Source organism: Patiria miniata, unplaced genomic scaffold (assembly GCF_015706575.1).
Source record: "Patiria miniata isolate m_02_andy unplaced genomic scaffold, ASM1570657v1 HiC_scaffold_13, whole genome shotgun sequence".
Lineage (NCBI taxonomy): Eukaryota > Metazoa > Echinodermata > Asteroidea > Valvatida > Asterinidae > Patiria > Patiria miniata.
The window spans coordinates 4140841-4285019 of NW_024037051.1; the positions used below are offsets into that span (position 1 = coordinate 4140841).

At 41.5% G+C, this 144179-nt stretch overlaps 4 protein-coding genes across 6 annotated transcripts; 1 reads left to right on the forward strand and 3 right to left on the reverse strand.

Moving 5' to 3' along the window:
• Positions 1-10254: 10254 nt before the first annotated feature.
• On the reverse strand, positions 10255-40410 carry LOC119720352. The gene is made up of 9 exons (XM_038190011.1): positions 40099-40410; positions 38559-38680; positions 37153-37297; positions 35773-35894; positions 29338-29448; positions 28516-28561; positions 27623-27683; positions 22900-22990; positions 10255-10847 (listed from the first exon to the last, which is right to left on the reverse strand). Exons 1-9 carry the CDS (start codon positions 40283-40285, stop codon positions 10728-10730), a joined length of 1005 nt encoding a protein of 334 aa, XP_038045939.1. The 5' UTR covers positions 40286-40410; the 3' UTR covers positions 10255-10727.
• Positions 40411-40475: 65 nt separating this feature from the next.
• LOC119720338 (tyrosyl-DNA phosphodiesterase 1-like) lies at positions 40476-73629 on the forward strand. Of its 3 annotated transcripts, none has more exons than XM_038189981.1 (16): positions 40476-40555; positions 42249-42291; positions 48615-48977; positions 50082-50219; positions 51280-51483; positions 52479-52578; positions 54123-54254; positions 55724-55816; positions 57124-57285; positions 58072-58150; positions 59714-59905; positions 61592-61707; positions 63364-63471; positions 64770-64872; positions 70174-70276; positions 72324-73372. In XM_038189981.1, exons 3-16 carry the CDS (start codon positions 48758-48760, stop codon positions 72398-72400), a joined length of 1827 nt encoding a protein of 608 aa, XP_038045909.1. In that variant the 5' UTR covers positions 40476-40555; positions 42249-42291; positions 48615-48757; the 3' UTR covers positions 72401-73372. The 3 variants fall into 3 exon arrangements, with proteins under 3 accessions (XP_038045909.1, XP_038045927.1, XP_038045919.1); XM_038189991.1 differs by lacking the exon at positions 40476-40555 and adding an exon at positions 40575-40759 and having other exon boundaries at positions 72324-73629; XM_038189999.1 differs by lacking the exon at positions 42249-42291.
• A 9758-nt stretch (positions 73630-83387) lies between these two features.
• On the reverse strand, positions 83388-113538 carry LOC119720363 (visual system homeobox 2-like). Its single transcript, XM_038190022.1, has 5 exons — positions 111844-113538; positions 97714-97849; positions 93956-94079; positions 86371-86551; positions 83388-84904 (listed from the first exon to the last, which is right to left on the reverse strand). Exons 1-5 carry the CDS (start codon positions 112094-112096, stop codon positions 84447-84449), a joined length of 1152 nt encoding a protein of 383 aa, XP_038045950.1. The 5' UTR covers positions 112097-113538; the 3' UTR covers positions 83388-84446.
• Positions 113539-129889: 16351 nt separating this feature from the next.
• LOC119720374 (polyamine oxidase 7-like) lies at positions 129890-133435 on the reverse strand. Its single transcript, XM_038190034.1, has 2 exons — positions 131967-133435; positions 129890-131561 (listed from the first exon to the last, which is right to left on the reverse strand). The coding sequence occupies exons 1-2, from the start codon at positions 133030-133032 to the stop codon at positions 131098-131100; spliced, it is 1530 nt and encodes a 509-aa protein (XP_038045962.1). The 5' UTR covers positions 133033-133435; the 3' UTR covers positions 129890-131097.
• Between the last annotated feature and the right edge of the window lie 10744 nt (positions 133436-144179).

The following is a 144179-nucleotide window of genomic DNA, read 5'->3' on the forward strand; positions in this document are numbered from 1 at the left end:
AAACTACTAATATGTACTCTATCTGTTCCCTGTTCGGTGAAGGTATATTCTCTACATATATGCTGTACGTTGTTCTTTTCGTGCGCTCCATTTGTTTTCCTACTTTCCTCAATAGCTTTGTATAACTTTTCCAGTTTGTTCTCTCTTCCTATAGCTTAGGGGGAGGTACCTCTAAATTGCCCTACCCTGAATTGCTCCAAGTATCTTGCTGTTCTTTTCTGTTTACGCTCTGTTTATTTCCGAGTGCTCATCTGTTTAGTTTTTAGCTCTCTCTCTCTGTCTTGGTCTTACCCTTCCCCTTTCTACCCGTCCCTCTTCCACTTTTTCTTTACCCTCCGCCGAGTTGCTTCGTTTATCATGCATCTTTCTGTTTTACGATTAACTGACGTATCTTTCTTTTGTAATTGGTCAGTGTAGGCCTACTCTAGTTGCTTAGTTTCCTTCATTTTCATTCCAATTTTCCAACAGGTTGATGTTTTCTTCTCTGCCTCGCTCCATTCCTTGCAATATAATCAGCTCGATGAGTACTTGAGGAAAAAGGTTAGCTATATATAAAACACAGAGGAAACACTCGACTTGAATTGATTAGAACATGAACAGCGGACATGCGCAGATAGGAAGTTTGACCTATATCACAAAGCCGAAAGCATCTTGTCAAGAAGATAATTGCAAGTGTTTATTATGTGACCAACTGACATTAAGCGATAATGCATGCCCAAACGAGATTAACTTTCCGACAAAACATGAGAGACACCATGTAAAGACTTCGGAAGATGTCGGTAAAGGTTGTTTCACGCAGCGCAGCATTGTCTGAAAGGATATTTGAGTTAATTTCTTACTTGTGGTTAACTATCTTGTATAAAAGGAGGATACACAAAGGCCAGTATTCGTACATAACGGCAATAAAAATTCTGGATTCGGGCGAAGAATTGCGGACGGAGCGTACAATTTGACATTACTGCGTCTATTATGAGAAAATGAGTACATAGTACTAGGCAAATTCCCGCTCGCCAAAAATATCGAAAATATCAAAGAAAATATTTTGATCTTTTGTAAATTATAATTTTTGCGGTGGGAGATGAAGTTATGTAGTTTTCTTTGAGATGTAGCCAAGGAAAGTCGCAATGTTGATAAGGAAATTCATGATGTAATTATGGAAATCTATGGTCGTACTACACTCAGCTTCGGGGCTACTATATACCACAAACCTTAGCTTCAGCAGCACGTCATCTTTCTGCATACCTTCACTCGCGATTGGCACGTGTAGGGGCACGCGACTGTCGTGCCAATGACGTCACACAGCTAAGGTCAAACACGGGGCAAGACTGTGCAATCGAGCCCTCATGGGATACTAACAGCTAAGGCCAAAAAAAAAAGTCTCCGGTTTCTGGTATGCGCGCGCGTCGCCGTAGCCATGCGCGTCGGCAAAATGAAAAAGTTTTTTTTTCAATGAAAGATGATGTCTCAAACCGCCAAACTCACAGGTTTGACTGGAATTCTGCTGCTGCACAATTTTAACGTGTTTTTAGATGGGGTTATGATCGAGAATAAGCTTTATGTGGCCTCTCTGGACTCCCATATATTTGCACTAAGTTTAGTCAGGCACCATTTCCAGTCATCAACCGACATTTGAAGCAAAAAAGTCGGGTAAAAAAAAAAAAAAGCCGCGTCGCCGCACCACTTTTTGGACAAGCTTCATACCAGAAACCGGAGACTTTTTTGGGGGGCCTAATTAACGCCTTATTGGTTTCATTGTCACAGAAGACCTTCCCCTCTGTCTGAAAAAAAACCTTGGGCACTAATTACTTGCAAAAAACAACACTCATTTTAGCAGGTTCAAACGTTTATTTTAGGGGGCCGATATAAACTCCTTCTGGTCTCATTATGAGCACGCACTCATCTTGGCCGACTCAAACAAACTGATTTAAGTTCACAGGAACAAACTCGTATTGGTTGACACAAACTCGTGGCACGTACAAAATCGTTTTGGCAGACTGCCCCAGACCCAGAAGTTCATTTTCGACAGGTTAGATTTACGGGATGGTGCCGGTGTCTCAATTATTATTTGACAATGAAACAGTTTCTTTTGGTCGGGACATATCTGTCTTCTTGAGGGCAATTTCAGATTTACTGGCATAAATTCCGACTGTAGCCAAGTACCCCGGTGAAGTCTGAAATCAGGCGGAGCAGCTTGTCGGATTTGAATGATAACAATGTCGGTGTGCATGTGATGTTCGGGATACTCTCGGTTTGACCGGTGGTTCAGGACAAATTTTGCCGGTACATTGAAGAGACCAAGACGGTGCCACTATTTAGGGATATAAAATTAACGTGTGCCTGGGGAGGTTTTTCATAAACACTCTTTTTAAGAATGGCTGGAGTCTTGATGCTGATAATTTCCCGAACCGAAGAATCCAATGGTGCACGGAAGTTAACAAAACGGGATAAATTTGCCAATGGTAACGTTTCCATGTAATAAACAAAACAGAGAAGACTTTATCTCCCCTGATATTTATAGCTGATATATACATCTACGACCCTGGTATAGATCTTTGGCGTGGCAATTCGACAATAATTACAGGTATACACATCGCCATCAACATTGATTGGGTATGGCGAAGTCAATTTCACTGGGCCGATAATGATCAGTCCCGCAGAAAAATAACATTCCAAACCAACATCTAAACTTTCTGCGACAAGTTATCAGCTACGTTAACTTAAAAAGCACGTACAAGTACGGATTATTGGTATTAAAATCCATGAAACAATTCGGGCCTTAGGTGTACATGTATTTTTGAATCATTTGTTTATGATTGGTACCGGATATGTGTTTGACATGTCCTTTAAGAACTAGGACGACAACCAAACCCAAGTACATAATTTCAGCATGAAGTGGTTCGGCCCGTCGGCCGTCTCCTGAAACCTCAAAAAGGCTGAGTATGCACAACTGTTCCCAGCAGATTGCATTCATTGAGTAATTTCAGAATAAATATTTGCAGAAAAATATGACTCATGGTTCCACACTGTTTCTGTTCCTTTATACTTGTCTTCCGTTTACCCCCAAAAGGGTGGATTAATACATGGAAACCGAACAATACAAATCAAACATATTCAAATACAAGATGTAAAACTGAACAACCTATTTTCTGTTGGTTTCGTTTCTTGGATACCGCGTGCCAGTAAGAATTTGATGAATTTGGATCCAATGGAACTCTCGTAATCGAGCATAACTCCAGTGTGCTATTTGTGTAACCGCATTGAAAACCGCTATTGTTGCCATTATTCAATGGACCGTGTTGTCCACTCGGTGCATTCACCGCCTCGTGTTGACGTCAGAATTCCTCCCATAAGTTGGTTGCTCATAATCCTTTAATCCCAATCCTTTTTTTTTTCATTCCTGGGGGGGGGGGGAGGGTTAAAAGTTAACTCTGCAAGTTTCTGTTTCACTTTGACATTTTGCAAGGATGTTGGTACAACTTGGGAAAACGTTTGCAGAAACATCATCATACGAAGATACATATCTCAAAAAAGAGAACTGAGACTCTGGCTGAGAAAATCAAAATGTATTCTCGATTTCTTTAACCCTAACCTTCCCAAATCCTCCAAAACCCTCTTTGTAAAATGGAGATTATGCAAGATGAAGACTATAAGACAAAAGTGTGTGGCTGATTTTGGCAGATGCACTGTGTCAAGGTCTTAGGCCAGACTTTGTGTTGTTCATGCTCAGCCGTGCAAAACTTAGGCCTATTATACTTGAAATCCTCCGCACTGCTCAAGGATGTCACTGGTTGTGCCTCAACACATTGACAGTGATTGCCGGAGGATTTTGCAGGATTGAGGCAGTGGTCACCCCTCCAAGGACCACATTCAAGAAATAACCGAGGATTTTGGAGGATTGAGGCTGTATGCTATTTTTACATGGAGGCAGTTGAAGGATTTTGCAGGATTGAGGTTACATCCTACTTCTGAAGACAAATGACAATCTCAGAAAAGAGACCTAAGGCCAAAAAAAAAAGTCTCCGGTTTCTGGTATGCGCGCGCGTCGCCGTAGCCATGCGCGTCGGCAAAATGAAAAAGTTTTTTTTTCAATGAAAGATGATGTCTCAAAACCGCCAAACACACTGGTTTTACTGGAATCATGCTGCTGCACAATTTTAACGTGTTGTTAGATTGGATTATGGTCGAGAATAAGCTTTATGTGGCCTCTCTGGACTCCCATCTATTTGCACAAAGTTTAGTCGGGCACCATTTGCAGTCATCAGCCGACATTTCAATGATTTAAAGCAAAAAAAATCAGGTAAAAAAAAAAAAAAAGCCGCGTCGCCGCACCACTTTTTGGGGAAGCTCCATACCAGAAACCGGAGACTTTTTTTTTTGGCCTAACAGGTTGCTAGCTTGTAAGTGTGCGAGTCCACATAAGCCTTACACAGCTGTCAGCCTTACACAGCTGAACACACAAGTCCTCAGTCCTGTGCACCCTGTGAGCATGGAGCTGTGAGGGGGTATTTCATTGGCCCCGCACTCCCAACTTAACACTTCATCTCTGGTCACAGGAAAAAAATGAACTGAGCCAAAAAGACCACATTAATTGATTTCAAAGACTGTCCCACCCCACTCCATATTTCGGGGGAGCTAGTCGGCGTAGTGGGCGTTTCAAGTTGCCAATGAGTTTGGCGGGATTTTCTTCTATCTCAGTCGGAAAGACTTAAATCTTTGACTGTGAGTCTATAGTAGGCGGTGCCCGATGTCAAGTTCCCGGGATAATTTGCTGATGGTTTAAGTGACGGTTGGCACTGCAGTGGTGGCTAGTGGAGTATCCACGGGGGCAGGGACACCCCCCCCACCTATCCCCCGCCCGTCGTCATTTGGCCACTTTTTAAGGAAAGAGCCAGCACCTCTCGACGTACCGCTACTAGTAGCATGGAGGAAGAAAATCCTTCATGCTAGTAGTGATACCCTTCCCTGCTTTTTACCGTTTCTACGATGAACGAAAATGGGGCCACTTTTTTCATCATTTCTGCCCCGGGCCAAAACCTGGATACGCTACTTGGTGGCGACGAGTAAAATCGGGCAATTGTTTGGAAGGGACGGGACTTGGGATGCTGTGGGTAAAAGGTTGAGGATGGGGTGGGTTCGGAAAACACATCTCCGTTTGCCTCAATAAACGGTTGGGATCATGCACGTGCCACGGTCTACGTTTGCAGATTTGAACCCATTAAATAAAAATGCTGCACAGATTCCACACTAAGGCAGTGACTTACCGTTGGCAAACATTCCACAATGTAACTTGGGTCCAATAGACTTTATTCACGAGTCGGCCATATTAAATTAAAAGCGAGGCGAACTGTTCATTCTTGGACTTGCTATAGTAGAAATGAATGCAATAACTTAAAGTTCATTACAGAGTAATACCCGTCTGATCTGATGAATAATTTGAAATTTGTGATTAAACATGACTTAAAAGTCACATTAAACAAAAAAATTAAAGCGAGACTTGGAACGCACTCCAATCATAAAATAGTCTGGCACAATCCCATTCAAGAGTTTACAATTTATAAAACAGATTCAGGGAACGCGTTGACTTCCTCGTAAATATAACGTCTATTTTCTGGAGGGGCACTAAAATGGGTTGGTCATAGCACAGGCATCGAGTGAGGGCAGAGTCGAACTTTGACTCCCCTTTTCTCTTCTCAAGAGAAATCAAATCATTGTCAAATCAAATCATTCAATTCACACCCAAAATTATTTGACCTTTTATCGATTAATTAGCTTTCAGACTGCGGAAATGGCTCCCTTGATATCTTCCGAGGAAGTTGTTTGTTGGGGCCAAATGTTATCAAGGCGAGTGGGGCACTGCAACGCATCCTGCCCGACCCATGGCTCGGAAAGTATGCTGCTGCTGTACCAGAGAAAAATATTAAGAGTGCTATGCGCTGGACCAATCCAACATCTTTTAATCTGGTTTTTTAGACCCAGTAAAGATTCTTAGTCAACTAACTAATCTGAGGTCAAGTAGGCGCCAACATCACTTGACCAAAACGGGCGGGATTCCTACCGTTTCCTAACATTTTCGAAGCTATCTGGACACGTCTTCGTTGACCTTTGGTGATTTTTTTTTCAGCTAAAGGAAAATCAAACCTACAATGTATTTAGCCTATGCACAAATTCTCGGCGCGAGAGCACAACCTTATTTAGAAAAATAAATATACTCTTAACATTTATATACGTTAAATTTGTGTAACCAGTACGGGCTTTAATTTGATATTTTGTGGAGAATAGAATTATAAATATAGAACTAGCCTACATCAAAGTCGCGAAAAGGAATATTTAATAGCCTTTGAAATTAATATTTCATTGACTATACGATGGTAAAATAGTCTGAAATAGTTTAACGCATGACCTGTTTTGGCACGTTCTCCCAGATGGGGCGATACAACCACCATTCATATTGAGACGTCACCGTCAGAGGACGCGTTAATATTCCAATACGGCTGTGTGTATGAATTGACAACCTCGCAGGTGTAGTAGCCGAGTGAAGATCCATCCAAGTATTCGCTCTGCCCACCGCTGAATTTCAGCCGCGAATGTTGGCCCTGGGGAGGGGGTTAGGGTACTCAAAATTCTCGCTTTCTCGTTTGGATTGCAAGGGTGGATCAAAGGGGTGGTTGAGGTAGGTCCTCTGGCTGACCATTGTTAATTATTCGCATAACAAAAACAATATCTAATTTCCTTGCGTTCCCTGAATAACATAATGCATTGCCTAATTATCGCCTGATCCCCCCCCCCCCCCCCCCATCATCATCATCATCCACTCATGCTCGTCATCATAAACAATTATCAGGTAAGGTCTATGCGCACAAAATTAGCCTACAGCCTTTTTGTATCATGGCTAAACACTTTTGGTTGTAGAAATAAAAGCCGACAGGAGGAACGGATAGAAATGTAGACAAAGTGCTGCTAGCGCTAACACTGGGATAAAGAAATAATTGCCCAAATATCGTGGTCTTTGGTGTTAATGATGCTATAATGTCGTGCTCCTTTCTGGATGTTGAGCGCCTTGGGATGTAATTAACATTTTGAGAGTATTTTTTTAGGAGTATACATTTTTTTAATAAAAAATAAAAAGGAGGTCACTTGTATGCTACTGATGAGCACACTAGTTCATTTCTCCTTTTCGTGGAAAAACTGAATTTCCGCAGAACTTCACGCGATCAATAATCATTCTATATTCGATAGCCCGGACTTGAAACACCCATGGCCTGGAAATATGTTACATCTTACCCACGAGAGTGGGGTTGAGGCTGCAAGTTGGACTGGTTGATGGTGGATCAGGCTTATACTTTAGTCAACGGGTCTAAACTCTCACGACCCATGAATTTTGAATACCTGAAAATTGAAAATAACTGTAGGCCCCTTACCTATAATTTTGGCATTCCAAGACCCTTTACTGCACATATTTGTGAGTTATCCAGTGGGCTGTCGGGGATTCATATTCCCCGATAAATGGCTAAATTACTGCGGAACTAGAAATGACGTGCACTGCTTTACCACAGACAAGTGCCTATCAACTATCTATTTTCACCAAAACATTGCGTACGGTTGAACTTGAAGACCACAGTAATTAAATCACGATTCTCATGGCCTTAACTGAGAAATGACGCCCATGTGCTCGAGGGTTAGTAAAAAAAGAAAGTAAAGGGGCTTATTTCCAGTGACGTAATTAAGGGAGGGTGGAGGAACGCCCATCGCTCATGGCCTCCTCCTGCACCCCTTGTGCACAGCTCAGAAATTTGAGAAGACAAAATAAGCTTCGTACTGTTTGAAACTATGACCGAACCCTTTGTGTTCCCCCACCCTCCAGAATAGGAGGCCCCTGACGTGCCCTCCTGCAAATGGGACCACAGATACGGTACTCTCCATTTCTTAACAGAAATGTGAGATGTATTAAAAATGACGAAATTGGTCCCAAATGTCGCCATTTAAGCTATGCAGTCCATGACGCGATTTTCCCACTAAAGTTGAGCAGAAAGCGAAATCTGGTAAATTAAGCTGTCTTTAACACCTTTGAAAGCAGAATTTTCCTGATTCTTGGAACCGAGATTATCATTGTTATCCATGGCAATTAATGTACTGATCAAAACTCCTCGGAGAAAACGAGTTGGACACTGTTAACAAGCACTGGGCTGCAACTTTTAGAATTGCATTAGGACTTTATTTAGTCATTCCTGGCAGTTACTGTCATTTGCTCTACAGTTATAAAGCATTGTGTTAATCTTTTAAAATTCATGTTCAGCCACCAAACAGCTTAAAGCCACAACTTATATGATATCTAAGAAAATCCGAAACAATGACACATTTTTGTTTCGGCAGAATGAGCTGAATTCAAGGAGGCAAACAAGTTTAGTCATGTTGTGCACTGGTCTTCATCGGCATTCACCATTGTTTTGTTAGGTACAACACCATGGTACAAATTCCATGTCTCAATTTAAACTCACTGCATGCATGTTCTGGATTATTTTAGAAACACTGGGGCAGGTAGTTACAACAGTTGTCTACATGTGTCATATTATTCATCTATAATGGGTTTTCAGGTTTTTCATAGTCATATTATTTCAACCACAGCGTTTTTATGTTTGTTAAATTCAGCTATGAGCTTAAAACAGAGCTCAACTTGTATAGAATTCGAGGCTGTTACTGAAAGTCTGTTCACTTTGGGAGCTAGAGGTCATCGGGTTAACTGTACTTTTGTTCGGTTGGGATAAATCCGAAACCTATTGTCATCATAAACTAGAAGCGGTCCTTGTTATTATAACTCTTCTCTTCCAATACTGACATCACAATTACTTGGATTGGCCTTGTATTGTGAACGTGCAATGGGGAGGATGTCATCCTAGACATGAGCTCATACCCAGACCTCGCAGTGTCCTTGATAACTATGCATACTTAGTTCAGACAAGCATGTACAGCAACATGGTCATCAGCAACAGGGTAATGCTGAAAAGGTTGTGATTGTTTAGCTATTATTCACACACAGATACCGAGCTCAATTCTTGAGATTATTTGGTCTAAGGATGATTTTTTTTGGGGGGGGGGGTGATGCTGCTTGAGTCTTAAATGCATGTATATATTCAACAAAAATTCTGCAATCTTCAGTGATATCAGTTAAATTATAAATTTTCTCAGGAAAGTTTGTCCAAAGGTTACAATTATTTTCTTGCATTATGAGTTTTCTGAGCTGGACTTTATTCTCAACAATCATTTCAATGAGTGGTTTACAGAACACTTTAAGCACCAGAACACAAAAGCTTGGGTGGGACACCAAATACACCACTTTACCTAATAACGCCAAATGAGACAGACATGGGTTGTAATAAGCCAAGAATCCTCAAGGTTTGCGCTCATAATAATTCGGTTGTCAAGCATATATATTTGGTGAAACAATTCAAGTTTTATTGGCTCTTTTGGCTGATCAAGTTTCAATTCAGGCAATCATTTTGAAAATGAGCATGTGTTATTGCAATCATTCATTGTTTTTGAATGAAATGATATTTTTAATGGCAAGCTTCATTTACTTTGTAACTATATGTGCTTTTTCCAGCACAGTCATAGCACCATGCATGTACATGTGTTTGGCAAGCATCAATGAAGAAGCATATTGCCAAATCGAAGTCCATGCATTCAGGTCTAAATTAAGGCATTGCTGGCAAGATTTTCAAGCATTTACATTTGAGGTTGTTGGTAACTTTGTGCTTTGGGCAAAACATGCAGCAGCCACTATAATAATCACATGCAAGCAAATAGTTGGCATCAGACATGTATATCCCTCACTAGCGATTTCAATCCCTCATTTTTGAGTCTGAACCCAAAACTAAGATGAAACTTATCTGGGCATCTAGCTTTTCACACTATTGTCTCACCCTTCCTGATTGAAATCAATATGGATCCACTGTTAGCAGAATGGGGTCCAATCGAACACGGGTAGGCAAGGCATACCGTTCACACTCCTGTCGATATTGGATTTTCTATCTGGGTAGAGCCTCTCAACCCTGGGCCAGACCAGGGTTGGATTTTACCCGTGCAGAGCACCAAACCCGTGCAGAAGCCATGTTGGATTCTTGCTAGTGTGAAAGGGGTTCCTGAAATCTCTGTGAGATCCAGCATGGAGATTTTGGATAGTGTGATAGGCCCTTATATGCCACGGTTCTGTTGCAGTACCAACTACGCTTAAGAAAAGAGTTTACAAATGACCACAGAATCGGTAAATGGAGTTCTGTAAATTATTTCTCTAAATAGGGGGACAAAACAAATTACAGGGCTCATTTCATCTTCACTGTGATGTTGACTGGGTTTCAACTGCATGGTGGTTTCAACCAGAACAGAACGTCTAGGTTTTTTTTCATCCACTCAACCCATAAATGACAATAAATTAGCTAATCTAATTTGCTGAATGATTTGCAGCTTATGTTATCTTCGTATCTTTAATATTGTGATGTACATACATACAGACTGGGTTACAACTGGCTGCGAACTCTGGCCATATATTACAACTTCTAATGATTAGCAGCAGGCGATGGCTCAGAGGCGACATGGAAAAGCCCAAATTATTAATACAATGATGTCGCTCTATATATTTAGCTCTTCTTGCCCGGGGTCAGAGGCAAAGGTAAAAACTGGGCTCAAGGTTGTTTACTGGTGGGAAGACATCCTTTGGTGTACCGGCCTCCTTCTCAGAGTATTTGGTAGAGGTTAATTAGTCGCACTTCTTCCCGAGCTTCCTCCTCCTGCATCCACATGGAGAGATGGTCTAGAGGAAGATGCTTGACCCAGGAGGGCAGATCCAGTGACAGCTGATAACAAAGAGAGAATAGGCATTCAGTCCCATGTGAAGAAAAACATTAAAACAGATTGGTACCCAAGTCATCACAAGTCAATCACAAATCATCTGGTGTTAAGTCAAGTCGTGAACCACACACTCCTTGTAATAATTTTATTTGTGACCTGAATTTCATGAGACTGACTTGTGTCTCACTTGTGTCAACTTGAGAATACTGTGCAATGTTTGTAATGTTTTTGATGTTCACACAACCCAGTTTTTACAATTTTGTCAGACAAAGCTTACTGACCATCTAAACAACAAACTGTACACAAAAGACCATGCGTTTGTTTATGGTGAATATCAAGGACACACACGTGCAACATCATCGATGAATCGAGGACAGGAACCAAATCGAGGACTCCTCGGCTGGAAAATGTGTACAAAACCAATGAGAGCTGTTGCGAAAAAGGATAAACAAAGGAAAGGGGAAGAGGAACAATAGAAAATCCTTGATTAACACCATAAACAAACGTGTCTGTACATGTAATTGTACACTGTTGTACACTTAATTATTCCATTCAGTTTCTAGGTCAAGTCGGAGGACTCTAATACTTTAGGGATATAAAGCCTGAAATTGTCCAGGTCTGAGTAAACCAAGATGCTGATTGTTTGATCAATTCCCCCCCCCTTATTTTGTTTCCCCTGTCCTCATTTTACATTCAAAACAGGCAGCTGTTTCTCTTCTAATTGTGACACTAGATTGAAGTCAAATTTCCTCATTTGGCCTGGTCAAGCGTCGGTGTTAAATCCTTCCAACTACGTTCGGCCAAACTGGTTAGCAAACGGAACTTTTTCAGGGGTAATTAATAACCGACCAAAATCTATTTTGTTATATGGTGTGCTTGGATACTGTAATTCATTGGTCTAGAATGGCCATGTGTCTGGACAATAAAAATGCATGTCACATACTGAGGGTGATATCCCAGCTGCATTCATTGCATGCGTTGCGCGCGTGTGGAACCTGCCGGCCGGCATGCTAGCTTTGCGCAATGAGAACTGCAATGACAACGCTCAGTCTCATGTCCGGCAGGACACTAAAACCTTCAGTTATCCAAGGTAAAGGTTACATTGCAGTGATTTAATTTATTTCTCACACAGTAAGTAACACCCAATTATCTGTTCGAGTTATGGGCACGATATAACAAAACAATTGTTTACTGCTGTGATGTGGGATATGCCATTTTGAACCCCCTCTGGGCACATAGCACTTAAGGCGAATCGCCCCTTTGGTGTTAAAAATGTCATATCCCACATCACAGCAGTCAATAATTGTTAAATGGATGATGGATGATGGATTTTCTTTTCTCTCTCTATGTTGCTCAGAGTTCTAAGGACCAATATTCATGACCCAAAGAGTAGACAATCTGTTATGCGTTTGTTATGTTTGATATTTAAGTCAAAAGTCTCATTGTATACACTTGCACAAATCTGTCACTTTTTTATTGATTGGCCTCCATCTGGTAACATTATAGATTTGGAGAAAATTAACTATAAATGTCAACCCCTCCACCAACAAAAACCATGAACAAGCCAACCAAACTATGCCAAACAATCAAACCTTATTTATAAGCCTTTAGCTTTTTCGATGGACACATGAAAGGCAAGGGGGAGGGGGGGGGGAGGTGGGCGAGAGGTTGGGTTGGATGATTTTGTATCCTGTTGACGTGTTTGAAGGAGAAAACTGATACTTTGCCAAATTTGATTCAATTTTCTTCTTCCTGCTTTCCCAAAAAAAGTTCCATTGAAACTGTAGGTAACAATGATTGGATGGGATGGGGGACTTGTGGGTTGGTTTTTTTTTTAGAAGGGGGGAGTTCTCAATGTTAGTAGTTTGCTAATGTACATTACTCCCTTGCAAAAATTTTAGTCTCAGAAAAAAACATTTTTAAGGTATATGTACAATATGAGATCAATAGATGTCTCAAAAAGCAGGGATGTGTATAATGACAGGTAAGTACTGTACATTGGGATAACTGCCAATGTAGGGCTGGATAGCTAATTTGGTAAATGATATGTATGGTACTCCAAATGGGGCAGATTTAAATCCTGTACGTATGTATATGGACCCAGGACCTTGTCAGTTTCACTTTGTGGTGTATTTGTTTTGGTGTAATGCAAACTTGTGTTTGTAGCTTTAGGGTTTTCACTTGGATTTACTCATCCGATAGATTCAAACTACTTCAGACACAGGCTTGGGCACACATTACAAATCGTTACTTTATCAGGGATTTAAACTTTGCAATTAAGTCTCATTTATTTGTGACCTGCTCAGAGAAAGTTGCAATAATATTTTTAAGCTCTGACCAGCTGGGCCCAATTTCACAGCGCTGCTTAACAGCCGATTCTGTGGTTACCTAGCCTCAATCTATTTCATAGGGACTGTTAAGCAGTAAGCACAGGAATAGCTCGCTTAACCCCAGAAGAAAACTTTGCTTAAATCAGTGACGGAACAATAGAAATCTCCATGCACGCGCAACCGTTAGCATGAAATAGTGCTTAAGCAGCAGCATGATTTTCTGCTATAGTAAGCACAACTTTTCTGCTACCTGTTAAGCAGTGCTATGAAATAGGGCCCTGGAATGAAACAGAAAAGTCAGCTTAATTTGACAGCAAGCCAAACAAGGACACTTGTTTGGTTTCAAAGTTACAGTTTTTATAGTTTTATGAACAAGATAATGTTTGAATAAATAAAAAAAAAAAAAAAGAATTGGTTGATCAATCACAGTTGCACAGAATGTTGAGTTGAGAATAGATACTGACGACTTGAAGGTCCAGTTATCAACTGACCTGTCCTTGTTCATGGACAATAGCCAATCAATTTGACCACAAGAATAGGAAATGTGCAACAATGAAAAGTGATTCATATGTTTCCTCTCTGATGAACTTTGAATACTTGGAAACACAGGCCAAGGGAGTTAGGTATCCACACCCCAAGTTTGCTCTGTTTGGGGTTATGACATCTAACCAATTGCAACACCTCACCTTGGCTGTGTCCCCATAAAGTGTCAATCACAGTTCAGAAAGTCAAACTACACATGTGAGTCAATGAACTTCAACAGTCAACAGAGACAGTTTTCAATTCTGTACCCGGACTTCTTGAAACTCATTTTCATGGCAGTTAACGGTGAGTAAAGGGGAATTAAAATGAGTTCAAGGCATGATGCCTACACAAAGGAGCCAAAAAAAACCCACCCTAACAAACAAATAAACAGACAATGATTATAACTGAATTAATCTTGTGTATTTTCAGTTCCATAAGGATCCTAATAATTCAGACGTCTCTAGAACACATGAACCTAATTTCTAGGCTCTTCCCTTTTTCCTCTGATACCGAAATTGTAATGGGTACAAGTGTCATGGTACTTATAGAAACATGCACCTTGTACAAGTTACATACAGAATCACTTTTTGTTTGGATGCTTTACATCTTAGTACTATTCCTCAACTTCTGGGGTACATGTACAGGGTGAGTAAAAAAAAAACGAAACCCAAATGTCAGGACCATTGTTTTTGTGAAGTTCTGCATGTAGCACTTTCAAAATCTAGGATATGAAAACCCAACTCATAAGCTTTCTTTTGATACAAGAATCATTTGAATCGCTCATTTAATTTTCAAGTTACGGAATTTTAAAAGCAACCACCGTTTTAAAGTTCTGTCCACGGATCACAAAAAGGTTAGTGTTCTTTCAGCAAAACGAAAACAAATCACATAGGGATGTGTGTGAATTGTTTTTGTTTTGCTGAAAGAACGCACACCTGTTTTTGTGAACCGTGGACAGAAATTTAAAACGGTGGTTGTGTTTAAAATACCGTAACTTGAAAAGTACATGAGTGATTTGCATGATTCTTGTACTAAAAGTAAGTCTATGAATTGGGCTTTCATATCCTAGATTTTGAAAGTGCTACATGTAGAACTTCACTAAAACAATAGTCCCAACATTTGGGCTTTGGGTTTTGGGTTTTTTGACTCGCCCTGTACATTCCTAAAAATGGCAGTTGCATTATACCTATCACCAATAAACTGGAGGGGAAAAAAGATGACAGTAAACAATAATGTCTCCTGTCTCTCTTCTAGTACTATGTCAAGCTTTTTGGTAAATTCAAAGTCCAACTGAGGATTGATCTTTTTGGAGCTGAAATGCAAACTTAGAACATCAGCCTTTTCGGTTCAAATTAGTCTTTTTTTGGATCCCATCCCTGCAGATTGGAGGCCCCAGGGCCTCCCCATCCCAAGTTCACCTCCAGTGTTCATCTCAGAAAGAAAATGTTGGTCAACAATTTCAGTCCTATCTGAATCTGGTAAATCTTATGTCCTGTTCCAGCATTGAAAATCTACAAACCACACAAAGGACAAAACGGAAAGCAAAAATAAATACTATGATAAACAAATACTAAGACAAAAACCAAAACCATGACCACATTTCCTGTGACCATCCTGGTACATGTAGCATGAAAGTCATGGATACATTTTTGGCAGCTGATCTACTTGTGACATGTAAGCACAAGCACTATGAATCCAAAATGCATAGATGAGTTAGATAACTGCACAATATAAATAATGAATATAAAAACAAGAGGATGCAGCAAAGGGAAGCTTTGGAGAGCGTTTTCCATCTGGCCTAACATCCTTTTCCTGATATAGGGGGTCAACCACAGAGGTCATAAAGGGAGGTCATCCGGTGAAGTTGTTCCAAGATTGGCCACGAAAAATGGACATTAAAGGTACTGACATATTGTGTCCAAAATATATTTTAACACATTTAGTAACTTTTACATATTGTAGGATTATGTGCAAACATTTCTATAATTATGAACAGTGGAACCGTCACTGTCATTTTCCCTTAATTACATGAATTAAGTTGCTGACAAAACACAGGGCAGCTGAATTGATTTCTAATTAAATTTCAAATGGAAAAGACAGTTTTGATCAACATTTGGCACATATGTACGCTTATACCATGGTTTTAATCCCCCAATTCATAAATTCAATATCCTGCTACATGTAATTGAAGGGCAATTGCAAGCCATACATCAAACATATAACTCCTGCGCAACATCAAGTGTCATGTACATATACCAATTTTAAATTTCTTTCAGATGTGAATTAGGAACTTTAGGTGGCTGTTTGGTATCTTGCCCAACTGGTAGGAAGCTACCAGTTTGCCCAGTTAATTACTGGATTTACTTCCAACACTGGTACACTGGCAAGATCAAAAATGATATCTTCCAATTCTAAAAAAAAAGTTGGTTCAATACAGCAAATACCATAAAAAGATTCAAATAGAGCCAGACGGAGACCCTAAGTTAAGAAGAAAGACAACTTCAGGCACACTTCAGCATCAAAGTTTCAGGAATTTCACCAAGAGAAATACGAGGTCCTCGGTATTTGACAGTTATAAAAAGACTTTTTTCATCCAGTTCTGGAATTTTCACGTGTAATATCTTAACTTGGGTGTATACCTATGTTCCCCAATACCGATGTTTCCCAATACCTTTGTTCCCCAACCGGCAACCCTAACCCTAACCCTAAGGACAGGTGAACATCGGTATTGGGGAACTTCGGTACATGGGGAACAGGTATTAGGGAACATCGGTATCGGGGAACATCACATTGGGGAACAGCAGTATTGGGGAACATCGGGTGGACCCCCTTAACATAATGCGGTTTATTTTTAAATTTTAAACAAACTGTCTTTCAATATACACATAAGGCAAAAAAGACAAACAGAAAGAAACTACAAAAGCATTCCATGAATTCCGGAAGAATGCAGAATTTGGATTTCATTTTCATTTTCATTTGGCACAGAAATGCCCGTTAATCATTTACCATCCAGGGACGTGAGCAATTACGAGGGCAAACACAAAAATATCCATGATTTCATCCAACCAGTCAGTGATTGTTGTTTTAAACTCAGTTGTTTTGTTGCGGATGTGGAACTGTCTACTCTACGCTGACCTTTTGACGACATCCTTCCCTTTAACTACTCTAACAGTCTCTTGACAATGCAACACGGCCAGGCCTTCAGTGTTTACATAAAAACGTAAAGGACTGTAGAAGGTCTGACAATGGTAAAACAGCAGGCAGATGTGAGAAAGGGGAACATATAAAGGGTATAGATATCACGACTGACATTCTCTGTCATGCAGGATATTGGAGTGTGCACTTTTCCACAATAGAGCCTGAAATTTGACCCCTGGTCACCAGTTATTTTTGGTATAAAAATCTAAAATACATGTTGACTAGTGCAACTCGTTGGAGCACCCGTACAAAGATGACAATTTATGAAATAATTTTGTGGCGGTCATTGGGTAAAAACTGAAACTTAAATCGGAGACTAAAATGTCTTTGGGGACACACGTTTTTTTTTTAATAACTTGAAGGGCTAATTCTCATTTACAAACAAATCTAAAATCATAATGACCGTTGATAAGAACTGTATTCAAGCAAGCTCGACTAAATCTAGAATCCATTGGATGTAGGTAGGTAAATCTAACAAGGAGACCTAGGTATGAAAAGCCAGATGTGAAAGGAAGTAAAGTTCGTTTTTACCCATTACCAACTGATTACTCATCAGGTTTAATTGTGGGATGCCAAGATAAAATTCCAACATGAATGTTTCTTTGGGTGAATACAGTTATAAAATCATTCTGTGAAAAATTAAAGCAAGAGAAAGGGCAACCCTGTGTGAAATGCCCATAGATATGTCGTGGAGGAGTCCAGAAGCTCAAAGACAAAATGGCGTACTTTCAGGCTCTATAGCATGTTCAAAACAAGATGCCAAGTGCAGCCTCGACTCCATGGGTGCGTGCGCGCGTTCCTTCACTAACCATGGCCGTGAGGAATACGTACATGATGCTGACCGGCTATTCAGGGCATACTGCGCGCGTATTTGGAGACTGCACGCCCTGAATGAGCTCACGCGTTATACACTGCGCGTCACGTCATGTACACATTTTTTTTTCTTCAAAACTGCGCGATGACTGAACGATATGGATTCTGAATGCATCGCTTTTCAAAAAAAAAACCTGTATGTTATGTTTTAAAGGGACGACAGAGGTACGTACATTTAATATAAATCCTTGCTTAAATAATGCATCATCGGAATATTATCTTTGAAAGGATTGATTCTACCAACACAAACATTTCAAAATTTTAAGTACTGCGTCGCGCCTTAGATACATTGACTGCAGTCTAATTCAAATGTGCCATTATTTGGCACACTGAAATTACACAATACCAGGGGTTAAGATCGCGCAAAACATGATGGGCAACAACATAGCGCAGCAAGATCGTATCAACGGAAACTAGGTTGTGCCAAGTGGTACCCCTGATTTAGTGAAGATGTGTCTTTAAATTCAGCAAACATGCTCAAATTGTTGCCTTTACAGAATGTGTATCCCAATGAGATCTTGAAACTTAATACCTACATCGCATAGGTACTGCTATACAGGGCCTATTTATAAAAGCAAATTCATTGACTATTCCATTTTATATTTTAAATACCTGTTCCTTTTTTTCGTCCATTTTAACACTGCTTGGTGTTTTAAGTTTATGGTAGAGCAAAATGATTGAAGTTTGACAACTTTTCAAAATTTAAATAATTTTTTTAAAGAAAAGTTATTTATAAACGGGGAGAACAGTGTGATCGAGCAGTTATAAATGTGTGGTTTTAAATTGGTTAGGGGCCTCTGCTGCTGATAATGGATAATGGCCGGTGATGATGGTGACCAAGCCCCTAATCTGCTTCAAACCATACGTTTATAACTGCTCATTCATGCTGGAAAGCAAACACACTAGAGCTGATTCAATCATATCTGTAGCCTAGTTTATGTAATGAGATTAGTTAACCCTAAAGGGGCCGGGGGGGGCGGAATCCGCCCCCCCCTCAACATTTTCCGTGATAGCTTCTAAAAAAAATTGTTTCGCGACCCGAGCTGTTATGACTTTTTAGCCTCGAGCTTTGCGCATCTTTCGATACCAAAAACATAAAAAATCGGACCACGGGTTGCCGCGTAGCGAAAAATTTTTTGGCGCTACGCGCCGTGAAAACTGAATTTTCGCATATACGTCTTGTACACAGAGCAGAATTGCCATTCGTACATATGAATAATTAATTAGCCATAATTTCAAAACCCTTTGACCTATAGTCATGAAATTTCTTGGGTATGTTTAGGAAGAGTTGCTCTATGCATGTGCCGAGTTTCAAAATTTTTCGTCACTCGATGGCCGAGATCTTAGGGGGGGGCAGAATCCGCCCCCCCCCCCCCCCCCCCCCCCCCCCCCCCCCCCCCCCCCCCCCCCCCCCCCCCCCCCCCCCCCCCCCGGCTGAGAGATGGTCAAAATAACCCGGCCCCTTTAGGGTTAAGGTGGCAATTTAGGCTGTTAGATGGTCACTGCTTCAATAATACATGTAAGTCATTTCAACACCTCAGGACAGAACATGATTGCTGACTCATTAAGGTCACACAGAGGGCATCCAAACCCAATGAACTTGTCTATCTGCTGGTCACAGCTGGATGACTGATATGCAGAGACTAGCAAGTCAGTACTGGTAACCAGTAGAGAGGTTTTAAACTGGGATCCAACATGGAGTCCTTTTTTAAGAAAACTGCAATTCCCACTGGAAACAGATTTAGGGAAGAATACAGAATTTCAGTAAAACCTCCAGGTAAACCTCCAGGTAAACCTCCAGGTAAACCTCCAGGTAAACCTCCAGGTGAACCTCGAAGGGAACCTCCAGGTAAACCTCCAGGTAAACCTCCAGGTAAACCTCCAGGTAAACCTCCAGGTGAACCTCGAGGGGAACCTCCAGGTAAACCTCCAGGTAAACCTCCAGGTAAACCTCCAGGTAAACCTTCAGTTATCACTTGTTCAATTTTGCATTCTCCCGTTATTCAAATTCAAGTTGTCAAAATGTTGAGTAACTCAACTGTTAATCACCATTACAAGCTGTCAAAATGATGGACAGAAGGTCAGATGGAATAAGGTCTGCACTCTGCAAGTCCCATCATCTGGTGGTTCTTCATAAATTGGGCTATAGTTTGGTCAAGGCAACTGACCCTACATGGCCCTGGCCCCAAATCAATAATGAAGTCCAAAACAGTCCATGACACTGTAACGATTAAGTTATAAACAGCCAACAGTATGTACCTGACGGCATCCTTGCTACTTTATGCCTGCTCATTAATATAGATTGATTTCATATTTTTTCCCCAAGTAGGCTATTAAATTTTCTCAAGGGGAGGGGGGGGGGGCAGGTAGGGAGGTGAGCGAGGGGGCATTGGAACCAATATCCAGTAATCCATATCCCAAGGCATTTTCATTTTTACACTAGAAACAAATAAAATCATACGATGTCCCCATGTGCATCATGGATGGATTAACCACCTCGCGAGGATAAAGTGACATGTTTTTTTTTTATTTGATAAATGTTTTTTATGGGGAAGTCCCTTCTCATTTAATTTTATTTCCTTTCTGATTACGTCCCAAGCCAAGTTAAACCCTTATCTCAATATTAAAGCAATGGATACACGCACTTGACTTTTTGGTAAAGTGATCTGTGTGCTGCGTTGAAAGGTTGTAATCACTCGACTGTTAATCACAGCAATTTGCACATTATCAGTACATGAATATTTACTAGCTATCCACCCAAAATTGAAAATTCCTGAGGAGAAAAAAAAAATACATTTTTATAAAGTGCACATCGTATGCATCTGTAAGTTAAGCACAAGTTTTCCTAGCATAACTTAGTTGCTTATCTGCCATATGGCTCCATGCACAACTACTTTCTCAATGGTAAGAAAGAAGTGAGGGGAGAAGACTAGGAGAGACTTCGAATGCATAGCACCAATGCCTGATGCTCATGCGAAAATGCTTTGGACTGTACACATTCAGTGTGGCCTAGTGGTTAGGGTTCTTGACTCATAAACAGCGGGTCAGGGGTTCACTTGTCTCTCTCCACCCAGGAGAATGGGAACCAGCATTAGCTGAAGAGTTACCTGCGATAGACTGGCATCTCATCCAGGGGGAATAGAAATATTCTCAATCATTGATGGGCAATACTGGCTCGTGAAAGACTTTACTTTCGACTTCTTTGTGCTATACGCGCTGGCCTGATGGGCAATACTGGCTCGTGAAAGACTTACTTTTGACAACTTTGTGCATATGTGCTGGCCTGATGGGCAATACTGGCTCGTGAAAGACTTTACTTTTGACTACTTTGTGCTATACGCCCTGGTCTGATGGGCAATACTGGCTCGTGAAAGACTTTCCTTTTGACTACTTTGTGCTATACGTGCTGGCCTGTTGGGCGAAACTGGCTTGTGACAGACTTTCCTTTTGACTACTTTGTGCTATACGCGCTGGCCTGATGGGCAATACTGGCTTGTGAAAGACTTTCCTTTTGACTACTTTGTGCTATACGCGCTGGCCTGATGGGCAATTCTGGCTCGTGATAGACTTTACTTTTGACTACTTTGTGCTATACGCGCTGGCCTGATGGGCAATACTGGCTCATGAAAGACTTTCCTTTTGACTACTTTGTACTATATACGCGCTGGCCTGATGGGCAATACTGGCTCGTGAAAGACTTTCCTTTTGACTACTTTGTGCTATACGCGCTGGTCTGATGGGCAATACTGGCTCGTGAAAGACTTTCCTTTTTACTACTTTGTGCTATACGCGCTGGTCTGATGGGCAATACTGGCTTGTGAAAGACTTTCCTTTTGACTACTTTGTGCTATACGCGCTGGTCTGATGTGCAATACTGGCTCGTGAAAGACTTTCCTTTTGACTACTTTGTGCTATACGCGCTGGCCTGATGGGCAATACTGGCTCGTGAAAGACTTTCCTTTTGACTACTTTGTGCTATACGCGCTGGTCTGATGGGCAAAACTGGCTCGTGAAAGACTTTCCTTTTTACTACTTTGTGCTATACGCGCTGGTCTGATGTGCAATACTGGCTCGTGAAAGACTTTCCTTTTGACTACTTTGTGCTATACGCGCTGGTCTGATGGGCAATACTGGCTCGTGAAAGACTTTCCTTTTGACTACTTTGTACTATACGCGCTGGCCTGATGGGCAATACTGGCTCGTGAAAGACTTTCCTTTTGACTACTTTGTGCTATACGCGCTGGCCTGATGGGCAATACTGGCTCGTGAAAGACTTTACTTTTGACTACTTTGTGCTATACGCGCTGGTCTGATGGGCAATACTGGTGCGTGAAAGACTTTACTTTTGACTATTCGTTCTATATGCGCCGGTCTCATGGGCAAAACTGGCTCATAACAGACTTCACTTTTTACTATTTCATGGTATGCGCACTGGCCTTGATTGGCAATAGTGGCTCGTTACAGGAATCTTTACATGAGTGCTTGCCCCTACGGTGAAATTAGTGACAAACCGGACTCTCAAGAGCTACAACCACTGTGTGCCCATGCTGGGGCGCATTCCTTTGCAGATGCTCCAGGTTTAATTTGTGCGCATTCAGAAGGAAATCTGTACAAACTGCATGCAATACACATGTGAACCAGAGTGTGAAAGGGCCATACCTGTCGCTCACTGGATCAGCTGATCAAAATTTGTGTCTTGATCCTGGGAGACTTACACATTATTACTGACTATTAGGCCCTTTCAAATTATCCAAAATCCCATGCTGGATCCAGGTCAAACCCTGAGGTTTCGGGAACCCTTTTCACACTAGCAAGAATCCAACATGGCTTCTACACAGGTCCGGCACTCTACACATTTAGCATCCAGCCCTGATTGGGAGCAGGGTTGAGAGACTGTACCCAGGTAGAAAATCAAAGACCTACTACCGACCCGTGTATAAACTGGCGTAAGTGTGAATGGTATACAAAGACAACATGGTTTGTAGGTGGACAGTCGATATTAGCTCCCCGAGGTATTGGAACTTGGAAGTTGACAAACTAGTTCCTGCAGTAAAGCCAATTGGACCCAGTTTTGCTCACAATAGACCCGTGTTGATTTCAACAGGGGTGGCACCTATAGTATTCCTTTTACCTGAAGTGCTTCCATGGATTTCTCTAGGGACGGCACCGTGACGAGGTAACTATCTTTCTTCTTCAGTGTTCTCCTCAGGAACTTCCAAATGCTGTTGGAAAAACAGGACAAATACTGGAGATGCATGTACATTATTCAAAATTGTCACCAATATAGTAATCTATGACTATAGATAGTCATGACCTTTCCAAATTTAACGAGGTATTAATAAGGCAAAGAAAAAAACATTTGCGTTTCATATTACATTGAAAAAAACCCAACAGGGTGGGTGTGTAAATGTAATTATCATTATTATTGGGTTTTTTTGGAGGGGGCTCTAAATTTTATAACCAGAATAAATAGGGTGAGATGATGGTCGGTTAATCTTTTTAATGTTTGTTTACTTTTTGCATGCATTCGTAACAGTTCAAATGTGAATCAACTGTTCATTCTGCATTTGCTTTGCTGTTTATAGGCTTCGCTGCACGGTGCTGCATGACCATACTGCTGACTATCTGTACTGATGTACAAAAAATGAAGAAAAAAATTCAACAGCACCATCTATAGTTATATTGGCATGTAGCTTGGGAGTTCCCTTTCAGATGCAATTACAGCGTGTGTACTTGTATGCGTGTGTGTACATGTACGTGTTCTACATACATGTAACCCCCGAGGACCGACACACTAAGGGAGAATAACAGATCCTTTCAGTCCTTGGGAGTTGGGTCTTTTGTTGGAAACGGTCCTCTGTAGTAAGTTTGTGTGCTTAGTCTATGGGAGAGTGTTATATTACAGGGACAAAGGGAAACACAAAGCATTGTCCTCGAGAGTATAGCAAAACACGAATGTCTGTACATGAATGTATACACGTACACACGCTGTATGTACGTATGTAGGTACAAGAGAGGGCCCCGGGGAGGGACCCCCGGGGTTGCAATCGCTTATCAAAGGTTGAAACCAGCCTCACCCACCCACCGAGTTTGAGCGCCGTGCAACCTGCCACTTGCGAGAATAAGCCCGGACAAACATCCAAACAAACAGAGACTTGCATATTATTATAAAGATGTTATCACTGTCCTCATGCAACCCTATGGTATGAGAGCCTGCTGTAAGAATATGTTGTAAGGACTGATGTAATTGTTAAGTTGCCTGTATTTATTTGCCGCTTAGAACTAGGTTGATTTTTTGCACCCATCACGTCAACGTCACCTTCAATTATGTTACAGCTCCATCACTTGGCAAGTCTCGAACCGCACTCAAAACATCACGTCTGCTATTTCCGTGTAGCTTGCACAGCGGGTGCATGTGCACCACGTGCTAGTCATTGTTTTCAGGGGGGTTTTGGGGAGGGAAATTCTACACGCAAGGTGGCTGTTCTCTTGAACATACTGAACCAAAATAGGCAGGAAGGCACAATTTAACTTCCTAAAGTTAAAAACTTCCTTTCTGACCCTCAATGCCAAACTATATCAAACACAAAACACATGTTTCCTCCTACAGTTGGACATGGATTCTTGTTGGGCACGTACACATTCCTGTATTATTATTATTTTAATTTTTTTTTAAGTAAACAACTATCGACAACATTTAAACTTTCACCAATAGAAAACTTTGGCTTATTGTTATTCTAAGTTCAGTTATGTTTACTTTTATCTTGTATTGGCATTATAAATTTATGCTGCAAACCTGCATGAATCTTTATTTTTATTTTTGATGAAAATCAACAGAATTTGCAATTTTTCTAGAAATAGCGACGTACATTGTAACAATAGAAATCTCGATGCATGCACTATTAAAGCACTGTCGATATCAGAATTTTCAGTAATGGATATAGTGGAAATCCAATATCAAGATTATTCCATATATTGATTATCCCACGTAAAAGTTTAATTTAATTAGTCCCAAGTTTCCACATCTTTCCCTGGAGCATATTACTCAAACGCTTTAAAACAAATCTCAGCACTAACGGTTTGTCCAGAGTGAGTTTTACATTGAGGAGACTGCAAATTCCAGTGAATGCAGAGCACAAAGCGATGCCGCTTTGCATTTCACGATGTTTTTATTTTGAGTCACAAGCACAAGTTGCCACCGAGTTTTTATTTTATTATACAGCAAACGTTAAACACAAAGTAAAAGCACAAACGGGAGATTTATTTTGAAGATAATCTGAAGCATTTTCAATATCATTCCTCAATATCGAAAATTTCGAAATTTCGATATGATCGGCGATATCGATATCAAAATAATATTGAATAATCGAGTAATAGATATTTCCATGGTGCTTAGCATGCACAAGCTTTAGTGGTCTATGCTATGAAATAATTTTTACCACTAGAGTAAGCACAACTTTTCTGCTTACCGCGCTATGAGAATTGACCACTTGATGGTCTGAAGTGCTCGGATCAAAGTGTCATACATATTGCCATCAGTCTTTTCCAATCTCTTTAGAGATACATGTATGTATAATTATATTTTACCTGAAAATGATACTGTTTTTGTTTGGTTCAAAATTGGCAAAAAAAGGGGGAACACAAGGGCAGCATCGTGAATTCTACATCCAAATATTCTGATCAATAGAAAACTTCCCAATGACAGGGTCCAAACCAGGGCACCTAGCTAGTTGGCAATGCTTGTTTGAATGTGACTACCTACATTTTGAGGCCAGGTTTGTACGGATATATGTGTACATCATGCGCCCCTATCCTGACTGGTGATAGTATATATGATGGAGGGGGAAAAAAGGAGGGCAAGGTCACTAAACTGAGTCACGGTCAAAATACAGCTACAGGTCAATGGCACGCCTGACTCCAACATTGCAAACCCGTGCACTTTCAAGGGCAACAGTACTGTGCCCATGACTTCAAATCCGTTCACACTATGTACAGTGGTGTGAAGGGATTTGAAGTCATGTTGCCCGGCCTTCTGATGTCACACTATCACGATTCCAGTCATTTCCATGTGTCAGAATCAACTGTCAAGTCGGCTCACCCTTGGTACCGACTGACACCATCTGATCAAAACTTGGGGCGTAAAACTTCTGGCGCAAGAGAAACCTTTCTGGTATTTTAGACACTACCGCACTTTTGTATTCGTACATGTACATCAAACAGTAACGGTCTTCCACTGACATTTATACTGCCATATATTTTCCATTTTGGGGCATGTCATCCTAAAAAATAAGTTCTCAAATTGAATTGCCAAATTCCTAGCATAAACTATGCTTTCCAAGGAGCCATCAAATTTAAGGAAAATAAGCAATTAGCCATCAAATCAAAATATAAACATGAAAGATCCAGTGAGTTTTAAATTTTAAAATCAAGGGGCAGTGTGGAAAAGACAACCCCCTCTAAATCCCCCCCCCCCCCGTAGGTACCCCCACCCCCCCTTAAACTCCACCCCTGTCCTCAGCTTAACACTTGTAAAACTATTTGTTTTTCTTTTCCCCACGGCAGCATGAAAACGCACCGTGGGCCTGTGCTCGCAATGTTGGTGGTTGGGTGGTTGGGTGGGTGGGTGGGTGGGTAGGTGGATAGGTGGGTTGGTGGACAGTGTACTCGGCCCATTTTATCCGGGTGTATTATACCGGTACTGTTTCCATGCCATACGTGTATCACGGCTTTGCAAGTGACTTTTTTTGGAGTAGCTGTTTTGATGACACTGATACGCATGCGTCTAATTTGCATATTAGATCACGCCCCATTGCATTGCAAAATGCGCGATATAACGATTCAGTCGTGAAGGCTGTGATTTCATATACACCGAGTGACAAGTTTCAAAACAAGGAACAAATTACTCTGTTTTACTACTGTGGGACAGCGCCGTGTAGATTGTCACTAGAAGTAATAGTCACGATTGTTTTTTGCATAGTTTCATCGTCACTGTGACTCGTCAAATGATATTTTTACTATGACTGCATTGATTGGAACGTGAACATTATTTTGTGTTTATGACAAAGACTGTTTTTTGTGCACCGCGGGTGTGCGCGCACAGTTTTCGTCTTCCTTGCTCTCTTGAGGTGCCTTAACCTATCTTAAAGCGTTACCCGCCGTGTTTTTTTTTTGTACCACTTGGTACTTTGTTTTGAAGGGCAACTTGAAAAGCGGTGGGAAAATTCCACTATTCACTATTTCTCTTGGGCCTTCAGAAAGCTTATTATAGATATTTTTCGCAGATAAATAGGACGTAGTGGGAATTGCAATTTATTAGGATTAATTCAAGGAAACTTTGAATTTTCATCTTAATTGACACTCTCTTATTTTAATCCTTTTTCTCACGGAAGGAGAACATTTTCCGGAAATTGTAAGCACATATCTTTGACTTGTCAGGATAACTCAAACTATTAACACTCTTTGTAATCCATGCAGGAAAGTTGACTCTATGGAAGACTAATTTTTTAATCACAGAACTTTGACAGTTTGTTTAAATCACATCTCCTTTTCACACGAACTTAAAGTCAATAAAATTCTGACAAGTTCTGTAAAGGAAAAGCTAATTGTATACTTCCTTATCACAGAGAAGCTTTTCTTAATAGAAATATCCCTTGTGAGTACATACAAGTGCATGAGCTTTGCAAAGTTGTCAAATTAAAAGTAAGAAGACATTTTCAGTAATTAATATAAAGCTAAGTCAACACATTTCCAAGGAGACCACATTAAGATTCAATTGCATACACGTATGTAAAAATTTGACATTCTTATTCATGTGAGTAGTAAATGTTACTTGAGGTGTGTCTATATATCCTCACCTTATTTGTTCTCCAGCCGGGGCAAAGAATTCAAATACATTGTTCATGATGACCACATCAGCTGAAATAGAGGAAAATAGGCAAACAATGTTACAAAGCTGGGGCATATACTAATAGTGAGAAGCCTGGAGCACTTTTTAAAAAGTTTGTTCTGTCGCGACGCAGAAGTTGAAATTTTTCTACTCTTGCGACTATTGATTTTTTTTTAGCGCCGTCTGATGCCGATCGTCTTAATACCATCGCAATTACACTCAGATCACTAAAAATCAGCCACTGATATGTTCCATACGGTCGTAGCTCAGGCGCAGCTTGGTCCTGAAAAGTAAATTGCTGACTGTTCTGCTTTGTCGCCAGGTCTACCTGAGGTCGGCCTAACAAGTAACAGACAAGGTGGTTGGGGGCAGTACAAGAGCTAAAGGATTAAGTCAAATACTAACAAGTAGGCCTGCATCCCCATCAAATGTCATTTGTTCTTGAAAGTAAAATTCTCGGTCAAGTGCTTACTCTTCAGTACCCTCCTAGATCCTCTAAATTCCACCAGCCAGATATTGGAAGGTACATGTACACTGCCTATTACTTTTTACATAGGAATCAATGGACATTCATAAGACAAACTAAAGAACCACATCAGCGCCTGCACAGTTGATCTTTGGTGGAATTTAATGGATTATGAAGGATAATTGAAGGTTCTGTGCAAGTCTTCTGGCAATGTAGGTTTAGGAGAGCCAAACCATGGATAGTTGAGTTTAATAATAGTTTGAATTGTGCCTACACAAAGCAGTTTTCATGAAAAGCAAACATTCTTTTCCCAGAGCATAATAGTCCCCCAGCATTTCAAATACAACGTGCGACCATTTCACCCTCTGGGTAATCCAATAGAAAGACATAATCACCTTCTTCCAGCACCGATGCCTTGGTACACACATCAGCTGTGACAATCTGCAAGGAAAAATTAAACTTACATATTATATATATACAGTTGTAGATATTTCTGGTTTGAAGAATTCTTATACATGATCTTACTCTGGAGACTGCACATGAAATACAGTATACATTCCATTAATTCTATCTCTTGTTTTAAGGCGTACTCCAAAACATGCAATTACAAAAAAAAAAATCCAATTAACCTAAAAATTTCAATCAGTTTGAAGATGGCTAAAATACCACATGTCTTTTGGAACTGACATGTGTATGTTCCCAGAGACCTCTCACGAAAACAGTGGCGGAACCGGGGGGTCAGGGGGCCATTGCCCCCCCCCCCCCCCACTTTTGCCACTGGGGGCTTACCCCCCCCCCTCCCCCTCCCCACTATTGGCAGGTACCAAAATAGTGCATTGTAGGCCCTATATCTGGGATAACATAAAAAATAAGTTCTCTATACTGTCTCTGGAAATTGACAGGATCGAAGGATCACTTTATCTATCATAGCGAAGGCCTACATGTACACTGCAGTTGCTATGGCATATAGGCAGAGGAACCGGGGGGGGGGGGGGAGGTGCGTGTGTTTGGGGAGGGGGCCACTTTCAAAACTGTCGCCGCTGCTCACACCAAGGAGTTTCTGGGTAAAAACACAAAGAAGTATTTGCACACTGGACCACAGAGGTACTGCACAGACCACTTTGTATATAATATGCGCATGATGATGGTGGCGCATTAGTGTCCTGCTATCTATGAGGGGGGGGGGGGGCCTTGTCAATGAAGAACATAATCAGTACCTGTATGCGATTTTTCAAGGCAAACTTTCTGATGATGTGTTCTTGAATTGCACATAGCTCTGCATTGATTTCAATCCCCACTATTCTTGAAGCGCTGCTGTAGAAGTATGCCTGTAGAAAAGAGAATACAAAAACCAAACAAACAGGCAAATGTTAGCTTAAATACCAGCAATATAAATTGGCTATTCACCGCCAGCCTCGAGTACTCTACAGCACTTCCCCATGTTGTCTGAAGCCGGACGTCACCACTGTTGCACCAATAACTACAGTACTGTAAGAAACAGACTTGCATTTGAGTCACCAAACATCAAGTCTGATGAGTAACCTCTGCCGAGTCCGAGTCCCGAGTCTTGCAGGTCGAATCCGAGTCCGAGTCGTGAGTCACAAAGGTCACAGTGTAGATTTCCATTTTTTTGCACAGCTTTTCTCTAATTTAATGAACTGGAAATACACCTGAAACATACATGTCTAATAAGGCAAGGCACTGCATGCAGTGTCTGCATCTGGAAAGGATAATCTGGTACCGAACACTATCACACTATCAAGCTTGCATTTATGCAATATCAAGTGTGGACGCTGCATGGGGCATGTTTCGATACATTGATTCCCCAAATCAAGACATTGTATATCGGAAACAAGCCTGGCAGCCGCACACTGCGCGCTGTGTATTTTCTTCTGCTCCGCACTGACTGCATGGCTTGCTCAGGAGAGGATCGTCTTCAAAATAATTTGTAATTATATTGTTTACAAAAATAAGTGATTTGTGGTAATGTTGGTCAAGTCCTGAGTCACGCATGTCGAGTCCAAGTCCAAATCCAAGTCCGCAGGGTCGAGCCCGAGTCATTTGTCATCGTGACTGGAGTCCGAGTCCGAGTCATGGAAAATGGGACCGAGTGGACTCGAGTCCGAGTCGGAGTCACGAGTCATACAAGTCTGGTAAGAAAACTCTGACTTTTTGATGCAATCTTCGTTCGACGGAGGCTACCGAAAACATGTGGATTTTCTTGCGTGAGTCTGACCAGCCCTTGCTGTGACTAGGACTTTGATTGGATAACAGCGCGCCGGCCAGCCAATTATTTTATTCTCTCTGATTTTCCTCTCCCAAGCAGCTATTGGATTGGCCATCCTCCCTCCAAGGAACCAAATGGGTTTTTCGGGGACAAGCACCGAAAAACCGTAACAATCTGTTCATATGAAGTGAACTTCTCCTGTAAGGCTGAATATTCAAACTAAGAATTTTCATGAATCATGAATACTTGAACTGTCTGCAACCTGTTATCTGTGAGCAAATTTACCATGTAACTACGGCTGTCCATTTTCAAATAATTCAGTATTCGATTATTGCAAACTGCGTTTGACTGAATATTCAAATGTTCGTAACTTGCTGATCCAGTTTACAACTGTGCGCCGTGGCCGTCAAAAGTTGCACACAAAGCATGCGGATTACAATATACGTGCCGCAATCAATGTAATATGGGCCACTGGAGTGTTTTGCAATAACTATTTTATAACGGTCAAAGGATTTAACCTGCTAAAAGGATTAGAACAATGAACCACCGTGGACAAAAAATTACTGTCAACAAAAAATGGCACTTGACACTAAAGTTTGCAACTTACAATTAAAATAACATCACAGTCGGGTATGTACGTACATCCTTTTTTTTCTTTTGAATATCCAAACTGGTAAAAATCTATTCAAATATTCTGTTGATGATCAAATATTTGAAATTCAGTATATTCGGGACAGCCCTACATGTAAACATCTCCCAACAATCTTTAACAATTGTTTGAATATATTCTGTCTAAAAAAGCAAAGTGACATAAGTTGCGAAATTAACATTGTTAACCTGATTATTGAAACCCATCCTTTGTATCCTTTAAAGGGAATATACATCATTTGCTTTTGCTGTAATTTTCAGAAATGGATGGAATTGGGGGGGTTGGAAATATATAGCAAATATAGTTACACTGACTTTTTGGAGGTTTTGGGTTCGAAAATGCTATAAAAACCAAGAAAAACGATCATTTTCCTGTAGTCTGGTTCCCTGACTCCATATAAGAAGAAACAGAGCAGTTTACATACATTGGGGAATTGTAAGGTCAGGGAACCAGTCTAGCTGGCTCGTACCCGTTCATAGGTTTGTAATCGATTGCAAACAAGTGCGATGGTCAATTGGGGCCAGTATTTGAAAAAAAAGCCAGTTGTTTCCAACGCTGATCGGCCGATCAGCGTTGGAAATTGATACAAAAAACAAGTCAGGTGTGTTTACAAACACAAATGCCCCGCAACCGTGACTGTTCCCATGACATAACACCACTCTTTTAACATCAACTTACATGTACCTTGGTCACATGGAATGTTCATTGACAGCATTAGTGTCTTCTGTAGGTTTTATATGAATTAATCCCTAATCCCTATGATCTCAGAATAAATACAAGATTTCGATTGTTTTAGCCACTGTGACCTTGACCCTTGACCTTTTGGCCCCAAATGCAAAAGGCTTCTTAGGATTACCAAGGACAATCCACAAACCAAATTTGAAGTTCATATGTAAAGTATTTCTCAAGTTATCGCGCTGACAAAATTTCTTTTGTTTTAGCCACTGTGACCTTGACCCTTGACCTTTCGGCCCCAAATGCAATAGGCTTCTTAGGATTGCCAAGTACAATCCACAAACCAAATTTGAAGTTCATATGTAAAGTATATCTCAAATTATCACGCTGACAAAATGTCTTTTGTTTTAGCCACTGTGACCTTGACCCTTGACCTTTCGGCCCCAAATGCAAAAGGCTTCTCAGGATTGCCAAGGACAATCCACAAACCAAATTTGAAGTTCATATGTAAAGTATTTCTCAAGTTATCGCGTTGACAAAATTTCTATTGTTTCAGCCACTGTGACCTTGACCCTTGACCTTTCGGCCCCAAATGCAATAGGCCTCTTAGGATTGCCAAGGACAATCCACAAACCAAATTTGAAGTTCATATGTAAAGTATATCTCAAGTTATCACGCTGACAAAATTTCTTTTGTTTTAGCCACTGTGACCTTGACCCTTGACCTTTCGGCCCCAAATGCAAAAGGCTTCTCAGGATTGCCAAGGACAATCCACAAACCAAATTTGAAGTTCATATGTAAAGTATTTCTCAAGTTATCGCGCTGACAAAATTTCTATTGTTTCAGCCACTGTGACCTTGACCCTTGACCTTTCGGCCCCAAATGCAATAGGCCTCTTAGGATTACCAAGAACAATACACAGACCAAATTTCAAGTTCATATGTTAAGTATTTCTCAAGTTATCGTGCTGACAAGATTTGTCCGGACACACACACCCACACACCCACCCACCCACACACACACCCACACACCCACCCACCCACCCACGGAAGGACAAGGCGGAAACAGTATGCCCCTTCGGCTTCGCCGCGGGGCATAAAAACACTTTTCTTGAAAACAACAGTATACCAGGTGCCATGATTTTTAATACAGGATGCTTTACACTGTCATTCACAAACAGTCCAGCAAGGTATTTCAAAATGATTTGGTAGTTTTATTTTTTGATGTTTGCAAATGTTGTATTTTCCCTTTAAATATGCAAAATTTTCAAGACAGCGTAGCGCATAACATAAATGTAATACCTGGAAGGTCATTAATTACGAAAACATACAATATGCAGTGTCTCTGACATGATAGAAAGATAGCTCAAACATTTTGTGGATTTGTGGACTGCTTAAAAACACAACCATGAACTACAGCATCATAATTTGTTTCAGTTTTATGCATCGGATATGTTATATTTCCCCAGGAAATACTGAATTCACAAACGAGACTCAGCTAAAGGGATGGCTGTCTACATTTAGCTTTGGAAATCAAGTTTACACCTGTTAGTGACAGCCACGGCCAATCAGCAGGTTGAACTGAGACCAACAGGTGGATATATGGGGGAACCAGACACAGGCTCAACCCTGTCTTAACATTATCAGTTTCAAATATAATTAATTGTCTCGCCTGGTCACAGCATGAGCCACAAAAGTAACTCTTTCGAAAGTATCTGACAGGAACAAACTATTTATTTTGAGAAAAACTTTGTGCATGAACTTGTGCAACCACCGACCAGATTCATAACAGGTTTAAAAGCAAGGCTGCCAATCCAATTTTTTGTTTTTTAGCTCGAGCCGCGCAAAGGCTTTGCCTCTATGTAGAGTCCTTTGTCTGGAACCAACCATTCTGCATCCAATCACAGCGGAAATATGTGTACGCCCCAAACAACCCACCATGGCTCCTGTCCAACAACTCCCCGTGAAATTTACAGGGGAATCAACACATTTCCCCGGCACAGTACCAGGAAGTAACTTGCTCTATTCTGAAACAAACAGACCACGCAGGCTGTCAGCACATTTCCAAAACTGACATTTCACCTTCAACAATGAGATAAGGGTCTAAAAATGTACGTCCCCCAATTCTCTCCAGGGCATTAACATGTTTTGTGGTTAATTCTACCCCCTCCGTCCCTCTAAACTTCCCACTGCAAGGATGAGAACATATACGCAAACACTCAACAACGGATGTCATACTGGATTCATATTACCCGCTGCCATCCCACACGGTCAGCCTGCAAGCCAAAAAAGCCTGACACACACCGGAAGTCAGACAAAAGCAGGCCTCTCCAAAAAAGTCCCTGGACGCAGATCTCCCCCCCTCCCCCCCCCCCCCCCCGCACACACACAAAAATGGCTTCCTTCACAGCTTCTGCTACAAAATTACAAGTGGAAGCCTCCACCTTGTGAAAGGAAATCATTGGTTATGGCTTCTCGACACGCATTTCACCAAAAGAGGGCTCACTAGATCCTTTACAGTCATCACAGCCCTTTCAAGGCGAATGAACATTCAACCCATGAAGTTGCAACTTAAAGGTAGCGTACATCATTTGCAGCCATCCGAAATTATTGTTGAAAAGCATACTTCGTTTATAGATGGTAATGGTACTAAACTCCCTGTGCAATTAGTCTTTCTGGCATGCTGTCATTTTGAAGAAAACAATAAAAGAAGGCCTTTTCAAATGATGCGTCTACAGACGCATGTTTGGAAATTTCCGTTAGTAGTTCGTTTTTAATTCGGCAAAGCTGTGAATGAGTGTGCGCAAGCGTTGACACAATGCACATGTGCGGGCGGTTGCTATAATTCGTCGGTTTAGCGCCTGGCATCACGTACCTGCAATCGACTGAATAAGAAACTGTCCGGGACGCTGATTTCAGGCGCAATATAAAACATGACTCGGCAACTTTTGAATTGAAATCGAGATCCTTGAATATTGTTTTCTCAGAATATACAGCATTCACTGAGCTAAAACTTCATCAGGTTATTAGTTGTTAAGTACCCTTCTTTAGATTTTGAGCATTTTTGTTGCTTCAAACGAAAAAAATGCACAAATTATAAATGATGGACTGTACCTTTAAGGTGAGAGGTAGCATCTCTTAACCCAAAAGGTTCCACTTCATCAGAACATTCTATATGATGATTTTATTTCCAAAACCTTATATATTGAAAAAAAGTCAAAAAAGTGCACAGTCTTAATCCAAAATATTCCTATTTATTAGAACGTTCGATATGAAGACTATTTCCAAAACGCGATTTCCAATCGAAAAGTTAAAAAGTTAGGAAAACTTAGGGAACATACACAGCGGTTTCTAAACTACATATTTCACTTTATTGTAATCTTAAATTGTGTTTGAGCAATCATCAGTGGGCGGGATTCTAAAAAGTAACTATATGACATCCCAACCCCCCCCCCCCTCTCATGCATGTAGACAGCCATCTTTCATACATGTAGACAGCCATCTTCGTAGGCAAATTACAACTACGTATTCCATGCCATCAGGTACGCGTGCGCACAGTGTGCAAAATGTTCTAAACACGCGCGCATGTTGCTCCATCAGCCGATTTATCACGAAAATGTGACTCCCAAAATGCTGATGCATGTGGCAATCTGTTGGCAGTGACGTCATTTGAAAGATGTCTATTGGAAAAGATGTCTATTGGCAAAGAAAGTACAGTTGGGGGTGACCGACCGACGCCATCTTGCCTGACTGCAATTTTCCCGCGACGCGCGGCCATACCACTGCGTGTACATTGTACAAATCCCCTGGTGTACGTGCGGTACACACAAGGAACGGTGCGCGTCAACCATCTAATTTGTCCCGCCCATGGGACGTCGTTGATAGGTAAAAGGGCGCCCTCTTTTGTTGGTGCACGGAGCCCATAGAATGCAAGTTTCATCACAGCTAAACCAAGATTTTTGATTGTCAAATCACACTTCAACACTGGTCACTCACAAGTCATCCAGTCTCAAGTTTCAAGCTTTGAAATTGAACTTTAACAAAAGTATTCCTTTGCAACAGTGCACTGGACCAAAAAAAACAGAAATAAAAAAGCACTTACCGCATACAAGACTGGACCTAACCGGGATCCAATGTCAACTACTGTCTTGCCAGCCAGATCAGGCAGTGCCTTCTGGAACATAAACTTCAGTTGAAGCAGCGAGGCAGAATGGGAAACAAAATCTGTTCCAAATTGGAAAAAGAAAAACCAAACATTTTTTCTTTATGGATGATTAACCCTTAGGCCAAAAAAAAAATAGTCTCCGGTTTCTGGTCTGCGCCCGCATCGCCGTAGCCATGCGCATTGTTTGTTTTTTTTATGTAAGATGATGTCTCAAACCGCCAAACTCACTGGTTTGATTGGAATCCTGCTGCTACACAATTTTAACGTGTTTTTAGATGGGGTTATGACCGAGAATAAGCTTTATCTGGCCTCTAGTGTCTTCAAGGAAATTGGTAGGCCTGGGCGAGTAGCAAATTTTTCTACTCGAGTACTTGCAAAGAAATTCCTCACGAGTAGTCAAGTACTCCTGAGTAGTTAACCGAATTCCCATAAAAGCAGAACAATTATATATACATTAGTATGACGGGAAGTAACTACAAGCAAATAGCATGCAAGTCACACCACAATCTTCAGCACTGAAATACTGTGCGACTTTTTTGGTCATTTAACATGTTTAATTGAATTTTTTTTTTTTTTAAGGAATCCTAGGGAGAGAGAGGTGGAGGAGTGATTCCATGTTTGCAGGGGACGTATTAAGCTGTGAACCCTAAACCGCTACTCGCGAGTACCTGCTTCAACTCACACCAGGATGAGTACTCAAGTATCATCTACCACGAGTAGAACAATGAGTAGCATTTAACTACTGCGAGTACTCGAGTAATCAAGTTACTCGCCCAGCGGTAGAAATTGGGCCGTGGTCTTCATGGAAATGTCCTTAAAGGGAATGTACAACATTTGCTTTTGCTGCAATTTTCAGAAACAAATGGATTTGGAGGATTAGTATGTTATAGCAAATATTGTTAAACTGACTTGCTTCACGTTTTGGGTTCGGAGATGCTGGAAAATCCAAGTAAACCAACCATGTTCTTGAAGTCTGATTCCCTGATCCGACTTAAGATGAAACAAAGCAATTTATAGATATCGGGAAATTGTAAGGTAGAGGATCAGTGTAGCAGGCTTGTACCCCTTCACAGGTGTGTAATCAATTGCAAAGAAAATGCGGAATAATTAAATACAACAAATTAGGAGTAGTTTTTGAAAAAAGTCAGTATTCTCCAACACTGGTCGGCCGACCAGCGTTGGAAAAATACAAGTTTTCCTGCAAATGTCAGCACACCAGGAGCCACGATTTTACAGGATGCTTTGGACTGTCATTATTTTCGTGATAATTTGATCATTTCGTTTTTTGATGTTTGCAAATGTTGTATCACAACTCACTGAGTGGTGCCGTGTGGTGAGAGCCACAGTCCATGCAGTAGTTTCTGCTCAGCATCCCCTCATCACACATCTCATCTATGGCCTCGTCATCCTCATACAAGAACTTATCCACCGAGACTACGGTGACAGGATCCAGTGCTGCAAACTGGAAAGGAGAGAAGAAAGCATGCTCCTGATGGACACTGTTCAGGACCTACAAAGGGTTACTGATCAACTGGAGCCCAGCAACCAGTTTACATGCGTCGTGATACATAACATGTCTCAACTTTTGATGCATGGATGCAGTCCTGCGCACATTTATAACCCAGGATGCGTACAAATGTTGTCAGGCATACACACAGTCCTTCTGATTTGAGGCGTCTGATCGCACACCGTGCCATCCCACGCCTAAAAGCTTCCCGAGAAGTGCGAATAATCGCACGCCTGAATCCCTCTGTACCGCACACCTTGGCATACATTTACAGCATAATTATCCATCTGTGAGCTCTTGAAATGACTTCACTGTAAACCAAGATGAATATTATTTTTTACAAATACCAGGTTGCTCAGTCCCAGTTTGGACCACAGAATTACACGCCTAGAAAAATCACACGCCTAGAAAAATCACACGCCTAGAAAAATCACACGCCTAGAAAAATCACACGCCTAGAAAAATCCAGGTGTGCCTTTTTCTACATGCCTTTGATTTTCAAATCAGAAGGACTGTTCATAATGAGTTGACCAGTTAGTATGCATCTTGTTCATGAATATGTGTGAGGTGTAAACAAACAGTAATTGAATAATGACATGTGACAAGTCTATGTCTCCATTGAGATTGTTTGGACTAGATTACGACAACATCATCCAGATAAATCCAACCAGACCCAAGACACAGTTAACATCACAACTGCAAATGTGAGAAGCATATCCTATGTAACAGGATCCAAATGGTCATTATACACGTATCCCAGGGTCATTAAACCTTGAAGTCTGTTTGCTCGTACCCCCCGCCCTGCAAACAGGATGCTGGGATGGGCTGATCTCTTTGAGCTCTCATTGGATAGATTTTGCATGACCTGTGATGTAGCATGCAGCACTGCTGCTGTTTATCGTACGTAGCGTGCGCTAGCTGCATGTGAAGGTCATGATGTTACCCATAATGCCATCTGTACTTCCTTCACAAGATTATTTGAAGCGGCATCAGCCCTTCCCAGCGCCCTGTTTGCAGGGTGGGGGGTACGCCAGCTCACAAAAGACCCATTAGTGGCACTGTTCAATAGACTAGCTCCCAATTTGTCTCAAAATTGGAAGCTTATGCTGCTAGTATTGACTGTCCAAATACAACAAGGTTCCATACACTTTTGCAGCTGTTCCACCTTGTTGCATTATTATAGGAAGGTAAAAGTTAACAGTCAAAGGATTTATACCTCGCCAGAAGTTGGATGGAATAACCTCTCTGACTTGACCACAGCGTCTGGGGGAATGTACGGCATACTTCGTAGATCCTCAGCTATGCTGTGCATCATGATGTCACTGTTGCTTGCTTCCTCTGTGGATGGTTCAAGACAAAGATGTCAAGTACGAAGATCAGAAACAGTCATAAACATACATGTATGGTGTGGTTATAAAAAAAGACTAATTTTTGGTGAAATAAAACCAGCCTAACGAGGTGATCCATGGAGTGTTCTGGTTTTCTGAGGCAATGGCATAGCCGAGGATAATATGGATCACTGAGGGAGCCCAGGTTTTTTACTACATCACGACATAAAAAGTCAATATTTGTTTTATAACAACTTAACCACAGATTCTGCTTGATTTTAAGAGATAAGTGATTGATTTAACCGAAATCCAATTGAAAGAAACTTGTATTTCAATGTGAAATTAGTTGAAAATGTACTAGCACTTTTCCAATCTACCCTTCATGAAGTGTTGAACCCAAACTCCTCTTAATTCTGATGACACGTTTGTTTGGTAATTTCAAACTGTTTGTTGCAGTAGAAAGTTGTAATTTTCTCACGTGTTTTACAGTTGGTGCCATTTGAATCAATGCAGTTTTTGCGTATTCAAGGTGTGTTGCGGTTATCGCAATCCTTATTTTCGTGTTGGGTTTTTCGCCCTCGTTTTATCACAAAATTTATTTCCCTCAAAAAATTCAAAACCCTGTCCTCTACCTATGACATACCTGTCCTGCATTCACTGAAGGGGGCTTCAAAGATTTTGGAATGACAGGCAACAGCTGCGATGCGCTTTGCCAAAGTTGACGCACGCTCAGTAGATGACTAAAGCTCTTGTCTAGTTCCCTGACCCCATTTGCCTTTTGACTATGATTAGGGTGGCCGGGAAACAGTCTGGTAAATATCAGAGACGCCATGCATTTTCAAAACCGTGACAAATTTCCATGATTTTTGGATAACTAGACCTCTGAAGGTACCGAATTTAACGATTTTGTGCTATTTATCAGTCATACTATAGCTGGGTTGATTTTCTGCTGACAAAATAATTTTGATCTTTAATTAATTTTCGGCTCCCCTAGCAACGGAATGCTCCGCTCACAGGCCGTATGTGGCTCTGTGACTGATATACGGAGGTAGTCCAGTATTTCAGTCACATTTATGGGAGTAACAGTTGACTTGAGGACTGTTTTGGGGGTGAAATCTGCAGAAATTGATAGGGGGTACGAGTGAAAATGGTCAAAAGAGGTTATTGATACCGTCATGTATACATACTTAATGATCCTAGGACCCTACTATCGCCCGACCATCTCCAAATGTTAAAAAAGGCGATTTGTAGAGTCCTACTTACTCGGACCATGGGGGAATAACTAGTCTTTTCCACCTTTTTGCAATGACTGAGTTGGACCCCCCCCCCCCCCCCCCCCCCCCCCGTACGGCGGGCCTGATGAAAGAGCTATCAGCTTCCTGATAAACAACCCTTCAAATTGCACGACCGGCATTACCAGTGCCATACCAGTCTCAACACCTGCTTCTGCACCCTTCACCACCACCGGTACACCGTCCCCTCCAGATCCATTGCGTTCCCGAGAGATTCGCTCCTCAACCAGCTCGAAAAACTCTGGCAAATTGCGAGCATGCAGTCTGCTTAACAAGGTCTCGAATTCATCGACTGCTTGTTTGACATCCAGGTGAACTGCCATGGCTGCAACTCAAGAATAAATTATAGCTCCATTGTTTGACACAACAACAAGGTTTTCCCCTAAATACGAGAAAATCTTCGAAAAAAACTGCACTGCAACTGTCATCAGCCTCAGGTCATATCATGACTGTCTGAGTGAGTGTAATGTATATCGCGTCGATGTTTGTCCTTCTAACCACAAACTCTTGGTGGCGCTTTCCAAGCGCGCCATGTGTAAACGTACGTACGTGCGTACGTTGCGTCGATAGTCGTGACATCGACAGTAACTTGAGTAAGATCCATGCAGTTTGGTTTTTTAATACTTAGTTTTTAGCAGATTTTCAGGGAAATGGTTACGAAAGTAATGAACAAGACGGGAAGAACTCCATACATGGACATCACTAATATTCCCCTGCAGTATGGTGTGCATGTTTGACGACACGGCCACTACTGTACTGAGACTTCGCCATTTGCATAGCAAAGTACACATCAAGTGGTATACATACATTGTGTGTCGGCGCGGCATGCGCAGCATTTGGGTTTTTTTCCACGGGTTCCCCCATTCCATTCGGCATTTACCAAGCACTGCTTCTATCGCTTGATCTGATTCATTGGTCCTTTGATTGTGGCACTCACTGAGTCAACCAGTGGATACTTTCATCTCAAGTCCCACATGCAGTTCTGCATGCAAGTGCTGTCAGTGCGTGACTGTTCTTGATTTTTTTTTCATGATCGAGTTAATTGAGTGGGCCCATTTCCTTTCAATATTTTCACTAAACATTTTACTGATTTGCCTGAAACTGTACATTTCGTTGCATATTTTATTGTTTATCATGTTTATTTTTGGTTACAATGAATGAACTGGATGGGTGGAGCATGTTCGTGTAAGATTTTTCAACGATTGAATGGGATCCGATAGTGGTCCGTTGTCGTGTCAGACCCGCTGTCATGTTCTAGAATTATGGCATGGTGTGGGCAGCATCCACTGCCGTCCGATTAAAAAGACTGTCAAGAGATTGATTTTTCACTAAAATAATGAATTAATGAAAAATGAAAAAAGCCTCCTGTCATCTGGAAATGTTTTGGACGCAAATCTAAAACTTTCATTCTCATGGCCTATACCTGGACATCACTTGACACCCTGTGCACAAACCCTATCAGATTGGTCTGATAAATTTCAAGCGTTTTCTCAGTATTTATACCGGAAAATACTGAAGCAAAAATGCTTCAACATTTTCCCTGCAAATTTTGACTTTTTGGGACATGTTAATGCTTTCTGATGGCTGATGGGTCACGGAAGGGAAAAAAATAATGATGTCCATGTATGGCATTATTCCCCTCAAATTTTCTCCGGCAGTCAGCGGGGCACAACTTGCGTTGGGTGCCTTCTATATTCTAGAAGTATCAGCAGTGTATGAGGAAAAGTTGGATTTTTAGGAAATCGAAACTGAAACTGTGGGTTTTTTTTTTTCACTTGAAATTCACTAATAAAAAATAACTTTGGAAAAAACATGTAGCTGGTTAATAACCACATAACCTTGAATTCAGTTTAGTTATCCTGTAATTTTCAGGCGAAGTTTGCAGGCGAGTTCGTCCACTGTCCAGAAATGATTGCAGTATTTGTCTCGGTGTCAAGGGTCATGCACTTTTGATTTTCTCTGGTTATATGTTAAGTGGGTATTCCATAATGTATCATAATAATCAAATGAAAAAAAGTTCCGCTTTCGATTTCCTCAAAACAACTTTTCTTCACATGTGTGGCTCACAATATGGAGAAAGTCCAGTATTTGATATCTTTGAGCCACATTTTGGGGGCAAGGCATGTAGTTTATATAGGCTGCAGAGTCTGATGTCGTCGGCAGACGTCAGCCAGAGTCTGATGTTCACTGCGCTGTGTAGCGTCAGATTATTTGCACGTGTATAAACATGTGAGTACGCACATGCCGATACATTCCTTCACTGTTCCTTTTCCTGTTTATTTGCAGTCCCTTGCCAGTGTTGCAGTGAGTGCAGGGAGCAGCCGTACCCGTAAGTAAAGCGATTATATTCTGTTTGGTACATATACAATGTACTTCGGTCTAGTTTACTTGGACTAAATTTATAAGGAGGAACTCCATCCATGGGGCTTTAACATGTGGCCAAGTGTTTTTGGTATGTAAACTATCAAGAAGTAGGGATTTCCAATGTAACACCTGTGTATGGATACCAACGCGTGGAGGTGAAAAATCTAGTGTTGAGAGTAGGGCCTTTTTACACATGTTGTATAAATAAAATAAATGAAATAGAGTGCCAAACTAGAAAGGTGTTTCAGTGTGTGATTGAAGTGTCCCGCCCGTTCCCAACTCTTTTGCCTTCTGAAGCACAAGTGCTGTTTAGTTGATACAGATGCTGTTCCCACCTGAGCATTGTTTTTCAGCCACGACGACTTCCCCCAAATTAATTTGGCTGCTCGCTGGCATCCGCCAAAGAATTACTCTGTTGGCGCGACCGCCACAACTTGGTATCAGAAGTGGGATATATGCTGTTTGAAAGTACCAAGCAACCACAGATCCATCAGCACTTGGAGTTGCCGAGAATTCCAGAAATGGACAACAAACATGGTGGGTGCTGCAGGGGAATCCAGACGAGGAGCGTGTCAGTTGGACGAGTTAGTGATACAGCTACAGGTGGAAGTGCATGAACTGAGACTATCGGGAGTTGAGGAGCATAGGGATCATTACTGGGTAGTACCAGATTCACCGAATACATCCATGGTGATGCACTTTATTGCACGGGAGGAGCACAGCAGTCTATGGAACAGAGCCAACAGAACTGCTCCGCATGCGAGTCTATGGTGTGGAACCAACAGAGCTGCTCCGCAAGGGAACCCATGGAGTGGAGACACCGAGGCTTGCCTTGATGGCCCTTCGGAGGTGTACCAGCCGGAGACAGGGTGACTGAAGCCTCAGAAGGAGACCCCAAAGGAAACCCCAGCAGAGACTCCAGAGGAGACCCCAGAGGAAATTCCAGCAGAGACCCCAGGGGAGACTCCAGAGGAGACTCCAGAGGATACCAGGACACCCCAGCAGAGACCCAAGAGGAGACCCCAACAAAGGCCCCAGCGGGGACCCTAAGGGAGATTCCAGAGGAGACCAGGAGACCAAGCAGAGACCCCAGCAGGGACGCCGACTGGTTCGGGGACAAACAAGGGTGTCCAAAGGGGGCGGTGTAACGTCGGTGCCGGGCTGAGGCTTGCCTTGACGGCCTGTGGAAGGTGTACAAGCCGCAGACGGTGACTGAAGCCTCGGAAGGAGACCCCAGAGGTGACCCCAGCAGAGACAACAAAGGAGACCCCAAGAATACCCAGAGGAGACCCCAGAGGAAACCCCAGCAGAGACCCAAGCAGAAACCCCAGCAGAAACCCCCAGCAGAGAACCCAGAGGAGACCCCAGCAGAGACCCCAACAGAGACCCCAGCAGTGACCCAAAGGGAGAATCCAGAGAAGACCAGGAGACCCAGCAGGGACCCCAGCAGAGACACCGCCTTGTTTGGGGACGACAGTGAAACCGAGCATTGGGACCCCTGCTGCTTGTCCAGGGAGACCCTTGCCAGACTATGCAGTGACATTTTGTATAACGTCTTTATTGTGAGTTGTATAAAAAGAGAGCCTCGTGTAGGAAAGTGGAAAGAATAAATGGCCCCATAGCCCCAAACCCCTGAAGAATAGTGTCTGTGGTTTCCTTCATCTGGCGTGTGACAATCCAGGATCTGGTTGACGTTACACTGGCGGCAGCGCTACCACTTTGACACGGAGCCCGTGCAGCTCCGCACTGCAAAACCGTATGGCGCGGAGCCTGTGGAGCGGCTCTGCACTGCACAACCATATGGCACTGAGCCCTTAGACAACTGTGCACTGCAAAACTTAATGGAACGGAGACGACCCCAGCAGAGACACCAGCAGAGATCCAGCAGAGACCACAGGGCTGACTCCAGAGGAGACCAGGAGGGGGCAGTGTAACGTCGGTGCCGGGCCACCTCTAGAGGTTGCCAGCACGGACCCACAGTGAAACTGAGCCTTGGGACCCCTGCTGCTTGGCCAGGGAGACCCGTGCCAGACTACATGGACTCAGTACAGTGACAGTTTGTATAACATCTTTATTGTGAGTTGTATAAAAAGAGAGCCTCTTGTAGGAAAAAGGCAAGAATAAATGGCCAAGAGCCCCTAAACCGTAAAGAATAGTGTCCGGGGTTTCCTTCGTCTGGCGTGTGACAACCCAGGATCCGGTCGACTTTATATTGGTGGCAGTGCTACCATTTTGACACGGAGCCTGTGGAGCAGCTCTGCACTGCAAAACCGTATGGCGCGGAGCCCATAGAGCGGCTCCGCACTGCAAAACCGGGTGGAGCAGAGCAGATGGAGTTTCTTCGCACAGGAGTCAATGCAGCGTAGCTGGCGCAGCTGCTCCGCACAGCAGTCTATGGAGCGGAGCCAACAGAACTGCTCTGCACGCAAGTCTGTGGTGTGGAGCCGACAGCTGCTCTGCACGGGAACCCATGGAGTGGAGACACCGAGGATTGCCTTGACAGCCCATCGGAGGTGTACAAGCTGGAGACGGGGCGACTGAAGCCTTGGAAGAAGGCCCCAGAGGAGACCCAAGCAGAGACCCCAGAGGATACCCCAGAGGAGCCAATGGAGTTGCTTCGCACAGTAGTCAATGGAGTGGAGCCGTCGCAGCTGCTTCGCACAGCAGTCTATGGAGCGTAGCCAACAGAGCTGCCCCGCACGCATGTCTATTGTGTGGAGCCGACAGAGCTGCTCCACACGGGAACCCATGGATAGGAGACACCGAGGCTTGCAAGATTACTTGACAGCCCGTCGGAGGTGTACAAGTTGGAGACAGGGTGACTGAAGCCTCGGAAGGAGACACCAGAGGAGACCCCAGCAGAGACCCTTTGAGAGACTCCACAGGAGACCTGGAGACCCAGTAAAGACCCCAGCAAAGACGCAGACTTGTTCGGGGACAAACAAGGGTCCTCGGAGGGGGCGGTGTAACATCGGTGCCAGGCTGCCAGCAGAGGGTGCCAGCATGGACCCATGGTTCAACCGTAGCGTTTGGAGCCCTGATGCTTGGCAAGGGAGACCCGTTGCCAGACTGTGCCGACTCAGTAGAGTGACATTTTGTATAAAGTCTTTGTTGTGAGTTGTTTAAAAAGAGAGCCTCGTGAATTAAAGTGGCAAGAATAAATGGCCTAGCGCCCCGAAACCCTGAAGAATAATGTCTGTGGTGTCCTTCGTCTTGTGCATGACAACCCAGGATCCGGTCGACAATATATCATTCTACAGAGCTTGGGACAGAGATTTCCTCTACCGGCAAGTGAGTCCAAGAATCTGAGAGCCAGAATCATTCAGTGGACAGTGGCCAAGTTTAGAGACCCTGTGAGAAACAGGAACGTTTATGTGGTGCTGTTTGCAAGAGTGCAACGGTATGAGTAAAAAGAGTCCTCCGAGTATGGAGATGGAGCTGCAGAGGCTTATGTTAGAAGCCCAGCTCTAGCATTGCAAAGAAATTAGAGGCTGCCATGGAAGATTAAAAAACTTCCATCGAGGGAAGTAGAGGCACAACCAAGAAGAATGGGTGTGTGAGTAAGCAAGTGGATTCAGAGAAAGCATTCAGGTTGCCTGCAGTGAGTTCCGGCTATGTCTCTTGTTGGGAGATGAGTTGTCTGGCGGCTACAGGTGGCTCGCCAGAGTTACTTCCCAAGGCTGGGAAGAGAGAGGAGGTTGGGGAAAGTATCCCCAAAGAGTGGCTGGATCGGATATAGTCCGACCAATGAGCACGCCGAGTGTGATAGAGAAGATTGGGGCTCAGGTGGGCCAGAACAGGTTGCAAAGAGTTGTAGCCTGTTCACGCAAAGTACGGAGAACGCTTCCTTGATATACAGGAGGAATCGTGTGACCCTTTGGCAAGGAATTACTTTCTAGAAGCAGTGGAAATTGTGGAAAGTCAATCTGTGTGAGAAGGCATAAACCTGGCTTTTCCAAAGAATTTAAATGGAGCAATCCAGGCAGCTCTAGAAACGGAGAACTTTGACAGGGTCAAGCAGCAAAGGACGCGTGATGGTACACTCGAGCAGAGGCTTATCAAGCTCGAAAGCGAGCTGCATAATTTGACAGAGCAGTTGATGAGGTTGTCAAAGCAGGTGCAGGGCATGAATGTCCAAGGTACGGAAGTGGGGAAGACCCCTCAGAAGAAACCCGTAGAGAACCAGCAAGGTGACTGGTGAGAGGAACCAGGTGTTGATTTTAATTGACACAGCATCCTTAAACTCATCAGTAGTATACAAATACAGCATGGTTTGAGGGAAAGTAGTTGGAATTACTGGTCCAGGGGTGTAGGTCAGCTTGACTAGTGACTACCTCCCGACGCTAAGCGGAGGGAGGTAGTCAAGCGGACCTACACCTCGGGACCTGTAATTCCAACTACTTTCCCACAAACCATGCTGTATTTGTTTTACTACACATCATTAATATCTAGTAGCCTCACTGCCTTTAAAAGTAGCCTCACTGCCGAGGGAGGTGAACATTTTCCAATATACGTAGTGTACACAAAAGAATTACCATTCGTGCATATGGATAATTAAGTAGCCAGAATTCCAAAACCCTTTGACCTATAGTCATGAAATTTCTTGGGTTTGTTCATGATAAGTTGTTCTGTGCATGTACAGAGTTTCATAATTTTTTGTCACTCGATGGGGGAGCATAATCTGCCCCCAATGGAACACCCGGACAAGTGGAGGAACCGTCACTGATGAAAGTGGAAATAACTGTGACAACTCAAGAAGTAGCGCCGGCTCAGAAGGAGCATGGGGCTAACAGACTGGTTGGGGATGCTGCTCCAGAGGGAGTGTGAGTCCCACTTTCATTTTCTGCTGAGGACCTATAAAAAGAGATGGCTGAGATTGAGCCATTACCGACGCCTTTGTCCGTCTTGGAGCCAGACGAAGATCCACTTAAGGAAATACCCATGCAAACCAGACGAGGAAATCTGTCAGCCTAATGATCAGCAACAACCAAGGCAAGGAGAGAAAGGAGGTGGGCCAGTATGGTGCTTCACAAGTGGAACAGCTGGAGAATCTCTTACTAGGCCAAGCTGTGAAAGTGATGGAGATACGGGAGACTTACCTGTACTGTGAGGAGTTGAAGGCGCTCTGAGGAGAAACTCACCTGGAACTTATTGTGTATCAGGGACCAGTGCCAACGGAATCTGCTAGATAAGCACCTGAGTCCAGGATTGGCATACTTGTCCAGTACACCGGGAGATGAAAATCTGGGACCTTCACCAATAAAGAAGGGCTGGAGCAATCCATGACAAGAAAAGTTACCAAGGTTACTGAGACTTTGTTATGAAAACTGTACCAGGATGACCGGAAGATTAAGGACAAAACAAAGCACATTTATAACGTTGCTATCCTTTCTGGAATTTCCGTGGACCAATAATGAACTATAAGGACTTTTAGATTCCAACCCGTTACACCTTCTTTGTGCTTTTAGTAGTCTTTATTGTTTTAACTGTATATAAGTTTTTTGTCAACTATCTACTGTTGAGATAAAAAGAGACTGTTCATTCGCAGTCCCTTGCCAGTGCAGTTTACAGTGAGTGTCAGTAAGCAGCTGTACCTTTATTAAGTAACTTACTGGGTGATTATTCTGCTTTGGCTGTTCTTTCAGGTTATTTGGGGATTAGTTATAACTTGGGATAACTTAATAAGGAGGAACTACATCCATCCCTTAACAATGTGGTCAAGTGTTTTGTAGATGTAAAACCTGTGTAGGGATTCCGACCTGTGGAGATGTCAGATCCAGAGCCTGTAGAGGTTAATGTTAAGAGTAGCGCCTGTTGAGGATAGTGCAAATAAAATAGAGTGCCAAACTAGAAAGAAGTTTCAGTGTGTGATTTAAGGTGCCCTGCCTGTTCCCAACCCTGTTCTCCACCTGAGCGCTGTACTGCATTCTCCTGCTGCTGCATCGGCGGTAGATTTCCCCCAAACAAGCTTGCTCCCTTGGCCTTGTCAGTTCCACCACTCACTAGCGTCCGCCGAGGAATGACTTTGGGTACGCAACAGTACACTTTCCCCAAAATATTTGAAGGAGAATTCCAATTCAGTCAAGAGTTATTGTACTTTTTTTGCACCACTACTGATTACCACTTAAGTACCGGTACTCCAGTAGGCTACCATTAATTTTACACAACATTTACAATAGTCTGAGTATTTCTTGTTGTAAGTTAAAAGAACCAAGTATGATGTGGCGATAGACTGAATGCTACAGAAAAGATCATTGGTAATTTCTACCTTGTTTCTTTTTGTTTAAGTTTGCAGCTGAGTCAGTACACTGTGTCCAAGGCCATATCATATGGCCCGAGGTACCAATTACCATAGTTAAGAGGTCATATGTCAACAGGAAGCCTGAGCAAAACATCAACAGATCCATACATTGAGAAAGATTAGTTCTAACATGTCGGACACCGATTCAGACACAACGTACATTGAAGAAGATGAGACTGAAAATGTAAACCGACTGGATCTCCCAGAATCTCCAAGCAATCAGAGTGCTGCATCAGCTGAGGTGTCTGTCACCCTGAAACGCTCAGCCACCGGCCATGACATTTCCGACTCTGACTCTGAGACTTCAGAGGGACCATCCCAGTTGCTGCTTGGAAGAAGCAAAGGCAAGGGTGAGTTTCCTGTTAAAAGGTAGTGATGTTACGCCCCAACTATAGTATCACCCCTATTATACTTGGGACGGTCCCAACTATAGTTGGAATTGCCCCAGTTATAGCTAGGACTCCCTAACTGGTATTGGTATCGTCCCAATGATACTATAGCAATTGCTACAGTTGGGGCGTAACAGTGACAGTAGGAGCTTATGGAATCTATGCATGGACAGTGGATGACACTTCATAACCAATCAAAGAGTTATCTGTTGAGGACACACTGAATAAGCACACTGGTTGATGTGCATATGGTGCAAGATGACGTATTTATCCTGAAAGTGCAACCATACATAAACTGGAAGTGTCTTGCATGAGTGCCAGGCATACCGATGCAACAGTCTTCCAAACTCTGTCACTATTAATGTGGACATACTTGTGTATAATCCATATATAGGCTGGCCCTGTCAGTTCACTCCAAATGTCTTTACACATTTTTAATAAAACATCATCCATTAGCTATCGAAGTTATTACATTGTATCTTCTGTTTCATCAGTTCAGTACTGAGGATATCCTGGGTAGATATTTCCCAGTTTTAGATCCTGCACCTGGGATATCCTAGGCTGAAATGTGTATACATGTATAAAGAACTTTGAGTAAATGTGTACACATGTATGAAGAATTTGGGTAACAGAATTATTTTAGTGCACATATCAGATTGACTGCTCAGTAAAAGTGTTGGGAAGTTGCCAAATTTCACATCCATCACTCAAGTATTCGAGGGCTGAGAAAACATTCCAAGTTTAAGGGGAAGATGCCATTACTGGATCCAGGATTGTCCAAGTGGGTTGGGTGTGGCTGAGTTGAACAAACATATACAAGTAGACCAAAGTCCTCAAGCAGTGAGGACATTTACAATATAAATTTGTGACTTTCAGTATAATCAGAAATGATTGTCAGAAGGAAAGTAAAGTATTGGGTGGTTAGTCCCCTAACCCCCCCCCCCCCCCCTCCCAAAAAAAACCCTTGAATACTATCTGTTATCAATTCTCATTAATCATGAATCTCAGTCTCTTCCTCAACTTCCTCCTCTATCTCATTTGGTAAAACTGCCTTCCGATCATCAGCATCAGTCTCCAAGGCCAACAACAGAACTCCTGGTGATCTGAGCGAAAACCAAACTGATAGTGACAAACCCAAGTGCCAGTATGGTGCAAAATGCTACCGGAAGAATATCAGCCACAGGAAGGAGTTTCGGCATTCAGGTACAAAATGTACACTATTTTAACATTTACCAACATTGCAGGCCTCTGAAAAGTATTTATTTTGAAAGCTGAAAGCCAAGTTCCTGAAAACTTTCAAACGGAGAATTTATTAACTTTTGGGACAGAAACCACCATACCACCAGTTCAATCAAGAATGCACAACACAGCACTTGACTCAGTCAAGCAGTTCAGTGGGTATTTCAATCCCTGTTAGTCACAGGGTTTACCTGAAAAAGGTACCCCTGTACAGCAGTCATCAGTTTGGCCTGTAGATGGAGCATGCTGTACATAAAATGTAGCAGTGCTGTTTTGTGTTTGGCAGTTCCAGAATTTTTAGAGGCAGGTCTGGTTCGGCTCCCGGAAAATTCAGTGAAAATCATAATCCCTTGAAATTACTTGTCATGCCAAAAGAAAACGGTGTCACCTTGTGAAGGTCATGCTCCATGGTGCCTCGATCATGTGATATCGCCAACATGCATTACATGTTATTCTGTTACATATTTGGTTTCAAATGCATGTCTTTTTCCTGTGAAATTATGTAGATCGTGTAATAAAAAGCAAACTTAAAATTCCTTTGTTCACCACGACGACTGTCGACCGTGTGGATTCACTGCAACTAAAGCCTGGTAGATCCGTGACTCTTTCGGAGCCGGGTATTTTATACCTTCACCCAAGTCCACCAGAGCCGACTCCAGCACTCAGAGCAGGTTCCAAGTATGCCCACAGTACAGTGGAGATTCAGTGTCTGTTCTCACTCACGTGAGTAGTGAACGTGTGCATTGAATCATTCTACACAGTCGGCAGTTGTCGCTGTAAATAAAATCATAGTCAAGGAATAGAAAATAAAGCAATATACATTTGTAAATGCTATTAAGTTTGCTTTTAATAACACATCTCCATAGTTTCACAGGAAAATATTAGATGGTTATTCATTGAATTTTCTGGGAGCCGGTTCTGACTCGGAACTGGTTCTTTTTAGAGAACCAGAACCGGTTCCAGAAAGTACGTTGCTCATGGAAACAGAGTAAATTTCTTTTTGTTACTTCTGTTACCTCATTAGATGAGGATGAAGAGGGAATGCCTCCCACCAAGAGACTGAAGAGGGATGATACTGCCTCCTCATCTGCCTCAACTGTTACATCTGCATCAAAGAAGAAGAATTGCTTAGAACTCCTCAGAGAAGCTTCACCACTCTGTTTCCTTCTCACGAAAGTCACGGGGATACCCGATAAATACAACAACTCCTTAGCTGTGCACATATCAGGTATGTTTGAAACCCTCAAAAATGCTGCAAAATTTCCTATACAGTTCTTGAAGATTTGATGAAGTTAGATAACCCTTGATAATGATAGTTCAAGTAAATGAATTTGCCATTGGATTCCTGCATGATGATGGATTTCTTTAGAGGATTCATAAAGGTTACTGACAAAATGCTTGAGAGAGTTGATGTCAAACTTTTAATTCACAGTATATCATGAACGTCATTTTCGTATCCTTCCTTACTTTCTTGATGCTTCAGGCAGTGTATCTAGTTGAGTATGATCATAGTTGCATCAAAACCAGATCAGTCCTACAAGCTTTAGATTATAATTGGAGATCTCCTCTTTGAAGTAAAAAGTGGATCTCAGGCTTCTGAATAGAATCACTTCAAATGCTAGGGTCTCCCTTTCTGGATTTAGAGTTACATCAACATTAGCCAAACGGTACGTTGCCTAAGGCAACATTTTGATTACATTAACCCTAACAGAGCTCAACCCATCAAACCCCAACCACATGTTTTGTTGGAATCTGTCAGGATGGGTACAGTACCCCTAAACTGACAGTCTCTTACATTGGGTTGGCACACCTCCAGAATCAAAGTCAGAAATATGTGTGTACAGTTTCCCGTGTGGTGTTGGAATTTGCCAGGATGTGTATGGTTCCTAGTAAATCATGCTAGGGAGTTAGGGTTAATAATAACCTTGTTCATTAGGTGAGTATGAATTTTTTTAGGGCGGGGAAATTTCTGTCATCTCTTATCACTATTATTAGTGATTAATTTTTTTAATTACTTTTTTATTATAAGTGCAAAATGTTTGTATTGATGTTTATATTTTAATCTTGATATTACTTTTGCTGCTGTGCTATAATTGGTTGTCATTATATTGTATGTGCATCATACCTTTGGGTATGATGATGTCATCACTATTTTTGACATTGTCACCAGTGTCATTTTTGTATCAGTGACATATTTGTATTTGTTTATTTTTTTTCTGCCAGAAATCTTGTCACCGTGCATGGGTGACCTGATTGCTTCAGCTCAGTTCAACTACATGTTTGATATTCCATGGTTGGTCCAGCAATATCCCGGTCAGTTCCGGTAAGATGAAGGAAAACATGTGATGAAGGAAAAGTGTGTCAATTGAAGGGAAAAAGTTTGATACATACACTTCGCTATGATGCGCAAATATAGCATTTCATATGAAAGCAGTGTGTCACACACACAGAAAACTTCTGGTTGCTCACACTGCACATAGTTTATTGTGAATCAGACGTTTTTAAACATCTGAACGTTTAAACAACAAAACGTGTCAATCCGTTTTCCAAATTTTCCAAACTCTTTAAACGAAAATCTAAAAAGGTAGCAACATTCATGCAATCTTCCCATGAGTTAAGCATACGTAGCACAAATAATTAACAATGTTTTCAAACCTATTTAATTTACAACACCTTAGAAGCGCAGCAGTACTTGACTACATTCAGGGTACATGTACAGTTACTTTTTTCCTTTTTCAATGGCGCAACTGCCTGCTATTTATTATGTCAATCATTGTTGATTTATCAATTCAATTGCGCAGGTGTCAGCCTTTGTGAAATGTCTAAACATTTAAACGGTTCTTAAAATATTTGCTAAACCTTTACTAAATTAATTGCAAAATCACTTCCCTATTGTTGACTCATGTAAATTGTTGGTTCCAAATTCATCACCACAGAACTGTTCTACCGCCCTTTTGTGTTTTTAAAACTTAGAAAGTTATTGGAGAAGTATTTGAAAGGAATGTGAGATAAGTTTTGTGGGCAGTCTGAAGTACGAAGAACGTAAAATATATTTTAAAGCAAAACAATTCTTGACCGAGAAATGTAACATCAATTTCATTCTTCTGAGTCCTTGAGTTGGAGTTGGTAGATTTCCTCCCCTGATTATACTTCCCACTAGTCTTACCGCGCTAGGCCTGAATTAACTGTTTATGTCACCATTTCAAACCCTCCTCCAATCAATTTCTTTGTTCAACTTTCAATTTTTTCAAATGTACCTAGTCAGTTTCCTTTATTTGAAACTTTGTAATAAAAAGCCATAACTTATATCAGGGGTGTGAAATCTCAGCTTTAAAGCTGATTTCAGCTTTGTTTTGGATTTCAGGGTTTTTTTCCAGATCTTTCCCTCACTTGCTGTGTACAAAAGTAGGCCCATAGGAGATTTTTAACATTCAGCTTTTTTACACCTTTTTTCAGCTGTGTTCAGCTACTTTTATCAGTGGTCACTCACACCCCTGTTATATATGAGGCTCTCTTAGCGATCCCTATGAGCTATTTGCCTGCTCTGTAGCAATGCTAATGTTGCTAGCGTTGTGACTTTGAGTGTCATATATGCTACATATTGCACATGTGGGTTTATAGCTCCTGCCTAGCACCCCTTGAAGAAAGAAATTGACAAACTGGGGAACACCATCATATACGGGTGGATACTCAGTAGCTAGAGCACCGGAATGGTTATCTGGAGATCACAGGTTCAGTCCCTGTTCCAGTCAATTTCTTTTTTCAACTTTGAAATTAAAATGAAATTGGTGAATTTCCCTTTGTCGTTTAATTATTTGAAAGATATAATTATAATTTAGTGCATTTGTTTGCTGATGCACATGACAGGACTAAGCCATTGCTCATTGTACACGGGGAGCAACGGCAGAGCAAAGTAGCCCTCCATGAGGCTGCTCATCCCTACCCCAACATCAAACTATGCCAGGCCAAGCTGGATATCATGTATGGCACACATCACAGGTAGGTAGAGTGTAGGAACTCAGGGGTGAGAGAAAGGAAATAATGAATAGTAGTAGTAAATTATTAATTAGCATCTGGACTTTATTGTACATGTATTACAATGTATTTATACATTGCAATCGGACACTGAATTGTTCCCAATATGACTTTGCACCCACATCTTGTTTGGGGGCAAGGGGGCGCTCCCCCCCCCCCCCCAAAAAAAGGGGAAAAAGATGTGGATGCAAAGTCATATTGCTGTTAAATTAATGCACATTTAACAACATCCATGGCATCTGCAGGGGTGACAGTGGGGATGGGGTGGGCAAATATCCCCCGCCCAATCTTGAAAAATGATAAATTGTGAATATGCTAGAGAAAGTACAAGGTTTTTGAGAGCTTTGCCCCCCTCTAGAAAAAATCCTGGCAAGGCCATGAAACTGAAACATTGAAGATTTAGTGGTGGTCTTACAGAAACAGTGCTTTCCAGTTCAGCCAGTTCTAATTTAATGTGATTCAGTGTCCGATTTCACTGCCAATTATTTTCCAAAGACGATACACCTACTGAAATGCAGTCTTATTCCAACAATTAAAGGTGTAGTCCATCATTTGTAATTTGTGCATTTTGTTCGTTTGAAGCAACAAAAGAGTTCAAAATCTAATGAAGGATACTGAGCAACTAACCTGATGAAGTTTCAGCTAAGCTTCAGCTGTACATTCCGAGAAAAACAGCATTCTAAGATCTCAATTTCAAATCAAAAGTTGCTGAATCATGTTTTGAATTGTTTTGAATTGCAACTATACGCGACGTCGCGCACTGATCCGACGAATTATAACAACCGCGCGCGCGTGTGCGTCGTTCGAATACTTGTGCGCGCTGCGCTGAATAACAAAACGAACTACTAATTTAAATTTTCCTACGGTGCTTCTTAAGAATCACCGTTGGAACTGCCTTCTTTCGTTGATTACTTCAAAATGACAGCTTCCCAGAAAGAATAATTTCACAGGGAGTTTAGTCTCCTTACTATCTTTCAACCAAGTTAGTTTTTCAACAATAATTACGCCAGTTACTTTTTGGATGGCTGCAAATGATGGACTCTACCTTTAAGACTGAAGTTGGTTTCATTCTCCTAATACAGCTGGTCTCTGACTCGGTCTCTCTCTCCGTAGAGGTCGCTATCAACAAAATCAATCAAATCAAGTCTTGGAAACTTTGGCAGCGCCACCCAGGAGATTCCAAGCATTTGTGTACCTCACGTGTGTGCATTAGCATGAACACAGCGCGCGTGAGGTATGTATGGAATTTCCTGGGTATTGCTGTCGAAATTCCCAAGACTAAATTTGACTCACTGCAGCGGCTTTACCATTAGAGTCTGGGACTAGCTGTAAAGGGAATCAAATCTATATCCTGGCTAGGACCCGAGACTAATTAAAATGTTACTTTCATAATTTTCATTGTAGCTTTTGAAAATTTCCTTTTTCTCATTTAGCAAGATGATGTTGCTGTTGTACACCAATGGCATGCGTGTGGTCATCCATACAGCCAATATGATTGACAGAGACTGGTACCAGAAAACTCAGGGGTATGTCCAAATGTTACCTCATGACCTTTGACCCTTTATGACCTTGCTCTCTGTATGGTCTTTGCCGTGGTTCATCCATTTCTGCTGCTTAACCTTCATCCTTTGCAACTCTTGTTAAAACCATCTTCCAAATGATACCATTTCAGACAGAATAATTTCACAGAGTATTTGATACCAGTCCTATCTTGAGCAAGGTTTCTGTCATTAAATTGGTAGGTATTTCTCAGGGTAATTGCAAAAGATTCTATGTGGCTTCGAGGTCATGCACATAGACCTGTTTATAAAAGAGAAACTGACTAGATGTATTTTTAAGCTCAGGCAGGAGCTTCAACATGTCACTTCGTGGTCAGTCGGTCGGTAGGTCTGTCCGTGGAAAATTGACCAAAATCGAGCCCCCTAATTTTCCAATAAATTGACCAAAACTTGACCAAATGCAATGCCGTCGTCAGTAAATGCACTCTTGGTAAAAGTTTTCGGAACTCGCCCCTTTGTCTCTATCGATGCAATTGCTCATCTATTTTGCATATGAAGTGAGACATTCCGGAACCGGGCCAGAGCTTATTGTGCACTTGCGCTTGTTTTTTAAAGGGGATATACATCATTGGCTTTTGCTGCAATTTTCAGAAATGAACTTTTTGAGGGGTTAGTATAATAGATCAAATATTGTTTAACTGACATGTTTGAAGTTTTGTGTTCCGAAAATGCTTGAAAAACCAAGAAAAACAAAAATGTTTAAGTAGTCTGGTTCCCTGACTCCACTAAAGATAAAATGGATCAATTTATAGATGTCAGAAAATTGTAAGGTAAGGGAACCAGTCTAGCTGGCCTGCACCCGTTCATGAACTTGTAACCAATAGCAAACAAAATCTGGACTGAAAAAAAAAGGTAAATTGGAGCAGTAGTTGATAGTTAGGTTTTTCCAACGGTGGTCGGCCGACCACCGTTGGAAATGTATACAAAAATACAATTTTCTTGAAAATGACTTGACACCAGGTGCCATAATTTTAAAGGATGCTTTAGGTTGGCATTTACCAACATCCTAGTAAGGTATTTCGTAAAAACTTGGTAGTTTTATTTTTCGATGCTTGCAAATGTTGTATATTCCCTTTAATTGAAAGGTTGAATAAAGAAAACGATTGGAGATTTTGTGAAACTTTGAAATTTTTTATAAAGTAGAGCTTTCACAATCCATAAAATGAAGAGTAACTTATTAGGCCACACCTAATTTCCACAAAACCTTTTATTTTCTTTTATTATTTGTTTCCCATATTCACACCTCTCTTATTATTTTTGTTTGTTTGTTTTAGTGTTTGGATCAGTCCTCTCTTCCCCAAGGCAGGCCCTGGCACTGTCACTGACTCCCCAACCTCCTTCCAACGAGACCTAGTTGAGTATCTGACAGCCTACCGGTCACCATCACTCCAAGAATGGATAGGGCACGTCAGGACGCACGATATGTCACAAGCCAAGTAGGTGGAAAGTATACAAAATGTGGTTTTAGAGGGAATGAGTGCAAAACTACTGGTCTCGAGTGTTGGCTGATTTGCCTTCTGACAAAAAGTGGAGGGAGCTAATCAAAATCAGCCATAACACCAAAGACCAGTAATTTCACACTTCTTCCTGAAAAAAAACAATGTGCTTTAGTACACTCCATACATAGTTTCATTTTCAAAAAATATGTAGGAAATCCATGTCTGTCTGTTGTAATGGTTTCAGTATGGTACATGTACCACCAGCAAACATCTGTGCCATCACAACTGTTGCATAGTTGGGAGTGTAGGAGCTAAATCGTTTGGTGTTCCTTCCCTGGCACTAGCAACAAGCAGTTGGGTGGTAGTACATGCATTGCATGCGCACGTGCTCATGGGTTTAATAGCTACTTTTACTTCCCTTTAAAATTTTGAATATTTAATTTAATTTTTTTCCATATAATAGCTTCATGATAATGATCGTCCTTCCACCACCCATTTCACGTAAATTTGACAGTACGTACTGCAGCGAATGGGTTTTAAATGGAGCATATATATGTGTACTTGTATGCATACACACATGTTTGAAACAGTGCCCCCTAGAGTCAGATGGCTTCCCGTTCAGTGGAGCTCTCATAATGTGATCACACAGTTCCATCGGAACGGGGTGCTCTCATAAGTGATCACACAGTGTCATCGTACCATTTCTGCACAGAGTCCACAGGCAACCCTCATTTACATTAATACAATAGAACTATTCTAGAATTGTTTGCTTATTTTTTAAAGGGTACACATTGTTGGATCTGTGCCAGGAAGGCACATCGGAGGAGCCATTAACAAATGGGGCCATCTGAAGCTGCGAAAGGTGAGCAAATAATTAAATTGACGGGTTTAATCTCATGGATCACTCACAATCCGTTACAAGTCACATAGACTCAAATACATTCACATGAATGGTGAAAGAGGTATATTCTCCGCTTTTTGAAATCTTACTTGTGATTGTCTTGTGATTTGACTTGCAAATCAATTTTGTTATGACTCATGATGAACTTAACTATGTGAATCTCTTTTGTGAGTTAAGCATGGTTCTGAGTAGAACCTGCTTGTGTAAACATACGGATTTGAAAGATTAGTGTGGGGTTATAGGTAGGCCTTAGCTACACAGAGATGAAACTTTTCCGATTTTAATCGGAAATCCGACTTTTAGAATTTTCCAACGAAATTTCCGATTTTTTTACAATGTGTCCCACAAAATTTGATTTTGTGTAACCATATTTTCACAAAATGTCATTTTATTGCAATCATAATTTTGCAGAAAATCTATGAATAGTCGATGGAAATGGCACGTTAAAATCATCGCGAACGTAGTTTTAATCTCTTTCACCAGTCGTTATTGGAGTGGACGGTAGAAACACAGGCCATAACACTGATCGGTGCCTTTTCCGGCTGGACAAAAGGTTAAACTTTGACAGGTGACATGGAAAAAACTGTGTCGCACGTGCGTGCATGTACTGTACGCAATGATACCAGCGCACGTACCGCACCGTACCGTCCGCTAGCACACGGCCGGTCGGGAACAGGTAGCCTTGCTTGTGAACGATCCGGTGGATAAAATCATTATGTTGTGCGATTTTCGGAGGTTCAGATTTAGTTGTACAAAATGCAATGCTTTAAAAATCATAATGATTATCTCAAGGAAAGCGAAGAGAGCATTAGCGAAACATTTCACTGGCATTTGTTGGAAGAGAAAGACGATAATGCCTGATTTTTCCCCACGTACGAATAAGTTGTGCCGCCTGGTTGAATCATGGACATGATTGAAGCACCATGAACGGTGCCTTGTCTTTCGGACTTTTTCCTCGACTTTCTCAAGTAAGAAGTGAACTTCTTTGATGATGACTCCATTACTCTAACCGTTTTTCAGGCGTTTTATGCAATGAAAACACTGACCATTTTCTTTATCGCAAAATTTTGTTTGAATCGAAAATAAAGCAGGAGCTGGTGTCCGGAAATTGGGCATGAAGTGTATTGCACATACATGTACATGTATAATGTGTGTAACTGCAGCGCGGCCCAGATTTCGGACACGTATTTTTGTTCGGCCTATTTTCCGATTTTTTTGCCATATGCCAGTTTCATCTCTGAGCTACAAACTAATAACCAATAATGTGAACAGAGACAAGAAAATGGAGAATATATTCAAGATATCAGCAAACGAATATCATAGCTATCCCTAACAGTCCTGAATCCTCCAAATTTAATACAATTTTGCACACCCCCTAGGGAGTTAGGGTTAATTTTCAACTTTCATGGTATGAGGGAAACATGGCTTATAACTCAAGAGAGAGTTTACCGTCAAGGCATAGTAGGTGGATGTTGTAACCCACCACTGATAGGCGGCTTGATGTACATGTATACCACATTTTAGGTCCTCAAGGAGCGTGGACCAAGCGAGGCCAATGTGAAAGGCTGGCCCGTGATTGGTCAATTCTCCAGCGTAGGCTCCCTCGGCCCCGACAAAGATAAATGGCTGTGCGGAGAGTGGCTGCAGAGCCTGTCACAGTGCGAAGGCTCTGGAAGGAAGATGCAAGGGGAGTCAGGACACAAGACATTGAAATTGGTGAGATTATCAGATTGTTTTGGGAGGTGGAGTGTGGAAGTAAAATTTAGCAGTAATATAATGTTGTGGGGAGAGTGTTGTGGGGGTCTTCTTTTGAACAGAGGTATTGGGTTTGGATGTTCTAAGAGGCAGATGGGTACAACTGACTTTTGTTGAAATTTTTGTCATCCCTAATCTAAAATCTGTGGCCCTCCATATAACCACTAATGAGGGATTTAAACTACATATTAAAATTAGTGTGAAGCATAATAGGTGTAAAGAATTATTATTCATAGCTAAACTTTTAATAAGTGAAATTTCATGGGAGTTACGTATAAAGTTGCTCTCACATGCTCTTCAACACATTTGAACTATATTTCTTCCTAGTCGTCAAGACTCGCCCTGTATTATTGTCCCACGTAATACTGTCTGAACCACCCTTTACTTTGAATAAAATTGAATGTTCCTCATTGACAAAAATGTAAATGAGCCAAACCCCAGCCTGATAAATACACCCTAAAACCTCTGAAGCGTGTCTTGGTTTTATATGGTATGGTCTGAAAGGGACGTGTTTCACGTCGTCGTCGTCTTGGTTTTCTACACTCTGACATTGCTACGTTTTTCATACTGTCTTCGTCTTTGAGTAAGAAGAGCAAGCAATCTTCCAGCACCGCCGCTAGGTGACGAGGGAGCGACGTCCAGCTCTGCTTCCAGTGGCAATTTCAGTGCCACGGTTGTTACCGTATTGGTTTTGACCTCACCTGGGGTCGACCGCATGGAGAAAGCCACTGTCTTGCCTTGGGCAGGGACTCAACCTGGGGCAGAAAAGTGGGTTCGCCTTGCCTTACTTCTCCTTGACCGACCAGAATGGCATCTACTTCCCCAGGTGTTTGCAGAAATCATTCAAGTGATAGACTTCCATCCAACAGTTGATCTCAACAGACAACTTCCACAGTGTGTGTCATGGCATCCAGATTGTCAGGCTTGGCGAGTGGATGCATTCACAATCAACTGGAAAAATGTGGGCGCTTGACTGTTTCCCCCATTTGCTCTCCTGATGAGATGCCTCCAGAAGAATTGTTTTGATACTCGTAGCTCCTGTGTGGAAAACACAGTCTTGGTACCCTCGCTTGCTGGAACTTACAGTAAAATCTCCAGTTTTACTTCTAAACGTCAGCCGGACCTCCTGAGACTATGTCACAATAATCAGGGTCAACCAGTGTGGAAGACCCTGCAGTTGGCCATTTGGATGCTATCAGACGATCCTTGTCAGCAAGAGTATTCTGGAGGGAGTGTCGTCATGGTGCAAGGGGGACAAATGCCCAGTTTATTAACTGGGCCTGGAAACGATGGAACAGCTGGTGTGTTCAAAGACAAACTGATGCAGTTCAAGCCTCTCTAGTCGAAACCCTAGAGTACCTTCACGGTCTTTTAAATGAAGGCCCCCAATGCAGAACACTTAATGTGTATAAATCAGCAATCTCATCTGCTCATGTTCCATCCGACAGCATGCCTGTTGGACAGCACCCATTGATGATAAACATTCTTTACAAAGAGACACGCTTCAGTTGTTCTAGGGCTTGTTTCTTAGGCTGGGGTTTGGCTAATTTACATTTTTATCAATGGAGGAGCACTGCTTAAAAACAGTAATTAAAAAGATTATTCTCTGGGCTTGAACTCGAAAAATATACTATTCTTCCTCCCTAGATCTTTCCGTCTAAGGACAATGTTCGGACCAGTCTAGAGGGTTACCCAGCGGGCGGGTCAATACCCTACAGCATCAAGACAGCCAAGAAACAAGTGTACTTCCATTCCTTCCTACAGTAAGTACAATAGCCCTTTTTTCTTTTTTTTACTTCAACCTTCCTTACATCTCATGGTTGTAATGATAGTTTGCAATCGAACTTGCTCTTAAGTGGGCACACTTATGAACATGCAAATGGTGCAGTGCGGCTGAAACCAATTTTCAACTGACTTTGACAGCTAGGATGCCCCTTGTAGGTGCCTTGTAGGTTTTATAGATCTATGCCCGGCCGTTGTTGTATTACAAATACTGCATTCGAATTGATTTTGGAATGAAATGACATCACGATTTAGTAAAAGTCAACTCCGATTTGCTGGAGTTCGGGGCCGCATAAATTTGCATGCTTAGATATATCAGAAGTTTGACCAGAGAAAGGGTTCTTTGGAGGATGGGTGATGCTCTTGACTATTCCTCTACAGGGTGGTGCAAAAAGAAGGAAACCCACTTTTGACAGCAATTTTCATCTACTTGTTGTGCATATTTTAAAATTCAGTTTAATTGTATTAAACTATTGATCTTTAAACATAAGTGACGAGAAAATGATTGCAAACATTTTGTCTCTGAGATATATTACTTTAAAAACGTCCTGTGCCAAACCTGTTTGTCCACGGACGGTTTTATTCTAACCTCTTGACTGGGCTCCGGAGTTTGATTTAAAAACACTACACTAGACTTACACGTGGACAAATGTGATTTTGGTGACTTGTATTCAAATTAGCATAATAACACTATTTTTGCGATTTTTTTTAAAGATTTTTTTTCACCAGGTATGGTTCAAAGGCTATACTACACTACATTATAAAAAAAAAAACACAGTTCAAATAAGTTAGGTAATTAGGTTAAAATTCCTGTCAAAAGTTGGTTTCCTTCTGTTTGCACCACCCTGTACTTTACCTCACTATTTGCATGTGCATAGCAACTTTTTGGGGGGGGAATGACATAATTTGCACACAACTTTCTGTCTTGTGCAGAAGAATTTTCAATTTTTACCTTTTAATTGCTTGTGATTTAATTTGGGATTTTTGTGTGTGATGAGTTTGTTTATGAGGTTTAATTTTTATGTGCATCTTTGTGTGGAACTGTGGCGGACAATGAAGTTGCAAGGTTATATCTTCAAGACAAATGCATGTTGGCACATAGTCTTGGCCCAAGATTCCAGTGATTGACAGCATGTCGTGCATAGTGAGCCCTCTAACAACACAATAATTAGACCAGCGCGCCTGCTCGCACTAACGTCTTGGAATTATGTAGTAGCAGTTTAATTTTTTCTATATTTTCTCCCTAGGCTTTTCTAGGGAACCAAACAATCGAAAATTGGTTTATAGTCAGTCGCGCGCGCCGCGCAAGCCGCACGATAGTTGTTAATATACGTGTTACATGCGGAAATTCAACTTCGAAGTGTGGTGATCAAGCATAGCTAATTACACATGCAACTCAGTGATACCGTGTGCGACTACGTACTGCGGTATCAAATAGGAAGCCGTAATTTTGTTCGACGGTATTAATATTTACACCAACGGTCTAATTTACATAAAACGGCCACGCCCCCATTCCTGCGATATTCCCAAGACATTAGTGAGAGAAAGTCATAAACAGTTGTGCGTCCCTACTGAATTTAACCCTGTACTAACAAATCCTGTATAAAGAATGACAATCATTTCTTTTCACTTTATAGCCAGTGGATTGCCAACACAAGAGGGCGCTCTAGAGCCAGTCCACACATCAAGACCTACTGCAGGATGTCACCTGACAATGAACACATTGCATGGTTTCTGGTGACCAGGTACAATAATTGCCCCAAGAATAATTCTATTATAGGACCCTATTCAACAGAGTGACAATCTGGGAACTGACAATTACCGATTATTTTTCAAATTCTTTTTCACTCTAATGGATAAAATTGCTTCATTCTATTCAATATCTTATGGAAATGGATCAGAATCCAGTAAAATGGGGGACACTTTAATGGAATTCTTCAAAATTTAATTGAAAAATTCACCCCCATTTTGGACGTTAGACTGTTTCTTTTTTTGGAAACGAGTAATTTCATTCATATAATTTCTTCGTGGCAATTTCGCCTCATGGTAAGTGAATTAAGACAAGAACTGATTTCTTGCACAAAACTGAGCCAGGTACTGATGTAAAAGGCCGTTTATTACAGAGAGTCAAATTCAATTTTTTTTTCAAGACTTTAGTTTTTTAAATTACCAACAGAAATTTTGCTTATTAAATATGTCTTCAGATGGGTACCAAAGTTATTCTTGTGTTACTGAAATTATATAATTGATATTATATCTGAAAATTAATAGGACTGCTGCAAACTGCTTACTGACTGGATTGACCTAAAATACACAAATCTAAAAAAATAATGCGGCCTGACGTTGCTAAATTAACAAGTTCTTCTTGTTAAAGGGAATATACAACATTTGCAAACATCGAAAAATAAAACTACCAAGTTTTTGCGAAATACCTTAATAGGATGTTGGTAAATGACAGTCTAAAGCATCCTGTAAAATTATGGCACCTGGTATACTGTCATTTTCAAGAAAATTGGTATTTTTGTATCAATTTCCAACGCTGATCGGCCGATCAGCGTTGGAAACAACTGGCTTTTTTTCAAATACTGGCCACAATTGACCATTGCACTTGTTTGCAATCGATTACAAACCTATGAACGGGTACGGGCCAGCTAGACTGGTTCCCTGACCTTACAATTCCCCAATGTATGTAAACTGCTCTGTTTCTTCTTATATGGAGTCAGGGAACCAGACTACAGGAAAATGATCGTTTTTCTTGGTTTTTATAGCATTTTCGAACCCAAAACCTCCAAAAAGTCAGTGTAACTATATTTGCTTCATATTTCCAACCCCCCAATTCCATCCATTTCTGAAAATTACAGCAAAAGCAAATGATGTATATTCCCTTTAAGTTCGCAATGTCAGGCTACATTTATTTTTTAGATTTGATATTATATCGATATAAAAACAATCTTGTCACTTTGAGCCATGTCACATTTTATAGAATTTTACAATTGAAACCCTGATTCGAAAAAAGACATCTTCACCATATTTGTCTTGGTAGTGCCAACATGTCCAAAGCTGCCTGGGGAGCTCTTGAAAAGAACGGACAGCAGCTTATGATTAGGTCCTATGAGATCGGCGTCCTCTTCCTTCCAGCTGACTTCGTAAGTTCTATGTTTTTGTTTTTCATCATCTGCTTCATAAAGATAAAATGTTCGGAACCAGTCTGCATGTGCCTAAATCCTATATTATTGTGCAGTGTTCAAATGCCCCGGCATTGCTAGAGGGAGGATATGTGGGAAGTGAGAACCCTCCCCCCCTCCCCTCCCCCCCCCCCCCCTCCCCCTCCCCCTCGTTCATTGCTTTTGTTGGCAAAATTGTCGTGTGGGTAAAATCGTTTGTCAAATAATGTCCAAGATCATCCGCTTTGAACAGTACCCCTGAAAGCCTGCCCCCCTACCCCGGATTAAACCTTTATGACTTGTGTACATTGTATTCATAAATACCTAAGACGGTTGACCCATTCCTATTGGTCGAGAACCCTTCCCATAGGTGGTTTGAAACAGCTGATAAAACACTGGTTGTTTTAAACACTTTATTCCTTCGCTACCGCTGCGTTCTGCGCCACACGCGTAGAATGCGTCGTAGATTTTTAGCACTACACGTGCAAGGCACATATTATAGACATGGCCAGAGGAGGTTTCACAAAACCTACAGTAAAATTGTTGAACAAAATTGTTGGAAAATTGTGAATTTTTGACTTGTTTTGAAATTTTGACAGAAAGGAATTTACAAATGAGAATAAATATGTGCTTGGCCGGTATTGAACAAGTACGTTAAACCAGTTTCGCGCCGGATGACGGTGTAAACAGGCAATGGTTTTGTGGTATTTGGAACGGACGACAGATAAACATGCAGGGAGCGAGGCCAGGGTAATGGCTTCAACCCGCCTGGCATTGAGGTCGAGTGAAATGTAATCTAGCACCTCTTCCCAATCTTGTCAAAATATTCCCGACGTGAACTGGTTAAAAACACGTAGGTGCCTGGTCACTGATACTGTCCCTCACCTTTGGCTTGGGCAATTATCCGCATCCAGGCCCCAAGCCTAAACTGGCCAAACACGTATTTGTTCCCTGAGTACAGACCATACTTGTGCTGCTGCAGGGCAGTTTTGGGTGGTATAAAGGGAGTAACGGGCAGGGCGGTTTGGGGCAAAACAGGAACTTGTGGGTGAACCAATTTTTCTGATATACATGCTCATGCTGGTAAATTTACAACGTAAACTTTACAAAGCATTCTCTATGTTTTGGAGCTATAGATTAAATCTTGAAGGCTTTGCCCCTTGGCCTAGATGGAACAAGGGGCGAGGCCAGTCAAGTTTTTGGTTTAGTCATTATACATAAATCTTGGTTCAATAAAGCACACATTCTGTGATGATTTATTGCCCTTTGCATGCTTCTTAAACTTGCAGAAACTCACAGAAAATGTACACAGAACAATGTTACGGTCTGTCATGATGTTATTTGCTATCAAGCAGCCCAGGGATACAATTTCACTAAGAGTGTGTCGCATGTCTTGTCATGGAGATGTGGGGTGTTTTGTGTATGTGGGATGCGAATTGGGCGTTAATATTTGCATGTGAAAATTACAGTGCTGTCGTTGGGTCCTTTTTCTGATTCCCCAAATACACTGAAATAATGTACAGCAAGAATCAAGCCTCAGTACCAAGGTGGTGCTGAGTCAATGAGAAGTAATACACACGGTTGAGTAAGCTAACAGTAAAAATGTTTGCAAATGTTTGAACATTTTTTCAACATTTTTTTAAACATTTTTTCAACAGATTTGTCTTGTTTCTCGGTGTACATGCTACCAGCTTATATTTCATTGTACTTTAGCATATTTGGGTGTGATCCCTGGTTACATGGCAAATACAGACTTCTGGCTTCTGACTAGCGCCCCTTGATCAAAAACATTGACAAACTGGGGAACCACCAACACAGGACTGGATAGCTCAGTTGGTAGTGCACTGGTTCGAACTAAACCGAATGTTGCAGGTTCAAAGCCAGCTGCAGTCACTCTCCTTGTTCAATTTTATATGCACCTAATTTGGTCTTCCTTTCGAGTTTACATAAAGATTTGGAAGAGGACTACACTGCATTAGCAAATGTACACTATCAGGCTGTACATCAAAGCTCAATGATACACTGCGTATCAAAAAAACGAAACAGACCGATCATTTCTAATTCTGTGAAGATTGTGTAAGTTACACCAGTGTACCCATAGCATCTTAAAGCCACAATCTCATCTTTGCAAATGTATATCATTTATTCACATCATGTCATAGTTACTTGAATAATCATTGTTTTCTCACATTGAAGCAAATTCGGCTCAGGATTAAGTTTTAGACACTGCAATAATCAGTGCTTGCGGTGCTAATTGCAAGAATAAGTTAACACAAAACAGATTAAAGATCGGGGGTTTTTTTTATGCACTGTATAGTTGATGTATTGCAGTAAATGCTAGATGGAGCCACATAACTGGAACCATACTAGAACTTGCATTCACATCATCTCTAATGGTCCCTAATAGGCCTGTATACCAAGTATCGTTAGTTACAATTGAAACCATGGCATTTTCAGCGCCCACAAACATCCCCTGCCTTGTTTTATTATAGCAAAGCTTCACATTGGAACAGCATATGGCTTCACTATCACGGCAACCATATTACCATCACCCACACATAATGACCCCCTTCATTGTAAGAGCTCATCCCAGACACCCACACAAACCCCCACATTCCCTGGTAAACAATACCTGAAGTACCAACCAATTTTAGTATAAATTTCTTTTTCATTTTTAACAGTAATTTTGGATTGTTCACGTTTTTTTACCAGTGTATATAATAGGAGCAACTCAAACATTAATGATAATGTAAAGCCACATAGATTTTTTTCTAATACATTTTCATTGATGTTGTTAGCCATGTATGGACACGTGATCCCTTATCCTACAATGAAGTACACTTTTGGCCGATTTAGTCAGTGGTGACCAATGGGCACAGCAGTGGTTATAAAGCCATTTATGAAGAACTTTCCTACATGTATATTCATTTTCAGAGATGAGATACATGTAACAACCGATTTGTGTGCACTTTGACTTTGTGAGACAACTGTAGACCTGTGCTGTTCTAGAGGAACTTGGAAAACAATTAAAATCAACTTTAGGGGGAAAAAATACTTCACCTTCCCCCCCCCCCCCCATGTCCCTGCGGCGCCCCTGCCCCCGCCAACGCCCCTGCCAATGCTCACACCCCCTGCCCCCACCCCTGCCCCCGCCCCTGCCCCCGCCCCACCCCGTTCCCGCCCCCGCCCCTGCCTCAGCTCCCTCCCAAAAAAAAATGAGAGAAAAACATGTACCTTTACAGGTGATGAATGCCACAAAACCTGTATATTCTATGTAAAAAAAACAGATTTCCAATTAGAAGAGTGTCAAAAGGCGTTCCTACCACTTCAACCATCCAACTTCTTCCAAAAGTCTATTCATTTGCACAGGCTGTGAAATTGTATGGGATGGTTAAATAATTAATGTACACTATTGAATTGACGGTTGTGTGGCCAAAATGCATGGGCATAATTTTGTGTAATTAACTTTTTAATTGATGCTTCACACTCTTCTTTTAAATTAATTAAATGACTGTCAGCCCCATTTATTTCCCATCCGCAAGAACCTTGCAAACAGATCAGTGTTTACAGTCATCGTCACCTGCCTGTAAGAACAATCAGTGAGCGATCGGTAAACGACGTGACAAACTTGCAGTCATTCCTATCAGCCAGTCATCTCATCAAGTCAATTGATGTGCACAGTGGTCGTGATTTGCCAGTAATAGCCCTCAAATTGCTGTTTTTCTCTGTGCCTTGCAGAAACTGTTGCAGTAGTTTTTTTATACTCTTGTCTTCCTTACACTGTCATCAAGCAAATTGATGTGTGTAGTAATCATTATCAACCTATTCAATAAACACGCCAACAATAGTTATTTTTGTGCTATTAGTTTTTCTTACACGTTCTCTTCAGTGGAGTTTTTCATACTGGCCCACTATTGATTTTTCGTTGCTTTTGTGGCCGCGTTATAATAAGTGCCGCCCCCGTTCCCAACACACCCCACCGTCGCAGTTTATCGAATTACTCCGCCATCACGTAATGAGGCCATCAACCCATTTTGTCGTTTCCCGATTGCAATCCTCTCTCTGGCAGGATTATAATTGGAAAAATGCTGTTTTGGGAGCAGTTGCCCGGGAAAAAAAATTCCATCCACATCAAGTGGGCTGTTAATGTGTTAGTGACCGCACTGACAAATACAGGACATATATAGCCACCCAAAAGAAAAACAAAGATGAGAGAAAAAACTGATGAACTGTGTCAGTGAACAATAAACCTATTCAAGTCAACGAGCCTTATGGTACTTGTCTGTGTATGTCCTACATTTTGATTCTTGCTCTGAATAATTGAATCTGAATCAAGTGGGCTGTTGATGGCTAGTGACTACAATGACACAGTGACTGAAAATCACTGATTTGAACAAACTCATCTATTAAATAAATCACAAGTGATCCTGATGTTATTGAGGGCTGCGGTACTTGTGGCTGTCTTTCTTACTTGACCAGTAATTTGGTTTCCTGCCCCTTCCAGTTCTGGACATTTAGCTAAATTGGAGGTGAGGCTGTTGATTGCACTTGTAAAAACAAAGCTTATCGATTACAGTAATTGCGAACGGAGTTGTGTACGTGTGTGTGTGTTTTGGTTGTAGAGATGTCGAGACAAGAAACTTCAATTTCTCCTCTGAACTGAGAAGTGCAAATTGAGAGCTGAGGTTGAAGAATGTTGCAAAACAGATAGTCTCCTTATATACATTGTAGGCCTATAAAGTCTTTATTTCTTTAGATGTACAGTTGAATACATTGTACCTCTGTAATTTTCTTAGTTATAAGATTTGTAATACATATCAAGCTTGGGTACAGTAAATTGTTGCATATGTATGTATTTAAAACAGATTAAGTTAACCTGTTCACACAGTCTTGTTCCGTAGTTGTGGGGACATACATTCTATCCTTTTTTTTCTTTTTTGCTCTTTTTTGTTACTTGGTTTTCTTGAATTTCTCAAGATTTAAAAATACAGATCTCCAGAATTAGGTCCAGAGACCTTTCTTATATTTTTCCACAATCTGTCGATTAGTTTGCCACTTCTAAGTCGAGTTCATCACAAATACATCACAAGTCCATTTACAAGCAGCAATGGTTGAACAATAACAAAGGATGTCTTTGTCAAAGCTCATTTCTAATAGCTTGTGAGTTGAATTGTGACTGGAGGACATGTGATGGACTTGCAGGGACTTGGGGGGGGGGGACTTGTGCTGGGCTTGACTACATCCCTGCTTCTAACCCACTGTATATTATTATCATCCATGCAGGTTTCAGAGAGCACAAGGTTTGCAGTCTCATCAGCTGTTGATGAGGATGAGCTTCATTTCCCATTACCTTGGGATTCACAATTAGTGCCATACTCCAAAGATGGTAAGAGAGAAAAACAATTGTATTGGGTTTCACCCTTTGATGTAATTGGCAAATAAGAGCTCTCTCAGAACTTGCAAAAACACTCCTACGCTTGCTTGCGTGGGACTCCGACCCATACCAAGGCCTTTTTTCTACTACGTCTGTACCACTTAAGTAACTACCAAGCTACAGCCTTAGCAAGGCGTTCTAAGAGGCCAATGACAGAGGAACAAGAAACAAACATGTAGGCGACACACAAGCATGCAGTGTTGGAAGGAGAAACACGAAGGAAGGATTTGGGGAGGGGGGTGTTTGCAGACCATGGCTAGTGTGAGTGAAGATCAAAGAGGATAAAGCAGCGAAGGAGTGTGGTGGGAGACAATCAAGAGGGGATAAAAGGAAGGGATGGTGCGGGGTGGGGGAAACAAACTTTGTCCCCCCCCCCCCTCGCACCATCCCTTCCTTGCAAACGAGATTAGTGTGAATGGGGGAGGAGGGGGTAATAATAGGGAGGGGTTGGGGAACTGGTGGATGAGGAAATTAAGGGTAAACTTGAAATGAGAGGTAACACAGGAGGTGTTAAACCCCAAGAGGGTTACCCAGGATAATCTGAAACAAATGACAATTGGGGGAAGAAATGTTGTTGCCTTGTTGAATGTTGAGACCATGCGGTTCACCAGTCTGAAGAGGCTTCATCCACACTTTCTCCCTGCTTAAGCGAACAGAGTCCTTGCGACGGCCAAGTGATTCTATGCCCTGTAAAATCATATCGGAAACGGAATGGTTAGGAAGGTTGAAGTGGTGACCGACATGGGTGTCCAGACTCTAGTGTTGACAGTCGATCAGTGACCCTAGAAACACATTTTTTAGCGTGTTCTTGGTCTCCCCGACATACTGCACTCCACAAACCCTGCAAGAGATGAGATATATGACATTAGAGGTGTTGCAAGTGATGTTACCAATACTGTAGTGCTGTGGGTGGTACCCAAGGAGTCAGACTCCTGGATGTGGATCTGGCAAACAACACATCTGGAACTGCACTTAACGTTCAATGCCGGGTGGGAGGGGTTGCATCCAAGGAGGGGACTTCGGTTCAAACAATAAGGTCTCGTTAATATTTACATAATTATTGGCTTCAAATATGAGCACACAGTGAGGTCACAATATGTACATGCACACTAGTTTGTGTCAAAGCCCAGCCCTTTGAGGGATACTATCATCTGGAATTGCACAAACCCAAAACATGTTTGCATGAGAGGAGAGAGACTTTGAGGGGGCATGGGGGATGGTCTTGGGCTATTAGTAATAGCACACCTTTTCATGGCTGTAGGTGTAGTAATGTATCATAGCTGATCCAGAAATCAACTAGGAGGGGCAGGCCCAACCTTGTTCCTAGTGTCTAATTTCAATCTCGAGACAGTACTTGATCCTGGGAAGGCAACTTGCTTCACTCAGTTCACTGTATTCAAAATCTGATTCAAAATCGCAGTAGCAAGTAATGGATTTATATCATGTACTTGGCAATTTTATTTTTCAATATGCATTCACGTGTTTAAACATTTAGGAAAAATTATTACATCCATTCATCAAAATCAATCCTCCCTTTTTTCTTTTTTGCCGTAATCATGTTAGATTATAACGTTAAAACTTTGAAATAATCATATATTTTTTTCTGATCTCACTCCATGAGGAATTGATTCCATCTGTACCCTGGCCACCACATAAGAAACAAACGCTGATTTAAAGCATGGCCAGGTACCAGACTATTCTGCACCTAATAGCATGTATAATGTGCAAGAGTTTTTAACATGCCAAAGATTCAGCGTCACAGCAAGGGAGCAGCTAGTTGGAGCACAGTGCTTGATGCCATTGGGTGGGGTTGGGGCAGACTTTTTAAACAGCACTATTCATGGCATAAATTGTAACAAAACAGATGCAGTTGTTAATCATCTTCAAGCCGACAATGGCAGGCGGCAAAGAGGAGCTAAACAAGCAGAATCAGGTAGGGAGAGTGTTTGACCGTAATGGGTTATTCATTGTATTGATGCATCATTTTCTGGTTATCTAGATCGACCTTGGCTATGGGACATCCCCTACACAGACCTTCCAGACTCCCACGGCAACTGCTGGGTTCCTCCTTCATAAAGGCCAGTAACACCCTGGTGTTCCTTCACTTCGTTTGGTGCCCTTTGTGCAGACTGTGAGTCTGAATCACAATTTTTATGAGTGGCACCAGAGCAGCTTGGACATAAGGTCCAATATTAAGATCATCCCTGTAGCCATGAGATGTGCACTCCATGCTACCTGTGCCTGGAGAAATTTCGATTGGTTCTCAAGTAACCTTCAACTATCTAAAGTGGATTGGGTTTTCAGTCCCTGTCTCTGAATTATCCTGGGAATATCATTCCAAATGAATCAGCCCCGTTACAACTTCCCGCCTCTAAGACTGAATATATCTTCATCGTCTCCTCTTTCTAGCATTCTTTAGAGTGACAGTAATTGTGCACTTGGGAAAGTCCTTGGTTTCATTACTAGAAAGAATTTAATGAAGATTTTTTAAAATGACAAACGTGTCGCTATTTATAAAACAAAGCATGGTTGAAGATATAGGCTAAACTAAAATTGTTTTATCTATGATTATCACAGCTGAAGTCATTACAGATGAAGTCTCGCTGAAAAAGTGTTCCTCTATAAATTAAAGAGAAGTTAATTCCTGATTTTGATTACAAAAATACAGTTTTAATGAATTGAACTGTAAAAAAAATGTATTTAGTGTTCTTGCCTTAAAGAAACATCTACTATGCTCACGGTTGTCTTTTTTGGTTGAAGTTATTTCAGTTTCTTTTTTCTCCATTGAAATTTCAGAAGGTCATCAAAATATATTTTCAGATTATACAAACTAGTCCAGATGTTTGGTTTAAGCTAACTCTGCCCCTCCCAACTATATTGAGCTCAATACTGCGACGTACTGTGATTGGTTGGATTGCAACGCTCTTAAAATTTGACCTTACAGAAAAATAAGTATTTATTGTAGCGCTGTATAATCCATATAGGCCTGCGTGTGTATAAGTAAAATCAAATGATCATGCATTAAAGCATTAAGCCCTATCACGTTTACTTTTATTCTTCCATTTGTCTTCCTTCTCCACATCCCCCGTACGCCACACGCAGGGCATGCATTGGTTTTCATAACCCCTCCTGTCGTTTTGGCGTTTGTGTGATTTGATATTTGTTTGAAAGACAATTCATGGTTAGATGTTTCTTTCTTGTAACAGTCCAAGAAACTGTTGTTATAGATGACATGACCGAATATCCTTCACGCGGAACGTGACTGTAATGCCCCCTGTGGTGGTTATTTAATTTTCGACATTTTGCTCTTTTTTTCTGTGTATCCATTTGCTTTTGTGTGTTTTGTTGTTAATCATTGAACCCCATCCCCCGCCCGCGAATCTGTTTTTCCAAACGACATCCGTTTACCATCTTCTGATTGGTCCATCACATGCATATCTAATACCTTGTTGTTCTCCACAACAAAAACCCAAGATGGGCTTTACGTCTTGTGAGAAATGTTCCTTCCTCACTTTAGTTATTTCAAAGGTAAAATGAGATGAATTGAAAAACGCTCAATGAGATTTGAACTCGGATCACCTGATTAGAAGTCAGGACTACTTCCAACCAGTCCACGAATCAGCTGCCAATCGTTGGTGATTTAAACACCACCATTCCTTGTTATACAACTTATTCTCTAAAGCCCTGGACATCATGAATATGCATAACATAGAGAGAGAGCACCCTCTTTTGATATTGTCCAATCTCGTTTGGAAAAACAAATTTCTCCCCCCCCCACCCGCCCCTCACCATACCAGTCATCCAAAACGTGGAAACCAAGCCTTACCTGGCTTTAGACTGCACGTTTGGTTGAAACTCAGTTTGAATGCACAAGGCCGTTGGAAGGCTCCAAAGACACTGGTGGGCGGGGTTTTTAATAAATATTCTCCCGTTAATGATCCCCAGATATTGTAAACATTGTTATATCACAGTGTAGGCTTTCTAAAAGTCCCGAATTCTCTCAGTAGGGGATGCAGTAAGGAATATAACTACTTCTGCGCACTTAAATTATTCCCGGAGTTTTCTTTCATGGTTTCACAGAAATATGGCCATGAAGGCTACTGTGACCATTAATGTCCGAATGATGAGATACAACTGTTAAAGGGAATAGAGGAAACCCTAAGTGTGTTTATAAATTAAAAAATACCAAGATACTACGCGTTTGTGAAATTGAAGACCTGGGCCCAATTTCATAGAGCTGCTTAAGCACAAAATTTGCTTAAGCACGAAAAAACATTGCTTAGTAAAATCACGTAACCCGCCAAAACTCCATGCGATGTACATTGCTTGTGACTGGTATTTAGCTGTTGTTTACTTAGCATAACAATCGAGTGGAGTTTTGGCCGGTAACCTGATTATATTAAAGCAAGATTTTTTTGGGCTTAAGCAAATTTTGTGCTTAAGCAGCTCTATGAAATTGGCCCCTGACTTCACCAGACAAATGGATTAGTACATCATGTAATCCCATTTTTCAAAAAAACTTTTTTTTTTTAGTCGGCATTGACGATACCAGTCTTAGAAATACGTAGATATCTTTGTTTTAAAGCGCTCTGATATAAAAAAGAAAATGGCCTGCTGTGTGTCTTTGGCGAGCCAGATGCGCGTAATTATGAAATTCGGATTTTGCCATTTCAAGTCGGCCAATGAGACATGAAGACATTTCGCGGCCCGGAGGCCGCCGCGGATCGGAGAGCAGTGCCATTCTGGCGGGCGGCGGCGTCTGTTTGAAGTGCGCGACAGGGGCGGTCAGGAATGTTCCCAACACCTGGGCGAGTCATGTCCTGACGGGCCGGCCGGCAACAATAGGGCGCTGGACTTAATTAACGATTAATAAACGGCCAGCCCACCAATCGAGAGGCCCGGTGTTTTTGTTTGAGGTCGGGGTCCACCATTCCAGACACTGGTGCTGTGGTGAGGCTCAGGGTCTTACAAACATTAGGCCTAGTAGTTGCGCGCGGCCTAGCTTTGTGCGCCAGGCAAACTCTTTTGGGAACGTTGGTCAACTTTCTTGTCAAGTATTGCAAGCCATTATGCTATATGGTTAATGGTTAATAGCTGCTTATGTACAGAAATGATCCAAAATGATTATGCACACTCAAGAGAATATAGTCCTTGTCGTAATAATTTTCTTCATTCGAATCATGTTGAACCTGTTCTGCTTGACAGTCGTTTGTATGATTTTGTTCGCTTTAATAGCAGAATCGGCAACACGAAATTCACAAGGAAATGGATGTCTCTTAGGTTGTTGGATGTGAGCCCAAAATATAGGCCTATTCTACGCGCGGTTTGAGCGGGACACGCAGAAAGAAAATAACGAAATTGTAGCTTTACCTAAGTAATGAGCTGTCCAATCAGAGTGTCAATAATCATAAGTGGGAGTGTTCAACTTTTCTTGAAGGCCAACTAGCCTACCGAAGGAGAGCCCGTTTCATCCCCCCCCCCCATTTAAAAAAAAATAGTTTTCACCCTGCTATTATATGCGAGTATACAGTGCCCCGATCCCTCCACACCCACCCACTGCAACCCATCCTTTTAGAATGTGCGCTGCGCCGATGTATCTCGGTCCGTCAGTGCGCTAGGCAGCATACTGTATCGAACCCCTGTCGTTAATTTCTATATTCAAAAACACGAACACAGATAGTGATCATTGAGGGATAGGGAACAGAACACAAGCTTTATTTTTAAATTTAAATGTGATTTAAATGAAAGAATCTACCAAGCTAGCATGGACGCAACAGGCGGATATGTACAGACAAAAAAAAATAATCTTTTTATCTTGCTTGTATATCCACCGTCATATCCCTATCCAATTATTAGCGGTCACAGCCCTCCTAGGGCGACTCTTTTACTGAACAGCGCCACCTTGTGCCGGTTTGTTCAACTCCGGGTCCCCGCCTTTCACATTGTAACTTCGCCCTATCTAAGGGTGCAGACCTGCAAATAGGCCTAAAATCAGTTGCCTACGGCGGCCAAATCACGATTTGCATGCCCTCAAATTCTCAGGTATAAGAACATTTTGAGGGCCGTGAACTTGAGGATTTGTAAAAAAAAAAATTAAAAAAAAAAAAAAGTGGAAGCCGTTCAGAGGACTGCGAGCGCTTCAGGACTGCTTTTAGGGGTGATCATCTTAGGATGTAATTTTTTCCCCAAAGTCATTAGTTACCCGCCCCCCCCCCAAAAAAAAAAATGAACGGAAAACGAAAGAGATGAAATAAGCTTTAATTTGACGTGTGTCTCAAACAGCTTGGAGAGTTGTGAGTATTTTTAATAATTTTGGGAAGTGCGCGTATTTACCACTCAGGTCTAGGCCTATGGCAGTTTATACTGGTCTGGAACCCTAAAGCTAATTTCAAAAGAAAGTAATGTAATGTGTTGTGTGTAGCGGATTTTTTTCACGCGATAGTAGTTTTAAGTATAGGCCTATTTGAGGCATGGAATGCATAATCGAATATTTCTCCATGATCGAATTGACAGAAAAGGTTTCAGGAAGACTAGTGTGTGCTTCCATTGCGAGGCTCATAATTCGGACCTGCTAAGTAATTTTAAAACCATTTTGCTCTGTGAAACCATTGAGGAAAGTTTTATCTTGCCTGTTCAACATGCAGATATTTTCGAAGTTTCATTGTGTCAAAATGTCGACATGCAGGACCGGACGCTGCAAGGTCGACCAGGGCGACTTAGAGACTGGGAATTCTGCTGTCGATGCAAACTGTAAGACAGTGTTGAGCAGTCCTCTCGGGAATGTCATCTGTGACAATTCCCAGGTTGCTTGTCCGCGACCATGCACCGCCATCCATGCTTGACACCATTAAATCCAGCCATCACGCTAACTAGCCCTGACTGACAGCTTGGACGCGCGCCCGCTGTCAGTAATTAAGTTATCACAACAAATAGTCGGGACGCGGTGACCCCGCCTCCGCAATTAGCCCCAGATCTGAACGGGGACACCAGACCCCTTTAGTTTTCGGAAAGTTGACTTTTGCTACTTTTAAAGCGCCTTGCCAACTTGTTGGGTTGGGGGTTGTCGCCCGCAAATTGGCGATCCCGCTGGGTCTGTTTACTTAGATGGCACCGGGAGACGCCTAGTGAAATCCTTGGTGAGCGGCTACGGCAGCGGGTAGCCTGGCTGCTTCGGCTGGTCTGTTGCTTTGCCTGCTCGGGGTTGAAGCCCTACTCAAGGAAAGGCAAGGGAACTTACGAGACGCACTACAGCTGAGAACCATTGGGCCGGGAGTTTGACCACGGAGGATGCAGACGTTGCACGCTGATGGAATTTCAAGTCCTTGTGGGGGTGACTTTGATGGTTGGAGTACCGTGGAACGGACTACATCTGGCGTGCACTGTGACCTCCCCTCGGCCGTTGTACCCAGGCGCAAGGACCGTCCAGATAATTTCCAGTTGACCTCTGTGGCTTCCGTGACATGCACAGTTGTAATCGATTACAGTTATTAAAGAAAAAAATTAAGCTGACATGGTGTGAACTGGAATGTCAACTCATTTCAGATGTCCGTCATTGACGTCACATAGGGGGTAATTTGACTTAATTTGCCAGGACTGGTTTGGGCTCTACGATATCCTACGCGAATGTCAATCAAAAAGGTGCACCCTAAATTAATAATAGATCAATAAAGAAACCACATGTTTTGGAGGAGAACCTTCAAACGGAATTATTGAATGATTGATGTTTAATGGATGCTTGATAATCAACACATGAAACTGACGAGTTATCTCTCAGCCCTTCGAATCCTGAATCCTCTCAATACATAATAGTGTGGCGCCTGATTAGCCAATACGAAGCTGTGTATACAGAAGATGATTGGTGAAGTTCTGTACGTGCAGAAAGAATGTCTTTTATATAGCGAAGACTTCTATATTGCGAAGACTTCATATACACAAGGCGGAGATCTTTGCGCACATTTAGTACACGGATTATTAACCTTGCGTGGTCACTGTGTACCGAGTGCTAAAAGCACGTTCATATCGTGTCTTTGCAGGTATTGCAAAAGACGTAACTATTATTATATACAGCAGCCTAAAACAGTGGTTCCCCATGTTGAGCCAGGCCCAAAAAGCCAGTGCGATCAGTCTCGCTATTGGGATGGGGTGTATTCTCAATTTTCGCGTACATTTGAGTTTGCAATCGCTACACTTCATTGGCAATCACAATGTCAAAGGGGGCGTTAGATTCCAACGCCAAATGACAAATATCTTCGTTTTATACTCTGACTATATTATAAGAAAGTTTTGCATTGTAAAATCACAACTGTGATACGCACTATATGCTCAACGACTTCTGTTTCTTTTTTCTTTACACTGTCCAAACCGGAAGACCCTTGCGAATAAAATGATATAGTGTCCCCCTATAATAAGCCTTATTATAACGTCCTTGTCAGCTTTCAGCCGTCCGTAATTACTGGCAGGGACCACACAGCGCGGCACTCCGCAGCCTGAATGCCCCAACCATGTCTGGCCGATAAAGCAACGATACGGCCTGTCAGTTATGAAGCCTGATCTGTGCCCATGGGCTGACAAGAGATTGTCAGGAAACGGTGATGGGCGATGACGGATAATGTGTGATCGACGGCTGATGTAAAGAAGGTGGTTTCAAGCGGAAATGAAGAGAAAATGTGCTTCTATAACCACCAGAAATATTACCTATAGGATCATTAGCAAAACTGTATCACTGTTGGCTTCGTGTGAAGACTAACAGTGAAACCTCAGCAAACGGGCCTATATTTGGCATAAAAAACTATCTTCTTTTGGCGCTAACGCTGGGTCGTTATTGAATACCAAGATTATTTCTAGCATCAACACATACAATATTATAAACACGAAAGTAGGAATCAGTGAAACAATCAAGAGAGATGTATGTTAATGATCCAAATGAGGGTCTCGAGACCGAAACAACCGAAGCCATTCAGTGAAACCACACTGGCCAGAAAATGCTTTGACTGATTCAAAAGTCGCCTTTCTGCATTCTCTTTTAACCGTAAGATGGAATATCATGGTTTGAATCGTTTATTTTGTATAAATCGTTATCAGTGGGGCAGATCTAGATAGGGGAAATATTTGGGTGAATAGTGCCTTTGATGATACAAGCATGGCATTTGGCACACGGTCAGAGTATCTTCTGAAAGATATTTGGCCATAGGGCCATCGCAGATTTGTCCTTTGAAAAAATATAACAAGCAATTTTTTAATTTTTCAAAATGGCTGCCATTGCTTGTTACTTATATTCTGTTCAAAGGACAAGTCTGCGATGGCCCTTTAGCCAACTGTCTTTCTCATTACATACTCTGACTGTGTGCCAAATGCCATGCTTGTACCATAAAAGGCACAATCCATCACCTATCTGCCCTGCTATTATGGGTCAAAGACGAGAGCATTAAAGATAAAATGGCAAAAGCAGCTTCCGATTAAAACAAACATTGTGAATTTCGCCAAATATTCTATCAATCAAAACTAGGACTGTGTATAGGCCTACGAGTCAAAATACGCAACAATTAACTTTGGAGTTTCTCAATTCCGGGTTGTTGTCTCGTACGATAAGGGCAGTGCAGAAAAAAGTGATTAATCTACTTATTCCGCATTACTCTGATCAGTGCTGCACTTTTTGAACATCATTGAACAAGGAAAATCCAATCCAATCCCGTTTACGGAGTCTTAGCGTACCCGGCTGGATATTCCAACGGGACCGTAGCCGCCTTGGAGGCGGCATGGCAGGAGCGATATAAGACTCCGCTAGTTGCTAATCGCCTTACGGGGAATTTACATTATTGAAGTCAAGTTAAACCCCGTTACAAAAACACGCTTGATGGGTTTAATTATGTTCGTTCACATCCCCGTTAACGACTAGAAGATTGCCGTCTTGCTGCAAATCTTGACGGCGAACTGAATACAAATCTCAAGCAAGACGACATTGGGGTTTTGCCCGAAGTCTTACTCCTAATTAATTTGATGTCATTAATAAACGATTCAATACCTCGTTAATCGCATTTCTGAGAGTTAATCGTCTTCTCTGTTCTATTCTGTACATAACCCCAATACAAGAAAGCGCCCTTTCCAACTAAAAAAAATGTAAACAACATTTTAAAGATGCACTTTCCGTGCATTTTTCTTTAACATCCCGGCCCAAAATTTGTTTTAATGTTGTCGTTTCTAGCAGAACAAATACACTTTTGAATTAGACGTCCATCGAAAAGAATCGGCCTACGTTTAGTTATGGAATATACCCCATATAATTTTAAATAACTGCCCAATAATTCAGTTCCCGCAGGGTAGACTGCCTCTCGCCCTCTAGCAGGATTGATTATAAATGGATCGTTTTTCTCGCAGGGCGGACATGTAGGTGCGCAAAACAACCCAAAATCAAAGCCGTTCTTTTCAGAGGTTAAAATATATATCCCAATATAGGGTATATAAAAGGGTATAGTTTTATACATAAATCGCTATGAAAGCGCGGCAAGGTGTTCCTTTGGGGGGGGGGGGAGCTGGCCGTTAAAAATTCGAAAAACACAGTGTGGCATCATCCGAAACCATAATAGGGTCGCCGTTGGTGATACAATTATTACAAACGTGTAGATATGCACATCACCGCGTTTTACTTTTCCATTGGTAGTTTTTACTGTTATTCTATTGGATTCGGGCCTATTTTTCCCTTTTCCTTTCACATTTCCTCCTATTTTGGAGGGGACGGTGGGGGGTATTCGAATGTACCCGTACCATATTAAAAAATCAAATGGTCTAGCAAATACATGTGTAAATGTTTTAACAGTGTAGGCTAGGCCTTTGCTAAAACGGTTGGTTTGAACGATCATGATTCATCACTTGCATTGGTTCTGTTTTTACTTTGTTCTTTTTTTTGGGGGGGGGATATTTTTCAAGCACACTTACTCCGAAATAATCTTATGTTCTTTGGTAAATACTTTCAGTACACTGTAGCGCGATCGGTAAGATCTTCTGGACCGTCGTTGAGTTCACGTTGGGTCTGGCTGACTCGGTATAGCTAAGGCTCAAGGCCGCGTCGTATCCACCACATGCACGTTTACGTTATTAGATGGATGGATGGACAGGGCCTAGGGAAGGACGGGTGGTAAATCGGGAATCTTGAGGTTCGAAGAGAGTCCTTTATGAACATTGTTAAAGGCATATTTCCTGAATTGCCGGGAATTATTGATTCTGGGTTCGACTTCTAAAGGTAACAATACATATTTTGAGTGTTGAAGCGTGCTGCTCGTAATCCATCAGTGTTCACATAGGCATATATGACATCAGTCTTCCAGGATAGTTTTTCATTAAAACAAATATCATTTGTTGGCACAGAAGCGCAACTAGAGTGTGAAGTATAAATACTTTCTATCGTTCAATATACAGTTTTCTTCCATAATTTGTTTAGTCGGGGGAAATCCATGACATTGTATTCTTCAGCACAGCTCGGGTATATACCGGCTTGAAACTGAATGGCATTACCAACGATTCAGATTCCTTACCGGTGCCGCACGTGGGAAGATGAATAGTAAACGGACCTGGTTAGTGGTACTAAACGACGTGCCTCTCCGGTCATGCAGCAGGCAAACTCTCTGTATAATACATTGGCATTAGGAGTTGTGAGTTGGTACAGCATACACAGACCAAGGGAAAATGTAATTAGATTTCTTGTGTATCGCCGTTGCGGGGCTCCTGATGTTCTCTTCTTCACTGATTTAAACTAATTTACGATTTTCAATCATTGTCTGTCGAGCTTGGCACAATACGGATACACTGCGGAAGAAGGAGGCGTTGCAGCGCCGTTTGCCGCCAAATGACGTTGGGTTACTCCCTCGCACGTGGCCGCTGATGGTCAATTTGTCCAAATTGAAGAAATAACTGTAATTTTTGCCCCGGGTACACACACCGTGCCTCGCGGGCAGTTGTTTGTCCCATGCTTTTCTGAATCAACTGTTATTTTTTGCTTCCTTTTTCCAGAACGACTCGGCATGGGGTTGTATTATTCTGAACTAAATTCCAGCAATTTGCGATCAATGGCAACCGCCATTGCATCGGGACACAACAATGCTCATTGCATCGGGCCAAATTATGGAAGGTAATAAAATCGGCCTGCATAGGGTGACGAGGAAAACCTGATTACAGTTCTGGTTTTTACTTAAGGACATCAACTTGCACTCGTACCTTTTTAACTTCAATTTGTCCCTCAACCTTGGCGCTTTTGTTCGGAACGAAAACAATTTTCTCAACCTAACATGCTGATTTGGTTAATGTTTTATTTTCACTCGTTGTGGTTTACTGGTATCTATAAAGTGAGGCAAATGTACAAATTGTTTTGCCGTCCAAGTAATAAAAAGGCAAGGACTGGCGTGCTATCAAACAAAATGCCAATTTTCATAAAATTTCCACCCGCCATACTTGGAAAAAACACTGACAAATCAAAATTATCAGCGAGATAGTTTGGTATGAAATTGCTTAATTCAAGGTGTGTTTTGATAATTCCAAATAATGGGAGTCCAAATTTCGTCAACCAACTTGAAGTTCGTGCCTATTCTCTGCAGTAATAAGAAATTACAGTTGCTTGCCTGTTTCGTTGGTATATTTTTATAAAGAATATAGTGCGCACGCATACCTATTAAATTTAACGAGTTGTTCTTAATTCAAAAACTAAGACCTGCACAAAAGAGACATGGAATGCGAAAGTCAACCATCGACACGTAAAACAAAAAAAATACGAATTTCTTTTTCACTTTAAGAGTGGAACTATGAAGATGAATGTGATGTGTGGCTACGTCATCAGTGAAAACAAAGAGTAACGAAACAAAAACAAATCAATTCTTTACATTTAACTGGTGTAAATAAAGCTCTTGTTATACATAACCAAAAACGGTTTAAAACAACGCAAAACAGGTTAAGACTAGAAAGCACTCAGAGAGCGCAAACCTCCGCCAAGGCTAAACAATTCCCCGCCATATTGTCAGTACACCCAAAAGAAATACTCGCATAAATGGTGAAGAATCCTTTGAAGAGAAGCCTGGATCCAGACCCAGATCCGGATCACTTCCAAATCTAATCGATTTGTAGGCCTACTTGTACCAAGGGCCAGCCCTAAAACAATTTTCATGCAAATCCTTCCATAACGTTTTGAGTCATTTGTTAACAGAAAAACCAGCCAACCAACCAACCAACAAAATCCGATGAAAACATAACCTCCTTGGCGGAGGTAATAAACACTAGTCACAGTGGTTTCAGGACGTGTCTTCAACAAACCCAGCAGTTAAACGTTATATTCGGCAGTATTTTCCTAGTGACTTTGCGATGGGTAAACTCTCAATATCCCGACTACCAGCACTCAGTGATTTTTCATCACTGTACATGCTTCGCATTTGGTGCATTCGTGGGCTGGCCTGCAACCACTGCGACGTGATACAAACTTGAAATAAACTAAATACAGATAAAGCTAGAAAAAAGACCTTCTCTGTTCCGACAATACAATAGATAATTATAACTGGACTGTGCCCCTTTTTGGTCTTCGGTATTATAAGTTTTAATTATGTATTTTATACATTTTAGTTGATGAATTAAACTATCAGCAATTTACAGGGTAAATAATCTTAAATTATTACATTTTTTACAATTCACAAAACCGCAAGTATTTAATACAAACGGTAAAACAGCACGTGAAAACATATATTTACATCACTGCCAATTTACGCTGTCACATAATATGAAGAAAAAACACATTCGACGTACACGTGAAGTGTGTTCTGGATTGATATTTAATAAGAACTAATAATGTGTCTAATTGTATTTCGTCTTTTAAAGTATGACGCAACCTAATATTTTCAACAACTGAAAGAACGGAAATAATACAGTGAATGTTCCAAAAGGCCTATAAACAGAGGGCGCGAAAATAATATATGTATCATGTGCATGCAATACACGCATGATAACTGCTTCCTCATATCTAGTTAAGGATGTCTGTTGTTACGTTACAATTAGACTCATTCATAGTTTTTTTGTGAAGAGACGGCAAGTGCGGGATTTCTTCGACTAAACAAGTGACCCGATTTTAAACAAGTGTCTGCGACATTTTGTGTTAGTGAGATGTGAACATCTCGAGACCAGGATGCCCGAGACCCAGTAATCGGGCACTGCGTTCCTCGTGCTCATCACCAGACACCGGGCGATCTGCTGCGTTGAGCTCCCCGTCTGACTCTGGTGCCGACGAAGACGAAGACTCACTCCTCGATCCACCGGCCTCGTCGTCACTGCTACGCCGTGCCATCGCGTCGTCGTCCCCGTGCGGGGTCGGCGACTGCAGCCTGCTGGTTGGGGGAGCCGCCACCGGTGCGGTGTGGCCCAAGATCTTTGAGGCGTGTTCGATGGCCTTAGCACGCAGGGAGGCGATGCTGTTGGACCGGATTTGGTCCTTGTCTTCGAAGGAGGGTTTGTCGTGCTGACTCGGAGGTGAGGATTGGTCTTTGTCGTCTCTGGATTGCGGGTCTGGTGTGTCTTTCATCTTTTCGGCGACTTCCAGTGATTTCTTGTGCATACCTGAAAGTAACAATGAAGTAGACTTAAAACCCACTGGAGTGACACAAATACACAAGATATGAAACATAAGAATCCAACTTAAAGGACATCAGCAGGAACTCAAGAAACCGCAACACAGCGCAACATATACAACATATCGACACATATATATTTTCACACATACACTAGTGTTTGCCCTGGGCTTGTGGCTTGTACTATTATTAGTGTTTTTCCTGTGCCTATGGTTTAGTTTGAGCACCAACTAATACAGTTTGTGTCTGTTGATGTCAAAAACGAAAAAAATAACAAACTTCCTATTATCATATTATAACCCTGGGCTCAATTTGGTGTCTTTGCTTACTAATAATCGTCCTCTTACTAAATAGCAACATTTTACTAATGGTTGGAGTAATTACGGGTAAGCGGGGAATTTAGTTTGGTTTTCGCCCTTACTCCTACTCCACGTAATTACGGTGAACATTCACTGAATTCATGCTGAGTGTTTGTGTTTCTAAAACTACGAATGGTTATAGAAAACACAGAATTCTACGTTTGGCAGAACTGTAAAAGTTGCAGTGTTTTGGTCGAGCCCTTTTCTGAGTCTGGCAAACTTACGGAAATATTACATTATGAATTAAAGGTATATTCTACAACATTTTTGCAAACATCAAAAAACAAAACTACCAACTTATTATGAAATACCTTCACTTGACTGTAAGTGCATAACAGTATGTGAAAAATCATGGTACCTGGTTTGCTGTCATTTTCAAGAAAAGTGGTATTTTGTATCAAATTCCAACGATGGTCGGCCGACCATCGTTGGTTTGTACATTGCTCCAATGTATCTGTGTCGGCCTTGTGCCCAAACGTAAAACCTCATATTCCTACCAATTTGAAGAACTCGGCACGGCTTGTACCTATAACTTAGGTTTGATTCCTTGCGGCCTTGGAAATAGGATTCGACTACAGCACTGGGCCCTGATAAAAATGTTTTTCATTTTACAATATAGCAACAACAAAAGGCGACATTCGTGTAAAATATACAGAAGACGAGGTGTGAGATTACAGTGATTTCCAAATCCGGCCCGCGATTCCTGTTTTGCGACGCGGTATATTCACGTTCCATTATGCGCATGCATCAGTTGTCAACGGACTCGTTTTCTTTAAAACTCCAGAACCAAAAGTCGGTTATATCAAAGGTGACAATTTTTATTTAATTGAAAAGTAGGACTTAATTAAATAGGACTGAAAAAAAAACAAATCCAATTTTTTTGGGGGGAAAAGATTCCAACCAATGGCGTTTAGTAAAGCAGAAGCATCTAACCATAAGGCCACGGTGTCATTTAGTATTCTAAACCTTATAAAGTCATCTTTAATCACGTAATATATTATTCTAATCCCATGGTATATTTGACACATGCGTACAGTGGTACACATAGCTGTGTTGGTTGCAAAAAAAATGCACCCGGCCCAAGGGGCTGACTTACCGAGCAGCCAAGGCGCGCAGCACTCTCCTTCCCCTTCATCCGAGGATTTGAGGATACTCTCCGGTAGAGGCAGAGAGTGTCGGACCATGGCCCCGTACAGCCCGTACTCTGCCATAACGCTGCTTCGGCCCCAACACTTTTCCCTCTTGCGCCACTTCGCCCGGCGGTTCTGGAACCATACCTAGATGGGAACAAGCAGTGGGGAAAAAACGAACATTACTTAACATTGATTCTTCAAATTAAAGTGATGTGGTGTTTACAATGTAACAAAACTAGGTAAACCGTTTTTGTAAAGCTCGTCCCAGAGTGTACAAAGTTATATAAAAGCGATCTATATGGGCTGCACAATTCGTAGAATAAGCTGTAATGGAAATAGGTAACCAGTCTTGATTATCAAGTGACAGTCAGTCAGTGGGATAGGTAACCAGCCTAATTCACAAGTGATAATCAGTCAGTGCGTTAATAGGTAACGAGTCTAATTCACAAGTCGCAGCCTTTTCCCAAGCCCTGGTTTCGTCTTCAGCATCGACTCTGTCTACATCTGTTTGTGAAGGGCTTCAAGGACTCGCTTGATGATAATTATGATTATGCATGGAGGTTCCTTTAGCTGAAAATTGACTCATTTTGAGCTGCGGTCTCCAAAGTTATAGTTGGCAAATCATGGAACCCGAGCTGCATATACATTAATCAGGCTTGTCTACGTTCGGAATCATCATGAAATTGCGAGTGCTTTTATACACGATAGGGCTAAGCTTTTTTTTTCTTATCAAGCAGAACAAAACAAAATTTTGTTCGAAGCATTTAAATTCAACCACGAGAACAACGACTCAAGTTCAATTTGGTATTCGCAAGAATTTAGTGGTTGGCAACGACATGTGCCTAAACTAAGTCAGCTTTAACCTCCCAATCCTATGTCGCTGTCATCCCAGTAATAAAAGAACTTGTTGAATAGGTTTAGTAGCGACTGTAGTTTCAAACCCCACCCATTGTTCAGATCTTTCACTCAGGGACCTGAAGCCCTATCCCCGGGCACTCAAGCTCCTGTGCACGCGGCAAACGCAATCTGTTTCTCATGGCAGCCTTCGTTCATTCAACCCATTACTCATAGGTGATAGAAAACAAAGTGTTATTCGTACTCATTAATTCAACAGTGACAATCAAAGGAGAAAATTAATCTTCCAACACATCCAGATACAATATTCAGTCCAGGGGGAACCTCTCGCAAAATAACACCTTTACGGTAATTTGTGTAAATTTGCAACAATACAAAAACAATCCAAGAGTTCCACTCGGCCTGTAATAATCATAATGGTTACATTAACGAAAGGTGTACAGAATGAGCGGGCAACTATTAGGAGAAACCGAAGTAAGACCGTTATTTCCCTAGGTAAGCTGTGGCTTTGTCGGCGTTTATTGTGAACGGTCGGGCAATGACATAAACTTGGTATTGGTGTACAATAGATATTGTATTATTGTCTGATTCTTGAGGATGTCGACAACTCATGCCCAGGCTCATTTCCTAGGGGAATGAGAGGGGTATGGAGCAGGGGTACAATGGGCAACAAAACAAGGGAAATCACGCTTGCCTTAAGGAGAGTGTATTGGCGGTTATTGGTCTTCATTCTTGATTAGGCCTGCAGCACGTTTGTTGTTATTGCTGTAGATGCTGGTGATATGTATTTTTTTAAGGTGAGTGTGTTGTAACTTCTGCTGATGCGATGTTTAGCTGCGCTGCTATAGCGGTGCCATTTGTGTACGGTTACTGTTTCCACAGCTGCACGCTGCCGGTTTCTACAATATGTGCAAAGTGTGCAAGCTGCTGTCGTCAAGGGCGGATCCAGAACACAATTTTTCGGGGCCCTAAGAGGGCCCCGAACCCCACGTCGTTTAATAGGCTTCGCACTCGCATTAGTTCTAGTCAAGATACATGAATATACCCCGTCCCTGCGTTTAAGAAGTGATTGACGCCATTGGTGCCAGTTTTAGAGCTAGAACCTATACCAGTTTGGCCTGGTTAATTTGTACGGTGATTTGTACTTAAATAGAATCAACATGAATCTGGTGCCGGTGCCACAATAGGGCCTACGGCACACTAGTGCCTAGGGATAACGAAACACTTGACCAGGGCCTGTACATGTGATGTCGTTGCTGCCTTTCCTCTCGTCCGTGTTGACGCCATTATATTATTGCTTGTATGTTTAGCTGATGTTGTCTCAAGTTTTGGGGTTTTTTTTAGTTACTCATCAGGATGTAGATACACTGTTTATCAGGCATATTACTGCCTTTGTTGCTAAACTTGACAGCGTACTGCATAAATTAACAATCTCAGTCTGTAATGTCGTCAATTTGGAAATGTGTCGGTCTGGGTATAGTTTAGACGTATGATTAGAATGTGAAATGACTGAGTGAAATTGACTTTTGATTGGCAAAAGCGTACGTAACCGACGACGTAATGAGGAAAAACGCTATAGGTGTAGGGGCAGGGGATGGGGGCTAAGTTGGAGAAAATAATTCGAGATTGTCGCTTGAGCTCACGCGCTGTTGTAAGTAATGGAAGATGTTGTACGTGACTCCTGGGTCCTGCTCATCGCTTCATCCTCCGATCACGCCACGGCTATAATGTTGAAACTCATCGGGCCGTTCGAGCCGTTGCCGGGCCGGGCTGTGCCGGTCGGCATTCTCTGGCCGTGTATTCGCCCGTCAATTTCAATTTCGTGATGCGAGCGGACCGCATCGGGGCGGGAATGACGAAGGAAAAGGGGGGACCTATACGCAATTAGTTCAATGGAAGATTGATAATCTCACAATTGTTGATACTAGTGCGTCGAGGAACAACACTAGGGTATAACGGACAGTGCCTCGCGGCACTGACCGTGATGGAAATCCCGTCTACAATTTAAGCCTCGATAAATTAGTAACTAATTCACCTCTCTGCATCAGTCTATGCGCCGCGGTTAATCACTGCAGACAGAACCAAATCCGTAGTGTATACAGTTGAACTTGTTATTTCAAATCAGTATCTTGCTTGTACTGATAATAATACTTGATCTATTCAGTTACTGCTCATGCCAAGAAATAATAATGAATCCTTTTTGGCGTTAGCGAAGATTAAACCATTTTTTAGCACCCATTGTACTCCAACTTTGGAATGGACCTCGAATCCCGTATTTACACTAGCAGGAAGTGGTTTCTACAGTCGATTATTTTTCAATTATACAACAGAATTGTATTCATTTTAAAAGCAACAAAATCCGTTTCACATTAACCTGATGGTTAATTACGCCAAATTATCATCGGGTCCGCTTTAATACCCAATACTATTACGCGGTTCCAATGTTTTGCTTTTGCTAAGTAAACAGACCACTTTGTATGGAAGATTTCACTGTGCTTTATGTAACTAACACACCCCTTTAAAATCATCAGGTCTGAAAGCAATATGTAGGCCTATTTAGAATTAACTTATTATGAAAAAGTAGTCATTTTTCATCCTGTACACAAGTACTTCAAACAGGTACAGTAAAAAACCCTTACTGTGGTAATTGTTTGTGTACAGGATAAAAACGACTACTTTTACATAATTGGCATTTTCTCAGCAACCCCAAAGTGCTATTTTCAAGATTTATTTTTCAGTATTTGAAAGAAAATGCTCTAGTCTTAGCTTTAATCTGATACCAAAAACATAAAAATCCACCGATCCCTTTTTTTTGACAGGCAAATGTTTTAGGGTTGCATTTTTGGGGTCACCCTGTATATTTGTTCTGAATCAAAACTTAGCGGGCCTGATATTTTGACACTAGCAGAGTTTTTGTGAAGCGCATTTTGCATTTGAGAAAGACACTGCTATAGTTTCGAAACTGGGGCCCTTCAACTTTTTCGATTTGTACATTGTAGGTCAATCCAGTCTGTAAGCAATTTGCAGCAGTTTCATGAATCATTTTCCATTTTTTTCTAGTTTGAAATCCTTGTTTGTCAATGCATTGTATGACCAATCAAATGAAAAGCTTGATGTAGAACATGGACCCCGTGGAGCCGTGCCACCCTGCTTTCGCGGGCCTAGCCTCAAACTCAAGAAGCTGAAATCGGAGAAAAAGCCAGTAATTCGACTGAAAAACGATTCGCTGTCTGCGACGCATGACTTAACATTTCATACCAAAACAATTTCCTCTTGATACAAACACGTAAAGTGACTACATGTGCATGTAAGGGCCCTTTTCCACTGATCTATTTGTTTCACCGATCGGCAGATCGAAAATCAAGGTACCTCTTTTCATTCGACAAGCAAGGTTTGAGAAATGGATACGAATATTCAAAACAGCACTTCATTCACTGCATCTGTTCTTACTTCAAAAGAATTCATCTCAAAACACAGCCATGGCAATCACACTTGAACCCAGTCCGGGGCGGACACTCACTTTGCCAGCCTGCCAATCCCGAAGTCAACCCGTCCCGTCCCGGGCGCTCATAATGTCCCCGTTAGATCCCACAGATACACGAGGCACATGAGGTCGAACAAGCACACCGCGATGCTATTGCTTGATAAATGCACGGTTTTGACTATTAATTTAATGTGCCGAAATTGATTGCCCCATTTCGTCGCGCAAGGGGGGAAAGAAAAGAAGAAGAAGAAGAGGGGGAGACCCTTCGGTAAATTGAAGTCCTGATTATTTCCATGCAGGCGTGCGGCGGTCGGTTGAGGTAATCAAGGGAGGTTTGGTGAACGTGCACGAATATGTGTAATCAGGCACGCATTTGGAAATGCCGTGCTCTACAAGGTTGTAAAGTATATTGAAAGAAACATCTAATAATGGTTCCCCCTATACACAGCCAAGATAAATTTCCCCCGTAATTGTTAATTAATTATCATGTGGCAAGGAAATTTTTTTTTCATCCCGTTTCAAGTATCGAGTTCATTTCTCCTTTGAATGAGCACGGAGAAAACGGTTTTTATTTTGGCTCGTCTTTGAAGTCGAGGCCAATTTTAGAAATGACTCGTTATGTGGTTGAATAGCCTGAGGTTAATTTTTGTGATTACTTGGGCAACAAAGGCTTGTGACTTTGAAGTCAAACAGTGTCGCTGGAGGGCGTACATCACGCGTTTAACGTCCCTTGAAATTGTGAACATGATTTCGGACACGCACTCGCCCGCTCTAATTGAACGTTCTGATAATGTTACATCCTGACCAAATGTGAGGCACAAAGCACGAAGGTCGACTCTTCAAAGAAAGCGAAAGAACATTCAACAAAATCAGCTCTTCTTGTAACTTATAGCGAGCTGTGTGCCCCCTTCGCAACAGGATGTACCGTGAAAACTTGTGTTTTGAGAAATATTGAAAGGGCTTTTAACCTTTTTTTCACACTTAAAGAAGCTGAACTTGTTGGTGCATGTTAAGTGTGAACTAATCATAAAATTCAGGGTTTTTTGTGCTCTTTACCTATTCAACACCATTTTGAGAAACGTACACAGCTTAAACATGAAATAACATGGTAAAGGAATGTATCTCCAATAAACGACTATAAATGGGTTTGATTTGATCTGGTAAAAAATTACATCCGTATACTTGACCTTTTTTTTTTTAAAGAGAATGTCATACATTGCGCAAGGATGTATCTGGGGCTAGTTTATTCCTTTCTTGTTTGATTATGAAAAAGAGAGTTCATATTCCCATCATCTTTTCAATAATGCATAAATATCAGGCAATAGGCATATAAACAGCCTTTTTTTTCTTCAGGTCTGGAACATGTTTGCCCAAGATACGTCCTGCTACATTTTGGAACACAAAGGACATAATTTATCTGAAAATATAAAAAAAACAAAAATGTGACCCTTCTGCCAATTTTTGGTTTATTGACTAACTCACTTTTACTGTCAGTTTTAGCTGACGTTTTTATTCCATACAATTATCAAACTTGTTTCTTTTTTAGTCTGAAAATAATTACAAGATATCTAAAAAAAATATAAAAAAAAGGAATTTGGACCTGCAAAATCCAGCTTCTGTAAATTTATTTTTGACCTTACAGTGCACCTGGGCAGTTTCCATTGGTGGTTTAGTTGATAAGAATTGTTAGAAGTGGACAAAATAAGATTGCTCGATTTTGAAACTTTAATTCTCTAACTTGGAGAACGACATAAAAAAACTCCAAAACCGTTGAAAGACAAGAGCGGTGCATTATTAGGCATACGTGTTTACGCGATTGCCGTTAGGTTGCTCAATTCGGATTGGATTTCATCTAAGTCCCTTCCAATAATCCCCCAATGCTCCCTTCCGTCTATGCGAACCACCTCGGTTTTTCCCCTTCTTTTCTTTTCTTTTTTGCCCACGGGAACGGATGGGTTTTTGATGGCTTACAAATTGCTCATTTTCCAAATTGGAAAAATTAAGAAGTATTTGCGGCGGGAACACCCTGAGAGTAACTCGGCCCACCTAATTGCTTTGTAAGATGCCGGGAGAAGCCGCGGAGGGACCGGTTCTTTTGCTCGCACCAATAACCATCACACGGAGTTCCGATTTTTTGTTCTCCCCTTCTTGACAAGAAGAGAGAAATATCTAGAACGGACTTCCAGAGTTGAGTAATTCCTCTAATCCGCTTTTCTCGCACAATCCCGGATTCTTTTTTCCTTCTAAACGTCATAGAGTTTGCATGTCTCGTGATTCTTGGACCTTGAACATACCTTTTACATTAATGCCGTCTAAAAGGAAGCGTCTCATTCTATAATGCGGTAACTTAAGGGCCTTTTATTAAGAGCTTAGATTCAACAATAATCTATATTAAACATTATGAAGTTGATTTTTGAAACTATATCAAATAAGTAGATGGCAAACTTGTATGTCTAAAAAGAAAGAAAAAAGTGGTGCATGGAGTTGTCCTGAAACAAGCGAATCTTACATGTCGCTGTTTGATTTTTTCAATTCCATTATAATTTTTACAAAAGTAATTGGGCAAGAATATTGGAGCATTGGGCAGTGTCCAGCTGCATCGTGAAAAGGACAGAACAAAAGTCATTTTACTGAAATATAGTTATACCTGTGAGAAAACGACATCACTCAAATAACTGTATTTAGTTCTGCGACAAATTATCCCTTTTTTACGAATTGAAAGCACCACCGGATGAACATTGTTGCGATTCCTTTCTAGAAAAAAATGCCCAAGTCTAAAACCTACTTAAACCTCTGACCATCGAGTTAAAAATGACCGCCAGTTTTCATCTAAGTGGTGTTAACGATGCACTTTCCGTGATATTTCCGAGTTTAAAACCGAAAATATTTTTAATCGCTCGAGAAAGCAATACGAAAGCTATTCAATTTTGAATGAGACATCACAGGACAAAATCAGCCAACGTTTAGTTATGGAACAATTTACCGTCTTTATATATTTCGAATTACTTGTGGCGCGATAAGAATTCAGTTCATGTAGGGTAGAATGGTTTCCGCCCCAATCTGAATCAATAATATCAGGACAGGGAACCAGTTTACTTGTAAGGAGAATTATGTTGTGCACAAAAGCAGCCCTTTTCCAGAGAGTTACAGACACCATAAATAAAGGGGGGTGTTTAAAATCAAACAAGTTGAAATTTCGTCTATCTTACCTGGATTCTGTCTTCAGGGAGGTCTGTTTTGAGAGCCAGCATTTCTCGGGCATAGACGTCCGGATAGTGTGCGTCTGTGAATGCCTTCTCAAGCTCTTCCAGTTGGTAGCTTGTGAAAATTGTCCTAAAGGAAAGGCAGGGAAATAAAGGGACCATATTTCTTTCTTATCCAGATACACCATCAGTAAGCCAACAAGCGACAAGAAGGAAGAGGCCTAGGCCTATCCTATTTTGCCAAAGGTGCAATCAAGTTTGTTCACATGTGTAAGATGAGTTCTATTCCTATCAGACCTATATCTTTTCCATACTTTTACCACGGGTGTCTCTCTACATACCAAAGGGCAGAATGTACAGTGTTTGAAAGGAACACGGGAAAACATATTGAAAATAGGATTTCATTTCAAGTGAACCCATTAACAACCTTGAGAAACTTGGCGAAGTTACATTGTTGAAACAAGCCACGAATGGGTACAGGATCATTCAGGTGGCATCTGCTAAGCCAGCCAGCCATCCAGAGCGCTCCGACGTGTTACTATACTGACTTGTCAACACGTGCAACCCCCAAAATTCCGTCTCTGGTTCAAATGCTGACAGGACACCCTCGGCTTAGCTCAGGAATCAAGACTCCCCAACCCTTTCCCTAAATTATACCCTTTCATGTGCTTCTCACAGACTATAGATTTTTAGGTTTCTTTCTCCACTATACATTATTGTCTGAATGCATGAGTCACGTCAACTATACAGACGTTCTAAAAAAAGAAAGGAATAAAGAAGGACAATCCATCCCAACTTGACGATCATCAGCCGTCAGTCACGAGTACCGAAGCCCATCTAAATTGGCTTAACCAAGACTAAACATTTCCGACAAGTGACAGCCCAAAACGCTGCACTAATTGGCGCAGACCAATAACGGTGGACAGCTAAGCAGCGATAAAGGGACACAGAGAGAGTGGTTTTCCTCCAGGGCACAGACCTCACCGGTGAGATAAGGTGCATTTCGGGTCCCGTTAACACCGGCTGGCTTGTAATAGCTTTGCAGTCAGGTCGACGGAATGTCTGCTCAAGCCTCGCTGTATTAAACGGTATTCCCCTTTCCCCGTCACGGTTTACCCAGCTGAAGTGTTTGTCAAACAAACAGCTGCCAACTGCATGTCGCTCCACATCAATTTGTTAAAATATTTCCATGACAAATTGCCGGCCACTTTGGGTAATCAGGGGGAGACAACTTCAGTTGTACTTGACATCAATTTTCGAGGTTGGTTATTTAAGTTGTGCCTCGTCACTGTCACCCGATGACCGTTTGCCCGAGTCAAAACGATTCTAGCGATGTACTGTAGTTAACTCATGATTCGCACTGTACTTTTCGTGCCCATTTCTTGTGATCTCGCATTTCCGTTGCGTTTTGACTTTAACATATATTTCTGTGGAACCAACAGTGGCTAGCAAGCGGACCGCGAAACCACTTTTCTGAATCATATCAATCATGAACGTTTATACTGAATGTGCTCACTATCTTGTTTAGTTCGATATTCAAAACCAATCGCTTCATTCAGAACCAGTTACAAGATAAAACTGGAACAAATCTTTAAGGAATTTTGATCTAAGTTTCTGTTTAACTTGTGTTGCATTTCCGTAGGTTTTTCCTGTGGATCTGTGTTGAAGTCGAGTAAATTTCCTATACGAGTATAAGAGTACATTGCCATGAGTGCGAGTATGAGTACGAGTAGTTGGTCATGAGTACGAGTACGAGTATGAGTACGAGTACGATGTACAAGAACGAGTACTTTCCAAGAGCAGGAACAAATTTTAGCTTTTTGCTGTCAAACTAGACATTAAATGAAGAAGCCTCCCAAAATAGTAGAAAATTGGTTCTTTTCCTGAATTTAGCGCTTAATATTTTTTTCTTGCGGGAGAGCATTGGCAAGAGTATACAGGACAGTACGAGCGCGACGGTACCTTGTCGTGAGTACGAGAGCGAATACGAGTACGGGTAACATTTTTCTTGCGAGTACGAGTACCGAGTGCGAGTACATTTTCATGAGTACGAGTACCAAAAACATTTACTCGAGTACGAGTAACACTGCTGTGGACATTATCACACGTTTTGAATCAAAGTACTATCTTCAAACAAACTTCAGGTTCCAATATAAACATTCTTCGTTCTGAAACCCGTGCGATTTCAACGAGAAAGGTCACACGAACGAGAGATTGGGAACCAGACTCGATCGCCACAACAGCAATCGGAACTGGACTTGTGTTATACATTCGAGCTCGTTCAGACCTCTCCCCTTTTTTCAAATGTTCAAAAGATCTCTGGTGATGTATGACTGCTCGTAACTCGCGCACTGCATTTGTTCTTCCAATAACTTGCTGGTTAGCTGCTTTGTTTTCCATATATACTATATTTATGATTGGAGCTAATAGATAACTTCATTCAACAATGAAATTTAAAAGATTCATCTTACTCTCCACTCTCTACGATCATAGCCGCAGTTTGTTTTGCCAATTCAATTAGGACGTCATTGCCGTAGGGCGTACTATATACATTTTATGTTCATTGCAATATCGACGTCTGTGCACTACATTTGACATGGCTTCACCCCTGACTTGAGACTGGTCCCAAGCAATGCCAACCCCAGTATTTATTTTTACCTCTAAATCAAATTACCGGGATGACTTTGGTCTTGTGCCCTAGGGCGTGTAGTTTGAAGACCAATCGCTCTGTACACACATGATCAGCTTCGATTCGCCCCCCTTTAATCGATGCGTGGAAATGCTAATAAGACCTTTTGGGTGATTCTGTGATTCAGCTCTGTTGATTACCGAGTCTAATATGAAGTCTGCCAGCCCTTTACTGCATGAAATCAGTCGTATGCCTTTTTGACGTCAAACTAACACGGACGAATACCATTTCATTGGTTTCTTGTTTAGACTTGTTCACAAGCACTTCATGACGTCAACAATGTTAAGTTTTGTTTTTAAGCTAACTAGCTCGGTAGGCTAATAAATTCCTCTGAAGCTTCAAATCGAAGAATGGGATATACAGAATGAGTCAGAATGATCTGGACCCAAGTTCACCATTTTTGTGTGTCGCAAATAAAGTGTATTGAGAAAAAACTGATTGTTTCATATGAATGGTTATATAACCTTGTCTTCCACAGGAATTTGATTTGTTCAAATTAGTGGCTGTGGTGAGGAGTTATGCCATTTTCATTGAAGTGGCTCTTTTTCCAGTCTGCACACGGAATGGTTGGGTTTTTTTAATATGTCAATAACTTCAAGTGAGTCAGTCACCATGCATGGATAGGTTTTTATTTGTTTTTACACTGCTTTACATCAGTACGCGATTTCAATCAATTTGTTGAACCATGGAACCGTGGTCAGAGTGTTGGTTTTTTTAGCGGGTGTTCTTTGCTAGCGCTTTCTTCAAAATGGTAAAATGGATATGCATGAAACTTTCACCAAATACGTCCAAAATACCAGCCTATAACATATTTCATTTGCACTTGTTTTGATTATTGCTACATATTTTAAATTATTTCCTTTAATTTGGGTCCAGATCATTCTGACTCGACCAGCACGTAGAAACTTTATTGTGTTAGTTTTAATGTCGTTATTATGATAACACGACCTAATTTTGTAAACATTTGTATGTCATTTTTAAGATTGTTACAATGAAAATTAATGATGCTACAATGTTAGATGCAGGAATTCCCCTATCAATTACAACAAGTCATTTACAGCAAGGTTTTAGTCACCTGTGTCTTCGTTTCTTGCGCTTCTTTTTGCCGCCGCCGGCGGATAGCAGCGGCGAGTGCTGGCTAGAAGGCGGTGTCTGACTGCGCAGAAGCCCGCTGCTTCCTCCCTGACTCTCCTCTCCGCTCTCGCAAATTTCTGGGGGAAAATCAAAATACCAGATTTTTGTTTTTATAAAATGGTCGAGTTTCAATGTTTGTTGCTAATTTTGTACACATTTTAAAGGTAATGATGAAACATGCTCATATACCAAACAAAATGATCGTTTCTTTAGAAATATAATAATAATATGGTGCTTATTAGCGCTTTATACCAAAGGTCTCAAAGCGCTTCACACTTATTACCCCTGTTCATCAGGCCATGAGACCAGTTTCTGCAGCAGCTCGAGATCAGCACATTCTGGTCTCTACCCTCACAGGAACCCAGTTATACTCCTGGGTGGAGAGAGGCAATTGTAGTAAAGTGTCGTGCCCAAGAACACAAGCACCATGTTCCCCGTCAGTTGGGTTGGGTAAGCATTTGACCACCAGTCAATGCGCAAACTTTATGTAGAGATATTTTCAATGATCTACATTTTGCGGGAAATATTTTGTCCACGAATGCCCCACATCCTTTAAAGTAAGTGCGTGAAGCATGGAGCTATAAAACACATGTGTCTATAGCTCCATGCGTGAAGTGACATCAAAGCAACGTTACCCTCAGAATTAAAGAAAACCACGAACATTTATGGTTCATAAGTGAAAAGGGTAGGTAGGCTAATGAAATTTAAACCAATCGTTGTCTCGTCGTTTTCATAAAGTTCATTGGTATGGATTTTTGCAGAAAATGAAATGGTTTATTATAAAACTCAAAAGGAAAGAAATTTTATAAAGAAAACGTAAAAAGAACGTGTATTTTGTATGCATATTCGCCGTGAACAAGACTAAAAGCCACTCAAGGTGCAGGGTTACAAGAGAAATAAAAGAAGAGTAGGCACTCAGGAAAACTGAAGGTAGGAATCGACGTTCTTCTTGAAACAGGAGAGATCATAGGTTGGAGGGAAACAAGCACCAGGCAGAGAATTCTAAACAGATGCAGCACATGGGAAAAAGCTATTGGAATATCCTTTTGTTCTACATCTATACTGCAACAGTATATGGATGAGAACAGACCGAACGCCCAATTATTCTCTCAAATACTCTGATTGGAGGAACACCAGGTTATACGTTTTCCTTGTGTAATCCTTCGTTGTGACGTTGTTGTCCAACGTGCGTAAGCAAGGTAATTAGGCAATACAATTGATTACATTAATGACGCAGATTTTTTCCTTCATGGAGTGAAGCCTTTTTTTCGCCGTCAGTATAACGAGTGGGAATGAAAAGCTTCTCATTGCATTAATTTGCGTGTTTGTTGTCCTTTGTTTATTTTTTAATGATTTTGTTTAGTACGTCAGATGATCAACGATCGTGAATAATTGCGAACAAGGCTGGCGTAAAACGCTTCATGGATCACTAATGAAATTTCATTGAAATATACTAATCATTCGTCGTTTCCCCTTGCGCGCTTGCTCTGTCTCTTCATATTTTCAACATCCAAAAATATGGACATAACACCGACATTTTGTACAAATAATAATTGTTATTATACAGTAACGATCGTTCGGGGCAAAAAGAAGGGATGAAATAACGTGTTTTTCGTGTGTGAGAAGAACTCAAGTGATTTTGTTTGGTTCGCTTTCTCTACAGGGTGAGTAAAAAAAAAACCCGAAACCCAAATGTCAGTACTATTGGCTAGTGAAGTTCTGCATGTAGCACTTTCAAAATCTAGGATATAAAAGCCCAATTCGTAAACTCTGTTGTAGTACAAGAAACATTCAACTCACTCACGTACTTTTCAAGTTACGGAATTTTAAACACAACCACCGTTTTAAGGTTCTGTCCACGGATCACCAAAAAAATCAGTGTTCTTTCAGCAAAACGAAAAAACCACACATAGGGATGTGTGGGAATTGTTGTCTTTTTGCTGAAAGAACGCACACCTTTTTTGGTGAACTGTGGACCGAACTTTAAAACGGTGGTTGTGTTTAAAAAGTACGAGTGATTTGAATGATTTTTGTACTAAAAGAAAGCTTATGAATGGGACTTTCATATCCTAGATTTTCTAAACGCTACATGAAGAACTTCACTGAATATCTCTTATGCATGTATACAAACATTATTCTTTTGGATAATCTTTTCTTACTGTAGTTGTAGCGTGAACATTCAGCGCTCGTCTGGCTTTGTGACGCACATGCGTCCATGAGAACAAAATGTTCTTTCGACGACAGAGGGCGCTGGAGGTATTCTCTGCCTATCCGACCCGCCCCGAGAATTATATAAAAACAAAATAAATCAAATTGAAGTCGATGCAAAAGTCTTGTCATGTCCTGAAATAAAGGCGTCGTAAACTCCACATTTTCCCTGGCAGGAAGATGGAATGGGGCCAAACATCCTTTGAAAATAAAAACTAATAAAGAAAACAGATGGAATGCAATTATTGCAATTCATTTGGGCAAATTTTGCAGGGAGCGGCTTTTAAGAGGAAGAAGGGCGCGGATAGCTCGACCCTGAACAAGACAGCATTAAGAATAGACCTGCGGAGGAGAATATGGGGCGGCAGACCTATTTCCCCTGGAATGTTTCTCCGTGTTATCAAGTTAAGCCATTCAGGCCGGCAGAAAAGGAGGTTATGCCATAGCAAATGCTACCAAGTGTTTTGTTATCATTATCTAAGTAAGGCGCTTGGGACAATGCGTTTCCAGTCGCGCGCTGGGATTGTTCAAAACACCAAGCGTCAACTGGTGCCGGACATTGTTGCCGACTCAATAAATCAATTTTCCAAAACCCAACTTTTGATAATAAAAAAACCGAATTAGTCAACCCAAGCACTGCTTTCCAAGACAGGAGCTCAATCCCCATCCTCTCTCAGAACCACTTTTCGGAATTTATGAACGAAATAATTTCTGAGATGTTTTCGTTCTCACGTGACCTATGGCCTTTGTCCCTAATACCGACATAATGAAGCAGTGCAGAGGTTATCTGTACTTTTCTACTCGGTTTCAGGACGCATCCGCACCATTATTCAGGCGTTGGTGTTATTAGAAGGGCAAGCTTCAAATTCAAACCCTAAGCGGACCTCTAATATTTTTATCTTCGGGTCGCTGACTTCGTCCCTCCACTGCAACCGTCGTACGTGTGCCGTTTCCGTGATCGGGTTAAATGCAGCAGCAGAGAGCTATACCATCCCATGGGCCCGTTACCTTGTGGTCCAGTCCGATGGAATGGGAAGGTACGATAATGGCCGGGGACGTTACCCACTGGTCTATTTCACATAAATAGACTAGTGGAGTATTTAGTTCACGGCGAGGGTGTTGAATGATTTTTTTTTCTCTCAATTATTCGTTAAGAATATTTTAAGCAGGTTGGATTGGGATGCAAGCAGTAATTAGCGTACGGCTTTTGTCCTCTTCTTCTATTTCTTCTTCCTCTTTTTTTAAGAATAGGTAAAACATGCAGGAAAAGTTAAACATGATATTCTTAATTTCTCGCACAAGAAAAAATTGGGTCAAGAAAAAAGATGCCGCTGAAAAAATGGATCGAGAACTTCATGCTGACCCGGGCCAAGACGTGACACGGAGACTATACTCTCATATAAGGAATTGAGAGGCAACCAAATGCACTGCAAACGAGCAAAAACCCTCACTGCGGGAAACACCAAGAATACAAACAGTTAATAAAAATTCCTCAGAACACTATATGGAATTAGACAATTTAACTGATTGTCCTTTTTACTTCTTACTCATCAATACTTCTTAAAAGATGCAACTTGCTGTAGGCCAGTCCATATGCATCTGCAGTCCAGCCATGGGCGGATCCAGGGGGCCGGGGGCAACGGGGGCCATGGCCCCCCAAAAACGAACCCTTTTTTATTAAGTGACGTCGCAATAAAGGCAGGCACTGCGTACACCACCATCTTTTCTTCAAAAAAAAATGGTTAAAGTGATCAGAAATTGCCTCAGATCGCACCACAAAGCATCTAGAATCCAAAATAATTCGGGGCCCTCAAGCGGGCCCTGAACCCCTCGCCGTAAAATTTTTGGGCCCACTTTTTGGGGGACCAAAATTATTTTTGCCCCCCCCCCAAAAAAAAGAAATTGTGTTCTGGGTCCGCCCTTGAGTCCAGTGTATCTTCTTGTGTATCTTCAAAGGGGGAATAATCACTTTTACGTCAGAATGTGAGTTCGAAAAATTGAAAGTTTGCAAGAACGGCACGTTTGTATTTTCAGTTGGCGGCTGTTATTGTTAAGACGTGTGAACATCTGAACATTTATTTCACGTTGGTAAAGATACACTGTAGGTTAACTGTGTGCCGGACACAAGACGAAAAAAATGCTGCAAGTCGCGGCTTAGCACAGGAAATGCACGGAGGCGATATCGGGAAAATTGTATAGACTATCCCGGGAGAAGATGCAGAACAATTCCAAGAGGTTTGGGGTTTTTTTGCACGAAAACCACAAGCGATTATTCCTGCCATGGCATATCCTTTTCCTTCTCCAATTTCCGTTGGGAACGTTAACAAGAAAATGACAATCAAATTTATAGGTCTCGTCAATCATATTTCTGGAAGCACGCTTGACCATCCAGGCGGTAAATAGCATGCAGTACGGCGGTCTGTCCACCAAGCACGTATAAATGGCGCACACCCACAATACAAGCCCCAAGTCTACCTTTTTTTAGCAGCCTGCTTCTCGGGTGAATCCGAGCAGAAACGATATGGTTACAGGAGAATGCAATCTCTGCTCGTGTATCAACTCCCCGTGCCCCATTGACCCAAGCAGGGTTTGCATTGTGTAGAGTTTACCGCTCTGACAGAGGCTTCGGATCTTTAAAAGGGAGACGAAATCATGAATGTATGGTAGGTCTGATACTTGGTTGAGTATTGGGCATGTATGCCGAACCCCTTCCTCCCCTAACACCACTCGACCACTTGGCCTTGTCATCGCCTGACCTTCGTCCCCGAGTCGGCGCGCGTTCATTAGCACATTTCTCGCCAAGTGTAAAGCTCTTTGTCACGTCGGTCAAGAGCAAGTCAGACATGTTTCAATCACAATATCTTCGCGTAATACTTTATTTGCGTTTTTTCTCATCCTGCCATCACTACGGCGGGCAAAAAAACCTCAAGGACTGCTGATTTCATTTTTGCTTTCACGTCTCGCGCCCATTCGGCGAGTACATGCATTATTTCATAGCTCCCACTTTGCTCTCCCTCTCTCCCTCGCCGTCTCTTTTAGCCGTTTATTTTCCCACAAAAGCGGTCGACCTTGCCAGATCTTTACCTAGGCTCTTTTCTCCTAGACGGTCACAGCCTGCTAATTGCTCGTTACAATAATGCGGAGAATGGCTGTTTCCCTAAAATTCCCCCCTCCATAATGTGTAATTCGTTCCCCTTAAATTCTCGCAAACCTGCTAACTCGATAACGCGGACCGGAGCACTCAAGCTATTCACGAAGTCGTCACTCTTCCCAAATGGACAAGAAAGGTATTTCTATTTTGTTTTGTTTCAGAGATGGACATCTTGGCGTCTTTTTTTTTCCTACTACAGTTCTTTAGACGACAAAGAATGCATTAAACATCACTAATTGCAAACGCCAAAAGGCCATAAACACAAAAGACCACTTGCAATTCCATTACAGAAACCTGCCGTGAAAAAGACACTTATACTATAACTTCCTATGCATCTCTGCCCACTTCGACGCTGGAAATTTTTAATTACCGACACCTTACTGTCACTCCAGATTGGTCAGAAGTTTGGCTTGAATAGAGAAGTTCCCGGTATGCTTGTTGGATTGTTCCCAGTATTTAATAAGACAGCAGTTCTGTCACTGCGTTGATGTCCACGTTGTGAGAATAACGAATGGAATGTTGAGAAGTAACCATTCACCACACATCCCAACACTGATGTCACATTGACGTCACAACAGCTCAAATTCAAGACAGAGTCTGTTAGGAACACAATAAGGAAATTATATTCAGTCGCTATGGCCCTGAGACCAGTACAGCACTCCCGGTTCATAATGATAGTGCACTTGGCTAATTTTTAAGAGATGTCTCACGTTTCCTGCCCTGGGCCCTGTAACAGGCTAATCCCATGTGTGATGTTGTTACACTCCTGATTAAGATGTGTCCATCACACCACCCCCATCACTTAGTCTCCTTGTGCTCCTGTGAAGAAAAAAAAATGAGGTTTTGCAAGTTGCAAAGGAAAGATGCACAACTAGCGTTGGATATGGTTTCCCGCGCGCGCGAAAACAAACATCTGCGGGCTGGGCTAATTCGATCAAGTTAGGGAATCAATAGCCTTGTTCACAAGCAAGAACGGTGTAAGAAACGGCCAGTAAACTAGCCTTTTTAGTTCTAGCAAGTTGACCTGTGAAATTGAATTTACCAGGGTTTTCTCTCTCGGGCTGGCTCCACGGAAATTGTCTAACGGGATCTGCGCGCAATCAACGTAATTGAATTTTTGGCGCGCTCGCACACACTCCGATCTACAGGCTGCACTCCAACCCGCGCGAGTTTCCCGGCCCCTAACAGAGTCATAATTAAACTAATCTCAATATTACCGCTGGCTGGGAAATTTGATTTTGTGGGCGGGCAAGGATGTGTAATAATTGGTAAGTGAAAGTGGCCCTCCCGATCCGGTGTCTGGGCCCTTTTTGGATTGGGAACACTTGGCCGATTAATCGAGTCAACACGTTGAAGAGATTGCTAGCTGTGTGTGTGTGTGTCCTGTTCAAAATGGGGAGGGCCCGGCATTACTTATACAAACCGTTGTCGCGCGTCTACTACCGAACTACAGCACTCATTAAGTGCACTAACTTGATTAGTATTACACGGATCAATGGTTCACACCCACTCTAGCTCAGTCACCAATCTTCGTTGATAAGCTAGTGAAAAGTGAACCGTCTCTAATCAATAATTATTGTTCCAGAAAATGGGTTTATAAGATGTATACCACCATCGCATCAAAGGAAAAAACGTGCCTTCTCCGGTACACAATCATGCAAACACTTGTACAGCGGCAATCGATCAGATAACTGTAGGCGCAGCATCAAGCCGTGCTGTTAATTATTCGCCATCTACCCGTGGACGGTAATGGCGGCACCTAATCAACAGATATGCCTAATGCATGCTCACTTTACAGCGTAAAGGAGGCAGGCGGCCAATCTTGCATTATGGCCACTTGACTCCAAGCGGGGAAGTTGTATATGCTCGCGCCGTGTTGTGCACCGCTGGCTGCACCGCGCGATACTCGGCCATCCAGCGCCCCACGGCCTGCCCGCCGCGCGCTCACAGGCAGACACTTTACGGAATTGAAACATGTAAGCGTAATTTGATTCGCTTCGATCCGCCGCGTTATTGAATTAACACGCCGTGAAAGGCTCCTGAATAACCGGCGAACCAATCGGTGCGAAATTAATTCCAAATCCGATCGTGTGCTAGCACGCAATTCGCGATTCTAATCCATGTTACGACAGGGATTTCACTGGCCAGTATGTACGCGGAGAAATTACTGGAGGAGAGGGCATCATAGTGCACTGGTAAGTCACTCTGGTACATGGGTGGACCACAAATCTCGACAGAGTTTGCTCCATTCCGTTCACGCCTGAGCTGTCCCGATGGTGCCTCCGTCCACCCGCCACCTCTAACTGCCTCCATCTTGGAATCGATATCTGCTCAAATTAACGCGCGGATTTCCCTTGTAGTTTTTGCGTGAACCATAACTTGATAAGGTAATCATACGCAACAACTCCCTTGCTTCCCGCCTGGAGCTGTGAACGGGATAGATTGACTCGCGCTCCCATGAACCTTTCGCCCCTCTGAACCAGACATCGTGCATACATACAGCCAGGCCCGTGAGAGTGTTTAAAGGACTACCTATAAAAATGCAAATATGACTCACTTTGATATGTCTGAGCTGCACATATCCGCCCCCTGCAGCCGAATGATTTTAACCCTCGCTTTCTGAGTGATGATATTGAGTTTCATCGTTGGCAAAGTTGCTATCACGTAATCAGTTTCTGTGCTATATAGCACGTGGTTGGCACGATGCGGCAGGGCAATGGAACGCTGGATAAAGTAGCATGATTTGGCTGATTGACGCACCCAGGGTCTCAAGCATGATCTCACTCTAGGCGGGAAAGATTATACGCCACACAGGTTACTCGCTAATACATTTCCCTATCGTAAGAAGAATGTAACCGGTCGTAAGAACATATACGTAATGTGCATACCAAAATCCGTGTTCATTGCTACGTCTCAAGTACAGTACCATGAAGATGGAAAAACCCCGAAACATCTCGTTTTGTAACTTCCGAAAAAGCCATTTATTCTTATGGGAAAAAATCGATTCTACAATATAAATCAGTGCAGCGCGATTTTCGCAAGAAACGTAATAACAGTATCGGGTCTGTGAGTGACTGAGTTCTTTTAGTTCTCAGTTTATCCATGGCTTATCTGATAATTCGAATGGGAGTAATAATTCCGAGCATCGCTTAGGTCGAAAGACTTCCACAGACAGAGGTAATCATCAACTATACTCAAATCTTCATGGCATGCATGACCTACATTGGCATCGCAATTAATAGGTTTGAAATTTAGGGCGATGCGTATGTTGGTGGGATGCATTTTTCCAAGATGAGGTGGGATTGGTGATGCCTTGTAAACCCACTGGCGGATCGAGGGGCCATTGGGCCGCCACCCCCCCCCCCCCCACACACACACACACCCTCGGCAAAAACACCGATTTCTTGTGTTAATAATTAAACCAGGGAATCAGACGATTGTTTTTAAACCCTTGTCTCATTTTGGCTCAAGCAAAACAAAGTTTACAAATTACAAATCGGGATCCACCGGTAGACAAACCAAGCATCTGAAAGCTATCCCGTCTCAACAATTTGCTTAATAGTTGTCGTGGGAAAGCAATACCCAATCATGACTTAACCCCACCTTATGTTTATGCTAAAGTAATGATATTGAAGGGCAGGGGTGTCACACCCATTCCCTTATATGTCCATAGTCTTCTTTGAAAAGATACACGCATCTGAAATAATTCACCGAGCTGGAGGTATATTAAAGAACACAAGAAATCTTAAAATAATTGCTTAATATCGTACACAAATTCTGGCATCGAAATACGTAATAACATAAAAAAAATCCCTTAATATACCGTGCTTTATTAAAGAAGGATTGATGATGTGCAAATTAACTTCGCATTTTTCAGTTTTATTCGTGCGCGTGTATATAAGAAAAATTCAAAAAATGCAATTTAAGACTGAAACACCCACACACTGAAAATACCACCTTTAACCTGATACATTTTACCTTTACCGTTTATGTTTACCTTTTAACTTTCCAATTATTTTTTTCGAATGAAACAGTTTACAGTTATGAATCATTCGGTACAAAGTTAGCAATGCGATTCTAATTTACGCAGTGGTCTATACGCTTTTTTTTCTCGATATAACGGTCGTTGTTGCGTTACTTTTAAAAATTGGGGACAAACCTGCACAAGACAAATTAATTTGAACTTAAGGCTCCATAAGTTGAAGAACGAAGTAATCATTTATGTAAAACTTCGGGGGGGGGGGACTAAAAGGAAGAGAGTGTCCACCAATGATGAATGACCTCTCACAAATCTCAGATTTATTATTAGCATAGCTCGTCAAAGAATAAGTACATCACATGGACTGAAGGAATGGCCGCGCTGAGTCGGTCATGTTAAACCAATAGTCCTCCCTTAACCTGCCTGTGGTAGGTTAAAGGTGTTGACCGCACGGCATGCTCTTCGTGTGTCGTCGTGTGTGCTTATTAATGCGATCACTTTAGCCAGCTTTTCCTTCGGGCGGAGGAAGGGGGGAGTTGCGCGCGCGGTTATTTGTAAATCCATTCACACTTTGGTGGGAAAGCCTTATCGTTACACATTACAAGAAAGTACCCTACAACTTGTCAAGGCGAAAGAAAGCTTCTCATTTATTTGCGTGTCTGACATAATGTTTTTTCAACAACAACGTTTGAACAGCTGGGTCGATCGGTAAAATACACAATTATTCAATGATCGTTGATATGACGGGAGCGAGATGATTGGGAAACACTACAGCGATGAAGCTATATGTAATTTATGCAATGAAAGTAAATCATATATATCGTAAATCCTACATATCGTGAATTGGTGTATGCGTGCTTTTTGGGTGTGGCACTTTGAAAACTAGATTTTCAAATTGACTTGATAATTTTCCACCATTAGTTATAAGGATTCCAACGAGACATCGCACGAAAAGATCGGCCCATGACAAGTATTCAATTAATTAATGTCAACTTTTGAATTAAGAGCGGGACGCGCCTAATTTGTTCTGAATAGTGTGCGCAAATTCTGAACTGGAGCTCGCCATTTACAACCAATTTTTAAAACTGTATGAGGGCCTGCAAAAACAAACAAGTAAATGTATTTGTTTACAAGACATTATATTACTTTATATTTTTTTCGGAAAAGAAAATGTTGAAAAAGCACGTATATAGGCCTACCTCAGGTAAACTGTTCTTAATAAAGCATGGAGGCATTAAATCCACCAAAATGAACAACTATAAACCTTGATTGTTTTAATAATCAAAACGTTGTTAAAAGACAAATCGGAAACACTCCCAACTTTTACCGCGAATAAGAAAAAATTAACATGTCCAAACATCATGGCATCCATAAAAACTGAGACCAATTTTAATCACGCTTCACGTAATTATTACAGTTTTGACCACTATTCGCATGAAGAAAACAACTTCAGAGTTTTATATCAATTTATAATTTTAACTACAGTACGGCCTAAAATCCGTTTTGGTTCATTTTTGCGAGGTGCATTGACACGTTTTCGTGAAATACCCTGCCTCACGTTGAAAAATAGAATGTGTGAACGCTTACAGTGTCATCCAAAAAATGCTGACATTTTAACGATCGTCTTTTGCAGCGGCGTACAGAAAAACACGGAACCATTTTAAGCGTCTGTCACCATACATCAGGGGCCAATTTCATAGAGCTGCTTAAGCACAAAATTTGCTTAAGCACAAAACGTCTTGCTTAATAAAATCAGGTTACCAGCCAAAACTCCATGCGATTGTTATGCTAAGTAAACAACAGCTAAATACCAGTCACAAGCTATGTACATCACATGGAGTTTTGGCCGGTAACCTAATTTTACTAAGCAATGTTTTTTCGTGCTTAAGCAAATTTTCTGCTTAAGCAGCTCTATGAAATTGGGCCCAGGTAGGCTAATATACTTCACACTAGAGCGGTAATCTCCGTACGTGGTCATGCACACTAGCAAACAGGATTAGCCGTTTTACCGACACCCAAAAGTGTCCAATCTCACACGGTTGGTGTTTACTCACAATTAGCGATAGTGTCACACCTAAGGGGTCGGGGTCTATAAAGTGTCCGCCAAAAAAAAAAAAAAAAAAAAAATAGGGAAGTACCTTGATGTTTGACAAACCAATTTAGCTTCTTTACTAGTTTGTTCATAGCAGAGATTTGAAACAATTTCATGCCGGGCACTTGGTGTAGAAACTTTGTGTCAGCACACGGGGAACACAATCGTGCACGCACATACCTGATTGGGAACCAAATCAAATGTTCACGGAAAAATATCCCAGAGAAAAGTGTTGTTCAGTATTAAGTACACCGTGTTCGGGATTTTTTAGCATCGCAATTTTGTATAGCATTTGCCGGCCGCTAGGCCCTATCGATCCACATTTAACACAGGAAAAAGCTTTACTCGTAGGCCTTCCTCAAATTTTAATAGCAAAATGTTTGTGAGTCTAGCTGATGGTACAAATCACTAGATGTATGCACTTTGAGACAGAATAATACATGTCTTATTTCTATCCTTGATGATAATCACATACAACTTAATTTCTGAGATTGGAGGAATGTCCATCTCGACTTTATATTTGGAATGATTTCTACTATTTTTGGATCCATGAAGTTTAAGCATTTTAACATTTTTTTTCAATGGATCCTGAAGCAATCGGTTAGATCACGATTTATCGTGAAAACAGAAACAAAAAGTTTCTCCAATAGGCGTGATGATGTTATAATGAATCAAATGTCCGATTGTTTTCCATGCAGTGCGAGGTAAATCCTGATTACCACGTCGTTAATTATAACTGATAATAAGGATCATTTAGCTCAAGAAATAATTTTGATATAAACCCTGTGCAAGTTTTCGTCCAATTTGTACATTTGTATATGTCTTTTTCTGGGCCACCGTTTGCTGAGAGCGATTACTTCTCCTTTCCACTGATTAAAACTTTTTGAGCAAATATGAACCATCTGTTGGAGGCAGAGATTGCACGCAGTTCTCCCATCTAAAACGCACCAGCGTTTACAGAGTGCATGTATTGACAACTAAGCGAACAGCGACCGCTATACCAATCAACTGATTGAAAAATAAGCTATTGTTCACCGCCCCACGTTGGGGTGATTGCGAACGGCCTCCAGAGAATAGGACGATGACACGCGTACTTTAATTAAACATTTTCCCCCCATTTATGCACATTCCTATTCACACAAATCGAGATCCGAAATGCTCTGGAAAACATGTAGTGATGTCAACAGAGCGACAAAGGTGGATATTGTCTCTGTGGTGTTGTCTGCTTTCCAAAAGGGAAGCCTTTAATAATTCCTCTCCAAGTTTCTTTGCCGTGGTACGAGTTCCGGACGAATACACTGTGCGGTTATTGTCGGGGCTCGTCGGGGGGTTCGCGCCGCGTACACGGTACGATAAATTAGCACCCAATTGAAGACGGGAAAAGAAACATGTTCTTGATTGTAACGGGGATTTTTCCTTTCTTGTCTCCCATTCATTCCCGGGACACGACACCCAGTGTCGCCTCAAAGAGCCGGACAACGAGTCGGAAACGCTGAGAAGGAAATCGGCGGATGTTGGCGAGATTGTGGAGGCGGGTGGGCCTTTCTAGCGGGCTCAAAGGCGCGCAGTGTGGGGCACATTGTTGTCAGTTCTGTTACCGTTGCTCTGTGATCTCATCTGACTGACGTGTCCACTCAGTCAAGTTTCATTTGTTGCCCACTTGGTGTCTCTTTTTTTAAATGACAGCTTCCAGGGTAAAATATTAAAATACTAAACATGCTTGACTCTTCGGAAATACTTGGAGTTTTTTGTTTTACCAATGATTCGATTTTTTTTGGGGGGGGGGAGTGGTTGAGTGGGCCTTACAAGTTGGGTGAAAACATTCAATAATCAAGATCGTCTGGGTCAACGTTTGTATTGAAAGCTCGAAGAAAACTGTCATCTTTTTTATAATAGGCCTGCCCCATCTGCATTGGAGACGTTGCATAAAATCATTACGAGTAGCAATAAGATAACAACCCCGATTTGAAGGCTTTAAAGATAGCATGAAGTGAAAGATGGTTTCAATTCAGATTTCTGGTAATACACATGAGAATTCAGAGAATTATGAGCATGGTATGAGACTGTAAAGAGGAAACGTGAAACAACAAAAAATGGCAACAGAGTTATTTCCAACCATTTTTGCATATTTTTATTCACTCAATGTTTCCTAGTTTATTATGGTGTTTAATGATGATTACTAGTTTTATCGTTGTAACTTTTTTAACCAATAGGCATTGTGCAACTTCGAGTAATCACTTCGGAACTTTTAACGCATTAAGCAAGTCTTGTTGATCAGTGAAATTTTTTTTGTTCTAAAGAAATATTTGTTTTTCAGATATTTTTTTTTACATGTTTGCAAAGTCCCAAATGTCACTTCCTTACTTGTATCCGGTATCGGATTCAACCAAATGCCGAAATATCTGTGTCGCCGTCGTGAGCGTTACCGAAGTCGTATTTTTTGCATAGGCCCTAGGCCTATAGGCCTACTTTATAAATACGAGCAAATACATTCAATAAGTTTTGACGGCGCAGTTTGCAACTGTGGAATCCAGTTGTATTAGAATCGCGAACTTTTATCGAAAGGGAATTAGTTTTTGTTATCTGTCACAATGCATTGTCAGTCTCACGCCTAATGTTTCCCCTATTTTATAAAGCTCACCTGTTATCGGATGTCGCTCCTCGGTACGTGAGGGTGGCGATAGAGACGGTGGTTGGGGCAAGGTGGCTGCTGTCACCAGTCGGTTGTGCATTGCCAGTGCCAAAGTGGCCGGCTCGAACATGGGCGGCTTGGCGAAGTACAAGGAGGCCGGGTGGAATCCAGGCAGAGCAGCCATGGCGTGGAGATGATGGGTCCGCATGATGTGAGCAGCCCGTAGAGAGTCGTGCCCGACCGCCGTGGCTGGGTCACACATGATGGTGGGGTCGGTGGCGGTCCCGGTCCGGCCCAGCCCGAGCAGCTCGTGTATGGCGAAGGGGAGCGCTGGGCCGGCGAGGAGACCAGGGATGAAGCCACCGACGACGAGGCCACCACCAGCGGTCTTGGAGCCGAGATGTGTCCGTGCAAGTCCCCATGCCCGATGGGTATCGTCTCGCCCGTCATCTTGGATTCCACGAGATTTTACTGCAAGCTGATGATACGATAGTAAATCCCTGTTCAAAAACTGAGTCGTTGTCTCTCGAAGGGAAAAACAATCGAGGAGTTTACTGAAATTCTAGCTGTACGGTTGTACGGAAGATGAAACGACCTAGTCCGGAGATAGCACGTGAAGATAAACTTCGGCAAGCCCTCAGCTGTACACCGTGTGCAACCGCAAACAACATTTGGTCCTTATCACTGCCCGCTTCACAGTCAAGACTCTAGGGCTTTTGGGTGAACTTAGCTCACGCGGCCTGCGCCAGTTGCCCGTTTTCTCCTTTCCAGATCCAGCAGCCCTGCCGATCAGTTGGTACACGCTTTATATACGTGATGAATTGTGTATCATGTTATAATCACCTACAGCCTGTGTAATTAGCCATTGTTTAACGAGCAAACCTCGCCAAGTCCCCGCCAATATCATCATCATAATCATGATCGTGATCATCATGGGTCCCGTCGTTCATCACGGATGCAACACACGGAATGCCATCAGTGAGGAGGAGCTGTCAATCACGACGGGCCAAATCGCTGCCTCTGCAGGGGACCCTTGCCACATTGATGACGGAGACCGTTGATTGGTTAATTAATTAGAGAAGACCCGAGCCCCCGTCTAAGCTTACCGCCGTGTAGTTATCTGCAGACGGGTTAGCGAGCCTCGTCTGTGATTTGACGGCATTCTCATGAATAATGTCGGCTTTTTTTAGTGGGGGTGTGTTCGTTTGTTCATTTTTAATAAACTCTGTGGTTTTACGGTCTTTTGAAATGTGCATAGGCCTACCATGATAGCCACGATCCACGCACTAACTGTCACTGCCAACGTTCAATGGCATTGTTAGCTTCATTAATTTACTTGAAGTCTCCCTTGTCATCATCATTGTCACTGTCGCCGTCATCGTCATTCTCATCACGGTTAGCATTAGTTATGGAGTTTTTTCATATGCATGTATAGATCCATGCCTACATCAAGAAGCATGCATTCGTTGTCATTTAATGTCGTCTTCATTTTTCGCCCAGTCTGTTAATTCTCTTAGGCCTATTCATAGTTCCGCCCATTCCCAACCCCGTCTTTAGATGACCACACCCACTTGAAAGTGTCATTGCCAATGACATTTCAGTAGTTAAGTAATACATAGTTCATTGCCACTTCTGCATTGTTTGCGTGTAAAGTCAGCCCAAAACAATCAGAAAAGTCACGTTCGGCCTTCAACGTCCACTAACGAGCCACGCGCTGCAGATTAAGTATATCAAACAGCATTGTACTCTAAAAGAATGAGCAGTTTAGTCAACCAATAAGCGTTGCGTATAACTGTCACCCATAACTAGTAGCAGCAAATCACAATCACTGTCCAAGTCACGCAAAAAAATGTTTATGCACTTATCGCGTCGACGGCCGTTTCATGTCTCACGCCGCAGAAACAGTCGTCGTTGGTCATTCAAGCTGACCTAGGGAATGCCGGAGCAAATTTAATTGAGCTGCTGAGCATGGAAAATGTCTGCTGAACGAAAGCATGTCGTGTCAGAAAATCTCTTGCGAACTTTATTGTCTGTGACTGGTTTGAAGGTGATTATTATTATTTATTTTTTTTATTTTTTTTTTTAGCTTAATAGCTCAAGTCTCTCATGAGTCCCGGTTTTTTTTTTAGTTTACTGTGCATTTATTTTACTTGTTTTTTGAGAGGCCAAATGAAACCACGGATTCCTGCCCTCTATCCTGAAAGGTCTGCCGAAAGCCTCAAGAAACCTATCTATCAGGACACTGTCATTTTAAGAGATATGAAGAAATCCATGCACTTGATCAAGCAGGGGCTGCAAACTTATTTTGTCCACGATTTCTTTCTAACAAAAAGAAATTACATGGTGGTGACATTTGCGGTCCTCCGAAGTACCCTTACAAACTAAATTTACGCCTATACGCGCGTAGCAAAAAGGAGGATAGGCTTATGGTTTCTCAAAGATTGATAAAGTGACATAGTAGGACAGATATGTGACCAGGGGGTGGTAACTGATCGGGGGGGGGGGGAGTTTCCCTTATACTCAATAAATAGAGCGAGTTGTATTTTTGGAATGGATTCCGTTTCTGAATTTTGATTTGTATTTTTTTAGTGGTAAATAATTCCAAGAAAATGCAGGAAAGCAAAAGATTCTTGACAGAGGAAATGAGACTAAGAAAGTGATATTAGAGATCGAGCGTGTTGATGAAGCTATTGAAAAGACTATGGGTTGTAGGATGGTGGGAAGAACGATTGTGGTAGAGATTTCCACAATTCGGATGAGCGGACAATGAAGGATGATGTGTGGGATACAGTGCGAGACCTAGGTATTGAGACTGTGAAAGGATGAGCATTGGTGGTAGATCTCGTATAGAACGAGCATGAGTGTGAACTTTGGGCATGATAGATTTCAGTTCCTGTGAAAATTGACCAAAGTAGTAACAGTCAAAAACTGAAAGGGAAGCAACACAGCGTCGGTGGGCCAGCACAGGCTGGAGTGAGTTGGTGAGGCTGTCATTATTGACAAGACGAATGGTCTGAGACTGATTTTGGTCCAAGACACGGAAGTGGAGTTGGTGGCATCACCCCATATATGACAGCAGTACTTAACTTGGGGACGAATTTGACACTTATAAAGAGTCAGAACATGGAGAGGTGAAATACATTGATGAGCACGGATCAGAAACCCAAGAAACCAAAGTAGTCCTGTGTCGGAATATTATTTTGGGGTCCGCTCATATTAAGTCCGACGCCTCATGAGTCCGAAATTTTGGACTTATGAGGCGTCGGACGTATGAGGCGTCGGACTTATGATACGGCCCCGTTATTTTAATACCACATGTATCGCATCAAGGGTGTGCCAACTCTAAAATCTCAGTCATATCTAAAATCTCAGTCATATCTAAAATCTCAGTCATATCTAAAATCTCAGTCATATCTAATTCATGTCTTAGTCATGTCTAATTCCTCTCAACGATTATGTTAATTTCACTAAAGATCACTTTAATATTGGTTCGAAAGAATTTTCCACATTGAAGAGAACCACTTTCCGTCAACCCATCCACAACTTGAACCTTAATACCATTTTCCATTCGACTCACGTTTAATAAAAAAAAAAGTTCAAAAAACCGATGCCACGTCAACATAGATGTAAAAGTTTTCCGAGTAAGATCCGTGCACAAATAGCATTGTTTTGTAGCAAGTAATGGGGTATAAGCACGTAAAACGGTTGTTTTACCTATTCGACATTTTCCCGGAGTACGCACAAAAATATTGCATCGTAAGAAAACGCTACATACGAGATGAAATAGGTATATTACATCCCAACAGTGACGTTAATGACGCTAATATAATTACGTACGTGACTGTGAAGGATCTTTTACCTCCAAACTTCCACGACTATAAGTAATCAACCCTCATCAAACAGTAATGAGCAAAGAGCAATAATCAGGTAACAGGTATAATGATTGCATTGAGTGTTTTCATATTTCCCTCGCAAGACGCAAAGTTGAGGGAATTTGTTTTCAAAGGTTGACGTAAGCAATGATGATAATTAAAGACAAAATAAAGACATACAAGTTCGATACGACTCTTGCAAAACAAAACGCGTAAACAAGCCTAGATTATAAAATGATAATATGTTGCCTAAGCGCTTCACGATTATTACCCCCTGTTCATTAGGCCACGAGACCACGAGACCGGGGGCACTTGCCTTCAGTGCCCCCCCCCCCCCCGAAAAATGTGTGCACCCCAGGTGCTCCCTCAGAAGTTTAACACTAGTTACGCCACTGGGTGGAGTGGGTTTTTTCCGAGGGGTACTTGTGGGGTACTGTCTCCCTGGGTACCTCATAAATTGGTCTTTGTCTGACCCCACACGGGCAATTTTAAAGATTAGATGAACAACGCAAGTAAACCCACAAACCCCATCCTATATGCGTTTGTTTTTCTTTCTCATTTTATGATGTACTGCAAACTTCTTTTTGTATATTTAAGTATTTTTTTTTTTTAAATACCTGTTGTTGGGCTTCGATCTGCAACCTATGAAGAGTAGCCTTTGGTTTAGGACCTATTTTGGGTTGCTTTCACGCACAAACAGATCCTCCGTGTAAACGGGTCACCGGTCCCAACAGGGTTGATCGTTAATAGCGCGGGAACCAGTCTATTCTACGAAAACTAAATTATTGTCCTGCCGCAAATTTGTCAAACTTTGTAAAGTAATTACATGCATTTTATAATTCAATGTATAGGTCTTGTTTTTTGTCGGTGTCTAATTCTAAGGTGAGTAAGTTTATATTGCTAAAACAAATATTTTAAAACCAACATCTCTACTTCTCGAGGGTAAAACTCGACTTAGCACAGACAGTGCATCTTTAAGATGCCTCATATTCTTCATCGTGAACGGTATCTTGCATTATACAGAGTGCATTTGTGCAGAGCTGATTTAATGATGACTGTGTGCTAGTATGATCAGGCATCCCACGATGAGTTCCGCTCTTTTACCGATAATGAAACAAATCAAAGGCTACGCGAGATGGGAAACACAGGGGCAAACTGAAAGACGAGTGAAAAAATAAGGTCTGTTAATTTCATATCTTGTTTAACAGACCCAGGAAAGCCTCGGGATATTACAAGTCCCCTGGCATAATGGCTAATAAATTACCCACGCCGATATGATTGGAGAAAATCAAGTTATATCCACCTCACACTTTTCCTTGCATTTTGTTCCCTACCGCCCTGGTCCAGTGTATATTCCAATACAAGGGGCGGCCACAAGTGTAAAAAGCGGTCGGCATTTTTCTAAAGTATCTGAGCCTCGACTCTCCAACCCTTCCAGGCGTTGCGGGCCGCCAAGCGTGTCCCTTATTGCCCCCTTGGCAATATGCTTCACACCGTCGCTCCCACTGATTGCCCTTCCCCGCTCCAGCTTTTTCTTCTTCTCAGTTCACCGAAGCCGCACCGTCACACACACGGGCCTACCCTCCCGTATGAGCTTGTTATTCTCGGGGCCCCAGTGCCCCGTCTCTTTAAGTGAATTTGGTGCGGTAAATTGGCCCCGCTAGTGATACGGGGGAAAAAGATGTGGTTTTCTTTTCTTTCTCTTTTTCTTTTCCCGATTCTGTCTCTCGGTGTTCGCCGCCGCGCACGTCTCCATGACAATTCCTCTGATGCCGCGCTGAGTAGAGATGGATTGATGGTTCAGATTGGATGAATGGAACGAGCCAACAACCGCATCAGTTTTCCCGCCGAGGACTGCCCCTCCTTTCCCGCCGTCTCTTCGGCCGGGCATCTCCGCGGTGAGTTGGGCAGTCTCCAAGCGCCAGAGCTCCCCATTCATGCCGATCTCTCGGACTACTCTGGTGCCGGCCCATTTAATCACACTAATGGCCGCTCTGAACCTGTTTGTTGGCCCCGATTGACTCAGAATTACATTTCTATCAGGGCAAGGTGGAAGGAAAGATAGAGAGACGGTACTCTCCTTGTCTCCGCCGTCTCCCCCACACACACACACTCACGGGTTAATCATGCTAATTCGTTTTTTCATCAACTGTGAGAGGCGCGGACATGGTCTGAATTGGCCCGGTCTGCTGCTACACGAGTCTTGATTTCTCAACTTTTCTTTTCATGCCCATGCAGCCCGGGCCAGATTTCACGCTCGGCCAGGCCATTAACTCGGAAGACTGATAAAATACCCTGCATGAATGCTGAAGAACAACTCAAAGCGCTTGGGAGAAGCGAGGAGAAAGAGAGAGATAAAAAACTCAACAGGCATAGGCTATTTCAATTAGTCGATTCCCACCAAAAATGTTCGATTAAACTAATGAGAACGTCGAGCGTCGCTAGATAATTATACACGTGATTCGAAAAGAAAATCACCCTCAGGAAACCAACCTGTTTCGACTGACCTCTTATAGTGAGTACTCGTTAAATAAAGCTACAAGCTGATATTAATGCTTGATTTTCGTTCCTAACACGGAATCACCATAGAGGCTGAGCTGCAGACTCTTTCGAGTCGTTTAACGTACAGGGTAGTAAGGTACGACGATGGTCGCTTTAAAGTTTATTGGAATTTGATGTAATTTGAACTCTGGAAAGTAGTTTAATAACTGAACCTGGATACCCTCACATGGTGATGTAACTGAACAAAGCTTTGCTATCTAGCTCTCTTTATCAACCAAAGTGTTTAGAGGTTGTCTGCTCCGTGTTCTTACGTGACCACCGACCAGACTTCCAGTTTATATAAACCTGCTCTTGTTTAAATATCAGATGTCAGACACAATGTTATTCCTACCTCATTTTCTTCTGGTAAGTAACACTTTTTTATGAATTTAAGCGGCAGGACAAAAACACCGAAGTAATCTACAGAAACAGACTTAAACATTGGCAAACAAGTAAGAAAGCAATAACATAGCCACGCAGATGGGACGAAAGAAAAACTTATATACATCTCAAGACAGTGCTCAAATTGTCATGTTATCAATTGCCCATGTTTGTTCAAAGGACAGAAAAATGATAACATGGGGCTATACATCTATAAGCATTTAGTATGCTACACAAATTAACACATCAAAAAGAAGGGTGACCATAAATATTTACTTTTGATGATTTGAAATTAACAAAGATGGAGCGTGAAGACCTCGTGCACATACACATGAAACTATCCCGAAATCGAAAACCACCGTTTTGAAGGAAATAAGCTTTCCGATCCATAACGCGATATTAGGACCCCATTATCGGGATATCTTTCACAGTTGGAAGTCACCAGAATTTAGGAGGTGCATACCTCTCAAGACAGGGCTCAGAAACATAACAAACTCTGTGATCAGCGTCGACCGGTGGATCTCACCCCTCTTCAGCTATTGAACCAAAAACACATGCATTTCAATCCTATAGACCATTATCATGTTGCAGCCATTTGGGTTTTTTCCCATTCAAATCAATGTAACCAAAGCGAGGCTGGAAGGAAAAATAGTCTGGTTCCTTTTTACACAAAAGCATTATCATTCTGTACTGTTATTGGATACAGGGAACATGACTGAAATGGTGGCGGCATGATAAAGATCGATACCAAGCCAAACACTTGCCCCTATCTCTGCCACCTTATACCTGATATCCACTGCGTTATCTGTCCGTTTTCTCATCAACGTATAGGTCTATTTGTACCGTCACAGCTCGCGTCTTGTATTATATCCATTCCAATTTGGGCTCCAGTCTCCGGAGAATCCCGATCCCATGTTCCAATTTTCAAAATTATTTTGCTTGGTACGGCTTCCTTGTATTTCTTATCTGCCTCTCACGTTTTCAGCCGCATCCTCTCCCCTCCCCCCCCCCCCCCCCCCCCCCCCCCCCCCCCCCGCCAATCGGGTCCATTATCCGTGTCCTACTTTTTTTTTTCCTGAAAAAAATTTAAAGGAAGAAAGAGTGAGAGAGGAAGAGGGAAAAAACGAAATCAACTTTAGTGAAGGCGATGAATCTTTAGTAGTGTCCTATCTCTGGTTGGGTCTCGGAGGTTTGCTTGTATGTGTGTGTCCCCGAAGCCTTGCAGCTTGTTGTTCCGGCCCGGAGTGCCACTAGTAGCCAATCTGCTGGCGGTGGAGGGGGAAAAAAGATAAAAGGGGACAAACGACCGCACACGGTCCAAATGAAATTAGTACATTTTCCAGTCATGGGTATGGTTCTCCTGCACCATATACGGAAGGGGATATATGCCGCTGGCGCACATGGGGGTTTGTAAAACGCTTCAAGTTAGCTTCTAATCAAGGGAGTCAAGCCAGAGAGTGATGCGCGGTATTTCAGATCCCTGGCATCTTCTCTTTCCTAGCTTTGTATGCCAAGCTGGGCCCAGGAGAGGTGCAGTCCCAACAAAAGACGCCTATCTCGGTTAATCAACCGAAGCTTCAGAGCTGTGACACACTCTGAAAAAAGGGGGAAGAGAAGAATTGGAAGATGGCATCGTCCGGAAAAAAAATGTCTTTTTTTCCTAGAGGTAAATTGCTTTCACTCGACTATACGAATGGACAAGGTGAACACCGCCTAGCCTCGCGAACACGGCTCGTTTGGGGAGATTAAAATGCCGTAGTTAAGTCCCCATCTAATCATTCTAATATCCGCTGAATTCCACAAGGAGAGGTTTTTCGGTGTAATTCTGCCAGATAGCGTTATGGTTGGCCAGGGTCCTGCTTCGGCATGGTGTATAAGGGCCTCATTCCGCACCGCAGGTGGGTACCGCGTCACGGTCAATCTGACATACTAGAGGCTGGCGGCGGTCCTTTGAACATTGTGTTCCGGATGAGACCAATCATTACAAGCCAGAGTGCATGGTGAGCTGACTTTACAAACTATAGTACAGTGAGGGGATTCCATGAAGATTAAGGGAATGGGTTCAATTTTCTTGCATCCAGATTAAGAAAACAGGATTTCAAGCATTAACAATTAAATACAAAGAGTATCAATGTCTTTCGCAAACGCTTGTGTTTGCAAAAGCGTGATACGTTTCGTTATTTAATTATAAATGTTCGAAATCACGGTTTTTTTTCATCAGAATTAATCTATATTTTCTTAATTTGTATTTGCTTGATTTTTGAGAAAAAACAGTTGGGATATTTTTGAAACTTGCTGCTTAACAGAATTTTGGAAACCAAAAAACGTGGTGTAATTCTTGTCCCAAACTGTACGAGTGAATTCACCTGTGAGTGCACCTTTTGGGTGTCTGACTTTAATATGACATTGGTATGATCCTGATTTCATGTGAACTTACAGACATCAATGAGGGCAGTGTGCTACAGCTCCGGTATTTACCATTCCAAAATTAAGAGCCGCAAGATCAGTATGCACGGGCCTGTGCACCGTCATTTTGAATAAAAGTCAATTCATCACGTGTAAGGACTAGTTACGGTTCACGGGCGTTTCATTAATTTCAGAGTTTTTGGACTTCATTATCGCATTACTTGTCTTGATTGTCGTCACACCGCGCTAAGCTTTAGTCTCTTTCTAGCTGACTGACTTTTTGTATGTTCATCCTCCTGCAAAGCCAGACGAGTTATCCCTGGACCAGCTAAACGTGGCTACTCTGCATGATGGTATCCGTAATTCGAAAGTACCGAGGCTGCCAATTCACCGGCTTGCTGAGCGCTGATCTCCTATTTTAACCCCAAGGAACTGGGGTAATTTTCTTAAGCACCGTCTTCCCTCGCATCAGCGTTCTCCGCTGGGAGCGCGGGACGGGACACTCGCAATCATCTCTGGGAGATGCTCCGCGATGATCGTCTTGAAAAGCTACCAACACCGAGAAGAAGGGGTAGAGATAAAAACGAGATTCGTGAAATGAAGGACTCGGAAGGAGGGAGAGATTTCTTTTGATTGGGGGAAACAAATCACAGGCGCCGCAGGTAGTTTAAAGTGGGCTTATCTGCAGTGAATCCCCGGCGACCTGGACATCTCTATTGTGATGAGAAGCTGATGACCGTTATTCGGGAAGTACCCCGTCCATTCAACCTGTCTGTTTATCTCCCTCTGTTCGGTGTCGACCTGTTCTAAAGCATAAAGTCAGAACAAATCAGCCTCAATGTGAATTATGCAACAGAAACAAACCGTGGGGTATTGAGGAGTTTCCAAAGAGCGACAAATAGTTCCCTCATGATCGATTCTATATATCTGCTCACTAATTTGACCCAAAAAGAGTTCAACTTGTCGGGAATAGTCAATCAGTTTTCAGTGGTCCGGCAGGAGGTGGCGTCTGGGGATTCCTACATTGAAATCGTCACACCGCCGATGATTAAATGTATATTAACCAGCCCCGTGTAGGTACACAATGTCAAGTCAGTTTAGACCGCTTGATTGGGCCTAAAGACTTCACACGGTTTATGCGTGTTTGGGAAAAGGAGGCAAAATTCAGAATCCCTGCTTTTCCCCTCTTTGATTTTCAGATACATTCACCAGGGATCTTTCTCACACTGCGGTCGACATTGGCTATAATTTCATTCAATCGCTGCGTACTCGGTGTCGACAGCAAATGCGTTAATAATGTCATGGAATGATGAACTACATGTACTCACGTACTGTACATGCACTTAACTTTCATGTCGAAGGAGACAGTAACGACTTTCATTCAATACCCATCAGAGAGAAATTGTATCATTAATTATATACAACATAATACAAATAAGTAGTCGCAATCTGCTTTCCGATTTCTGTTGATGTGCGAAACGTTATCAGGCTTATTTCTTTAACCCTTGAATTCATTGGGTTTTTTTCATAAAGTTTATTGATATTTTACCTAAATACATCGACATATTCAACTCAAAGACAAGGAAAGGCTATACAGGACATGACATGTATGCACTGTATTGTTTTAAAATGTTTTAATGTAAAATAGAATTCAATGAAAGTCGCAAACCAGTGATTAATTCCACATCCTTTCTGGATGAGTTGCAGATAACATACCAGTATTTTATTGGCAACAGGCGCTAGTGCATGGTTTTCAATTAATAATAGGCCTATATGTATATTTTGAAGGATGCAATAATAGAACAATATAGGCCCACGATTATTGTCTCCTCCCCATCGACTGCCGGTCCAACTGTGAGCCAAAGTGGATAATCTGCAAACCAATAATTACAATTTGCCAATTCACCTTCAAAATAATTATGATCCAATTATAGGATAAATACCTCCATGCAACGCCTTGAGAGCTCCGTTTAGCACTCCAGTGAAGAGCGGTTGTACGCGGGATTAATTGCCGGGTGATGCTGCACGCCGCGCCCGCCAATTGCCTGCATGGGTCTACTTCATATCAGCGGCGAGGCCGTTCGAAGGAGGCCGCCATTATTGTTTGCGATATCGTTGCACTATTGAACCGAACCTACAGATCGATCTCCACATTATGTAATTAATTATCCCAGTTTTATTCTTTTCGTTTATTATTCGGGGAAAAATAGGCACAAAGGAGTTGGACGAAGCCCTTGGAAATTTACCGGGGAGGTAAATTGGAGTCATTTCCTTCGTTAATTACCTATCGTGTCGAAGTACCATTGAATCTCGACAATGTACGGGCCGTGATTGCCTCAGATGCAATCAGCATGGGTCTGCCATACCACAGAATTCTTGGCTTACACTCATCATTCTGTGCTTACAGCGCTTGCACTATTTACTAGATATTATTTACTATGGGTACACACAAACCCAACACTGCGAGGAATGGATGTCAAACAAGTACGGTATAGACCATTATCATGTTGCGGCTTTTTGGATTTTTCCCATTCAAATCAACGTAACCAAAGCGAGGCTGGAAGGAAAAATTGCTTGGTTCCTTTTTTCCCAAAAAAATATCAGTCAGCACTGTTATTGGATACAGTGAACATGACTGAAATGGTGGCAGCATGATAAAGGTTTATAGGCCTATGGTTGCAGACCAGTATAAAACAAACTTCCATTGACCCCAATGATAAATGCTCCCACTTCAGAAATTCGGGGAAAATACTCAAACTCTCCAAAGTGTTGGAGACACACATCAAATTAAAGCTTATTTCACCATCTTTTATTTTCTTTTCAATTTACGGGGGGTCAATGACTTTTAGGAGAAATTTCCATCCGAAGATGATCACCCCTTAAAATAGTCCTGAAGCCCATCGCCATTTTGAAAAACGATGCCTACACTCCATTGCAACATAGAGCGCTTTTAGGGCCCCAATTTCATCCAAATTGAACGGAACTACAAGCTCATAGTCCTCTGCACGGCTTCCACCCGTATTTTTTTTTACAAACCCTCAAGTTCATGGCCCACAATATGCTCAAATACTGAAGATTTTCAGGGCATGCAAATCGTGATTTGGCTGGCGTAGGCAATTACGGACCGATTTACTGGTCTGCACCAAAACTAGTGTACACGCGCGCGTTATACATGCATGTTTGAACAGCACCCCCCGCGAGTAGGGCTACTTTCAGACCCCCCCCCCCACAAGAACCACCCCACTCCCCAACCATTCATTTTCAAGCTGCCCCCCCCCCCCCCCCCCATGATGTCAAGAAGTAACAGTTGCTGTAAATGTTAAACCAAATCCTGCTAAATCTGTATTTGTACCTTTGCAGTTTTCTCTCACATCTCTGTGCGATTCCATGTGATCATCTGGAAAGGATAATTATAAGGACACTTTTGATGGGGGATGGGACCGTTGTCCAGCTTTTCAGCCACACATTTGTGAATCGAAAATCGAGAATGGTCTGCCGTTCTTTTAATTTCTTAATAGTCATCTCCGTCCAAGATCTGTTCAAAGCACGATTGATTTTGAGGGAGAGTTTTCCGAGTTTATTCTGAATTAAATTACCAGTTGTTTTGTTGGTACAATAATGGGAAATTCAAAAATTATGTACTTTCGCCTGGTACACATCAATCGTGGCAACACCACTTTTTTTTCAGTGGCCCAGTTTAAAAAATTGCCAACATAAAATAATTGAGAAAGACACAACGCGAATATGCCTTTCCAGAAAAAGTCACAAATCAGTGCTGCTATTGATACCAAGTGTTCCATTTTTCTTCTTTTTTAATTTCAGTTCCATATCCACCCGGAGTTGCCAAATGTGTTTTCGATAATCCGGTCGTTGCTCTTTCCCACTTTCCTTCTCGTCCAACCAAGAAAAAAAAAGTGGAACTCGGGGGAGATGTTTATTATCTTCATCTCCAGCCCTCTCTTCCCGTAAACTGCCTTGTAATTACGGCGGCACCATTCAGCTGCATGCCTCGCTATCGGCGTGATTCTCCCAAGCCCCGGGCGGATCACGCCTCCGGCCCCCAGCGCTTACTGAGTAAAGAGACGGTGCCGCACCGTTGAAAACTCGCCCCCAGATCGTGGAAAAATTAATCCCAAATTGGACGCGCAACATCGTGCGTATAAAAAAAAAGCAAGCGAATCGCGCAGTAGATTTACAGACGACGGTGTTGGTTGCATGTGAAATCTTGAACGGGCTTCTTTTTGTCCGATGTGACTGGTGCGTTACCATGGTGTTCCTTTTAGCTTTGCCCTCTTGTTTTCCTCAGCACACCGCCAAAAGTTGTCCCGTGGTGAACGGAAACTGTTCGGTCTATAAATTTGCTATTTTCCCAATAAAAAAAATCAACCATTGAAAGGCAGCGGCAGTGTCAGTCTTACAATAAGCACGTTTTCCCATGGCCGTGTATTGTCAAGCTTTAATGTATTTCCCATTAGACTTCCGGTGGCGGTTTTTTAGCAGCTTTTAAGGTCTATTTACATCTAAATTGTTGACAAAATTTTTGTCATTTGTGACAATGATGCCTCCTGTGACGATTACAGTATTCTACTTAGTCGGGATATCACAAAGATCTACAAACCATCCGTTAAAAGCAGAATGGATTTGGTATTGTGAGGCATAGTATCCTTCCAATTCCCCAGCGAATGCATTCAGAAAAGAAGAAAATATTAAAAAGGCATAAAAAAGGCATTTTTTAACAGAGGCAACTGTGTTGCTATCACTCAAGTGCAATTTTTTTTAAAATTATTAATGCCATTTTTTTCGAACGAAACATTAAAACATAATTGGCTTTGGTTATCTTAAGCAAGTGAACTTTGGCATTGAAGTGATAACCTTGGTCTTGTGAGGGCGCTAATTAATTGCTACTTTACTTTTTCAGACTTTCAACTGCTCCTCGTCTGTGGAGGGCGCTACAGGAGGAAACGGTAATGTGAAAGTATTGGGTAAAATGCAACGGATGTGCCATCGGTTTGCTTTAGGGTTTGGAGGATGCAGTGGCTAAAAGATGCCCACCCAATGGAACTCATCAAAATCAATTTGATTTCAATTTCAATTCAAGAACAGTTATTTCCATCAAGTGCAAAACATAGAATAATCACGGGAACAAGAAGTGAAAGATTGAGGAATGCTTTTAAAAAGCCGACACTTATTGGGGCATGCCTTACACAGATGGGCCTACAATTGAAAAAACATTGATAATTTCAAAGTAATTATAGAAAGACAGACAACTAATAGATAGGTACAACAAACACAAACAAAACATGTACATTGTCGGTAAATGCTAGGGGGACGGAGCAAAAAGCTGGTCATGATGGTGAAAGAAAAAGAAAATAATACTGAATGATGGGATAGTTCTACTTTTCCAAACAATATTTTTTTGTAATTTTTGAAGGGACGAATATTTTTTCGATGGCTGCAAATGCCCTTAAAAAAAGACATTTATTTTGGATTGCTTTTGCGCGTCTACACACAAAGAGAGCCGTCTGAATTATTGTCAGAGCACAAAAAAAATATCAAAATTTGCTATGTGATCATTCCATAACTCAGTGTGGGCAGATTTTTACATTTCAATGTCTTCTTCAAAATTGAATAACTTCTGTATTGGCATAAAAATAGCAAAATGAAATTCTATGATTTTTTTCGGGGGGGGGAGATTAAAAATCACAAAAATCAAAGCAGATGCCTCATTAAAAACAACCATGATATACATACTAGTATAGACAGTTGAAAAACCTTTTAAAAAAATATGTCGTGATAGCAGCTGATCAGTCCAGTTCAGAAGACAAAAATAGTTTGGCAAAAACAGTTTCAATTCCGAAACAAGGCCGTTTTTATATATACTGAGTCGTGATTAAATGTTTTGGTCTAAATCAAAAGGCAAGTAAAGTTTCTTCATGTGACTCCAAATTGTAGGCTTACTTGACCATTTGAAAGCTTTGTGTGAGGCTAGTCAGGTCCTCTTTGTGCAGTTTCATTATTGCTGCGATTGTTTTCTTGCATACGTGACTCACACAGTTGCTCATTAACAGGTTTTTTTTTTAAAGGTCTTTACACAAAACATAGAAATATTTTGTGGATCTTATTGTGTGGAGTCAACACGTGGTTTTTTTTTTAAATCAGAGGAAACAAGTTAAAAGTTTTCCGAAGAAGGAGGCCAACTTACTTGCACTGTTGCAGGACTCTGCGAGTTTAGTTCATGTCCCTAAAAAGAGGCAACAAAAAATTGAGTTGTGAGGGGGAAAATCCTCTTTTGATGCATTTACAATTTTATTTTGCAATGATGCCTGGGCGTCAAAAATGAACAGATATAGGCCCCATACATGGGCCACTAGTTGTGCGTTGCAGCTATACAGGAATCACTAAGAATGGCTTATTGTCATTCTAATATACAAGTCAGTTGTCTGATGCTGAACGCGACCTTGATAGTGTCATCCGCCGCCCTAGCCTTGAAAAGGCACTGGTGACGGTTGAATAATTTACATGTACATATGTACATGTATACACCGTATTTCTTGTTATCGTCACAAATGTACGTTTAGATGTCTGTTATATTCAAGGTTTCCAAAGACCTACGTTACGAGTACAAAATCGACAGTATTTATTTGTTTATTGTTTATGTCTTTATTTATTAAATTTCTTTACCCAGGGTATGCCCAGACAGTTAAAAATTGGTTTCCATCGGGGGCCCTGCATTCATTTCAAGTTGCAAAATAAAGTTAAAGCAAAGTAAAACTCAAAAGGAAAAGTGCATTGGTGGACTATACTAGGAACATTGGGTCGTATTAGCTAGCAAATGCTAGGAAGTTTAAGCAAAAAGTAAAAGCATTTACTTAGGAGTAAAAGCATTAAGGATAAGCAAATGCTTGATTCCGTATGAATAATAGTTTTCCTTAACTGTTCAGCATTTACTACACAGCAGGTAGCAAATGCTTCTTGCTGTTGAATTGTGCGAAACTGTATTAGGGACATCAGCTAACTCGTACGTACGACTTATAACCCGTACGTACAACTTATATCTCGTACGTACGACTTATATGTCGTACGTACGTACGACTTATATGTCGTACGTACGAGTTACAATTCATATGTCGTACGTTCGACTTACATGTTGTACGTACGACATATAAGTCGAACGTAAGACATATCAATTGTAACTCGTACGTACGACATATATCTCGTACCTACGACATATAAGTCGTACGTACGACTTATACCGGAAATACGCCTCATTCGGTAACAGGTGCACAAGTTTGTCAGCCGTCTTTGTATATGGCTTTTGCCGACCGTTTATTGGAAGGTAAGATTAAATTAGATGGCTTGCCTTCAGTTTGCTTTTGCTCAGATTGGTGTCACTGTGGGCGCTATCAGAGTTCGAACAAACGTAGATGTTATATTTTCGACGAAAGCATTGTAAAAGAAGTCCCTACATTCTTCGAAGGGGCTGTTAAAATAAGAACACAAGATAAGAATACTGTGCGGCATTTAACGATGTAATGGAACTAAAAAAAAAAATCCAATCTCTATTGTTGATATGATTGGGTTATAAAATAGAACGATTTTCAACAATTATGAGGTTACATTTAAAGTATGTCCAGTATTTTTGATTTTTGATAGGCAGTAGAAAAAACCGTCCCAATCTTTTCTATTCCTGATTGTCTCCTGGATACCACTAGTCGTTGCTCTAGGCCTATTTCTAAGGCGAATTTGTAGCAGCAAGGTATTAGTTTCGATTGTGAAATAATACAAAAACATATTAGTGCCCTGAAGATGGACCCCGCCGAGTATGCCTCATTTAATGAGGCATATGCCCTTAATTTAGGCTGACATAATATTAAGAATGCCTTTGTTTGGATGTATGTATGTTTTCTTGTTTGTTTAAGTATCAACTGATTGCAAGCAGAAAGAACTAAGTGTTTGGTCCTATTTTCTATATTTTTTAGGCGTAACCATTGTGATACCTTGGCGGATGAAAAACACTTTCATGGCAGGAAGGAGCATAGCTAATCAGCGCATAGAAGCTTGGTGGTCAATCCTCCGCAAGGCATGCTCCCAGTTTCGGATGAACATACTCGGAGAGCTTTAGGATGATGGCGAGTTCTCAGGAAATTTGATGAACAAAGAGCTGGTACCGGTTCGCTTTTGTTTCATGCGAATGATCCAGGTAGGAATACAGGAGCAAATGAATACTGAGAGCAAAAAAGACGAAATCGTTAGAGTTTGGAACTACCATCGTCACCTGTTTCGCAACAGTACTGTACAGGGAGACCAGCTGTGATGTATGCTTCGCCAGAGATTTATAACGCAAAGAGATCAACTCATGGCAGTGGATGTGGATGATGCAGAAGTCTGCATCGGTGACGCGAATGCACATTCATTAGTGATGGGCAGGACTTGTTTGATCTATGTGTTGAACTTATGGAAGAGAATAATCTTGATCCACCAGCCACTGTACAAGATGTACATCATGTATTGAGATACGTCATCTTGCCGCTTCTGTAAATCATCCATGAAAAGAAGTGTATAACTATACAAGCATCTTGTCTGCGTGTTACGATTTCATTTTTCTTCCTCCCCAAAGCAGGGTTTCAGCTGTCATCAGTCGCCATTGTCGCCAAATTGCGAACATTTACAAACTCACGCTGTAATCCTGCGCGATTGGCGAGGAAAGATTGTATTGAGCACTGAATTAAAAAGTATGTGGCTGCAAACGAAATTGCTTTTATTTTGAACCTTCTTTTTAATTTGCCAAAAACGACACAAACTTTAACCCACCTCCTGACCCTCTAAAGATTACATGAAGAAATCCTCAAATGATGATCCTTAACAATGAAAGATCCAATTATCTGGACTTTTAATGATCTGATTATTGGAAAGCAATAAACCAGGAAATAATTAAAGGAACAAAACTTGTGTCTCGCAATATTCTTTTAAGTTAGGACCCTTGGAGCACACTAATTTGTTTCAGTCTTATTGTTGTGGCCCATGTATTCTTATCTTCGCATATAACGCATATTTTGAGCTTTGACACAAATTAAACATAATGACTGAATTCGAATTGCAGTTTTGATGCACAGTCCTTTTTATTTAAGCGTAGAAAAGAAACAATAACATACAAATCACGGCAGCCTCTTACAAAAAAAAATACACCAAATAAAATAATAACCACGTGCCACTTTCCCTCAAGGGTACCCGGGGAGCCGGGAAAAGTGAAAAACGTGAAAAACAGTGAAAACGAACAGTTAGCAAAACATGTTGGTCAGGTATATTCAGAAACTGAAATAGGTTAATGTTGACAATGGAAATCAAAAGCTGTGGCACTGCATCATGCTTTCAGAGTTTTTTACTAAATAATTTGAAAGAAATGGCAAAAGCAATAGCAATAATAGTTATACTTGACTAGTAACTGGGATAAGTTAATTGTGACGTTGCTACTTTTTAACTGAATTACATACGCAAATGAACCACAAAGGGAACTTTAAAACAATGAATTAAATGCTGAAATACAAAGACTAGTTAGTGCCGAATGCACTAGTTGTTGCGTATGGCGTGAAATTTGAAGTTTGCTTGTCAACAATAGGGTCTCTTTTGTGTGTACGAACTGCCACACACACAGGGTTTACACGTAGGGTAATAGCAGGCGCGGATCCAGAGGTGGGGGTTTTTATACGCACGACCGATTACCCATGCAAGTGCTTAGAAAATATTAACACGAAAAAAAACAAATCTAACAAATACACTAAAAAATACATTAGTGCATTATAAAACGTACAAGTACATGTTTAAGGCCTACGTATACATTGTTTTAATTTTAATACGGCTTTAAAAAAATATAGAGGAAACCAACTTTACTTAATTTCATTATTCACCGTTAGAAATGACACACCAACATGGTCAAACTATAAATTGCATCAACAGCGATTAGATACCATGATAATCTCGAGAGAGCCACTGCTATATGCTTTAAACCCAATTTCCGTTGATAATTTTTTAGTGATAACCAACTTCTTGACGCCACCTATAGGACTTAGTTTAAGATATAATATGGTATCAAAAATAGACTGCAAAGACCTAAGAGGGATGCACTGCTATTACGAATGGAGCACGCCAAGTTAGCCTTTTCGCATTCGAGGCCGAACCCTTCAAAGCCCGGGCATTCCGCGAAGTCTTCAAGACACTGCAGCATCTTGCGGGCCTCGCGGTCCCCCGAGTCTAAACCCCCGGCGATGTAGCCATTCAAGTCGTCGGAAGTTGCCTCGCCGCCGAAGAAGAGGCGACCCACTCGGCTCTGGAGTTTCTGGCGGCATTTGGTAGGAACCTCCACGGGGACGTTGCTGTAGGAGCCTTTGGTGAGGGGATTCTGAGACCAGTCAGTCACCAGGATGTCGGTGGCTTCAGGGATGCTGTCACCGTACATGTCACGAAGGACTTGTTGTATCTCGGCTTTGGTCGTTTCCGAAGGTTGTGCCTCAACGCGCCGAGATTCATCGCCTAGTTGATTAAATACAAATTAATAATTGTCAGAGCAAAATGTTGTGAATCAAAACCATTATAGGTCATTGTGACACTGTAGTCAAAGGTGGCGCATCAATGATGAATATAAAAAGTCAGGACCCCCGAAAAACAACCAAGCACGAGAAAGTAACCAATTTTCTTTGGTTACAACTACGACGCGGAGCCTCTTCGTAAACTTCGTAAATTGTGTGGAGAATAATAAGTCTGAAAGATATAGCGCACAACAAGTAAACTGTTGGAGGATATCACGCTAGAAGGATATTTACTAGATATCCACCTGGTAAAATGTTAAGCATGACCACTACTGGTTGGGGTATTAGTACATTAAAAAAAAAAAATTTAAACGAAGTCAATCAAGGAAACTAGGAAACTAGAAATTACCAGCAACAGTGACCAGCATCATTGGTGTCCCGCTAGGAAACAGCCCATCTGCCTGGTAGTTGAGAAACAGTGGAAAATAACCTCTTCTCTCGCTGGCGTAGAGAATCCATTCAGAATCATCCCAAAACTTGCTGGGAAAGCTAACATAGATGTTGGTGTACGCGGCCATCTGAAATTTCTTGATCTCAACATCTTTCCATTCTGGGAGAGACGGGATGAACTGAATCAAATTATTCTGCAAGACGCCAATGCTGAAGGTGATAAGAACGTACTCACTGATGTATCGTGTGCCATCCTCACACGTCACAACTACTGACGCGTCATTTCTGTAATCGATGGATACCACCTTCCGGTTCAGGCGGGTGTGGTTGATGTATGCTGGCGTCTTCAGGAAACCAGCAACCTCATCAAAGATTTGTTCGAATCCTCCTTCGTCAGTGATGTAGTCTATGGTCTCCTCGCTCTGCGGTGCAACAGCTGCTTTGGTAGAAGAAACCTCAGGTGCCTCTCCGTACTCGAAGTCATAATCAAACCATTCAATCGCCTTGTCAATCGCACTCTGTGGTACCCACTCACCAATTCGAAGGGCAGAACGCATGGATATGTCTGGTATATCGTCATTTTTCTTCAGTCTTGCACTCAGTTCGTGAAGTTTTTCGATGCCTTTTTCTAGACGCTCGTAGTTAGCATCGGCCTCGTCAGTCACATCGTGCCCGGTCGCGTTGCGGATAGTCAAGTTGTCATAATCACTCGGGTGACGACCTAAGTCGAGATCGCGGACAATTTGGTCAGTTTTGGAGTATTCTGGGGCTGCCCACAGTGCCCCAAGCCCCACTGTGTAGCCAGCGAATTGTGTGCTCTGGACGCGTCCACCGATCCGATCAGCAGCCTCAACGACGATAAAGTCATCCATTCCAGCATCGTGGAGAGTCCTGGCCGCTTGTAAGCCAGAAGCCCCCGCCCCCAAAATCAAGATTCTGGCTTGATTGTCGGCATGATCGCCAAGTCCCTGTGTGAAGAGACATAATAGCAAAAGATCGAGAAAACCGTACACTTGAGGAAACATGATTGGCTATAATGTAAACGAGCCCGTAATGGAGTAGATCGTCTGACACGTGTATATCTTTCGTGCACTGTAATATGTTGACAGGCTGACCGTGAGGTATAACTTGATTATGTGACCTTTTGTCATTCTAATTCACATGGTCAGCTGATCCTTGATGGCATATCCCATAATAGTTCCTGGGTCCATCTGTATGGGTGTGTTATTTTGTTCTATACCGGATTTTCGCTGGTTACGCATGAGTATATATCTCGTCGACAGAGGTCAGCCGTAAAACCTCAACAGCACTGGGGCTGCATGCATGAAAACACTCTGGTTAAATTTGACTAGAAACCAGTCAAAGCTGCGGCACCCACCTGACCCTGTAGCCAGGCTAGGCCAAGTTCTCGCACTATAGTTGACCAATGGTTAACTAACGTTTGCCCGAACTCTGTCTAGTCGACGGTGGTTGACTACGCTAGTCGACTATTTGGAACCAGCCTACTGGGGTTGGTTGCTTCGCTGGTAACCAATAGCCGCGCGCATTCATAACGCTAGCAGAGAGCCAGGATCCAGAAGTTTTGCGATGACATTTTGACCAGCGTTTGACTAGAGACGTTCGCACGTTGCTATCAGAGCGCAGGCGTAAGGTACGTCACAAATCAACCACTAGTCGACTAATGATCCTTGCCCGAACTTGGCCCTAGCTGTAGTCAGCTAGCTGCGCGTTTGACTAGGTATTTTACAGTGTAGACTTCGGATTTTTAGAACCCTCCCCCTCCCCCGTTTAGCCGCTGACAAATCAAGGGGCCGTCCATAAATTGCGTAAGCACGAAATGCCGACTTTTTAGACCCCCGTACGCATGGCATACGCAGTGGTTCCAATGTCGACTGCTACACAATGTTGCCATTGGGCTTCCAAATACTGTGACGTTATCAAACCGAAAGTTTGAATTTATTAATATATAACCTTAAACATCCATTATAATTTCCATATGTACACAAGTTCTCTACTCCTCATGATGACGTAATCACACAGGAAATACGTACATTTGGTGTGCTGAAATGAATCAAACCAAAAGGGTGCATTTTGTTTTCAGATAAAAGAAATGTTTTTCACGGGAAAGGCTTAATTTCGTGTTGTTGTTGTGGTGGATGAAGTGGGGTTCAAGCGAACTAACGATGACAAGAGGACGTGACACCGTGGTGGAAACGTTGGCTCGAAGGGCAGATCAAGGACCTCCGAAGGGATCTGAGTAGGAGTCGAAATGTATAGTAGCCACCGCACTAAGCTGAAACTACAACGGGGTAGTTGTGTCGCCATCACCATTTGGTTTTGGGTTGGTAATTCTTTCTATCATGTTTTGGGGTTTTTTTCTGTACAATAATTCCATTAACCCCAATAATTTGATACCTAGGAATCTAAATAACACATTCTTGTTGAGATGAGTTGTTTAACTTTATAAGCTGGTGTGATGTTTCCCCTGGGATGCGTTACCGGCTATAATGATACAGATACAGAGATATCGCCGATGGATGGCAGCCATCTTGGATATTTCAAAATAGCCGCCATCTTGGTTTTCATTACCTAACGTTGCACCTGAATATCGTATGAAGTCCACTTTGGTGGCAAACCCTATGTTTTGATACCAAGGAACCCAAGTAAAACATTGTTGACGGGGTACTCCCAATGGATGGCAGCCATCTTGGGTACTTTGGTGGCAAACCCCATAAATTTGATACCAAGGAAATAACACCTTGTTACCTCGATGGATGGTAGGTTTTTCTTGAAAGAATGTTTGATTCCACAGATCGAACAATACTACGAGTGTTACCTCGTGGGCATCAACAGCGCGGTTATAAGGACTGCTGGATATGATTTGATTGACTCTTACCTGACTGTACAGATCAGAAGTTAAAGCAGCAATCCAGACTTGGTCTAAACCTGCGCACTTGTGTTCAATCGACTTTCCCTGGAACTATGGTGATAGCACATACCACTTCCCCTTGTACTAGTTACTGAGATGTTCAAGCTTAATTCGCTGTTCAAGCTTAGTTCAGGAATAAGGCCAATTGCCAACTACAGACAGTATTCACACAGCAGCATAGCCCAATATTTCCAAGAATTGTGCACTTTGTGATATAAGCATGAACTTCGCATGTTGGTTCTTCGTGCCATGATTTTTTTTTTCAGATATGAGGCATTACATATCTGACCTATGGTGACCTTTGAGTGTCAATGACCTTATAACAAGGTCTACGTCATAGGCCTTCATGCAATGAAAAAGATGATCAGATTTGGGAACAATTCATATCTGACCTCCGGTGACCTTTGAGAGGTCAATGACCTTTGTAAACCTTATTTATAGCTATTTGTACTTTTTCTCTTTAAACCCCAATTTTTTTCACGATCCAAGTATAAATGGAAGGTGTTTGTGCTATGAAAAGAATGTGCATATATAGGACATTAATATTTAACCTCTGGTGACCTTCTGAAAGGTCATGACCTATCTATAGATATTGATAAGGTTTACTCTTGTGAATGCCACTTTTTCATGACCCAAGTCTAAAAGTTAACTATTTGTGCCATGAAAAGAATTTTCAGATGTTGGGACTTCATTCCTGACGTCTGATATCCTTCGCGAGTTCATTGAACTTCGTATACATTATTTGTCGCTATTGTCATATTTCTTCATGACCCAAGCCTCAATAGTGCCATAGAAAGGTATTGCACCTATTATTCTACAGTCATGTTATGAATTCAGGGCCCAAATTTAAGACGTGCATTCATAATTCACATTTGTATAAGTCACATTCCATCCAAATCAAATGTTATATTGTAAATCAGTATATTTCATTTTCCTTCAGTTTTTCTACAATTATGCTAAGAAATTAATTAATTAATATATTGACCACTGATTTAAATTATAGTTTCAATTATTGTTTATTTCATAAGTTTTTCACAAACAGGGCCAGGCTCTGTATAAGCTTAGGCTTCTTCCTGGTTCCCCCATCTGTCACCATTTATGTTTAATTGATCAAAGTGTTGTACATGTATTAGCATTCTATTAAGTTTAGTTATTGTAGTAAATAAATTGTTGCATTAGCATTATATTAATTTGTGACAAATGGAAAACAATGCAATACAATACAAAAATTTTGAGGGACCTCTGAACTCCATTTTCCTTTTTCTTAATGGCACACGCAACATGATACAATTGTAATATTTTTTGAGACTGTTTTGCAATGGAATATTTACAAAAAGTATTGACTGAGTTGGGGAGGCGAAATGTCCCTGCCCCCCTCTAAAACTGATAAATCGAGAATATATGTTGAGAAATACAGGAATTTTTTTTGGGGGGGGGAATATGTTTTGACCCCCTCTAGAAAAAATCTTGGCGACGCCCATGCTCTTGTGTGCTTATTACACTCTGTTGCACAGTGGGTCAGAATCGCCTCAAAAGTGTGCCGAAATTCAAAATTAAAATGATAAAAGTGGCAACCTTGAAAAACGTGTTTTGATATATGAAGGAGAAAGCAGTCAACTTGTTACTGCTAGCAGTTCTTACCCATTAGTAGCCAAATTAGAAAATAAAATTCAAAATGTAAAAAACGTAAATTTTTGAAATTATGATCAGTAAATTTGACCCATAAAACACCAAAAAGTGCATTTTTAAAATAAAATTAGTGCGATAGTTAGGATTCTCGCCGATTCCTGCCAAGATTTTAATTTCGACGTTTCCACCCAAGCCTAAGCTTTACGTTGAGGCCAAGGGTTTTTTTGCTAGAATTTGCTATACTGCATGTAAGAGGCGTTTTAAAGGCCCCATGTTCGCCTTTTTTAATGAACTGTACATGGTACTGTACATGTTTATACTTTTAATATAAATACGTGTAAAAAGAAAAAAAGGCACTCTTTTGTAATTGGAGCGATATTCATTAAATTTTTTAAACTTATTTAAGGAAGAAAACATCCTAAAGAATATTTTTCAACCGTATGAAATTTTTTTTGTAAGTTTTTATGGTGTCATATACCCCTGTGAACAGGAAAAAGTACGAATGCTGCTCTTAAAATGATCAAATTTGGCAACTTTGAAAAACGCGTTATGACCTTATGAAAGAGAAAGCAGTCAACTTGTTACTGCGTGCAGTTCTTACCTATTAGTGACCAAATTAGAAGATAAAATTCAAGATTTTATGCAATGCCTCCATATCCAAAAAGGTTCGTCATGGCATGAAGACCCGACATGCCAAGTTTCATGCTTTATCCACAAAGTGCACAATTCTGTCGCGATCGCTTTACTATTGCCAATTATTAACAATCCAGCCCATGAATGGTCAACACTTGTCACCGTGCTAGACCCTTTTCAAACTCATCTGCATCACATGACGAGGCAACCCTGGTCCTGTCATGGTTACACAAGTTCGATACCAAATGGACTTCATACGACATTCGAGTCCAAATTTATTATCCAAATTATGTCCAAATTGGCGGCCATTTCGACATATCCCAGATGGCTGCTATCCATTGGAAGTACCACATCAACAATGATTACTTGGGTTCCTTGGTATCAAAAACATAGCGTTTGCCATTGCAACCAAAATGGACTTTATATGACATTCAGGTGCAATGTTATTATTTAAATGAAATCCAAGATGGCTGCTATTTTAAAATATCCAAGATGGCTGCCATCCATCGGGGATACCTCATCAAGAATGTATTATTTAGATTCCTTGGAATCAAATTAATGGGGTTTGCCACCAAAATGTACTTCATACAACATTCAAGTCAAAATTTATTATGCAAATTAGTTCAAAATGGCGGTCATTTGAAATATCCAAGATGGCTGCCATTCATTGGGAGTACCACATCAACAATGATTTACTTGGGTTCCTTGGTATCAAAAACATGGCGCTGGCCACCAAAATGGACTTCATACGACATTCAGGTGCAACCTTATTATTCAAATGAAATCCAAGATGACTGCTATTTTGAAATATCCACGATGTCTGCCATCCATCGGGGATATACCTCATCAAGAATGTGTTATGTAAATTCCTTAGTATCAAATTTATGGTGTTTGCCACCAAAATGGACTTCATACGACATTCGAGTCCAAATTTATCATGCAAATTAGTTCAAAATGACAGCCATTTTGAAATATCCAAGATGGCTGCCATCCATTGGGAGTACCACGTCAACAATGATTTACTGGGGTTCCTTGGTATCAAAAACATAGGGCTGGCCACCAAAATGGACTTCATATGACAATCAAGTCCGCAGTTATGATACAAATTAGGTCCGAAATGGCGGCCATTTTGAAATCCAAGATGGCCGCCATATGGTAGATGGAAAAATGTTACCAATGGATTTCTCCCTTAGGAAGCTAAAATCTATCCAAATATGAAACCAAAAATTCCTTATTTTAGCAACAAAATTGCAATGGTCAAAAATATGACCCATAATACTAATTGATCTAATTAGGTATGGACTGAGTACCGACGTGTAACCAGAAAGTGTAGTACAAATGAATGGGTGTACGCGTGCGTGTTTGTTCTCGAGCTGAATCACGCGCTAATGTCTTTTACACACATTTTGTGCGCGTGACGTATTCACTTCGGTACTCCATTGCACGCACACACTAGACCAACGATCGTATAGCGCGCGCCGCGATTAGGATCATTGCGCTAGACCACATTGTGTTTTATACAGCAGTACAAAACTTGCGTTTGGAGCGAATGCAGTTACGAACTGAACTTGCCTTTGAAGTGGATGCAGTTAGGAACTGAACTTGCCTTGCAGACTTTGTTTGCATTGTTTTATGACTTACAGTATTAACTTTCATATTGTTAATGTTATGACTTTTAAATCGTTGCTAACTTGAACTTTGAAAGATGAACTTTGAGTTGAAAGATGGAGTGTTCCATTCAACTCGGCTTCGCCTCGTTGAACATTCTATCTTTCAACTCATGAAAATATTCTCACCATTGCACTCATTAACATTCATTATTCGATTTTACCTGTAAACCAAATGATTTTAACTGTAAATCAAATGACAAGGATTTATATGTCAGTTATATAAAACAAATATTGAGTGGCTTTAAATTGTGAAATGGGAGTAATATTATCGCTCGGTAAAATCTGTTCGTTTCCATTTCACTCGGCTTCGCCTCTTGAAATAGAAAAGTCAAGAGTTTACCTTACGATAATATTCCTCCCATTCCACTCTGAGCCACTCAATATTTGTATACTGTACGACACATCACAATGCTTCGTAAAAAAAAAAGGTTACGGATACAATTTTGTATAATGTGCCATCACCTAATCCACAAAATGTTAGGAAAACTGCAACATGTTTTGTTATTGTGGTTCGTGCTCGAAACAGAAATACTCTCAACTAGACTCCACTAGATTTCCCCAAAATTCAAAGACCTACAATCGAATAAGTACATCAATTGTAAAGAAATACAGTGACATATATTGCATGTTGTCATCATTTACACTGCAAGTGATTCTGCCGCCTTTATGTATGAGCAGGTCTCCTTTATGAAAGTTTGAAAATGTCATGGATGCGCAAGAGATGAAGGCTAACTCCAGCTTTACATGTGCTTTTACAAAAAGAACATTTGGTTTATATACAGGTCTTAAAACCAACGTGGAGTTACAGCATGACAAACGAATGGTCTTTTTAATCTTTTTAAGGATTAAAGGGATATGCTTAGTGAACAGATCTCATCCTTGCTGGTTGGCCTTGTATTCTTTCCCTTTTAAAAAGCCCTCCAATTTAAAATGATTGATGGGGGATAATCGTGATTGAATCATCATCATCCAAAGTTTCTGCGATGAACAACACCTGCCCTGTTTTCCGTGCATCTCTCCGCCCACCAATCTCCGTATCCCACCTTCCCACTGCGCCAAACCCAACACTTGCTGGCTGCAATTGAATTAGGGAATTGAATCCGTTTAGTGTTTAGCAAGCTTGATCACCATCGATCAGTACAGTTTGTAATTGGACGAGTTGCATGCGGCACATGTAGTGCGAGTAACCCAATATGCTCCGTGGGCTTACACTGGCGAGCAAAACTATTAGATGCAAGTACAGCAGATAGACTGTGGAGATTTGTCCGCCATATCGGAACTGTCCTGGTATTTCCAAATAAGTCTTTTCTACTATATTTCCCCTCCCTTTCTGTCATACTCCTACCTTACCCCTCCCCTCTCTAGTCTAAACAAAACAAGGTAGCAAGGATTGAATTGATTTCTTTTTTTGAAGAAAAAAAACAAAGACAAGTGCGATTGCACAATAAACTGGCGAAAAATGCGACGCCGATGGCACATATGGAACACCATACTTTTGGTCAATTTTCGGGACAGACAGACCGACCACCAAGTAACATGTAGAAGCTCCTGCCAGAGCTTAAAAATCAAAGGATAGATTTACAACACAATGAGATTCAAATTAGTCCAGCATGCATCTTCGCACAATTCACGCGCAAATGGTGAGCATGCGTGCGTGCACATGGTGCACTTTGTTCCTCTATTCCTCCATGGTTTCTCCCATCTCTCGAAAGTGGTCAAAGCGCCATCTACTGTCCTTACACGGAGTCCACAAGAGGCAACCATGTGCATGGTATGAATAGTGCAAGCACATTGCACTAGTACTATAGTAGGCCCGTGCACACAGTGGATAGATGAGATAATAATTATGATCGTTTACTTGGTACTTTGTGATGTTCCTAGTCGTCCAGAATAACAATTATGATAGAAGTTAGAACAACGCATGTGAATATGCTGATAAAATTCGTTCTTGTAATTCCCGGTGACAACAAAGCAGGATGCTTGGTGTTGAATTTTCTAAAGCTTGTCTTTCACGGATTTGGAACACCTGATCATGAAATGATTCTGATTGTAAGTTAATTGCTTTATCAGAGTATAATTTCTAAGGAAACTTCGGTACAAAACTGAAACTGTGCACACAAAGAATACCTAGAAGAGTTCAGCAGGAACTACCCGAATCATATTCCCAACCATATTGGCTTACACCACAAACAACTCCTGGTTTTCTAGAACTTTGGAGGGGAAAAAAGTTCACTCCTTAATTCCTTATACCTGTCCCACATGTGTCCGCTGAGAAGTAATTGCGCAGTGACTGATTCTATTACATCAAAATATCTGATTCACTAGCAGTGCTCCATCATGTTTTTCCCCTCAAAAAATTGGTCTTAATCTTCCGAATAGCAATCCTGTCCGTCAGTGATCAGGAATTGCCGATTCAAGTCACAGCCTCCGAGGTAATAGGAAATGCTTTCATAAGCGTTTGGCCGCAATATTGGGTTTGACAATTGATTCCCAGGGATTCCGCCTAAATTGCGTTAAACGTAGAGGAGGGAGAGCTATACGAATGGGACTACCGGTCGCGGAGAAGTAAGAAAGAACAGACAAATCCATAATTGGATTGATTACATCCAGACAATTGGTCAAATTCAGTCAGTCTTGGACTAATATGCCCAGCACAAAAGAGCCATTCATTAGTATCCCCTTATGCGTGCCGATCAGACATTGTAAAAGACTGTTATCTTTTGTAAATTTCATTACCGCTCATTCAGCTTTTCTCTCTTCTCTTTGTAGGGAAGGAAATGGCAGCACGATATAATTCACTAAAAGAAATCATCCAAAAGAATGCATCTCTTTTTTCTGGAAAAATACCGTGTCCTTCAAAATATTCTCTGATGAAAGCACGTACTAGATTCTAATTTAACCAATTCTACTTTGTCCACATTTTGGACAATTTTTTTGAAAATGGAGAGGGGGGAGTAGACAACATTTTAATCATTTAACTCATGTAGTTTGATGAAAGAAGCTATGGCATTGGGCAATCTCTTTGATGTAAACACACTTAACGTAAATGAATAGAGCTGGTAAGGAGGAATGGCATGATCATCTTGTCCATTTGCATTGTTGAAAAAACTCGAAAAACTTCATTCGTCTGAATGAAACTGATTGATTGTTGTGATTTTTTTTCGATGAGAACAGCCTCCTCATAAAAGTTAGGGATAAAAAAAAAATTGGAAAATGACTGACATTTTATAATAATGGCAAACATTTTTCACAAAAACGAAGAACCCTGCGACCTTGTTTTTGAAAGAGAGCCTTTCCCTGTGTCATTAGCATTTCATTTTGCAAATATAAATGAGAAAAATATGAGAGATGCATTATCTATTTCATGATGCATAATCTGCTTCAGTAATTGATTAAAAGAAAGTGTGATGCACATTCCTGCGCGTTAACTGTATTTTTTGGTCTACTTTGTTGTCCATGGTTAGTTTTCGACAACTTTTGAGGGATGGCATACCATGATCCTCATCCTCAACGTTTTACCTACTTCATCAAGGAAATGACATTAAATCTGGTCAAGTTCCCTGCACAACCCAATAGTTACCTACTCTCCCCAAAACTGTCTCTCTCAACACTTGCGCTAACATGTCCCTTTGTGGATACTATTAAGAAATTTAACAGATATCAGAAAGGTATATAGGCCTAAGGCACTCATTTGTTATCAACGTTTTTTTTTAAATCAGGAAGTCCGGCCATTATAGAACACTAAATCCTTGTAGATAAGTCCATAAGTATGAGAAGTTAATGCTAACAGCTTACAACGCACAGGCATCACTTGTAGCATGCAACATAGCATAGAGGCCAAGGCAAGGCAAGCCAGCTATACCATGTGAGCCAGGACCAACTGACCTGGCCTGACCATGGCCTGACCAAGGGCTGTGGCTGTCTGGATGGCGGCAGTTGCCAATATATTTCAACCTATAATGGAGGCCTATCTGCTGATGTTGCCGAGGACAGTCATCACCACTCTTGGGTCGATCAACAAAAACGATAGCGCAGAATGCAAAATTCCTTTTTAAGTAGAGATTTAAATTTCAGAATTTAATCTCTTAACTTCTTACAGACAAAAGACTTCTGCTCTGTCATAATGTTAAACAAATTCGCCTTTAAAATGTGATACTTTCATGAAGCGGGACCACACAACATGTAAAACACACACACTAACGATTTCATCAGACATGTATTTAATTGTTTTGTCACAGTCCCATTAAGATACATCTCTGTGAAATCCTGGAGGTGTAAACATGCAAATTGTTTAGCAAAATTTAGTCCCAGTAGTGATGGCAGTTTTCAATGTTTGTAAACAAAAGAAATATCTATATATATTATCCTCACAATTGATTACAATAGGTAAGTCTTGAAGTTATATACAGAATATATATGAGTAGACCTAAGATTCGGAAGCGAGCATCTCAAAGATACCAAGGTATCACCCGTCTTAGGTTGGCATTCCACGGTCGCGCTGAACCACCTTAGGGGTGACTCAAGTATATTCGGTTTCAGACAGACAAACAAACTGAAGTTTCCATTGACCAGACCCAGGAGTCACTTTGAATTACTGTAAATGTTTTGCATGTACAGGGCGAGTCAAAAAGAAAATGACCTGGATTAATTTTTTTTACCTTAAAAACAAACAAATTAAATTTGTCACACTAATGAAGCATGTAACGAGCATGTTCTTCCACTTGTGTGAACAAACAAATATATATTGAAATCGTCTATGCATAATGTTTTACTTGAAGAACCCATTTTTACAGCTGTCCATGGAGTGCAATTTTTTTAAGCTATTCAGCTGAGTGAGAACCAGAGATTACACACAGGCGTTCAAGTGCAAATGAGATTTTTAAGTGGTTGGTAGACAGCTGAATTTTGTGGTATCTATTAAAATAGAGATTACAATATGCAAATTACGTGAAATTTTCACAGCCAATTACATATTCTTTTTTCCTATGTTATTGTTATCAAATGGATCGAGCCACGTATCTTTTAAAATTTGGTCATTTTCTTTTTGACTCACTTAGTTACTCCTAATTATAAGATTTGAGGCTTTGCATGGTGGGGTATCGGTATCGTTTCGGTTTTGCGGTAACACCATGCGGTAATAACTACTGCTTAGAAGATATTAGTTCTGAGAAGAACTTGTCCTGCTTATTATCAACTTGCTAAGTAGTTTTTTGGGGGGGTTTTTTTTTTGTTTGTTTGTTTGTTTGTTTGTTCTGTTTAGAACAGTCCTGCTGTAAGTCCTGCTGTAAGAGACCAAAGACAAGTTCTTTTA

Excerpts from the sequence above, each read along its gene's own strand:
- LOC119720352 (XM_038190011.1), bottom strand. The coding sequence starts at position 40,285 with ATGGCAGTTCACCTGGATGTCAAACAAGCAGTCGATGAATTCGAGACC. Across the intron at positions 29,449-35,772 it reads TAGGTCCAGTCTTGTATGCG|GCATACTTCTACAGCAGCGC; the intron begins GTAAGTGCTTTT and ends TCTTTTCTACAG. Across the intron at positions 10,848-22,899 it reads AATCCATGGAAGCACTTCAG|CTGTCACTGGATCTGCCCTC; the intron begins GTAAAAGGAATA and ends CTTTGTTATCAG.
- LOC119720338 (XM_038189981.1), top strand. The coding sequence starts at position 48,758 with ATGTCGGACACCGATTCAGACACAACGTACATTGAAGAAGATGAGACT. Across the intron at positions 58,151-59,713 it reads GCCATCTGAAGCTGCGAAAG|GTCCTCAAGGAGCGTGGACC; the intron begins GTGAGCAAATAA and ends ACCACATTTTAG. Across the intron at positions 63,472-64,769 it reads GCATGGTTTCTGGTGACCAG|TGCCAACATGTCCAAAGCTG; the intron begins GTACAATAATTG and ends TTGTCTTGGTAG.
- LOC119720363 (XM_038190022.1), bottom strand. The coding sequence starts at position 112,096 with ATGTGTGACCCAGCCACGGCGGTCGGGCACGACTCTCTACGGGCTGCT. Across the intron at positions 97,850-111,843 it reads GGAGCGACATCCGATAACAG|AAATTTGCGAGAGCGGAGAG; the intron begins GTGAGCTTTATA and ends ATTTTCCCCCAG. Across the intron at positions 84,905-86,370 it reads CTGCGCGCCTTGGCTGCTCG|GTATGCACAAGAAATCACTG; the intron begins GTAAGTCAGCCC and ends TGTTACTTTCAG.
- LOC119720374 (XM_038190034.1), bottom strand. The coding sequence starts at position 133,032 with ATGTTTCCTCAAGTGTACGGTTTTCTCGATCTTTTGCTATTATGTCTC. Across the intron at positions 131,562-131,966 it reads GATGCTGGTCACTGTTGCTG|GCGATGAATCTCGGCGCGTT; the intron begins GTAATTTCTAGT and ends TTAATCAACTAG.